Source organism: Mobula birostris, chromosome X, assembly GCF_030028105.1.
Source record: "Mobula birostris isolate sMobBir1 chromosome X, sMobBir1.hap1, whole genome shotgun sequence".
In the NCBI taxonomy this organism is placed as follows: Eukaryota; Metazoa; Chordata; class Chondrichthyes; order Myliobatiformes; family Myliobatidae; genus Mobula; species Mobula birostris.
In genome coordinates, this window is record NC_092402.1 from 27,537,176 (window position 1) to 27,658,401 (window position 121,226).

The 121,226-nt window shown below is 40.3% G+C and overlaps 1 protein-coding gene and 1 long non-coding RNA gene across 6 annotated transcripts; both read left to right on the forward strand.

The window, feature by feature from the left end:
* Nucleotides 1-23,225: 23,225 nt before the first annotated feature.
* LOC140191930 (uncharacterized) lies at nt 23,226-34,405 on the forward strand. Of its 2 annotated transcripts, XR_011883965.1 has the most exons (5): nt 23,226-23,395; nt 23,640-23,750; nt 25,874-26,057; nt 26,243-26,297; nt 33,953-34,405. It is a non-coding gene; the product is annotated as an uncharacterized lncRNA (long non-coding RNA). The 2 variants fall into 2 exon arrangements; XR_011883964.1 differs by lacking the exon at nt 23,640-23,750.
* A 2,529-nt stretch (nt 34,406-36,934) lies between these two features.
* LOC140191929 (anion exchange protein 2-like) lies at nt 36,935-117,296 on the forward strand. Of its 4 annotated transcripts, XM_072249811.1 has the most exons (23): nt 36,941-37,199; nt 44,931-45,027; nt 47,229-47,373; nt 49,042-49,121; nt 56,478-56,548; nt 57,122-57,147; nt 58,455-58,525; nt 62,114-62,291; nt 62,442-62,577; nt 69,809-69,875; nt 73,245-73,320; nt 75,394-75,578; nt 76,518-76,731; nt 79,251-79,457; nt 81,257-81,405; nt 83,203-83,397; nt 88,403-88,582; nt 89,530-89,619; nt 90,917-91,074; nt 96,299-96,552; nt 98,418-98,587; nt 112,103-112,276; nt 115,080-117,296. In XM_072249811.1, the coding sequence occupies exons 2-23, from the start codon at nt 44,995-44,997 to the stop codon at nt 115,158-115,160; spliced, it is 2,940 nt and encodes a 979-aa protein (XP_072105912.1). In that variant the 5' UTR covers nt 36,941-37,199; nt 44,931-44,994; the 3' UTR covers nt 115,161-117,296. The 4 variants fall into 4 exon arrangements, with proteins under 4 accessions (XP_072105915.1, XP_072105912.1, XP_072105913.1 ...); XM_072249814.1 differs by lacking the exons at nt 98,418-98,587; nt 115,080-117,296 and having other exon boundaries at nt 36,935-37,199; nt 112,103-112,270; XM_072249812.1 differs by lacking the exons at nt 47,229-47,373; nt 49,042-49,121 and having other exon boundaries at nt 36,947-37,199.
* Nucleotides 117,297-121,226: the final 3,930 nt, after the last annotated feature.

Consider the following 121,226-nt stretch of genomic DNA (forward strand, 5'->3'; position numbering starts at 1 on the left):
CTATCAGCATCCTCTACTGTAAAGATGAACCCATTCCCATTCTGATATGTCTATCCACGGCCTCCTCTACTGTAAAGATGAAGCCACACTCAGGTTGGAGGAACAACACCTTATATTCCGTCGGGGTAGCCTCCAACCTGATGGCATGAACATTGACTTCTCTAACTTCCGCTAATGTCCCACCTTCCCCTCGTACCCCATCCGTTACTTATTTATATACACACATTCTTTCTCTCTCTCCTTTTTCTCCCCCTGTCCCTCTGACTATACCCCTTGCCCATCCTCTGGGTTTCCCCCCTCCCCCTTTTCTTTCTCCCTGGGTCTCCTGTCCCATGATCCTCTCATATCCCTTTTGCCAATCACCTGTCCAGCTCTTGGCTCCATCCCTCCCCATCCTGTCTTCTTCTATCATTTTGGATCTCCCCCTCCCCCTCCAACTTTCAAATCTCTTACTAACTCTTCCTTCAGTTAGTCCTGACGAAGGGTCTCGGCCTGAAACGTCGACTGCACCTCTTCTTAGAGATGCTGCCTGGCCTGCTGCATTCACCAGCAACTCTGATGTGTGTTGCTTGAATTTCCAGCATCTGCAGAATTCCTGTTGTTTGCGTTTAAATCCTCTCCTATCAGATTCCTTCCCCTCCTGAACTTTATCTTTTCAACCCACCTGGCTTCACCTATCAGCCTCTCCACCACCGCCCCCCTCACCTTATTTCAGCATCTTTTCCTTCCTTCCCAGTCCTCTTGAAGGGTCTCGGCCCAAAACGGTGACTATTGATGCTGCCTGACCTGCTGAGTCCCTCCAGCATTTTCAAAGATTTATTTATTATCAAAGTATACAATTTTGTGCGTGGCCAAGTGGTTAAGGCGTTGGTCTAGTGATTTGAAGCTCGCTAGTTCGAGCCTTGGCTGAGGCAACATGTTGTGTCCTTGAACAAGGCACTTAACCACACATTGCTCTGCGATGACACTGGTGCCAAGCTGTATGGGTCCTAATGCCCTTCCCTTGGACAACATTGGTGTCATGGAGAGGGGAGATTTGCAGCATGGGTAACTGCTGGTCTTCCATACAACCTTGCCCAGGCTTATGGTCTCACAAGACTAACGGATGCCTATTATATTGTATACAACTTGAAATTCTTCTTCTCTGGGTAGCCATGAAACCAAGAAAGAAAAGAAAGGCAGCATGATTTTGTGTGTGTTGCTGTTGTAATTAGCCATGAGGTGCCTGCATTGCTTATCAGTTCAGTGGATTTGCATGTGTGTGATCCTTGGCTTTATAAACCAAAGCAAATGATGTGAAAATAAAGAAGTTATGCCAGTCATTTATATAACTGCATAGGCTGTGGTATAGTGTCTAAATCTGGCCACCATAGTTCAGGGCACACGTAACCACCATATAAAGCATGCAAGTGATTAACAAGAATGGCACAAAGGATAAAAGGTTTTGGATACATAGATAGACCAGAGTAACTGAAGTTAAAGCAGTGAAGGTAAATGAGAGTACAGCTCCAATGCCATATTTAAGTTTTCTGACAACACTAATGCTGTAGGTCAAATCAAAGGTGGTGACAAATCAACATGTAGGAGGGAGACTGAAAATCTGTCTGTGTGGTGCCACAACAACAACCTCTTACTCAATGTCAGCAAGACCAAAGGGCTGATTATTGACTTCAGAAGGAGGAAACTGGAGGTCGTTGACTCAATCTTCATCAGGGGATCAGAGGTGGAGAGAGTCAGCAAATTTAAATTCCTCAATGCTATCATTTCAGTGGATCTGTCCTGGGTCCAGCATGAAAGTGCCATTACAAAGAAGGCAGGGCAGCACCTCTACTTTCTTAGAAACTTGCGCAGATTTGGCATGTCATCCAAAACTCTGACAACCGCGATAGATGCCCAGTGGAGATCATTTGCCTTTAAATCAGGAGACAAGAGGGAATTGAAAAATGCAGAGGGAACTAAAGGAGAAGATCAAGGTGGCTAAAGGAGAGAGCTGGAGAACAAGCTTGGATAGAGTAGCACACGGGAGTTGTGCAGAGGCAAGAAGAACATCACTGGCTTCAATCAGCCTAGCTGAGCCTCGAAATGCAGCATGAATGGGTTAATGAGTTAAACCAATTCTTCAATAGGTTTGACAATTGCCCTCCTGTTCACACTCCACTCCCCCACCCAGCACACCAGTCCAGGTACCGAGGCACCCACCAGCACCAACACCCTCCCCCCTCCAGTTCAACATGTGGATGAATAACACAGGCTACCATTGTCTACATCCCTTCCTTGCCCTGCACCTACTATCCACAACTCCACGTATCAACTGTTATCATCCGGATCTTCACTTCCCCCAGCCCCCACCTTCCACCAACTCCCCAGTCATCATGGACTCACCTTCACGACTGAGCAAGTGAGGAGGGCTCTGGGGAAACTCAGACACGGCAAAGCCTGGAAAGGGTCCGACTGTGTAGAAAACGTCATGTGTGGTCCCAGGACCCAAGAAGGGCCAACCAAAAGTCTTGATTGACTACTGTCCAGTGGCCCTGACCTCATGCATCATGAAGACTCTAGAGAGGCTGGCCCTGGCTCACCTCTGTCCCCCGGTCAGATCAGTCCTCGATCCCCTGCCCACCCGGAGCACACAGAAGTCGATGATGCTGTTATCTACCTGCTGAACAGAGCCTACTCCCATCTGGATGAGCAGGGCAGCACTGCGAGTGTCATGTTTTTTGATTTCTCAAGTGCCTTCAATACCATACAGCCATCATTGCTGGGGGAAAAGCTCCGTTCAATGCAGGTTGGCACTGCCATGGTATCTTGGATAATGGACTACCTGACTGGCAGACCACAGTTTGTGTGGCTTCAAAGCTGTGTGTTATACATGGCTATAGGCAGCACTGGGGCCCCACAGGGGACTGTATTGGCTCCCTTCCTGTTTACCCTGTATGTACAGTATACCTCAAACTTTAGATACAACACTGAGTCATGTCATCTGCAAGAACTCACAGATGACTCAACAATAGTTGGATGCTTAGAGGGAGGACAGGAGGATGAATACAGGTCCCTAGTGGAAGACTTTATCAAATGATGCAAGCTGAATCATCTGCAGCTCGACATCAGTCAGACAGAGGAGATGGTGATGGACTTTAGGAAGACAACACCTGCACTGTTCCCTGTTGTTATTGATGGTGAGGATGTGGATATGGTGAGGACCTACAAATATCGGGGGGTGCACCTGACTTGAGCGGAGCACCAATAGAGAGGCTGTGTACAAGAAGGGCCAGAGCCGGCTCTACTTCCTGAGGAGACTGAGGTCCTTTGGAGTATGTAGGCCTCTCTCTCACATGTTCTACCAGTCTGTTGTTGCCAGTACAATCTTCTATGCAGTGGTGTGCTGGGGTAATGGCATCAACAAACTCAATAAAGTGATTAGAAAGGCTAGGTCTATTATAGGGGTCAAACCGGACACACTGGAGGCTGTGGTAGAACAAAGGACCCTACGGAAAAATCCTGTCAATTCTGGACAATGTTTCTCACCCTCTACATGCCACCTTGACTGAACAGAGGAGCACTTTTAGTAACAGACTAAGACAACTGTGCTGTTCCAAAGAACGCTATAAGAGGTCATTCTTACCCTCGGCCATTAGGCTCTATAATGAGTCAACCTATAGCCGGGGAAGTGATGATAAATCTGTGGAATTTGTTGCCACTAGCAGCTGTGGAGGCCAAGTCATTGGGTATATTTAAGGCAGAGTTAGATATGTTCTTGATTAGCCAGGGCATCAAGGGGTATGGGGTGAAAGCAGGGGAATGGAGATGAATGAAAGAATTGGATCAGCCCATGGCTGAATGGCGGAGCAGACTCGATGAGCCGAAAGGCCTACTTCTGCTCCTATATCTTATGGTCTTATAGATCCCCTCCTTTTAGACTGTTTGAAGTAACTTATTTTTTTATTCTTTTTTACTTCTCTTCTAATATTGTATATCTGTGACACTGGAATCAATAAAGTATCCATCTATCTATCCAGGTGAAGTCCTCCCCACTATTGAGCACATTTACAAGGAGCCCTGTGGCAGGAAAGCAGCATCCACTATCCAAGCTGCTATTTTTGTGTTTGCACAGTTTGTTGTCTTTTACACACTAGTTATTTGTCCATCTCCGTTGTGCGCGGGTTTACTTTGATTCTATTGTGTTTCTTTCTACTTACTATGAATGCCCATCAGAAAATGAATCTCATGGTGATATATATGCACTTTGATAATAAATTTACTTTGAACTTTAATTGTACCTGCCTCAACCTCTTTCAGGTACTCACTACTCTGTGTAAAGGAGCAAATTCCAGGTATTCACTACTCTGTGTAAAGGAGTTACCTCTCAGGTTTCTTTTAAATCTCTCCCCTCTCCACTCTATCCATGCCTTCTAAATTTGGACTCCCCAAATTGACTATGACTGTCCACCTTATCCATACCCCACATTTCTGTTGTCATTGCTTTTGCCCCAACCCGTAAGGTGAAGCCAGCAGAGACTTCTGGTCTGATGTTAAGAAAAGCTTTGTTCTCATCTCAGAGGGAAGCAAACTGATCCCAACACCAGAGTGGGAAAAAATACATGCCTTTGGAAAGTGTTCAAGGAAAGAGAGAAGTAGGGACAACTAATTTCAACAGGGTCTTTCTCCTAACAAAATGCTTGGAGCACAGGGTTTTCACAACTTACTTGTTCGGCCTAAGAGATCTCTTAGCAATACCTCCAGAACCAACTTGTACCTGTTATGTGATCCAGGCAAGTATGTGAACATCATATAACTGTTGGACTAATCACCACATACCTGGACTATTATCTCTATTAACCTTGTACCCAAATAATGACAGCAGAAAAAATAACCAATGGATGATCTTGGCAGTCAAAGGGCATCTGTAGAGGGAATTCCTCCTTATCTCCATTCTAAAAGGTTGCCCCTCAATTTTGAGGTTGTGCCCTCTAGTTCTGGATAGCCCCACTATAGGAAATATCCCCTTCACATCCATCCTATCTAGTCCTTCCTACAGTCGGTAGATTTCAATGAGATACCCCAGCATTCTTCTAAATTCCAGTGTGTACAGGCCCAAAGCTGCCAAATGCTTCTCATATGTTAACCTCTTCATTCCCAGAATCACTCTTATGAACCTCCTCTGGATTCTCTCCAGTGACAACACATCCTTTCTGAGATATAGGGCCCAGAACTGTTGACAATACTCCAAGTGCGGCCTGACTAGTGTCTTATAAAGCCTTGTTTTAATATTCTGTTCCCCTTAAGACGCCAACGTTACATTTATCTTCTTTACCACAGATTCAACCTGTAAATTAACCTTCTAGGAGTCTTGAACAAGGACTCCTAAGTCCCTCTGCACCTCTGATGTTTGAACCTTCTCTCCATTTAGATAATAGTCTGTACTATTGTTCCTTTTACCAAAATGTGTTATCATACATTTCCCAACACTGGATTCCATCTGCCACTTTTTTTCCCATTCTTCCTATTTGTCTATGTCCTGCTGCAATAACATTGCTTCCTCAGCACTACCTACCCCTCCAACTATCTTAGTATCAACTATAAACTTTGCCACAAAGCTATCAATTCCATTATCTAAATAATTGACAAACAATGTGAAAAGTAACAGTCCCAATACTGACCCCTGAGGAAAACCACTAGTCACTGGCCGCCAACCAGAAAAGGTCCCTTTACTCCCATTTACTGCCTCATGCCTGTCAGCCATTCCTCTATCCATGCCAGTGTGTTTCCTGTAATGCACGGGATTTTATCTTGTTCAGAAGCCTCATGTGTGGCACCTGATCAAATGCCTTCTGAAAATCCATGTAAGTGACATCCACTGCCTCTCCCTTGTCCACTCTGCTTGTTACTTCCTCGAAGAACTCCAACAGATTTGTCAGGCAAGATTTCCCTTGACAGAAACCATGCTGACTTTGACTTATTTTATCATTAGTCTTCATCTATCCTGAAACAGCATCCTTTATAATAGACTCCAACACTTCCCCAACCACTGAGGTTAGGTTAACTGGCCTATAATTTCCTTTCTTTTGCCTTCCTTCCTTTTGAAAGAATGGGATGATATTTGCAATCTTCCAGTCCTCCCAGACAATGCCAGAATCAAGTGATTCTTGAAAGAACATGACCAATGCATCCATTATCTCTTCTGCAACCTCTCTCAGGACTCTGGTATGTAGTCCATCTGGTCCAAGTGACTTATCCACCTTAAGACCTTAGAGTTTGGCTAGAAGTTTCTCTTTTGTAATAGCAATGGTACTCACTCCTGCTCCATGATGCTCATGGACCTCTGGCACACTGCTAGTGTTTTTCACAGTGAAGTCTGATGTAAAGTACCCATGAAGTTCATCTGCCATTTCTTTGTTCCCCATTACTACCTCAGCATCATTTTCCATTGGTTCAATATCAACTCTCACCTCCCTTTTACTCTTTATCTTTTAGTATTCTGCTTTATATAGTTGTCCTCATAGCTCACCTTTTCACTTTTTGTAAGTTGCCTTTTGTTTGATGTTAAAAGCTCCCCAATCATCCAACTTCCCACTCACTTCTGCTACCTTGTAGACCCCTTTTTTTGGCTTTTATGCAGTCAGCCACGGTTGCCTATCCCCGCCGTTTGAGAACAACTTCTTCTGTGGGACATATCTATCCTGCCTTGTGAACTATTCCCAGAAACTGCAGCCATCCCTGCCAGTATCCTCCTCCAATCCACCTGGACAAGCTCCTCTCTCATGCCCCTGTAATTCCCTTTATTCCATTTTGATACTAATACCTGTGACTTATGCTTCGCCCTCTAAAATTGCAATATGAATTCAATCACATTATGATCACCGCTCCGAAGGGTTCCTTTACATTAACTCCCTAATAAGATCTGGGTTATTACACAACACCCAAAATAAAATAGCCTTTCCCTGAGCAGGCTCAACCACAAGCTGCTCTAAGAAGCCATCTTGTAGGCATTCAACAAATTCCCTCTCTTGGGATCTGACACCAACTTGATTTTCCCAATCCCTTTGCATATTGAAGTCCCCCATTACAGTTGTGACATTACCCTTATTACATGCCTTTTCCAGCTCCCTTTGCAATTTCATCCCCACATCTTGGCTACTATTTGGAAGCCTATATATGATTCCCATAATGTTTGTTTTTATCCTTACAGTTTCTTAACTCCACCCACAAAGATTCAACATTCTCTGACTCTACATCACCTCTTTCTAAAGATGTAATTCCATCTCTTACCAACAGAACCACAGCACCACCTGTGCTCTCCTGCCTGTCCTTTCGATACAAAGTATATCCTTTGATGTTAAGCTCCTAACTATGGCCTTCTTTCAGCCACAACTCAGTGATGCCCACAACGTCATACCGACTAATCTCTAATTACACCACAAGTTTGTCCACCTCATTCTGAATGCTATACGAATTTAAATATAGCACCTTCAGTCCTGCATTCTTCGCCCTTTTGAACTTTGCCTCTGTGGTACAATTTAACTCTTTGTCTGCGTTTGTACCCAATCATTGGCTTGTCCTTCACTTACATTCATGGTACATCCATCATCTACTTGTAAACCTGCTGGCTCGTCCTCAGCTCTATCACACTGGTTCCCATCCCCCTGACATATTAGTTTAAACCACTCCCACCAGCTTCAGCAAATCTGCCCATAAGAATATTGGTCCCCCTTGGATTCAAGTGCAACCCGTCCCTTTTGTACAGGTCCCACCTATCCAGAAATCTGAATCCCTGCCTCTGCTCCAATTCTTCAGCCACACATTTATCTGCCACCTCATTCTATTCCTATCCTCTCTGTCACGTTGCACAGGCTGCAATCCCGAGATTACTACCCTGACTTGGTCCAACCAAGCAGAGTCCACTGCTAAGAAGGCCCACCAGCACCTTTACTTCCGAAGAAAGCTAAAGAAATTTGGCCTGTCCCCTAAAACCCTCACTAATTTTTATAGGTCTCGGAGGGTCTCGGCCTGAAACGTCGACTGTCCCTCTTCCTAGAGATGCCGCCTGGCCTGCTGCATTCACCAGCAACTTCGATGTGTGTTGCACTAATTTTTATAGATGCACCGTAGAAAGCATTCTTCTAGGGTGCATCACAACCTGGCATGGAAGTTGTCCTGTCCAAGACCAAAAGAAGCTGCAGAAGATCGTGAACACAGCACAGCACATCACACAAACCAATCTTCCATCCTTGGACTCACTTTACACCGCACGCTGTCGGAGCAGTGCTGCCAGGATAATCAAGGACACAACCCACCCAGCCAACACATTTCTTGTCCCTCTTCCCTCCGGGAGAAGGCTCAGGAGCTTGAAGACTCGTACAGCCAGATTTGGGAACAGTTTCTTTCCAACTGTGATAAGACTGCTGAATAGATCCTGATCTGGATCTGGGCCGTACCCTCCAACTATCCGGACCTGCCTCTCAGTTTTTTTGCACTACCTTACTTTCCCTTTTCTATTTTCTATTTATGATTTATAATTTAAATTTTTAATATTGATTTGTACTCCAGGGAGCACGAAGCACAGAATCAAATATTGCTGTGATGATTGTACGTTCTAGTATCAATTGTTTGGCAACAATAAAGTATAAAGTATAGAGGTCCTGCTTCTCAGCTTCCTTCCTAACTCTTCATATTCTGTTTTCAGGACATCCTCGCTTTCCCTACCTGTGTCGTTGGTACCAATATGTATCACGACTTCTGGCTGCTCACCCTCCCTTTTCAGGATATCGTGGATGCGTTCAGAAACATCATGGACCTTGGCACCTGCAGAAGCAAACTACCATCCGTGTTTCCTTTTAGTGTCCTCAGAATCGCCTGTCTGTCCCATAACTATAAGTCACTTATTACTGCGGTCATCCTCTTCAGTTCCCTACCCTCCTGAGCCACAGGACCAGACTTAGTGCCAGAGGCACGGCCATTGCCCAGGTAGGTCCCCCCGCCCAATAGCACTCAAAATGGAGTATTTATTGTTGAGGGGGATGGTCATTAGGGTGTTCTCCATTTTCTAACGTTCTCCCTTCCTGCTCCTGACAGTCATCCATTTATCTGTCTCCTGTCGCCTTGGGGTGACCACCTCCCTGTAACTGCTGCTTATCACCTCCTAGCTCTCCCTAACAAGCCGAAGGTCACTGAGCTGCAGTTCCAGTTCCCGAACATGGTCTCCAATGAGCTGCATCTCGATGCACCTGGTGCAGATATGACCATCGGGTAGGCTGGAAGTCACCTGGAAATCCCACATCTGATACCCAGTACAGAACACTGACCCTGTAATCTTGGCAATTAGGACAAGCTAATGTTTCAAGTCGACACCCTGCATTAAGACAGAGAATGGAGGGGAGAAGAGGAGAGGTGAGACAGGGTCTGGTTAGTGATAGGTGGAGTGTTGAGAAATGGTGGGAAGGTAGAGGGTGGAGATGTGAAGGTTGAAGATAAGCTGGAGGGTGATGAACAGGAGCACAAAGGCTACAAATGCTGGTTATCTGATAAGCAAGGAAAGTAATAATGGAGGTACATTTAAGTGAAAAATGGAAAGATGGAACCAGATGAGAAAGGAAGACCACTGGATGAAGTGAGTAGGTAACTGTGGGGAGGGGATGAAATGGGTGTTGGAGTTAGAGAGGAGTATGAGAAAGTGAACAAAAATAGGAGGGCTCAGGTGGATTGGAAGGAGAGAGGGGAACGCGGAGTGTGTGTTTCCTTAACGAAGTGTTGTTCCTCTAGTTTTCCTTTGATTGCCAAGATTGCAAGGTCAGTGTGGAATGGGCAATGGAGCTCAAGATGGCCACTCCACTGTGGGCAGTGCGCAGCAACTTGGCAAAGTGGTTGCCTTGTCTCACCATTGAAGAAAAGGCCACAGCAGCAGATGCTGCAGATGAGGTTGGTGGTGGGGCATGTGAATCTTTGCCTCACCTGGAAGGGTTGTTTGGGTTTCTGAATGGTGATGAGGGAAGAAGTATAGGAATAAATGTTGCACCTTCTACAGTTACAGGGGAAGGTGCCAGTGAGTGGGGAGGGATGAATTGAGGAAGTCATAAAGAGAGTGATCCCTATGAAAAGTGGAAAGGGATGGGGAAGGGAAGATGTGACAAGTGGTGGATCCCATTGCAGCTGATGAAAATGACAAAGGAATATGTGCTGAATAGAGAGGTTAGTAGGGTGATGACTAAGGAATCTCTTCGCTGAGGCTACATAATCTATTGGTCAGACCACATTTGGAGTATTATAAGCAGTTTTGGGCCCCAAATACAAGAAGGATGTTCTGGCATTAGAAAGGGTCCAGAGGTGGTTTACAAGAATTATCCCAAAAATGAAAGAGTTAACATTTGACGAGTGTTTGATGGCTCTGGGCCTGTACTCACCAGAATTTAGAAGAATGGGGGTGATCTCATTGAAACTTACAGAATATTGAAAGGCCTTGTTACATGCTCAAGGAGATCTGTTTTTTTTTGTGAGAATGATGTAATGGTCTTTTGGACGTCACCTGATGTGATTTTCCCGCCGATGTGAGGTCACATGATGACATGTGCCCCGTGACTATATAAGGGTCGACCCAGGTGACGCAGTAGGTTTTTGAGTTTGTAGATTTCCAGGTAGAACGCGTTGTGCCTCCGTTTCTGTTGCGTATATGTTTTTGTGACGCAGTTTCATTTTTAAAATGGAAGGTGCGTTCTCTTACAAGATACCATTATTATTGGATTGGAAATTTGTGGCTGGAAGTGCCAATTTGCTCAATTCTGACAGTTGAGGGGAGAGTGAAGAATTCATCGAAGGATCGAGAGAAGTTGGCATTGTTTGGCAGTTTAATAAAGAATCGACCTTATTGAGTCTTTGTTGGAGAGAACCTGCATCGAGATAACTCTTGCAAAAAGGCAATGAGTTCATGCAAAAAGGTGCTGTCTCTCTCTAAAGGAATTTAAAGTCAGTCGATTTAAACTGTTTATTTTCGGCATCAGGAATCCTGTGGACAGAACCTGCAGTAAAGGTGCGTCTGTGAAGAAATCCTTCTCCAGAGAAGTCTCTCCCAATTGAATGTGTAAAAATGTTGGACTTTCGAAGTTATCGCTTTAAGAACTATATCTGACTGTATCGCTTTAAGAACTGTTTTTGCATTTAACGCTTTAAGAACCAAAGCCGAGTGGCGAGTTGGTGAATGGCTGCGTACCTGTTAACCTCCGGTTAAAGTTTTCCTTTGTTTTTTTTTCCCTTATCGTTTATACGTGTTTAATAAATATTTGGTTGTTTTTATATAACCTGTCTCGATTGATATTCATTGTTGCCGGTTACGTAACAGCCTAGATAGAGTGGACATTGAGAGAATATTTCCTTCTTTTCAAATCTTTTTATTGTATATATAGGAAAAATAACATGAGTACACCGAAGTAACAACACTTACAATGCCTCAAAAAAAACATCATCTTAAACATTGAAAACAAAATTTTGTGATAACAAAAAAAACCTACTGAACAGAAAAGTGAGGAAAAAAAAGAGAACCCATTAGGTGTACAACCCCGGAGCCATGCGTCATACAAAAAGCTTCTGAAAATAAACATCAAACCGCCAGCAAGAAAAGAAAATATACTAAAAACATTTACAATTAGATCGTAGAAAAATTATATCAATTAACTCAAATGATAATAACAAGCAAATGAGCCCCATCTTTTCTCAAAATCAAATAAAGGTTCAAAGGTTCCACTTCTAATTTTCTCCAAATTAAGACATAGCATCACTTGAGAGAACCATTGTGACAAAGTGGGAGCTGATGTATCCTTCCACTTCAACAAAATGGCCTTCCTAACTATCAATGTAACAAATGCAATAACATGTTGGTCAGACACAGAAATACCATGAATATTTTGAGGAATTATTCCAAAAAGCACAGTTAATTTATTAGGTTGTAAATTAATTTTAAGTGCTTTAGAAATTGTTGAAAAAACCGACTTCCAGAACTGTTCCAATATACAACAAGACCAAAACATATGTGTCAGTGTAGCTTTCTCAGTTTTACATCTATCACAATGACTATCAACATTAGGAAAGATTTTAGAAAGTCTCTCCTTTGTCAAATGTTAACGATGTACAATTTAAAATTGAATCAATGAATGGCTAGCACAAATTGAAGAAGAGTTAGCCGACTTCAATATCCACATCCAATCCTCCATCATAAAAGTCAAATTAAGTTCCTTTTCCCAATCCTGTTTAATCTTAGATAAAGGACACTTATCCCATTGTAATAGTAAATTATAAATTCTTCCAATAGAACCCTTAATCAAAGGATTCATACTCATAATAGTATCTAACAAGTCAGACTCCAATACATAAGGGAAATTACTTAAATATTTTTGTAAAAAATATCTAACTTGAAGGTATTGCAGAAAGTGTGAATATGAAAGAGAATATTTATCAATTAATTGTTCAAAGGATATCAATCTATCTTCTTTAAATAAATCCAGAAAAGAATTAATACCTTTATTTTTCCAAAGTAAAAAATTGGATCACTCAAAGAAGGCTTAAAAAAGTAATTTCGGTAAATTAAACTACAAAGTTTAAATTTTTTAAGATTAAAAAAATTGCGGAACTGGAGCCAAATTTGTAAAGAATAATTAATCACAGGATATAGGTTTAAATTAACAACTTTACCTAATTGCATAGGTAAAGGAGCTCCCAATAACGAGGTTAAATAAAACTGTTTTTCAACTTTTAGCTCCAGGTCTACCCAAGTTGGCCGATCACTCTTATCAACCCAGTATAACCAAAAAGACATATATCGCAGATTAACAGCCCAATAATACATTCTAAAATTAGGTAAAACAAGACCTCCATCCTTTTTCAATTTTTGTAAATGACATTTACTAATTCTTGGTCTTTTATTATTCCAAATAAAAGATAAAATAATAGAATCAATCCGATCAAAAAACTTCCTAGTCAAAAAAACAGGAATATTCTGAAATAAATAAAAAATTTCGCTAGAATCATCATTTTAACTATATGAATACAACCAACAAGTGAAAATGTAAGTGGACTCCATCTAGTAAATAAATACTTCATAGAGTCTACTAAGGGAACAAAATTAGCTTTATAAAGATCCTTATATTTTTTAGTAATTATAATACCTAAATATCTAAAAGAGTCTGAAACTTTAAAAGGAGTATTATCATATATAGAGACAGAATCATTTCAAGGAAACAATTCACTTTCACTAAAATTTATTTTATATCCTGAAAAACCTCCGAATTCATTAAATAATTTTAGCAGGGCAGGAATGGATTGGCCAGGGTTAGATATATAAACCAATAAATTATCAGCAGAAAGAGAGACCTTATGCATGGTCTCATTCACAAATATCCCATGGATATTTTTAGCCTCACGAAGAGCAATAGCAAGGGGTTCTAATATTAAATTAAACAACAAAGGACTTTAATGGACAACCTTGCCTTGTCCCCGGTGAAAGCTGAAAAAAAGGAGACCTACGATTGTTAGTGACAACGGCAGCAATAGGGGCTTTATATAACATCTTAATCCAATTATTAAAATTAACACCAAAGTCAAATTTCTCTAAAACATTGAATAAATATTTCCATTCGACTTGGTCGAACACTTTTTCAGCATCCAAAGATACAACACATTGTGGAATTTTAGAAGAGGATGAATATATAATGTTAAATAGTCTCCGAACATTTGAAAAGGAATAATGACCCTTTATAAAGCCTGTTTGATCTTTACAAATAATTTTACCCAAAATATTCTCCAACCGATTGGCCATTATCTTTGACAAGATCTTAGCGTCGACATTCAGTAATGAAATAGGTCTATATGAAGCACAGTCAGTAGGATCTTTATCTTTTTTAAGAATTAAAGAAGTAGAGGCCTCATAAAAAGTAGAGGGTAAGTCACCTTTCACAAAAGAATCCTTAAACATTTCCAACATATACAGAGAGAGCAACTTTCCAAATTTTTTATAAAATTCTACGGGATACCCATCAAGTCCTGGGGACTTACCAGATTGCATTGAAAAAATAGCTTTATGAATTTCAGCTTCAGTAATTTGAACATCGAGAATCTTTTGATCCTCAGCCGAGATTTTAGGAAAAACAATCTTTCGTAAAAAAGTATTCATTTTAGAGGAATCTAACGGACATTGAGATTTATATAGCTCAGCATAAAAATCTTGAAAAATCTTATTAATTTCTTCATATTCCTGAGCTAAGGTACCAGCTTTCCTACAAATTTTCATGATTTGCCTTTTGGCTGCAGCCATTTTTAATTGAGATGCAAGCAGTTTATTATTTTTATCTCCAGACATATAAAATTGGCTCTTTAACTTAAGCAAATAACCTTCAATGGGATGAGTTAATAACAGGTTATATTGTGATTGAAGTTCCACCCTTTGTTTAAATAAATCAGTATTGGGGGAAATTGCATAAATATTATCTAAATCTTTAATTTGTTTTGAAATTCTATCTAATTCTGCTTTAGTTTGTTTTTTAAGTTTAGCTGAATAAGAAATAATCTGACCACGTAAAAATACTTTAAATGTATCCCATATAACTAATTTAGACATACCCCCTATATCATTAAAAAGAAAAAAATCTTTTATCTGGGTTTCAATGAAAGTGACAAAGTCAGAGTTTTGCAATAATGTCTGAGACATGCGCCAAGGTGGGCGGGCAAGAGTGACATCATCAAATTCAAAAGACAAACTCAGAGGCGCATGATCAGATATAGCAATAGCGTCATATTCGCAGGTTTTAACACTAGGCAAGAAGCGGGGATTGATTATAATATAATCGATCATCGAATATTTTTTATAAACGTGTGAGAAGAAAGAATATTCTCTATTATCGGGATAAAGATACCTCCACAAATCAATCAACCCAAAATCAGTCAAAAAGGAATTAATAAATGACGCGGATCGATTTGGAAGTTGCTGATTGGTTGAGCTCTTATCAATCATAGGATTTAAACAACAATTAAAATCTCCACCCATTATGAGCATATATTCATTTAAGTCAGGCAGTAAAGCAAATACCTTTTTAAAAAAAGAAGGATCATCTAAGTTAGGACCATACAAATTAACCAAAACAACTTTTCCGTTACAGATTGTTCCTTTAACAATTAAAAATCTACCATTAGAATCTGATTCAATATCCTCTTGAATAAATATATTAGGTTTAATGAAAATAGACACGCCTTTTGTTTTACTCTGAGAAGTAGAGTGGAGTTGCAAACCATTCCACCATCTAAAACATCTATTTCGATCTCCCGCCCTGATATGTGTCTCTTGAGCAAAAATTATATCAGGTTGGAATCGGTTAATAATTTTAAAAGTCTTCTTTCATTTAATAGGATGATTCCAACCACGTACATTCCAACTTATTATATTAATCTGTTTGAACAGCATACTATAATTTCATTCTACTTTATACATGCACAAAGCACAAACCACTGCAGGATGATCAAAGATGGCAGCGATGAAGAATACAACCAAATAAAAAACACGCATGCTCCGGAACCACCCAATGGGAAAAAACTAACTCTAAACCCACCCACCCACACCCGGAAACCCGAAAAAGGCAAGCGATCTACGATAGAATTCAAAGCTGCTGACTGTTCTCTCTGTGTTTTCTTTCCCTCCCCCCAGTTAGTAAAAAAGTAGAGTGACCTTGTGAGAAAGACAATAAAGGCTCAGCAAAAAAATGTATTTACATTCCATCGACTGATTAACAAGAAAGAACCAAAATAATGTTATCTCTTAGAGAGAAAAACCAGTGCCATGTTTAAGTTTAATATTAATTCCCTAAAAAAGCTTTAGATTCAGTTATAAAATGTTATAATAAAACAGAAAAAAATATATAAAAAGCCCTATTAGTAGGAAAAACTACCGAATAGCTACCAAGTATTAAATTAAAGGAACAAATCACCTTATCTTCTTCCCTCAGTCATAAAATGTCCAGAGATCATTTGAGCAGAGATACTTAAACCATAAAACTTTCCAAAGGAAAACCAATAATATGCAATAAAGAACAACTCTCCGTGTTCTTTAATTAGTCTCTCGATGAAATATACAAGTGACCTTCATAAATCTTCTTTCCAAAATGCGAATAATATAGAAATAGCCAAACAGCCTTTCAGATGGATCATTCAACAGCCGCGTCGGTGACAGCGGCAGGCAAAGCCTGAACAAAATCCAGTGCAGCTTTTGGATCAAAAATAGTACAAGGAGGAGAATTAGCAGGGAAAATTTTAATTCTTGTCAGATACCTCAAAGACGGGAAAAGATTCTTATCATATGCTTGTTTCATTACCAGGGCAAATTTTGATCTTTGTTCCATTATCCTTCTTCGATAATCTTCGTAGAAGTGGAGCTCAGATTCCATAAATCTGAAAACTCTCTGTTTTCTTGCCTGTCGCATTATTTGATCTTTAATTTTAAAGTGATGAAAGCAAACCAGGACAGATCTTGGTTTACTAGAGTCCTTCGATTTCGAGATAAACGTCCTGTGTGCCCTTTCTATAGCAGGCGGCTTTGATAGAATGGTAAGAAATAAAGTGTGGAAAAGCTACCAAAGTAAGTCGTTAGATCTCCATCTTCAGCTCCTTCCTGCAGCCCAACAATTCTTATATTCCTTCGTCGAGACCTAGTTTCCAGGTCTATAATCTTATTTTGATATCTTTCCAAACAAGTTGTAGATTCAGACAACTTTTGCTTAGTTATCTTCAATTCCTCTTCGTGTGAAATAACTTGAGTTTCCAGGTCTTTAAGTTTTCCCAGAAATGACTTCATTTCATTACTGTTCTTTTCCAGTTGGTCTTTAATTGATCCATTCTGATCCTTAATTGAATTCAGTGTCCGAACGATATCTTCAGCCCACGATGGCATTTCATCAGATCTTTCTTTTTGCACCTTTCCTTTCCCATTACCTTTATCACTAGGTTCAGGTAAATTCTTCCCACTTCTCATAGACATAGATATATTGATCGCCCTCAAGAATCAACAAGTAAAAATTTTAAATTCAAAGCTTAAACTAGGGGGAAAGAAAGAAAACTAAGAGCAGCAGAAAAATACTGCTACTCCATTGGCAGACAGGGGCGGTCCTCTCGAGAGAATATTTCAAATAGTGAGAGAGTCTAGGACCAGAGGGCACCAACTCAGAATAGAGGGACGTCCCTTCAGAATGAGGAGGAATTTCTTCAGCCAAAGGGTGGTGCATATGGAATTTATTACCACAAACAGCCGGAGGCCAAGTCATTTGGGTATATTTAAAGTGGAGGGTAATAGGTTTTTGATTAATAATTGACATTAGTAATTTGTATTGGCCTTGAATTTCCTAATAGTGAGTTGCCACTCACTATTAGACCTACATGATAAGTGTGAACTTACCATTTTCCTGCAAAAGCCAGTTTGTGTGTCAATGCAAGTCCCCGTGCAAAAGTGCAGTCTTACTTTGTAAATGCTGACACAGAGTGAGGTCAGAACAAAACAGTTGGCTAAACCATATTCCTATCTCAGTCAGCTATCTAAGTCATTGGATGACTGTGAATATTAGGGTAATATAGGTAACATTAAAAAAATGTTCAGAAATCAATAAAAATATTTTTAAAAGATGGTTAGAATGTAAAAAATAAACACTTATAATTTAGTAGTACACAAGGTTTTTTGCTAAGAAGATGTATGCAACTGCAGATTGAGAATTGAAAGTACTTCTTAGGGCAGTGACAGAAAGTATGTTTTTAAAATATAGATCACCAGATACTGATTTTTTGTTATACATGTACACAAAGGGTAGAGTTTGTTATCAGCCCAGCTACAGAATCCACTCTTGTCCCATGACAACTGTGCCAAATTGAATCAGATTCTTCATAGACTTAATTAACCCTAGGCTGAGGTTTGGACACTTCACAAGAAAGATTATCTATTTCCACTTGTGCTCCAAAGGAACAGGAGTGTGTAAACAGCCCATCAACCAATGCGCCTTTCATTCATATTATAATTCAACCCCATCTTTCTGCTTGTGTGTATATGGCTGAAATCTTCACCTTAACTTTGTCACCTTAGAATTAGCTCATTGCTGATGATTCATTCTTTAATTTCCATAACTGAATTTCTGAGTAACTCTGAAACAGCCCCAATTATAGCAAGAATGTTACGATGATGAACTGTAAACAAAAATACATCAATCATACAGGATTCCAGAATTATTATGAGTATTTCATGATCAAGTTTTTACATCTTGGACCTCTATCCATGAGACCAAAACATAAAATGCATGATTGCATGGCCAAAAATCCTAGTAGTTACATTGTCAAGTTCACCAATGACACGACAGTGGTGGGGCTCATCACCAACAAAGATGAGATGGCCTACAAAGTGGAGGTGGAAGAGCTTAAGTCCTGGTGGCAGGAAAATAACCTCTTCCTTAATGTCAACAAGACGAATGAGGTGGTTATTGACTTCAAGAGATCTCACACCACTCACACCCCACTTTACATCATCGACACAACAGTTTCAAACTCCTGGGAGCGCACATCTCACACAACCTGCACAATTACAAAAGATCACAAATGCCACTACTTTCTTAGGAGGCTGAAGTGAGCTGGACTATGCACATCTATACTCAGGTCATTCTAGAGATGCAGTAGAGAGTACCCTAACAAGCTATGTAGCTGATTGGTACAGAAGCTGCACAGTGTCAAGCAGGAAGGTTCTACAATGGGTAGTCAAAATTGCCCAACGCATCGCCAGCATTAGCCTACCCTCCATCAGGGACATATAGTATATACAGACAGGTGCTGGAAAAGGGCCAGAAATATCATTTGTGATCCCACCTACCCTGCTCATGAACTGTTTGCCCCACTCCCATCAGCGGGGAGGCTGCATAGCATCTATGCCAGGACCACCAGACTCAAAAACAGTTATTTTCTACAAGCAGTAAGGCCAATCAACACCTCAACCCACTAACCCACCCCTCCACCACTACAACTACTTTATCATTTCCTGTCAGTCACTTTATGTACAGACACTCCTTATGCCTAACATCACCTTATAGACATACAATCTATATACAGGATATAAGCTATCTTTTGTATTTATATTTATTGTTTTTATTATTATTATTATTATGTTCTTTATCTTTTAGGTGCATTGGATCCAGAGTATGAATTATTTTGTTTGCCTTTACACTTGTGTACAGGAAATATATATTTATGCACACTGCGGTGGGACATACACCTGAATTACAATAGTCTGAAATCCAAAAACATTTTTCTTGCATTAGTTAAATGGAACTTGTAGGTAGAATTTTGTGAAGAAGCCTTGGAACAAAACAATTACAGAGAGGCTGGGCAATAGTGCAGTGCATTATAGAACTTAGAAGTCGAGTGGTTTGGTAGCTCAGGTCATAGTTTAAATGCCAAAACTATAAATTGAGAAACATCATTCCACTTCAACGTAAAATCACAAGGTACTTTGTGTAAGTTCTGAGCGCTTCTGGGAAACAGCTTGGAAAATTTAAGTTTGCATACTGTTTAGTTCTTATGCTCCAGTTACGTTTGTATATGAACTTCTCATTCCAATTAAAATTAAACATTCAGGATACAAGATTACCTCAACAATCATTAAGACAGGAATGCTTACTATTGGAGAATGTTTCTTTCAAAGTGAAGACAGCAATCTTCATTTTAGACTTCACACAACTAATACATAGACTAATAGCCTTCCAAGACATTTTAGCAAGAAGACTTTTCAAATGTGTTGTCAACTTCAGCTGAGAGAAATATTATCAAAGGAGCAGGAATCTATTGTTGAAAACTGAATATGGATGAGTTTCCTAGCATTTCCTAGCATTATTGGTAAAAATAACGACTTTCTGCAATAAGCAATCCTGACCCGGATCTGGGCCGTACCCTCCAAATATCCAGACCTGCCTCCGTTTTTTTTTTGCACTACCTTACTTTCCCTTTTCTATTTTCTATTTATGATTTATAACTTAAATTTTTAATATTTACTATCGACTTGTAATCCAGGGAGCGGGAAGCACAGAATCAAATATCACTATGATGATTGTACGCTCTAGTATCAATTGTTTGGCGACAATAAAGTAAAACAAAGTAAGCTGCTTTGTAGAAAATCACATTGGAGTACAAATATGCCCATGAATAAGTCCTCCAGTAGAAAGCAACGGTACCCATGAATGCACACAAGAAAATTGTTGACAGGACACACACCTTTAAAATCTGGCAATGTATTTTTATTTAAACTCATTTCATTACCTACTCCCCCCCAAATACTCTCACTTTCTTGGAACAGACCAGAGGATGTGTTGTGTGGACTAGAGCCTGAACTCCTCAAGCAGCTAATACTTGTTGCAGATGTGGTCACCAGGAACCACAATGGGGCCCATCAGCTCCCACATCATGCAGACAGATCACATCACCTGATCCTGCATCCCTATTTCATTTAATCTGGTATCTTTTTAGTTATATAAAATTAATAGTATATAAGAATATCTTTACCTGTTCTTACCTACTACTTAGCTGTCCTCATTGCTGAAGTTTCTCAAGACAAATCCTTAGACTCTTAGGATCTTAGACTCCTCCACTGGCCCACTCACACTATGGCTGTTCTGACACTAGCCACTCAACTTAAAACTTGCTTCTTTTTACTTGCTCAAGTGAAACTCAGATGCAATGAGATTTGCTGTTTTTAATGATTCCCACTCTCTCACAGATCTTGCTCTCACTATTCCAAAGTATAACAAGACTTATGTGTCATATATGCCAATTTGCTGCTCGCCCTGCCATGCAGAAGTCAGGAAAAGCTGGTAAAATGAGGAATCTTCCATTTATGATAAATTCCACCTCATCTGAACTCATACATGAAAAGGGCTTTTGGCTGTCAAAGTGCTAGCATTCATAAGGGCACTCATATCCTTTCAGACATTTTCATTTAACCTGCTGACTTATAGAGGAAGCTGTCACCATCAGGCCTTGTCTCCAAAAGGCAGTGCAGGTTTTCTGTCATCCCTCCTCCTCACCCCCTCTGGCACTCTTCCTCCCATTATTGTATCATTCCTCAAGGGGAACAGCCACAGGCCCTTCAGCCTGACGAACCCCTCCTGATTATGGTGCCACCCAGTTAGTCCCAATGTCCTGTGCTTGGCCAGTCCCTCTAAGCCCCTCCCATTCCATATACCTATCAAAACGTTTCTTAATTGTACCTGTCTCAAGCACTTCTTCTGGCAGCTCATTCTATATACTCTACACTCTCTGTGTGAAATAGTTGACCTCCCTTTTAATTTTTTTGCCTCTCACCCTAAAACTAGTCTCCCTAGTTTTGGTCTCCCCTACCCTAGCAAAAAGACTTTTATAATTTACCTTATCTATGTCTCTCATTATTTTAAACATTTATATAACATTTATATGCCTCTCATTCTCCTGTGTGACAATGAATAGTGGCATAGCCTGATAGCCTGGTCATCATCTGCCTATAACTTGGGCCCTCTACATCTGGCAACACCTTCATAAATATTTTCTACACTCTTTCCAGTTTAACCATACCTTTCCTACAATAGAGCCTCAGCAATGACTTGTATAACTACAATAAAGTGTCCCAACTCTTGTACTCAGTGCCCCGAATGATGAGAGCCAGTGTGCTAAATGCTGTCCACCTGTGGCAATGCTTTCAACTAAATAGTACAGTTAGAATATTTTAGTGAAACAAAAATACAACTTCTAAATAACAAATTCACCCCTCATTTGCCTAAAGCTGCTAGAAACTGTATTACAATATAATGAACAAAACAAACTCCAAGCACCAGGAAAAGATGAGACAAATGAAGCAATGCTTGATGAATAAAGGATTTAGAGATTTTTTTTTTTAAACTTGCAATTTGCAGTGAGATATTTCCAGAGAGCAGAACCTATGGTGGACAAAACCACAGCTTTTGTTGAGGGTATGAATTACAAACGTTTGTAAGTAATGGAAAGGAGGTGGTTTTAGTTCAAGATTGAGGGTGGGGGATAATTGTAAAATTTTAAGACAAGAATGAACTACAGCAAAGAAACTTTTCTATTTTGAAGAAGTGTAAATATGCCTGTAAAAATTTATAATAAATTATTATATGAGTGATTGGGCAATGAATACTCATCTCCAGGTTGAATTGGTTTGTTTGTAAGGCGAGGATCACCAATAAAGACTTTGAGATCAGTCATGTTGCATGCTAGATCACACCCAATCGGATAATCACTATCTAACAGCCACAACTGACTCCTCCCTGAGGCACATAGTTCTTACGGTTGAAACTGACTCCTCCCTGGAGCAAGCAGCTCACACCGTAACCTGTCATTTACATCCAACTAACTCCATGCAGGCAGAATACTGCACCATCAATATGACAAATACCACTACATGTAGTCCACCTTAAGTGAAGGCTCTTTAATCCTCTCCTCTATGGCTCATTGCCCACATGGCCAATCCCCTGCTCAGGTGATCTGAGGCTGCAAGAAATATCGATGGCTAATAACTGTGTTCATACGGTCTCAGTTCACAGGCAGGGCCTTCCCACTTGCTCTCCTGCACTTGTACCTTTCTTATTTAAATCATACAGTACATAGGGAATATAATTGTGCACTTGTTTTGTTAGATAATTGAGCAGAATAAGCAATAATTTGGAAAGAAGCAGTAAAAAGTCTTAATGCCAGTTTACCAAAAGATATTTCATTTTCAATGATGCTACTTTATTTATCTTTTAGGAGGCAGCACTACAGCAATTACAGACTCAATCCCTTGAGGTAATTGGATAATTCATATTTGAAGCCTCCAATTATGAGCCTACAGTTTATCTCAGGATTCCTTATACAGTATTTTAAACTCAAACAATCATATAACAAAAATGTATTTCAGCTTTATTTGAATTTTAAATTTCTCTATAAATCTAGATTACAAAACTCCACTTTAATTGTTCCTAGCCTTCGAAGTCTGAATTTTCAGTCAGAGTGGTCATTGTGCTATGTTGTAATTCAAAGTGGGAAAGAGTAACTAAACAAAAATCTCTAGACATTTATTTGCACTTGCTCTCCTCTGAATACATTATAATAATTTAGGTTTTGCAGGCTTTGAAAAAAAACCTTCATGACACCTCTTGAAAAAGCATGATCTCTGTTGAATGTTATTTCAGTTTCCTGCTCTTGAGACCAGAGAGCAGTGAGAGAACAGTACAAGCGGCACAGGAGCATAGCAGCTAACGTAATGCTAATACAGCGCCAGCAATCACCACTGCCTGCAGGAGTTCGGTATGTTCTCCCCATAACTGCATGAGCTTCGTCCAGGTGCTCCAGTTTCCTCCCACACTCTAAAGATGGACAGGTTAGTAGACAGATTGGTTCCATGGGTGTAAATGGGCAGTACAAGGCCGTTGGGCTGAAAGGGCCTGTTACTGTACAGTATCTCGAAATCAATAAAATAATGGCTGGGTAGTCACACCACTGGGGTCACCTCATAATGTGTAGCCAAACAGAATACAATTTAAAATATGTATATATTTAAATCTTTATTTCTACTATACAGTTTTGATATTACAAGATTTTATTTATTATTTCCTTTGTTTTAGTGAGAAAAAAATTAAAACTTTAAACCTACGGCTAAGCTGTTCCTGTGAATTTGACTCATAAGTCAAATTCCCTCTGCCTGAAGGAGTTCGTACGTTATCCCCATGACTGAGGTGGGTTTCCACCCATGTTCCAAAGGTTAATAGGTTCATTGGTCACATGGGCGTAATTGGATGGTGCAGGTTCATTAGGCCGGAAGGGCCTGTTACCTTGATGTATCTGGAAATAAAAAGTTTAGGGACAATATTAGGACTCAGACCAGCATTTAATCTCCAGCATGTTTTGTATTTCTGGGTAAACAAGCTCAATGAAATCTCTGTGTAATATATGACTTGCGGCTGCATCTCGTCTTGGACTACACCCCAAGGTTTTGAAAGAGGTGGCTGAAGAGGTATTAGTAGTAATCATTCAAAAAGTACTAGATTCTGGAATGGTTCTGGAGGACTAAAAAATTCCAAATGTCACTCGATTCCTGAAGGAGAGCGGCAAAAGACAGCAAATTATAGGCCAGTTAGCCTGACTTCAGTGGTTGGCAAGATTTTAGTGTCGATTTTTAAAGATGTGGTTTAGGATATTTGGAGGCACATGATAAAACAAGCCAAAGTCAGCATAAATTCTTTAAGGGGAAATCTTGACTGACAAATCTGTTGGAAGCATTTGAGGAAATTACAGGCCGGATAGAAAAGGGAGAGTCAATGGATGTTGTTTACTTGGATCTTCAGGCAAGGTGCCGTACTTGAGGCTGCAAAACAAGATAAGAGCCCATGGTATTAGAGGAAATAAACTATCATGGACAGAAGATTTGCTGACTGGCTGGAAACAAAGAGAGGGAATAAAGGGGGTCTTTTCTGAATGTCTGCCGGTGAATAGCGGTGTTCCACAGGGGTTAGTGTTGGGACCACTTCTTTTTATGTTATACGTCAATGATTTGCATGACAGAATTGATGGCTTTGTTGCCAAGTTTGCAAATGATACATAGATAGGTGAAAGGGCAGGCAGTGTTAAGGAAGCAGAAGTCTGTAGAGGGTCTTGGACAGATTAGCAGAATAGGCAAAGAAGTGACAGATGGAATACAGCGTAGGGGAGTATCAGGCCATCCGTTTTGGTGACAAAATAAAAGCATAGACTATTTTCTAAATGGGGAGCAAATTCTGAAATGAGGGGTGCAAAGGGACATGGGAGTCCTAGTGCAGGATTCCTTTAAGGTTAACTTGCAGGTTGAGTTGGTAGTAAGGAAGGCAAATGCAATGTTAACTTGCACTTCAAGAGGACTAGAATATAAAAGCAAGGATGTAATGCTGAAGCTTCATAAGGCATTGGTCAGACCACGCTTGGAGTGTTGTGAACAGGTTTGGGTCCCTTATCGAGGAAAGGATGTGCTGGCACTGGAGAGAGTCCAGAGGAAGTTCATGAGAATTTTCTCCGGACTGAAAAGATTAACAAATGAGGAGAATATGATGGTTCTGTGCCTGTACTCATTGGAATTCAGAAGAGTGAAAGGAGCTCTCATTGAAACCTATTCGATATTGAAGGCCTAGATAGAGTAGATTTGGAGAGGATGTTTTCAATCGTGGGAGAGTCTAGGATCAGAGAGCACAATCTCAGAATAGAAGCATGTCCCTTTAGAGTAGAGATGAGGAGGAATTTCTTTAGAAAATTGGCTAACAGTGAACCACAGCCACATTCATTTGAAAGGCATCAATGGCCTGGTTAAAAGACTTTAGTAATGTAAGTTACTTGCTTAAATAATTTTATTTTAATATTTATAATAATTTGCCGCCATTTTATGAGGCATATAATTAAATGTTTCTTATATACTTTTTTTTTTACATAAGAGACGTTACACAACAATTCCAAATTTCAGTGAGGGCAGAAAGCTATCAAAGGCCTTTGGGATGTTTTGAGGTCAGGACCTTAAGATCTGATGCCTGTGGGCTGCTTGCAGTAAGAAGCCTGCCTTACTTCATATTACACCACTCAAAGACAAAACATTAGTGTAACCAGCCCTCTATACTAGAATACATCAGTACTGGCAGACAGGGGGTTTGGTTATTGAAATGGATTTAACATGACCCAAAATTTCCTCATGCAGCTTGGTGTCAAAATTCACTTGAATATACTCCCCAGAAAGCATCATGGGACACTAAAAGCATTATATAAATATGAGTTGCTATGATGCAATTAAGTGTTTATAGCAGAGAATAATAAGCTAAATCACCTCCCTTTCAATTTGTAGGCTGACAAAAACAGAATATTTGGAATTCACTATTCAAAAGCTAATGCACATTCAGATGTTATGGAAGTCAAGACAATATGAGGAATTGAACAATAATTTTGTTCGTTACTTTTGGTCATCTGCTCAAATGTTTTTGGTGTTTGATAATGAAACTCAGTAACGTGCTCTCTATACATGCCACTGGGTAAGTACTATACTTCACTGCTTGTTGTCATTGATGCCTTTTTCACAAATTGTTATTATATTTTTGGTTTGAAAATGTTTCAGAGATTTTATCTAGTTTGGTTTTTGTATTGTAGGTGAAGATCTGATTAAATGTTATCAGCCTGTACACATCCAACTATTGCCATATTATTGTTTGTCTTTCAGAAAGTATAAGAACTCATGGTGAAATCCCACCAAGCCACAAAAGACTCAGAATAAAGTGAGTTGTTAGCCTCGGTTCACCAGCCCGTACACCTCACATAGAATAACATATGGTTGAAATGAAAGAATATCCAACCTGTATTTAGAAACTGCATTTTGGTGTGAACAAGGACAGATACTGTACACTGGGGAAAAGGCAGAATTTTAACAATCCACCTTCTGGTACATACAGCAATGATTCCAGTGCATCAAGATTAATTGTAGATTTAAGGTCTGCCTTTATCAGCTCTAACACATAAATTAAATGTACTATCACAAATGCTATATGCTATAGAGACATTACAGTAAAATAACCCTTCGTGGCAAGTGATCATAATATAATTGAATTCACCCTGAAAATTGAGAAGGAGAAGCTAAAGTCAGAGTGTTACAGTGTTACAGTGGAGTAAAGAGAATTACAGAGACATGAGAGAGGAGTTGGCCAGAATTGATTGGAAAAGAACACTGGCAGGGATGACGGCAGAGCAGCAATGGCTGGAATTTCTGGAAGCAATTCGGAAGGCACAGGATATATACATCTCAAAGAGGAAGAAGTATTCTAAAGGAAAGATCACTCAACCATGGCTAACAAGAGATGTCAAAGCCAACATAAAAGCAAAAGAGAAGGCATATACTGTAATGGAGCAGAAACTGGTGGGAAGTTAGAGGATTGGGAAGGTTTTAAAAATCAAAAGAAGACAACTTAAAAAAGTCATAAAGAAGGTAAAGATGGAATACAAAATTAAGCTAGCCAATAATATTAAAGAGGATAGCAAAAGTTCGTTCAGATATATAAAGAGTAAAAGAGAGGTGAGAGTAGATATCGGACCACTGGAAAATTATGATGGAGAGGTAGTAATGGGGGACAAGGAAATGGCAGATGAACTGAATAAGTATTTTGCATCAACCTTTACTGTGGAAGACACTTGCAGTATGATGAAAGTTCCAGGTGTCGGGGGACATGAAGTGTGTGAAGTTACCATAACTCAAGAGAAGGTTCTTGAGAAACTGAAAGGCCTGAAGGTAGATAAGTCACCTAGAACAAATAGTGTACACCCCAGGGTTCTGAAAGAGGTGGCTGAAGAGATCATGGAGGCATTAGTAATGATCTTTCCAGAATCACTAGATCCTGGAATGGTTCCGAAGACTGGAAAATTGCAAATGTCACTCTGTTCTTCAAGAAGGGAAAGAGGCAGAAGAAACAACTCAGTGGTTGGGAAGATGTTGGAATCGATTATTAAGGATGATGTCTCAGGGAACAGGATATACTAAGGAGAATCAGTTGATGTTGTTTACTTGGATTTTCAGAAGACGTTCGACAAGGTGCCGCACACAAGGCTGCTTAACAAGCTATGAGCCCATGGTATGACAGGAAAGATTCTAGCATGGATAAAGCAGTGGCTGATTGGTAGGAGACAAAGACTGGGAATAAAGGCAGAATTTTCTAGTTGGCTGCCAGTGACTAGTGATGTTCCACAGGGGTCTGTGTTGGGACCGATCCTTTTTACGTTATTTGTCAGTGATTTGGATGATGGAATTGATGGCTTTGTTGCAAAGTTTGCAGACAATATGGAGATCAGTGGAGGGGCAGGTAGTTTTGAGGAAGGAGAGAGGATACAGAAGGAGTTAGGCAGATTAGGAGAATGGACAAAGAAGTGGCAGATGGAGTACAGTGTCAGGAAGTACATGGTCATGCAATTTGGTAGAAGAAATGAAAGGGTTGACTATTTTCTAAATGGAGAGAAAATACAAAAAACTGAGGCACTAGGAAACTTGGGAGCCCTTGTACAGAATTCCATAAATATTAATTTTCAGGTTGAGTCTGTGGTGAGGAAGGCAGACACAATGTGAGCATACATTTCAAGAGGACTAGAATATAAAAGCAAGGATGTAATGTTGAGATATTATAAGGTACTGGTGAGGCCTCACTTGGACTATTATGAGCAGTTTTGGGCCCCTTATCTGAAAAGGGATGCGCTGAAACTGGAGAGGGTTCAAAGGAGGTTCACAAAATTGATTCCAGGATTGAATGGCTTGAGATATGAAGAGTGTTTGATGGCTCTGGACCTGTATTCCCTAGAATTCAGAAGATTGAGGGGTGACCTCATTGAAACCTATCAGCTGGTGAAAGGCCTTGATAGAGTGGATATGGAGAGGATGTTTCCAATGGTGGGAGAGTCTAAGACCAGAGGACACAGCCTCAGAATAGAATGGAGATGAGGAGGAATTTGTTTAGCAGAGAGTAGTGAATCTATGGAATTCTTTGCCACATATATATATTTAAGGCAGAGGTGGATAGATTCTTGATTGGTCAGGTCACGAAGGGATACAGGGAGAAGGCTGGAGACTGGGGCTAAGAGGAAAATTGGATCAGCCATGATGAAATGGTGGAACAGACTAGATAGGCTAAATGGCCTAATTCTGCTCCTACATCTTATGTTCTTATAGTCTTATGGCAATGGGTAATCATTTAATAATTAGTGGTCATGCAAATGACAACAAAACACCTGAACTGTGCCTTCTACAAACACTGCATAACTTAATAAAATACAATTTCTTTTAATATAAAATTTTCAGTAAGTCCACTCTCCTTGACAATGTTGTTGTTGCGTAATATGTCTGTCTAGACTTGCTACATCCACATTTTGGAAAAGGAAACTTTACATTTCAGGTTTTTCATTTTTGTTTTTGAGACTCAAATACTTTCACCCATTCAGCTCATTGTTGCCAGAATTCCTTGTAATGAAACTTAGCAGCAGCAGAATATTGCTTGAATTTGTCATCAATGACTCTTAATATCTAATTGACCTATTTTGGTCCTTATTCAAACATAGATGGCCTTCTCAACCATGCCTTTCTCACTTTTGTTTTTGGCCAGTGAGCTAATTATTGGCTTCAGTTTCTCTCAATATTCTGTGCAATTGAGACACACAGACCTAACTGATATTTTTTTATATTATGAATATTTAACATAGAGTGAATGTTGTATGAATGATCTTTAAATTCTTGTGTGTATTTTTGAATTTGACATTGCTGAGTGAATGTGATGTGTCTATTTACATCTGAATCCAGTGAAGTGAACAAACTTTCAATAAATATTTCTCAAGCGTAATACAGAACACCAAATATCAATTGTCCAGTTAGTTTGCATTATTTTTAAACTGACACAAGCAAATTGTTTGAAGAACATTTGGAGAGAACGTAAGTGATCTGGTTGGCTAGATAAGGCTGCAGATGGGCTGAGAGCATTTTTTGATAAGGCACTTTGAAATGTAGTGTAAAGGAAATTATCCTTAATCTCACATTTGCAGCCCCTTATATGAGCACTCATTCTGCTGAAGTAGTGTATAATAAATGCAAAATATCTCTCTGAAATGAGTGACATTTCCTCTAGCAAATCAGCCAGGCTGCAGTTGGATGGAGGGTACTTAAATTTGTTAGTCTAAGCCATCAAATGATATGTTTGCACTCCAGTACAATCCTTGACTGTCTCACCTAGCAACACCACTATAATTCAAACAGAAACCATATTAAAGTTCAACAAACAAATACACATGAGGTTCCTTATACAACTTCTCAGCAAAATGTTTCTCCAGCAATGACCATAAACAAGTGAGCATGTTCAAATGTTTAAAAGCTGTTGTTTGTGATCTTTTTGTTAACTGTGCAAGTCAGTGGGAATCACAGCTATTTCACCTTCCTGCAACAGAATGATACAAATATGTCTTCATTCTCCAGATGCCTTGCCCAAAATGGTTACTCTCCTTATTAAGATGCTTTTAAGGTATAACCGAACATTGCTTCTTTGGCTGATAATACAAAGGCTATAATTTTAACTATGCTATTTTACCTCTTAATGCTAATTTTGCCAAATGAAGAATGAGGTATTTAGCATTTATTTCAAGAGGAATAGAATAGAAAAGCAAGGAGATAATGCTGAATCTTTATAAGACACTAGTCAGGCCACACTTGGAGTACAGTCAACAGTTTTGGGCCCCATATCTCAGAAAGGATGTGTTGTCATTGGAGAGAGTCCAGGGGAGGTTCACAAGGATGATTCCGGGAATGAAGGGGTTAACACAGGAGGAGTGTTTGGCAGCTTTGGGCCTGTACTCACTGGAACTTAGAAGAATGCATGGGTGGGGTGGAATCTTATGGAAACCCACTGAAAGTTGAAAGGACTAGATAAGGTGGATACAGAGAGGATGTTTTCTATGATGAGGGTATCTGGAACTAGAGGGCACAGCCTCAAAATTGAGGGGTGAACATTTAGAACAGAGGTAAGGGGGAATTTTTTTAGCCAGAGAATAGTGAATCTGTGGAATACTCTGCCACAGACTGCAGTGGAGGCCAAGTTCGCTGGTATATTTAAGGCAGAAGTTGATAGTTTTCTGATCAGTCAGGGCATCAAAGGATATGGCTAGAAGGCAGACGTATGGGGTTGAGTGGGATACAGGATAGGCCAGACTCGATGGGCTGAATGACAGAATTCTGTTCCTATGAATATGGTGTTATGGTATCATTTTCCCAGAAGTTAAAAACAGATAAATGGGAAGCTCTTTCCTTCATCCATTTCTAGATACAAAACTTCCTGCTTGATCTCAGCCTAAAATCCACACATTATCAGATTGATGTCTTCTTCTGATTGCTTGCTGCAGTTTCCAGACTAAGAGCTGAATCCTTAAATTTTATCAATGTATTTGAGCCAAGATGCCAAGACAAATGGAGTAATAAAAACAGAAAATGCTGGAGGTATGTGTGAGGTTAGGCAGCACCCAAAGAGAAAGAACCAGAGTTAACAGTTCAGAGCAAAGTTGCAGAGTTGGAGAACACCGGAGAGACATGAGGGGTGGGGGAGGGGGTGGAGAGGAAGACCAAGGTTCTTCAGCTGCCACTTTGCTTTTGGTCAACACACACAAAATACTGGAGGAACTCAGCAGCCAGGCAGGATCCATGGAAAAAAGTACAGTCAATGTTTCCGGCTGAAGCCCTTCAGCAGGACAGGAGAAAAAAAAAGTTGAGGGGTAGATTTAAGACGTGGGGGGAGGGGAGAGAGAAACACAGGGTAATAGGTGAAACCTGGAGGGGGAGGGATGAAGTAAAGAGCCTTTGCTTTTGGTGCTGTTTAAGCATCAGAGAAGAGTTAATTAATCATAACTGATTGTAGGTGAAGTTCACCATTTTCTGAAAACAATATTCCACAGTTGTCTTGTTTAACAGCACCTCACAACTCATGAATCAACCAGTTGTTAAGAGAACTTTTGGAATTACCATGAAGCCTGCAGAAGTATTCAGCACTGTGAGCTCAAAATATGTGAACTGGTGCAGATGTCCAGATAGTTTCTCTATAACAAGCTAAATATTAGACTTTAGTACACTGAGTGGCAAACAAACCTTTGTGGTGATGCATTATAATGTACTTTCCTTCACTAAAATTGACAGATGGTTTGAGGAAATGCTTCTGTTATGAACTTCTGCTGGAAGGCAAGCCCTTCTGAGGTTTCAACATGGTTCACTGCAACCAATAATTTATTCATCTAGTGCAAGCTTGCTAGACTGAGATGGTGGGTGAATTCCATTGAATGATTCATAAGCAGCAGATAATTTCACGATGTTTTTCAAGCAGTTATCACTAATTTATTTCACCGCAGATAATTGGAGATAAAAAAGTTCAGTTTTCAATATTCAAAGTAAATTTATTATCAAAGTATGTACCGTATATGTTAGCATATACCAAATTGAGATTCACTTTCGTCCAGGTGTTTATAGGAAATTTATGAAAACCTATACGTAAACAGAGAAATGTGCAAAAGAAGATGAACTGTACAAATAAAAAATAATACTGAGAACATGAGTTGTAAAGAGTCCTTGAAAGTGAGCCACTGAATCAATTTAGAGTTGTGGTAAATGAAGTTGTCCACACACGTTCAGAGCCTGATGGCTGTAGGGTAATAACTGTTCCTGAACTTGGTAGTGTGGGGCCCAAGGCTCTTGTACCTCCTGATCAGTGGTAGTAGTGAGAAGAACATAATGCAATACCTCTGCAGACATTTCCTGAAAACAATAAAAGGAAATAATGGAAGTTGTTATATTATTCTTAGCAATAGTTATATGTTCAGGAATTTTAAAAATTAAGTATGTATGGTTTGAATATTATATGAAGCAAAGGCTGCTCTTCAGCAGATCATGCACTTTGCAGAAGAAGACTGAGCGAGAGGAGCATGTCATGATCATTATTAATTCTTTATAATTATTTGATGTATATTCAATATTGGTTCTTATTTCTGAAATTCTTAGAGTAATGTCTTTTTGATCATAAGATTTTGACTTGTGGACAGCATGAAATAGTGACCTTCATTGCCAGTCGCTAATGATCTCAGAGGCACCTAAGGGCAACTGTATATTTCAGATGTGAGCTATTTATGGCAGAACCGGTAGGGGTTTTATGATTCCACATCCTTTGTGAAACAGTTTGGTTTATATACCATTTTTCTCTATTAATAACTCATTTATTATCAGATTTACATAATTTAGTTTCAATACCAGTACTGAAACTTTATTTGGTTGACAGATATAATGAATTTTGGACAAAACCCCATTTTTTTATCCAATATCTCTTTTGCATGGAATGTAACATTCCATATCACTAAGATTATCACCCATGGAGTCTGTTGCTACCATCAGCTTTTCAAACAGCGCTTTCTAGTTTACAAGGACTCATTGCGAACAACAGTCAGATTATGGAAAACTAGCTTGGATCTAATTCTGTTCTCAGAAAGTATATATCCACTTTGCAGCAAGATTGACTGGCAGTGAAGACCTGATGTTCATCTTCGTTAGCAAGGAGAATATCAGCCTAAATTGTTTCTGTCGACACCAGCCATGGTGAAGTTCACAGCCACATCTATGGATCAGTGCTGCAGAACTCCAGCTGATAACCATTCTGCTACTATAACCTCCCATATTTCTAATTGATCAGTTGCATTCCTTACTTTGGACTCCTTGCTATCTGGAAACTGATTCTAAGCTTCTGTACTCAATAAACAAATGTTTCTTGGGAATAGACTGAGAATCTTTATGCCAGAATATGTTTAATTGTGTGAAGCTCTGAATTCACAATATTTAATTTTAGACACACAAGGAATCTATGGCAAAAGATCCAAGCATTAGAAAGAGACTCAGTAGTCATGTTGTTTTTAGGTAATGCACTAAGCATGGAAGAAAGGGAGAAAATCATTTCTCAAAAGGTTGATAAGCAATGCCCAGCTTAGATGAGGGTTCAGTTATCAGGAAGTTGTTCATTAAAAGAGCAATGATTAAAGTAAGTATGGAATTGTTACAGCACAGAAGGAAGCCACTTGACCCATCAAAGCCCTGCCAGCATTTAGAACAACCCTATCATTCTTATTTGCCCACTTTTCCCCTGCAACCATGTAAATTATCCTCTTTCAGGTGCCTATCCAATTGTCTTTTGAAAGCATTGATTGATTTATTTTCTACAACTTCAACAGTCAGTGAATTCCAGATCGTAATTATTGTCGGTGCAAAAATAGTTTTTGTTAACACCCCCTTTGTTTTGTTTGTCCAATATTTAAAAAACTTTGACCCCTCTACCCATTTAACCCAGCTTCTCTCCATCTACTTTATCTAAACTACTCATCATTTTACACACAGGAGACACAGACTGCAGATACTGGAATCTGGAGCAAAAGACAATACTGGATGAATTCAGCAGGGTCAGGCAGCATCTCTGGAAGGAAATGGACAATCAGCATTTCAGGTCGAGACTTTATTGACACCCATCAAACCTCCTCCCAAACTTAATCATTATCAGGAGAACAACAACAACTTCTTCAGATTAACCTTAATGATTCTAGAAGATCTTCAGTGTGCTCTCTCCTTGAAGGAGGTTGTGGACAACAGATACCATGCAGGAAGTATAAAAGCAATTGCCAGGTATATATCTGAGATGAGGGAGAAGTAGGAAGCATATGCTATCTTTATCTGTAATCAATTACAGATCCTGGGGCATGCAAAATCCTCCGAAACCAATATAATGGCAAATGGCTTTTATCAGGCTTCCTGGATGCTCACGAAAGTTTAAGTGAAACTGGAATGTGTGCAGGGAAGATATAATTGGAAGCAGATTTGGCTTAAATATTGTACCTAATGACATACCTCATTAGACAGACTTACTTGCGCATGTTTAGGTTTTAAATTTATTTTGTTCACAGACTTGCCTCACTCTGGGCTGATATTGGTATTGGGTTATTATTGTCACATGTACTGAGATACAGTGAAAAACTTGACTTGTATACTGTTCATACAGATCAGATAATTGCATAGTGCATTGATCTAGAGTAAGGTAAAACAACAACAATGCGGAATAAAGTGTAAAAGATACAGTACCAAACGAGTGTAATGCAAGATCATAATAAGGTCCACTGTGAGGCCAAGAGTCCACCTTGTCATAGAAAAGGGTCTCGGCCTGAAACGTTGACTGTACCTCTTCCTAGAGAAGCTGCCTGGCCTGCTGCGTTCACCAGCAACTTTGATGTGTGTTCCCCATTTAAGAGTCTGATATCAGTAGTACGTTCGACTCTTGAATGGTCTTTGAGCCTAGTGGTACATGCTTTTAGAATATCATATCTTCTGCTCTTTGGAAGAAGGGAGAAGAGAGAATGTCCGAAGTGTATGGGGTCTTTGATTATACTGAGGCAACAGGAAGTATAGACAGAGTCCATGGATGGGAGGCTGATGTGTGATGTCCCATGATGTGTGGGCTGTGAGCTCTGCAGTTTCTTGTGCTCATGTGTGGAGCAATTGCCATTCTAAGCCATCATGCATCCAGACAGGATGCTTTCTATGGTGCACTGATAAAAGCCGGTAATAATCGATGGGAACATACCGAATCTCTTTAGCCTCCTGAGAAAGTAAAGGCATTGGTGAGCTTTCTTGACTGTGACATTAACATAATTGGACCATGGCAGACTATGGGTGATGTTCACACCTAGGAACTTGAAGCTCTCAACCTCAGCACTGTTGATGAAGACATGAGCATGTCCACTACCACACTTCTTGAAGTCAATAACCAGCTCTTTTATTTTGATGACGTTGAGAGAAAGGTTGTTGTCATGACACCATGTCACTAAGCTGTCTATCTCCTTCCTGTACTCCGACTGATTGCTAGCTGAGATGTGGCTCACTACAGTGGTATCATCTGCAAACTTGTAGATGGAGGTAGAACAGAATCTGACCACACAGTCCTGAGTGTCCAGGGGCTAGAGTAGGGGTCTGAGGATGCAATCTTGTGGAGCACTGGTGTTTAGAATGATCCTGGCGAGATGTTGCTTCCTAGCCTTACTGATTGTGGTCTGTTGGTCGGAAGGTCAAGGATCCAATTTCAGAGAGCGGTATTAACTGCAAGGGTCAAAGGTTTGGTGATGAGTTTGTTTGTAATTATAGTATTGAAGGCAAAGCTGTAGTCAACAATAGTCTGACATGGATGTCTTTACTGTCCAGGCGCTCCAGATGTTAGTGTAGGGGCAGGGAGATGCCATCCCCTATAGACCTTGATTGGGACCTCCTCCCATTGCTACTTTATCTCATTTCTGTTGAATCTTATAGGATATTGGTGTGGTTTTTTTTGGGAAGAGAATTCAGCAATAGTTCTTTAGGCTGTCAACTTTAATGTGGCAACTATTCTTCCCTTTAATTGCCTGAGTTTCACCAATAACTAGGTAGTACCTCACAAGGAACTTCCTTTTGTTATAGAATACACAGTACTCAAGGATTCAAAACTCTAAATCTGCTGCCTCAGAGTTCTATCAACCAGAGTTCTGTCCTGACATCCACTGCTGTGCACGTGGAGTTCACAGATTGTGCCTGTGATCACATGGGTTTCCTCCAGCTGTTCCAGCTTCCTCTAAACGTTTAGACAAAAGGGATTCATATAAAGGGATTACACTACCCTGAGATTCATTTCCTTGCAGGAATTCACAGGAAAATAGACAAATACTGTAGAATTTATGAAAAACTATAAATAACAAATAACTAATGTGCAAAAAGGAGACAAATCATTGTGCCATATCTCAGTCCTGATACCCTCTATGGGTTATTGGTACTCTGTGTGATATTCCTAATCCTTTCATAAGATACAATAGGGTCTTTTAAGAGACTCTTAGATAGGTACGTGGAGCTTAGAAAAATAGAGGGCTATGGCTAGGGAAATTCTAGGCAGTTTCTTGAGTAGGTCACATGGTCGGCACAACATTGTGGGCTGAAGGGCCTGTAATGTGCTGTAGATTTCTATGTTGTATGTTCTATGTTCTATAAGATAGTATATAAATGGTGCACTTGGGAATGTCGAAGAAAATCTATCTTGGACAATGCAGCCAGTAAGAGTTTGTGATTGGTATATTTATTCCAGGAGCATGGGGATTTTCTCTGCCACTATGAGTGGTAACTGCAAAGTTCTCTTTTTTTTTACTTGGCCACAGTTGAATCTGTTTACAAACTTGCATCATGCAATGACATTGCAGCCATTTGAGAGGAGAGCAGAGCAAGGGTGGGGCTCACTTACTGACGATGAAAAGGCCCATGGTCCTGAAATGTTTCACTCAGATAAAGTCACTGCTAGCTTACTGTAGAGGGCCAGGCTCTTAATCTTGCCTAGCCAGTATGCAGGGAGCATTTGGGGTACAATTGACAATTAGAGATTGTGAATATCGCCGTGACTCAGATATCTGGTGGCAAGCGGCTGTGTGGTGCGTCTCTGCTGCCTCAGGTTACTTGTGAAAAGGTGCCCGTGTTACCACACCAAAGGCTGCAGCTTCTATAGCCAACAGATCTCATTGCAACTGCACAGAAAACTTGGAAGCTAGAAGGTTGGATATCCAAAGGTGTGAATTCTTTCCAGAAGGTAAGCACGAGGTTGAGTAGGTCACACCATTCTGAAGGGCATAAAGGTGGAGGGCAACATTGAAATATCTCATGAATCTAAAAATGTTTCCTTCAAAAGGCAAACAAAATGGTCACCCCAGACTTTGCACTTTCCTTCCGATCTTGCAAAGCATCTTGGAACTCTTCTTAGTAGACATTAATCGACACAACCCTTTTACTGGAAACATTTTCCAAGTATCCTGTGTGGTAGTTGCTGGGGTGGGATGTGTGGGAGGTAAGACGGGAGTGGGGGCAATAAATCCTTGCTTGAGGCTCAATGACAGAGTCTTTTACCCTCTAGTGAGTCAACTTTTATTTCTCCATCTATACGTATAGGTCACATTCCTTTTTAATCTCATTCTCTTAATAGCAGTACATTAGGAATCTTACATTTAATGTTCTTATGTCTGGAGTTTACCTTCTAATATCATATTTACTATTCTTCCCTCAGCTTCTCCTTTTGAAACCATTACCTAAAAACTGATCACAACTACCCAAACATGATCCCATTGACAACAGGCAGCTCCCTGTAGTTGCTTGTGTTCCATCTCTGTATTCCTGTCTATTGCACTTACAGAGTACTAAGTATTGTGGATTATGTAACTAGTCTACAATGGGAAAGAAACAGAGTGATCTAATGAATAGACATCCACATAATGGCGGAAAGAATGGACAATTTACTGGAATTACTCAATCATTGTAACGTTACTGTTCTTACCAGTAAAAGTAGAATATGCTTACAAAGCATCTCATCTAAAATGTGCAGCTATAACTTTGTTGCACTGTACATTGAAAAAACAACTAGAACTATTTCAGCTCTTAGTTATTAAGAGAATTACAATATTTAATGTTATCTTTATAAAGAAATGATGATTGAAAGCATAATAAGACTATAAGACATAGTAGCAGAATTAGGCCACTCAGCCCATTGAGTCTGCTCTGCCATTACATCATGGCTGATTTATTTTCCCTCTCAACTTCATTCTCCTGCCTTCTCCCTGTAACCTTGATACTCTGAGTAATCAAGAACCTATCAATTTCCACTTTAAATATACTCAATGACGTGACCTCCACAACCATCTGTGGCAATGAATTCCACAGATTCACCACCCACTGGCTAAAGAAATTCCTCCTCATCTCTGTTCAAAATGGACATCCTTCTATTCTGAGGCTGTGCCCTTTGTTCCTAGACTCCCCCACTATTGGAAACATCCTCTCCACATCCACTCTATCTAGGTCTTTCAGTAATCAATAAGTTTCAATGTGATCTCCCCCCCGCCCCCCATTCTTCTAAACTCCAGAGAGTACAGGATCAGAACCATCATGTGCTCCTCATACATTAACCCTTTCATTCCTGGGATCACTCTCGTAAACCTCCTCCGGAACCTCTCCAATACCAGTACATCTTTTCTAAGGTAAGGGGCCCAAAACCGCTCACAATACTCCAAGAGCAGTCTGAACAATGTCTTATAAAGCCTTAGCATTACATCATTGCTTTAATATTCTGGTCCTCTCAAAATGAATGCTAACATTGCATTTGCCTTCCTCACCACAGACTCAAGCTGCAAGTTAACCTTTAGGGAATCCTGCAGAAGGACTCCCAATCCCTTTCACCTCTGATTTTGAATTTTCTCCCTGTTTGGAAAATAGTCTACACCTTTATTCCTTCTACGAAAGTGCATGACCATACACTTCCCGACACTATATTCCATCTGCCACTTAGCCCGTTCTCCCAACCTGTCTGCAGACGCCCTGCTTCCTCGACACTGCCTGCCCTCCACCTATCTTGGTATCATCCGCAAACTTGGTCACAAAGCCATCAATTCCATCATCCAAATCATCGACACATAACATGAAAAGAAGCGGTCCCAATACCGACCCCTGCGGAACACCACTAGTCACCGGCAACCAGGCAGAATAGTCACCCTTTATTCCCACTCTTTCCCTCCTGCCAATCAGCCAATCTTCTATCCATGCTCATGTCTTTCCTGTAATACCACGGACTCTTACCTTTTTAAGTAGCCTCATATGTGGCACCTTGTCAAGTGTCTTCTGAAAATCCGAGTACAATATCCACTGACTCTCCTTTGTCTACCCTGCCTGTAATTTTCTCAAAGGATTCCGGATTTGTTGGGTAACATTTCCCTTTAAGGAAACCATAAGCACAAGCCCCAAAGAAGGGTCTCAGCCCATAATGTTGACTGTTTATTCATTTCCATAGATGCTGCCTGACCTGTTGTTCCTCCAGCATTTTGTGTGTGTTTTAAGGAAACCATGCTGATTTTGGCCTATTTCAATATGCACCTCCAAGTACCTCGAAACCTCATCGTTAATAATAGACTCCAACACCTTCCCAAACTGGCCTAGAATTTCTTTTCTTCTGCTCCCCTCCCTTCTTAATCTGTGAAGTGACATTTACAATTTTCGGGTCTTCCAGACCATTCCTGAGAGTTAATGTATCTTCTTGGAAGTTTTACCTTTGTATTTTTTACCTCTCTGTGCAACTGTATAAATTTAGTACAGTGCACAAAGGTGGGAGTTGAAGTCTTGTCACTACTGGTCCAGATATGAACTTAGCACCTACAGATTTTGTAAACTACTGCAGCCACATATTTACATTAACAAGTTGATATGATGAATTGTGTTAAGGCTTATAGACAAAGGATCCTTATGAACTTTTAAAAAGAAATTCATTTAGCAAAGCAGTAGAGTGGGATTAATTGGATAATTTTACCAGAGCTTGCATAACAGCTGAATGGTCTTCAGTTTGCAATATGATTTTATAAACTTTAACTTAAAGTATCATCCTCTAAAAGCAGAGATTTTACTGGTGTCCTAAATGCACCATATGCTAAATGTCAATCTTCTGGAATTTATTTTATTATTTGTTAATTTATTTGTAGTAATATTACTTTATGTGTTTTGTGTGAGTTATAGGTACTTTGTTGTTCACCTTGGTCTGGACATACGTTGTTTAGTTTGGCGATATATACAGTTGAAATGATAATAAACTTGAACTTGAAAATTCAATGTGCAATTGCCAGTGCTAATTTCTGAACTTATCTAATGGGTATTAGAAGGGCCAGTGTCAATGAATCAGCAAATTCATTTGATCTCAATGTTCCAATGGTCTATGTACACTGACTCCTCCAACAGCACCTCCTTAACCGATAAGCTCAATTACCATGAACAAGTGAGTGTATGGCAACACTGCCACCTGCAGGTTCCTCTCCAGCACATATTGCCGTGACTTGGTCTCAATCCTGGAACTAACTCCTTTTTGAACAGCACTACAGGATTACCTTCACTAGACACAATGCTGCTGGTTCATGAATGCAGCTCACCACCTCTCTCTCAACGGCAATTAGTAATGAGCAATAAGTACTAAACATCTCAAAGATTTAAAAAAATGTTTCATCCTTTGAAGGTTTACTAGTTAGCCTTTTATTTGGTTGATATTTGTATTACTTTCGGCCCAATGTCCCAATTCCTAGTGCCACACTGCCATCTCGTGGCTACGATTTGCTGTAACCAGCACCCTATTCAGATTTGCACATTTAGTGGCAATTTGTTAATACTAGAGAAGTGTTAGGAGAGATCAACAAGATTGTCTTAAAACATACCCCAACTAAAATGCCTAGTTGTTAAAGAATTTGCACTGACTGTGCACTTCAAGGTCTTGTCAACGTTTGGTTGGGAGATACGTATAGTTTGTGAACTTCACAGGATTATTGCATTCTCTAATTTATAATTAGTTTAAAATCACTTGAAAAATCTGTGTTTATTGTTCAAAAAATCTCTTTCGAGATAGGCAACATTTTACTTCACTTTTTCTCCTCGTATTATTTAGGTAACAGCACAAATAAGCAAATGAATGGGGAGCAGAAGGGGGCCACTCAGACCTTCAAGCCTGTCCACTATTCATTGCAATCACAACTGATTCTACTTCCACTGTCCTGTTAGGAGAGAGTTCCAAAGACTCATACCCTTCTGAGAGAGAAAAAAAATCACCTCATCAACATCTTATATTGTCAACCCCATACTTTTAAACCTAAGTTCTAGGTTCTCCATGAGAGAAAGCATCTTCTCTACATTACCGTGTCATGTCTGCTTAGGACCCTATATGTTTTAATTAAGTCACCTCTCACTTTTCTAAACTCCAGTGGATACAAGCCTAGGTGTCTAACCGTCTCCCATATGATAAACCATTCATTCTAGATGCTAAGGTAGTAAACCTTCTCCAGCTGATTTCAATACATTAACTTCCTTTCTTAAAGAAGAAAACTACTACTGGCCATATTTTGTCAGATGTGGTCTTATCACTGCTTAATATAGTGGACTATAAACTCCCTAATTTTCCATTTCCCCTCTCACAATAAACAAAAAAATTCTGTTAAGTTTTCTCATTTCTTACTGAAACTACGCAATAGGCATTTGCAAATTATTAGGAACATAAATGCAATGTGTTTACATGCCTCGGCATATCAATTATCTGCAAACTCATATTATTTTCAAATAAATGAGTTACATTGACTATATTCCAAACTAATGGAGCCTTCCCTGAATTTGAGGAATCTTGGAAAACTAAAACCAATGTACCCACTGCCTTGGTAACAATTTCTTTCAAGACCCTAAGATGGATTTTACCAAGATTTAAAGACTTGTCAGCCAACAACTCTAACAATTTGTTTAGTACCACTTCCCTAGTGACTGCTACTCTCCTGGTTTATTTTCTCACTTCCAATTCTGTATTTACAGATAGTGTATTTCCATTAAGCTATTTACAAACCCTGTAGTGAAAGCTAATGCAATATGCCTGTTTAATTCACCAGCTATGTCCATTATTAATTCCCCAGACTCCCTTTCTGCAGGACCAATGCTCACATTGTAAATTGTTTTATTTTTTAAAATATCCAAAGAGATTCATACTACCTATTTTTACATTTTTATCTAGCTTTGGCTCATACTCTGATTTTTCCTTCCTTATTAATCTAAGGCAGGTCCACTTTATTTTAAACAACCCTGGAACTTATACAAGAGTGAGATTAGGTGATATGTGTTAGCAGTCTGATGTTGAATCATTCTAACCTGATCAGGGAGTATTTCAGGCTACATAAAAGTATGCATTTATCTATAAAATCATATTAAATAAAACTGAGTCTTCTACAACATGTAGAAACAAGTACTTACTCATTACAGTGCAGAAGGAAGCCATTTAGCTCAGCAGTTCTTACAAATAGTGTATGTGTCTTGCAACAAACAGACATTAAAAGCACATTTAACCCTTTAAGATTACTGATACTGTTCATTGCTGACTGAAATATTACAACCATAACATTTGAAATGCTAAACCTGATGAAATGGCTAAAACGCAGCCTTCAGGCAGAAAGCTTCTGGAAAAAGAACATACACTTACTTTTTCTTTCTGAATGTACAGAAATGAACCTTCTTTAATTAGTTTAAACCACTTCACCAATTTAGATGTTTAGTTTGAATTATGAAGATACTTAGTTACTGGACACATTCTTTCAGTGCAATCACCATCAAAGCATTCTGTATTGAAGCAAATCAGCTTGGGATGTTCTTAACTAAAACACTTGACGTAAGATGCACACTGGAGTGAGTCACTAGCTAGTACACTGTATCAGCAGGTTCTACATTGGATCCATTTGTTCATTAGGTTGTAACATTTTACATTGGAACTTAGAGAACATGCAATAGGTATTCCCATTGCAACTTCCAAAGCCAGTGCCTCAAGAAGGCAGCATCCATCATTGGGGACCCTCACCATCAGAGGCATGTCCTCTGCTCATTGCTACATCAGGGAGGATGTATTGAAGCCTGAAGACCTACAGTCAACATTTTAGGAACAGCTTCTTCCTCTCTGCCATCAGATTTCTGAAAGTCCATGAACTTATGAACACTACTTCGCCTGTCTCCTTAGCACTATTTAGTTACAAATGTTGTATTTATTGAAACTTAAAGTAATTTGTTGTGCTTTCACTGTACTGCTGCCACAAAATAACACACTTCATGATTCATCTCAGTGACAATAAATCGGATTTTTATTCTGATTCTGATTGGCACACTATGCACCTGAATAATATATCAGAGCATTCAGAGTGAAAGCATTATACAGAACCATATGTAAAGACACTCTACATAGGAGCAACAAGTGTCTAGACACTGGGTTATGGATAATATTCTATATAGTTACTTCCAGAAAGTCTAAAACACAGGACCTGATTATGGGTGCAAAGCTTCAGGCTACTTGTTACTAAGACATTGGCAGTCGGTCAGCAACAGACATTGTATCATTGCGTTCTAAAGTATGGCAATCTGAATCAAAACAATTGGTAAGGGACCCTTTGTTCTTTAGACATTCAGCATAAAAATGCTGCCTAAAGAAACAAATTATCTGCCATCTTCTTACAAAAGTTGAATGACATATTATTGGCATTAGTAGTGTTTCCCAAGGAGCATGGTATTTTGACTCTACATCATAAGACATTCCATGCCTCTTGGTTAAAAGCTGGGTGTGTGTAGCTGGAGTGATCCTCTTTTGATGACGTCTGGCTGAAATGGACTCTGGTTTAGGTGAAAAGATTTAGTAGACTTCGCAGATCTGATTTGTGCTGAGCAGGATGGCCACTAATGGGTTTACTCCAACTGAACCAAGCTAGTTGATCTGCTTGGAGATGAAGTGCTTCTAGTTAGGCATTGCAGTTGATCTTAAAGGCTCCTCTCACAGAATTTAAATGTGTATCACTAAAAATTAATTAACTGTACTTAAACTACTTTCTTAGCTGGAACTATCTTCTCCTTGCTAGGGAATGGTGTACCCTTTGCTCAAAGAGTGGGTATTGAAAGCTAAACTCATTGTGGAGGATAAACAGGGAAGTGAACTAGTCTTTGAAAAGTAGGTAGTTACAGCATAACTCCCCTTTAGTGACGGTACCCTTAGCTATCTATATCGGATAGTGCTTAAGATCTTTGAGTTTAGAATTTCACGCTCAGCGAACTCAACACCATCACAAATTCATGCACTATTCTGAACTTGGAACTTATCTCTGTTGCTTCATTCCCAATGAATCGAACTGCCAAAGCAGCACTGTGGGATATCCTTCAGCACTAGAACGACAGAGGCTCAAAGGAGTGGGTTGAACCACCTTCCAAATTGAAACGAAGTTGCACCCTTCAAGTGATTGTAATTCTGAGGGACATTGTTAGGGAAACATTCGCTGAGCTAGCTCTATAATGATCACCTCAAGTTTGGGAAAATGGGCAGAGTATGATGTGCTAATATCATTATCCTAGTCAGGTTATTGCAGTTTGCAGGCTTTTTAGTATATTTGGGTAACCTTAAGATCAAGGTTTTCTTTGAATAAAATTTTGATTTCTGTAGGCAATAAAGAAATCTCGATATTCTATATACTTAATTTTAATGTCAGTGGTTACTAAATTGGTCCGGTTTTGCTTTCTTATTCCGAGTTGGAAAATTACTTTTGGGGGTCTCTGCTCTGGTACAAATCTTTCTGATGTAGAGATTAAAATCTTTCCATCTTTCTCTGCAATTAAACCTGCATCAAGCTTACTGTGTAGTTTGGGTACAAAATTTTATTTGATGATATTCTTGGTTTATTATGTTCAAGGCATGATTATAAATGCAAAGTGTTTTTATAATCTAAGTATATTCACTCGTATATTTTAGGAATGTTGTCATCGAACTCTATATAAGAAGGAAGAAGAATAACTTTAAACAGAAAGTGAGCAACATGTCACACAAAGGATCCTATGAGCTCCAGAAGGTAAGTAAATGCAGGAGTCTTCAGTGTAATAAATACACATTCAAGATATTAACAAGACCAAAATTTGAAGTAAGCTTGAATAATCAGTTGTAGTGCCTGCTATTTGAGTTGAGCAATGAAATAGACATGTGTCTTTGAAGGAATATCTGAGAATTTCTTCTGCACTATTCACATCCTTCTGAGGAGCAATATCTGAGGTAATGTTTTGTACGTATCCCTGCCACATGTCAGACAAGCAGGAAGAGGGATGTGAGGAAAATGATCAGGCGTGACCATGTCTCCAACTTCTGTGGCTACAGCCCATCCAATGGCCATGAACTCAGCAAATAAATTTCAATAAGAGCTGGCATTGTCTTCTTCATGATAATCAAGGCAAACCATCATACCTGTCCACTTTTGGATAGCTCCTTTTGTCATATCCTGCACATCTAAGTGCAAAGGAGTCTATCAATAAGAGATGTAGAAGCTTTTGAACCATACAGTTGTCGTGTTTGAAAAGCTAGCAGTGTGCATAAGTGCACTGTGTGATGTGAGTGTAGTGCATGTATCCATGCGACAAGTTTGTGAGGGTGTGGTGAAGCCAATGAAGGTTAGGTAGGCTCCCTAATTGATGGACAGTGTCAGTGAATGAACAGTGGTGGTGTGGTAAATTGTGCTGTTCTGAGGTTAATGGTGCAAACAGAAGAATGCATTCACTGACCTTGACCGCGCTGGTAAGGTCATTAAACTTCTGGCATGCCACATATCCTTGATAGTTGATATGTAGCACTGATCTCACTGTCTGTTTATTCCCAGACCTTTCAGTTTTGCATCTGGAAGCCTCATTTCCCCCCCTGCAAATCCATTACACAAGTCCTTCTTTCTACATCTGTGATCCTGATCTCAACTGCATTATCCAAGAATCTTGGAATCTACTCTTTTCTATATTGTACTATGCTTCACTATTTCCCAGGTTACACTCACTCCATACAAGACTGGAGTCCCCTTCCTGCCTAACTTTAATTAGTATCAGTGGCTCATGATATTATCCCTCCGCTGATATGTCTAGTACATGCCGAGTTAGTGCGCTATTCCAGCATAATCAGTGAGTTAGTTGTGCATTGTGACACTCTCTCATAAGTGGATAATTAAACAACCACCAAATATTTTCCTCATAAAAATGGACTGTATGTTTCTGTTAGCACTTAGAAATGGCAGTATCAGCCGAAGTGTTAAATTTAACAAGTTACAGGCAGCAAAGATAACTGGCCCCAATATACATCAAACCAATGCAGGAGTGCAAGAAGAAAGATCAGAGTACTTGAGCATGGAAATATGGCCTTTGTCAGATCCATGGTGTACCCTGCTTTCAAAATGTGATTGTGATTATCACAGGCGACTAAGAACAGACATCCCCTTGTTGTCTCTTCAATGTTTCAAGCACTGAAATTTGGAGATTCCTATTGAGGCAAATATTTAATAATAGTTTCACTACTATGCTGATTACCTAATAATTATTGGGGAGAACTCAATCATTTATGAAATTACTACATGAAATTTTATTTTATTTTTATTTAGAGATACAGCACAGAACAGGCCCTTCCTGCCCAACAAGTCGCACCACCCCATAACCCACCTATTTAACCCTAGCCTAATCACAGGACAATTTACAATGACCAATCATCTACTAACCGATACATCTTTGGAATGGGGGAGGAAACCGGATCACCCAAAGGAAATCCACACATTCATGGGAGAATGTACAAACTCCTTACAGATGGTGTCGGAATTGAACGGCGAACACTGACACCATGAGCTGTAATATTATTGTGCTAGCCGTTACACTACCATGTCGCTTTGAAGATTAATACTGGCTTCACTTGTGGTATATTATCGCCACAGATGATCACAATGATCAAAGCACCAGATAATTTTCTGTAAAATCAAACCAAGCGAATCTCGATTTGATTTCTCAATCATCAAACTAAACCACTGATATTGGAATAATATGGCCCCATCTCTTGTGTTGCTCAGTAGCAGCCAAACGGAATTATCAAAATGTTTCATGGTGTACTTAGTTCAACAGAATAAACAATATTTTGGTGGGGGGAGGGGCTGTTGATGGACAGTCAATCCAATCCAATCTTCATTTCCTAATACCTCTCCACCTGTGCCACTCTGTAGAGTAAGAGTTGTTGATTGTTCCACTTAATGCCAAATAGGACCCTTCCTCACCCAGAGGCATTGAGGGTCACTTCAGTGATGAAGAGGAAGATGACTTGGACAGGACTCTGGAAGTGGCGAGTTATGAGGACGTAAACTTTGAAACCGAAGAGTCTAAATTGAATGATGATGATGATCTTAATTGTGAGTAGATATGAAATATACTGAATCATTTTCAAAGTTCAGCTAGTGAGCACATTGTAATTTGTTAACTCATAGTTAACACAAAAAGAGAATTTTTACCGTCAATGGAAATAGACAAGGGAAAGCTGTCAATAGTATTGAATTGAAAACTAAGCCAATGCTATGCATTCTGAAGCAAGCATGATGAAATTATCAAAGCTTTGTTATATCCTTTCTCCGATGTCAATAGATTAGTGAGGATACTGGGAAAACAATAATTTCTTTCAGCTGAAAGAATCCAGTATTCAGCTGAAAAAATACCAGATCTAGCATTTGCTGTCACTTACTGTAGACTGAGCCAGATAGAAAGTCAGACTCTACCCGTGAGAGTCACTGAGTTCAGATTCCAAAACTGAGAGTTCAGGGAGTACAGTTTCCAAGTTCAGATTCAAGGCATGATGTTCAATGATGTCAGGCTGCAGGAGAACAGGTCCAGTGAGTTTATTCTCCAGAATTGAGGGTCACTGAGTTTAGACTTCATGGGTGAGCATTCCATGAGTTCAGACTGCAGGCATGAGAGTTCAGTCAGTTCAGACACAGGCCGCGAGTCTGATTTCAGGTTCCAGGCATTAGTTTTCAATGAATTCAGACTCCACATTTGTGAAGTCAGTGACTTAGACTTCAGGAGTGAGGGTTCTATGAGTTCAGGCTTCAGAAATGAAGGTGAAGTTCAGAATCCAGCAGTGAGGGTCATCGAGGTTGAACTCCAAGAATAAGAGTCACTTAACTTTTCATATTAGCAGTAAAGATGAACTTTGATTCTAGAACTATTGTGACCTTGTTGGATTTTAGAGGGAGTTCTTGCTTCACTCATGAGGGGCTTTGGTTAGCCCACACCTGGAGTATAAATATACTTTGCTTTCTTTATATATATTATATATTTGTCTGTATAAGGGTTCTCCTGGACTAGTTCCAGACAAGAAGAAATTGCATAGGGTTGGCTTATGTATGGTGATGTTTAAAAGAATATTAGTTAATGTGAGAGTGCTTGATTCGTTGGTCACTGAGGGTTGTTTCCCTTGGTCGGAGATCTGAGAAACAGGTGTCGTAGTCTCTGTAGAAGGATTTGGTGTTTGTTAACAAAATTAAGATGTCTTCATTTTGTAGACTTTGTATCTTTGGGATCCTCTTCCCTCGAGGCTGTGAATATCCAAGCCTGAGATCTGTGGATTTTTGGATACTAATGGAATCAATTAATATAAGGCTTAAGCAAGAAAATGGAGTTGACAGATACAGCAGATTCAGGGAGTCACATAATCTAATTCTGGTCATCTCCCTTACCTTCTTAACTGAATTCAGATGCCAAGCTGAAGAATAGCAAATTTTGAGAAAGCATTGACAACAATAAAATCCAGGACAGAAGTGAGAATAATAAACCCGAAACTAGAGAAGCATTATACCGCAGAATCTGAAAGTTTGACCCGGAGGAATTGATAGCCAACTTTCTGACAACATTGTAACTAGCAATGTTTTCCCCTGTTTTCATTTGGCTAAGTTTATAAAATATTCTCAAAACAGTCAATTAAAGTGGGTTTCTCAGGATATACATTGAGGATGTAATTGAACAACACAATTTAATTTAGTTTTAATACATCCTTGTTAATATTCCTTTTAACAAATCTCTCATAGACCTTCGTGACCTAATTGCCTGCAGCCCCCAAGTACCTTCCACTGATAGTCAGGAAGAGAAGACAGAACCTGGGGACCAGGTAAAGAGCTCGATTGCTCTATATACCAGAGTGTGTTCCTGACTGGTGCATAACCTATCTACTGCTAGATTTCACTTGTCAGCGATATACCCTGGACACTATGTACTACACTTAAATGGAAGAAAGTATCATATTACACTTGGCACATGGAACAAAACAAATACATTGATTAGTCAATATCTGAAATGGGATTGTATTCAAGATTTAACAGAACTAAACCTCTGTTATGAACTGAAGTTAGCAATAACCAATTGGATCTACGGTATTTTGTACTGCAATTCAGAGACAAAAATGCACCTTTCCAACTATCACTCTGAGACCAGTATCAAGCAACTGATATGAACATTAGCTCCCAGGCTTTTTCCCCCTTTCCTTCGCAAACCATCATCATTATAAGGCCAAGTGTTTTCATTCTTAGAACAGTTTTTAAAATAACTGGCAAGAAACAAGGCTGAAATTTCTGGACAGTTGTTCCATCAGGTATAGTGTGGCATATTGAATAGCTGAAGGCAATAGAAATGGCGTTCTGAAGACTCGTAGAAAGGCAGATGGATTCGTTTTGAGTTTCACTTGATTAAACTTGGGCAGCATTTGCAGAATTTTATTGAATAGGTGAGAGAGAGTCCATAACATGACAGAGAGACCATATGTAACTGCAGAAGGAGTGGTCCAAACATTCAATGAACATGAAATATAAATGCAGATTGTGGAAATCCAAAATACAACTAGAAAATGCTGGAACTACACAGTAGGTCAGTTGGCATTAGTCCTACTGAGTTTTTCAACATTTTCTGGCTTTGGTTTAACTAGTTTTACATATTCTAATTTTTATATCCTTACTTCAAAATCCATAAAGCTGATCATTTTACATCACTTCACCTTAACCTGTTTTGTTTTCTTATACACCTGTATGTGTGCAACAACTCTCCTGAAATTCCTTTTTATGTCCTAAAATAAATATCAGTATTAAAACACATTTACAAAACTATTAATTTCTTTTAAAGTGAGATTGTAAATTTCTGAGGTTGCAAATCTGCCTTCTTACAGCAGGGAATAAAACTAGGAATGGTTACTCAGCAGTTGAATTACTACTATCAGTTGCATGTAATAGATCCTGAGCAGTTCTTTTTATAAAGGAAGATTGATGTGAGCCTGCTTCCAATACATCTGCATAACACGGTCTCCAAGCCTACCTTTCCATTCCCTGTCTTCTTGACATACTCAGCCAGCATCCTTCTGAAAACTCTTAAGCCATAACATTGTGGTAATTGGATCCAATTCTACAATTTTCTGAAGGCAAAATTTTCTTCTTACTTCCTTATGAGATTGATCCGTAAATATCTTGGATGTGAGAGTTGGTTTTAGGTTCTGCTGAAAGTGGAAAGACTGGAATAAGCTTTAAGGAGCAGATCTATGTGTATTTGGGTTGGAAGAGTTAAGATCTTTATACCATTCCTGCTCAACAACTTTGGCATTTCGCTGCACTGCTTTAGGCAGTGTGTGTATAACCCAAGATCTGGTTGATTGTCAGTTTTAAAACAATCAATTGTAGCGACAGTAACATGGTATTTGCACTTTAATTATGAGTTCATGTACTTCCGAAATATCCACAAACTCATAGCAAATCTATGCCAGCAGTTATTGTGGGGACTGAAGGTAAGACTGGGAGGTACACCAGTGAGTATGATGCCTTTCAGTTGCAAGTTTTCTATAAAATACACTTGCTGAGACTTGGATAATTTTTGTGATCATCTATATTATCTGCACTGATCTAATAGATTTGTGTATGTGTGTGTGTGATTATGTTCACTGTTGATGAGACCAAGGGACTAATACACATGGACAGGATCAGAGAATCATGAAAAGAAATTATATTTATGTGGCTAAAAAATATGAAGCAACCAAAATAGTAGTGTTGCACACCCTTGTTCTTACCATATAACTGCAAGCTCTTCCTCCTTCTGACATTCAACTTGAGTTAATCCCTACAGCTTCAGCAAGGAGGAGACAAGCCTTCAATCCCTACTTCAACTGCTGAGCTGCTCTTGGCCAATGCATTGTAGATTTTGAACTGCCAATCGCAGCTCAACTTATTCCCACACAGAATCAGGCTTGGCCATCAGGACCACAAGGATCTCACATGAACTGAGAAAGAGAAAAGACAACAGATGAGAAGAAAAAGAGGTTCTCTGGGCACTCACTTCCATTGCTCTTTCATACCTGTCCCTGTGAGGAACTGGCTGCACTTCCCTCCTTGCCAATGAATTGGAGAAAATTTTACTGCAAATCAGCATGGTTATGAAAAAATTAGCAGGGCTTGGACATCATCTATTCTTTTTAAGGTCACATAAGTAGTGTAAACGTTGTTGAAGGGCTGCACACAAGGTCTGATTGCCTTCAACCATGATGGAATGGCAAGCAGACTCGATGGGCTGAATGGCCTAATTCTGCTCCTATGTCTTATAATGATATTGTGACCCATGAATATTTCATGCCATAATGTGAGTGAGCTTTTGTTGTTTATGTTAGTGACTCTGTTACTGACCAGTATTCTTTCAGCAATGCTACCAGGACTGCTCCTAGCAAAGATGACAGTGATACCAGCTTTTCATTGTCTGACCTTCCCAAACCAAGACAAAGGCATTAAATGATTGAAGAACTGAAGGACATTTGTCACATCAACTGCACAAGAAAGCAGCTGGATCAAGGAGAATGAATGCAAATCGATAGAATGTCCTTCAAATAATCTTCTAGAAACACCTGAGTAACAATAACACACATTATCACTTAATGCATATGCCTTTTCTTCTCCCATTGGGCAATCTCTCAAGATCAAGAATGACTAATTTTTAATACTCTTTTGTGGGTTGTGAGGTGGCTAATGAGGGGAATATAAGAAACGCAAAGTCTTTCATAGGTTGGGCAGCTGGTTGATGAGACAGGTGGCTGGATAGTTTTGGAGGTAAACACTCTTTCTGCTACCAGCACAGTGGACCTCTGTGTGCTCCCAATGCAAGGACTCAATGTTCTCCCTACCACCTAAATGCTCCCTTTCCATTCTGAGTGGTCATGGGCTACAAGTTCACATAGTTGTTGCATGGGGGATGTTGTATTTCATCAAGGAGGATTTGAATACATCCTTGAACATTTTGTTTTGTCCACCTGAGAATGTCTTACTATGTTAAAGTGTCTATTTCAGGAGTCTGGTGTTGATCATGCAAATGGCATGACATAACTAACTAAGGACATCAGTACTGTGGATATTGACCTGAGAGAGATCAGTTGTTCTTCCACTGAATTTGGATGATTGTGCAGAGATAGATCTGGTGGTATTTTCCAGTGGCTCAAGCTGCCTGATATACGTAGCCCAAATTCAGGAGCATTTGGGCTCGCTCTTGCCCCATAGACCATGTGCTAAGTCTCAGTCCTTGGTCTTAAAATCTTCAAAGCTAATACATTGAAGGTGGTGGTGAATGTCCAATAGCATGATAAACACTGGTTACTGCTGCACTGACCACTACCTAATCCATTCGATTATCTCCATCAACTTGAGACCAAAGTTTTAACGTCAACAGAAGCACTGAATTTCAATATCAAGGTCCTCAGGAACCCCACAAAATTGGCCCATCTCAGGCTACGCCTCATAAATGGCCTCTCAACTCTTTGCTGCCCTGAAATCTGACAAAACTGGGTTCTGTAATCAAGATAGGAGTGAGAAACCAGGAGGGAAACAATGGGCAAAGCCGTCTCTGCATGAGCAATGCAGCTGAGTATCTGTGAATAAATCGCACACACTGGACAGCGCCTGCACATGTGTGAACTGTAATCCTCATGTCACAGAATCTTCCCTCCGGTTATCTTTGCCCAATTTACCAATGGATCTAGACCTCACTCAGTGAAAGTAATGTGCAAAGCTAGCATGCATTAAAAGAAAACATGCAAAGGTAACTTCTGTTGCACAATGTGATGGTCAGGACTGTCATGATCAATCTCAACAACGGCAGACTTGAACATTGCTCCATTTTGGAACTTGGGAATTTTGATCTTTTGACAACAATATTGGCACACTGAATGAGACACTATAGGAAGGAAATGACTAGTTTCAGGAACAATATGGTGGATCCAACAGAAGAGGAACATCATCTTCACATAGTGAGCTTTGCCATTGAGAATGAACTGGTGGTGTTTCTGCAATTAGTTGCCTTGCAACCCTTGGGCTCAGTCTAATATTGAACCAGCACACAACAGTGATCAGTGCGCACTCTCCAACTCTTGAAGCTTTGGATGAGGCCAGGCAGGAGTTCACTTCTGGTCTTGTAAAAAACTCTGGGTTGCATTCCAAAAGGAGACGAGCTGATCCTGCTGGTCACTTTCAATGGGAGTTTGGGAAACGACACAACTCTCTGTGAAGATGAGGTCAGCAATGAAGGAGCAGTGAAGGCCAAGTGTAACAGGATTCGTCTTTTAGTTCATGGTCTCATCATAGCAAACACTCTGGCTTGTAAGAGCAAAAACACAAAACACCATGGTATCACCTCTGGACCAAGCACTGGTTCCTGCTTGATTTTTTTTCTTATTCATCTCTCATTGCTTATGCAAAGGTGATAGTGAGCTGCCTTCTTGAACTGCTGCAGTCCCTGAGGTGTGGGCTGTGTACAACACTGTTAGGGAGGGAGTTGCAGCATTTTGACCAACTGACAGTGAAGCAATGGCAATATATTCCATTATATATGATATATATAAGTCAGGATGGTGTGAGGCTTGGAGATCAGCTTCCATGTAGTAGTGTTCTCTATTCTTTTGCTGCCCATGTCTTTCTCACTGGTAGAAGTCGTGAGTTTGGAAGATTCTGTCTAAGTTTCTTGGTGAGTTGTTCCAGTACACCCTGTAAATGGTACAAACTGCAGCTACTATGACTGAATTTTGGTGATTGGGGTGTCTATCAAGTGGGATGCATAGTGCCGAGCTTCTTGAACATTATTAGAGCTGCACTGATCCAGGCAAGTGGAGACTGATACTTCAAACTCCAAACTCGAGCCTTGTAGATGATGGACTGGCTTTGGGAAGTTAAGAGGGGAGTTACTCCCCTCAGGATTCCCAGCTTCTAACCTGCATGTGTAGCCATATTATGTATGTAGCTATTCTGGTTTAGTTTCTGGTCAATAGTTACCCCACAAGATGGGGCATTCAATGATTATTTAATCATCTGAATGAGAGGCAACAAAGTTATACCCATCATCATCACCATGCTGGGCACTAATAACTCTGGACCACCACATACCCTCTTAATTATCTCAAGAATATCAGGATCCACAGAAGAACTGCAGCTGTGAAGAGATTCTTGGCTTTTCTAGTAAGTAGAACCAGGACTGAGTTCATGAGAAAGTCCAGGAGATCAAGGGAACTAATTCACCACAGACATAAGGTGTTCTTGAATTGGGAGATCCAGCTTTCCTCAAGGGAAAAGAAAGAGGTCTACAGATACCTGAATGCAGGGGCAGAGGTCCAGAAATCTAGGACCTATGGAACAGATGGTGAATGGAGACAACACTGAAGGGTTGTTAATTTGCCAACATTTGTGAGTTCTTGTGAGTTCTTCAGTATTGTGTGTTTGTGAGTTCTTCAGCATTGTGTGTTTGTGAGTTCTTCAGCATTGTTAAAAGCTGCATCCGTCAGAGAGTCATGAATTGGGTGTGAACTTATCAGGGCAGAAATAATCAACACACAGTGGAAGGATAATCATTCAATATTAATAAAGTACTATATGTGGACACAGCTCCACACTGTTATAGAGAGCCATATTACAGACAACGAAACACAGAGGAAAGACCTATGTGCACATATTTTAATTTTTTGCCTGCAGCAACCCACAACTGCTTTTTTTCCATTGGAGAGCAAATAGAGCTGGACAATCATCACCAGTGATATTCACATCCCACAAATAGATAAAAAAAATGAAACATTGTCTCTTCCACCCTTTGTTAGCTCCAAATTAGAAAATAGGCTTTCATCTTTTCACAACTGCTTTCTGATCACTGTAGATAAGACTGTGAGAGATAAATTGTCAAAGACCTTTTAAAAATATGATAATTCAACAACCGATATAAAAAAAATGGCATCATATCAGATAAAACAGAAATAGAATACAAAACTTTGACAAGCCAGAGAGAAATCTAATCACCTGGCTGAACTCACATATTAAATAGTTCCTACGAAGCCATAGTAAGTGACAAATTATGAGTAATTTTTAGTTACTGCTTGATATATACTGATATTCTACTATGGGAGGATATAACATATATTGCTGTGATATAACATACAGGTATACATGTGTATTATTTTAATGGGATGCATAATAGTATGTCCTTTATGAGAAAAGGGTCACCAGAGTGGGGATGGTAATAGGATGAATATACCTTTTCTTGGTTGTCATTTAATCACAAGGTGTAAAACCATCAAAGTTCAAAGTAAATTTATTGTCACCATATACAACCTCAAGATTCATTTTCTTGCAGGCAATCCCAGTAAGTACAAGAAACACAACAGAATCAATAAAAAAACACACCCAACATGATGGCCAACAACCAATGTGCAAGAGGAAAACATTAAACTCTGCAAATACAAAAAGAAAGAGAGAAAAAGAATACATACGCAATAAATATTGAGAACATCAGATGAGAAGTCCTTGAAAGGGCCTAGTTTGAAATCCTGGTTGTGGGAACAGTCCAATGATGGGGCGAGTGAAGATGAGTGACATTATTCCTCTGGTTCAAGAGCTTGATGGTTGAGGGGTAATAACTATTCCTGAACCTGTTGGTGTGGGACCTGAAGCTCCTGTACCTACTTCCTGATGGCAACAGTGAGAAGAGAGCATGGCCTGGATGCTGGGAATCTTGATGATGGGTGCTGCCTTCATGTAACAGTGCCCCATGTAGAAGTGCTTAATGGTGGAGGGAGCTTCACACGTGATGGACTGGGACGTATTCACTGCTTTTTGTAGGCTTTTCTGTACAAGGACATTGGTGTTTCCATGTCAGGCTGTGATGTATCTAGTCAATATACTCTCCACTACACATCCATGGAAGTTTGTCAAAGTTTTAAATGACATGCCGAACCTTCACAAACTTCTAAGAAAGTAAAGGCACTGCCATGCTTTCATCATAATGGCACTTATGTGCTGGGCCAAGGATAAATCCTATGAAATGATTGTAAATGAAATATGGGAGTAAAAGTGTTCACATGGTCTTGATGCCTTCAGTTGTTGACCACTTCTTAATTGGATTTTGATGCTTGTAACTTGTAATTTTTTTATCAATTCTGTAACAATTAATAATTACTCATTTTTTCTCTATACAGCTATCCCCTGATGAGCCAAGTCCAAAGCCTCATCGGAAGTCCACTCCCAAGCAACGTACTGATGATTCTGGGTAAGTGAACACATCAAAGCTTCTTGATATGATTGTAATGGAAAGTTGTTGATAAATTGCCAATATGAAACCTTCTTATGCCTGCATTTTTTCCCTTATTGCCCAGAAATAAATAGTTGTTTTGTTTTATTGCCTCCCATGTATGAGGATATGAATTGTCTCCACCCCATGCAAGATTAATAAACTGGCTGGTCTTTTCCTGTCTTACAATTTTGTCTGTTCGTATTTGAATTGTATGATGTTTATAAAGAGAAATTACTTGAGTTTGATTGCGTCACCAAATAGGAAAGAGTATCTTCAGCACAATCACGTCTGGTTAATATAAATCTTGTACTTTTCCTTCTACTATTTCCTTGAGATATATATTAACAGCAGTTCAGGAAATCCAGTGTTTGAAAGGGGAAGTGACTCAAATAATATTGTTAAAAACTATTCAGTTGTTCATTAGTAATGAAAATGTCAAAGTTCTACATGGATGAAATTTCCACCTATTCACAACAATTATGGACTATATATAATTAGTGATATCCCTACAATTGGTTTCTAATTTTGTTATTGTTTCTGTTTTTGTAGCAAAGACAAAACACTTCTCCAAAAGGGTAAGTGGCATACTTCACTCTTTATACCTAATGTTTTCAACAAGTCGATCACTTTAAAATTTCTTGTTATTAAAACATCAAAATATAACTCTGCACAACTATGTCAAGGCATGCTGTACATTTTAAAAACAATGGTTAGCAATGTCATCTGCATAATTTTAAGGAAAAGTTAGTAACAGTTGATTTGGAATATAGTCTTCTTCATCTTCAACATATCCTCAGGATTGAAGGTGTGTTGACAGTGTTAGGCTTAAACATAATTTATAACTCAGCTTCCAAAATTACATAAGTCTTTAATAACATAATATGTTAGTAATTTATTGGAGATTTATAATAATACTATGTATCTGTAAAATACTGACACTTCAAAAGATTCCACAGAATGATTGCATGTGCAATTTATTATGATTTGGTATAACCACATAGGTGTATTAAGCAAATTTTGACTTGTGCCTGTGTCTGTATAAAGCTGGATCTAAATCTATTAAATAAACATTTAATGGTTATGTTGTACATAAAATTCTCACCTTTATGTGCAATCAAGAAAAGTCAGATAAAAGCCTCAAATGCCTGATCCAAGACTGACCTGGCTACAGTACCAGACACAACAGTGAACATTGCCAGGACTTGAAGAAAATAAATGATAAAATAATTCACATTTTTTGGTGAGTCTTTAAAAAGCCACCAATGTCTAATGTTGGATATGCAACTTTCACTCGATATAGTCGATAATCAAAACAAATGAAAAAAATGTGTGCTTAATGCAGTATTCTATTCTTACAGTCTAATTAATTGTATAAACTCCAACTCCAAATCTCATTAAATGACTTTTCATTTGACATTGCCATTTCTGGTCGTTTAATTTTATGTTGCACTGTGATCAGGATATCATCTGTCTCAATTCCTGGTCTCGTAGCTGTAAATAAATTACAGTGGAAAGACTGGGCTCCTCAGTTGGTGCTCACATTCCCAAAACTTACTTTGCATTCTCTTGGTGTTCTCTATCAAAATGGCACTTGCTATTCTGTAGTTGTATTCAATCCAGTTTTTCTAATCTAACTATTGGCTCTCAGTATCAAATGGTTAACATCTGAATCACACTGTGTGGAGTGTAGTATATTACGAAAGAGCTTATAGTCTGAGAGAAATCGATTTCTACAATGTGGTCATGTTAGGAAGAAGACAGTGTGGCTGGAGTACTGACTATCAAAATTGAAATAAATCATAAATTAAAAAGTATAAAGTTTTTTCAGTAACAATAAATGTTTTAAAATTACTGTTCCGATATTCATTCTGTTTGTAAACAGATCCCAAAGTGAGTCATCCTCCTCAGTCTGAGAAACATGCCAAAGAATTTGGAGAAGATGCCTTTAGCAAGGTACAGTTTAAGGAGATAAAGTCTTACTGTAACCGTTCAAACAAGAGATTAAACTATATTACGACAGGAAGGAAGAAGTGGGATTCTAACTATTAATTATTTGATCACATCTACTGGATTTCGCAATAACTTGTTGATTCTGAAAAATGTAGTAAGGGCTACGTGAAAGAGCTCCATTAACGTCTTTCTTCCTGAGATTGTCATCGGGCTTATCTTCACATGAGTGGAATGAAGTCTGATTTAAGTTGCGTTAAAACAATGCTGAGCAATTACACTCACACTTTTGGAAATCTATTCCTTTGTTTTATTTATTTTCCCATGAAAACTGTTCTGGCTTCTAGAGTTACAGTTCATTTTGTATGAGCATCACTTCCTACATGTAAGCTGCTTTTTATATTATTTCCTGGGCAGTTGTTATTCTATTTGAAGCACACGGTGGAAAGACATACATCTCCATTTACTCTTTATTTGCCCTTGAAATAGCAATATCTTTTTAAAGAAAAGAGATCGCATTAAAAACCAGGAGAAAGCTTCTGTCTCGGGTGATTTTTGAGAAGTTGTTAGTTCACTGCATAGCTAAGCAGTGAAGGCAGTAGAAAAACCAAGTCCCAATAGTGTTAAATGTAATTTATTTTTTATCTTACACCTAGGCCTTGTTGAGGTGGATCTAAACCTTCTGCTGTCCTTTATTATTCACTTGTCAGCTCCATATTTTTTATGATTACATTGTTTTAATATAGTATGTAGACTCTATTTTAAAACAGAGTCAGTAATATTGGAACAGTTTATTATTGTTATGTATATGGAGATACAGTGAAAAGCTTTTGTTTTGCATGCAATCCAGGCAGGTCATGCCGTACATTCATGGACAATAAGACAAAAAATGCAGGTATAAGAAAGTTTCATTTTGGCAATTTATCAACAACTTTCCGTTACAATCATATAAAGAAGCTTTGAGTTAGAAATAAGAAAACAGAATGCAGAATATACTTTATAATGTTGCAGCTTCAGAGAAAGTGCAATGCAGGTTGACAAATAAAGTTCAAGGGGCGCGGTTAGGTAGATTGGGAGATCGAGGCTTCATCCTTTAGTATATGAGAGTTCCATTCAAGAGACTGTTGAGAGTGGGATAGAAGCTGTCTTTGAATCTGACGGTTTATGTTGTCAGGCTTTTGTACCCTCTGCCCAATGAGAGAGGAGAGAAGAGAAGATGGCCAGGGTGGGAGAGATCCTTGATTTCGTTGGCTGTTTTTCCAAGGTGTAGACGGAGTCGATGGAGGGAAGGCTAGTTTGCATGATGGACTGGGCTGTTTTCAAAAATCTCTACAATTTCTTGTGGTCTTCAGCAGAGCAGTTGCCGTACCATACCACAGTCCCTTACCTTCTGACCTCATATCCCACCACCCACCAGCACCCACACTACATTTACTATTTCCTCCTCCCATTTCCCCCCCTGAGATCCCCACCTCCTGGTGATGCACATGTAATTCCTTTGTTCAAGAAAGGTAATAGAGATAACTGGGAATTACAGACCAGTGAATCTGATGTCAGTGGTGGGCAAACTATTGAAGAGGATTCTTAGAGACAGGATTTATGAGCATTTAGAGAGGCATAGGCTCATTGGGGACAGTCAAAATGGTTTTGTGAGGGGCAAGTCATGCCTCACAAGTCTGACTGGATTTTTTGAGCAAGTGACAAAACAAATTGATGAAGCTAGAGCAGTGGATCTGGTGGATATGGATTTTAGTAAGGAAGTTGACAAGAGGATTTGATCAGAGAGTCAGGAGGCTTGGGATCCAGCGAAACCAGGCTGTGTCAATTTTGAATTAGTTTGACCACAGAAGGCAGACAGTGGTAGTAGATGGAGCTTATTCTGCCTGGATATTGGTGACCAGTGATGTTCTGCAGGGATCTGTTCTGTGTTTGTGATTTTTTTATAAATGACTTAGATGAAGAAGTAGCAGAGTGGATTAGTAAGCCTGCAGATGACACAAAGGCTGCTGGTGTTGTGGATAGTGTAGAAGGTTGTTGTGGGTTACAAAGGGTGACAGGATGCCACAGTCTCCCAAATCTGCCACACTTCACCTCACTTACCTGGCACAACCTGCTTGTTATCACACATCCCTCCTCAGTCCACCAATCACCTCATAATCCTTTGTCATTACCCCCCTCTCTACATTGGCCACTTCACCTCTCCATTCTCAGTCCTGATGCAGGGTTTCAACCCAGAAAAATTGACCATTTCTTTGCTTCCTCTGATGCTGCTCGACCTGTTGAGTCCCACCAGCAGATTGTGAGATGCCACAGCAAGCTGTGTTGTCTCTGGATAGGATGCTTTCTATGGTGCATCACCAAAAGTTGGTATGAGTCAATATAATTATAATAAATGTAATGAGCTAAAGCAGGCTCATAAAGAGTCACCATGTTTCAGTGCCATCATGGATTGGGCACCATCTTGGAAAATTCTAGAAGGCAGTAAATTCTAATGTTAAATTCCAAGGCTTATTTTATTGTCCCACACTTTAACACATCCCTCTTAAGTAAGGGCATGCTTTTCCATATCAATGATTTGCAAGAATTATTCATATTATCTTAACTATCAAGTGAAATTATAATATTTGCTTTGTTAACTCAAAAAATTTCTAATCATACTGTGACCTTTAAAGGCAACAATCTCTCTCCCTTGTCATAGTGTTTCAGTACTTTTTTCCTATTGATAATTTTTCCTGTTTTTCCATACAAGGAATTCCATAATCACCTGCTTAGCAAAGTTCCACTGATGTTTAAATAATTGTTCCTCTGCTCACTAATATCAGAATTTGTTTATCTTTCACCATTGTGGTTCAGGATTCTTCCAGGTCATATTTGCATAATTAATTGAAGTGAAATTCCCTGCAGCATAATGATCATACTAACAAAGTCAAAGTGGAATTTTTGTCATATTTGCAGTATATGTACACACAGGTGCAACGAAAAACTTATTGCAGCAGCATCACAGGCACATAGTATCAGATACGAGCATCCGCAAGAAAACATAAATCAGACATAAGTCATCCACAATTTTTACAAGAAAGAACAAATAGAACAAAAAAGTCAATTTTAGTGCCAATAAATTTAGTGGTCATAATGTTGCGCAACTTTGGTGATTAGTGTTTTGCCATTTTGCTCGAGAACCGAATTGAAGTTGAAAGGAAGTATCTGTTCTTGAACCTCTGCATTTGTGAAGTGATCAGTGTGATTATTGTGTAACACATGGCCAATTAATAGTTAATCAAACTTCCTTATCTCCACCCGTGGAAGTTTTACATATTTTAGTTTCAGAATCAAATGTATTGTTATTTCTTTTGTATAATTAATTATCTAATATTGTAAATATAATGAGACCAAGATTGTCATTCCTGTAGCACAGAACAAAGTATCATTTAAATATTAAAACAAGCAGAAAATAGATTTAGGTTATGATTTAGCCCAATAGAAATGAGTTGTTGAACAAACACTAAGCTCATATTTATTCAATTGCTCAGAGAAAACCAATATGTTTTGTCATTGTACAGTCACTTCATCTCCTCCTTCTGGGTCTTACCTCAGGTATTTGTTGAAATGAATGAACTAATGAAGGATGGAGACCAATATTACTGGAAGGAAAGAGGGCGATGGATCAAGTATGAGGAGAATTTGGATCTGGACACAAACCGTTGGAGTCAACCACATGTCCCTTGTCTCAGCTTCAGGAGTCTCCTGGAAGTACAAATGGCGATCAAAAATGGTGTGTGCAATAACTCTGTTCCAATTATTCTAAAACTGTGCTGCAAATATTTTCTGTGAGACCAACCTTAATATGTAAAACTAATTTACTTGTGATGATGTTACCAATACTTCTTTTGCAAATTAGAACAGATTTCTTTTTCTCTATCAGGTGCTGTCTTACTGGGCCTGAATGAAATCACAATTCATGGGATTAGTCTTCAAATAATAGAAGAGATGCTAGCCAAAGATCAGATAAGGGCCAACATGAAAACGATTCTGTTGAATACCTTGCTCTTAAAACACAGGTAAAATGACCATCTTTTCAGATGCAAGTTAAAATTACTTCAAATATCCATATATTTTTTATTAAAAAGTTTTAAAAAGTGAGTGAGGCCTGTCAGGACTTGTCTGTGGAGTGGGAGATTGCTTAGGTTATTAGTAACTTAGCAAGGGTCAATAAAAAGAAGCGAGGTGCAAGTGGGTGGCTATTGTTGGAGAAGACCAAGGTGAGAGTGGAAGGCTTTGGCTCAACAGGCATTGGCAAGAACAGGCCAAAGCTTTAAGTAAGTAAGTACAGCGCTAGGTAAATTTCCAGTTAGTTTTTCTTTTTTCTCTTTCTTTGTCTATTAATACATAGCCAGTGCATTGAGAATGGATCCAAGGTTAATGGTATCTTCTATGTATCAGATGTGGGAACTCTGGGAGACCTCTGGCTGAATGTTAGGAGAGAGAGAAAAGGAATAGGCAGCCAGTGCAGAGTACCTCTGTAGCCATTCTCCTCAATAACAAGTATATTGCTTTGGATACTTTTGGGGGTGGAGGAAGCTGCAGCGACCTGGTCTCTGGCACAGAGTCTGGCTCTCAGGCTCAGAAGGGAGGGAAAGAGACACCCAGATGGTATGTTGTCTCCCAGGTACCAGGGTCAGGGGTGCCTCAGGTTGGGTCCACAGCATTCTAATTGGGGAGCGTGAACAGCCAGAAATCATGCAATATATTGGTAGCAATGACATAGGTAGGAAAAAGGAGGAGGTCCTAAAGAAAGAATATAGCGAGTTCGGTGGAAAGATGAAATGCAGGACCTCATGCATAGTAATCTATCTATTGCTGACTATGCCACACCTCAGTAAGGATAGGATGATTTGGCAGATCAATGCATAACTGAGGAAGTGATCTCTGGATCATTAGGACAGCTTCTGTGGAAGGTACGACCTGTACAAAAAGGGCAGGTTACACCTGAACCCAAGGGGCACCAATATTTTTGTGGGTAGTTTTGTTAGAGCTAATTTGGTAGGGGGATGGGAGCCAGAGTGATTGGGATGAGGATGGAGCAGTTGATACACAAATAGATGCATTGTATAGTGAGACTGTGAGGAAGGACAGGCAGATGATAAAACAAATTTGCAGTCAGTGGGATAAGTTGAAGTGTAACATGGAGACCAAATCAAACAGGGTGATGAAAACAGGACTGAAGGTGTTATATTCGAATGCACGCAGCATATAGAATAAGGTAGATGATCTTGTAGTGCAGTTAGAGATTGGTAGGTATGACATTGTGGGCATCACTGAGTTGTGGCTGATAGCAGATCATAGCTGAAAGCTGAATATCACAGGCGATTTCAATATGCAGGTAGATTGGGAAAATCAGGTTGGTGCTGGATCCCAAGAGAGGGAATTTGTAGATCATAATATGATATAATTCATCCTGCAACTTGAGAGAGAAAACATAAAGTCAGATGTATCAGTATTATAGTGGAGTGAAGGGAATTACAGAGGCTTGAGAGAGAAGCTGGTTTAAGTTAATTGGAAGGGACACAAAGAAGGATGACGGCAGAGCAGCAACGACTGGATTTTCTGCAGCAATTTGGAATGCGCAGGGAAGATACATCCCAAAAATGAAAAAATATTCTAAAGGGAGGATGAAACAAATGTAGCTGACAAAGGAAATCAAGGGCAGCATAAAAGCAAAAGAGAAGGCATATAATTGAGCAAAATTAGTAGGAAGTTGGAAGATTAGGATGCTTTCAAAAACCAACAGCAGGCAGAGCTTAGAAAAGTAGAGGGCTATGGGTATCCCTAGGTAATTTAAGTACATATTCAGCACAGCATTGTGGGCCGAAGGGCCTGTATTGTGCTGTAGGTTTTCTATGTTTCTATGTTTCTAACTTAAAAGGCCATGAAGAGAGAAAAGATTAAGTATAAAGGTAAGATAGCTAATAATATTAAATAATTTACAAAAAGATTTTTCAGATATATATAGAGTAAAAGAGAGGTCAGAGTGAATACTGGACCGTTGGAAAATGATGCTGGAAAGGTAGTAATGATGGACAAAGAAATGTCAGATGAACTTAATAAGTATATTGTGTCAGTCTTCACTGTGGAAGACACTAGGGTATGCCAGAAATTTGAGAGTGTCAGGGGGCAGAATTGAGTGTAGTTGCTATTACTAAGGAGAAGGTGCTTGGAAACTGAAAGGTCAGAAGGTAGATATGTCAACTGGACCAGATGAACAACACTGCAGGGTTCTGAAAGAGGTGGCTGAAGAGATTGTGGAGGCATTAGTAATGATCTTTCAAGAATCACTAGTTTCTGGAATGGTTCCAGAGGACTGGAAAATTGTTTATATCACTCCACTCTTTAAGAAGGGAGGGAGGCAGAAGGAAGGAACTTATTGGCCAGCTAGCCTGACTTCAGTGTTTGGGAAGATGTTGGAGTCCATTATGAAAGATAAGGTTTCAGGGTATTTGAAGACACATGATAAAATAGGTCAAATTCAGCATGGTTTCCTGAAGGGGAAATCTTGCCTGACAAATCTGTTGGAATTCTTTGAGGAAATTACAGGTAGGATAGACAAACAAGAATCAGTGGATGTTGTTTACCTGGATTTTCAGAAGGCCTTCGTCAAGGTGCTGTACATGAGGCATGATATGAGCCCATGGTATAATAGGAAAGATGCTAGCATGGATAGAAGACTGGCTGATTGGCAAAAGGGAAAGAATGGGAATAAAGGGAACCTTTTCTGACTGGCTGCTGGTAACTAGTGGTGTTCCGCAGGGGTCAATGTTCGCTTCTTTTCATGTTACATGTTTATGATTTGGATGACGAAATTGATGACTTTGTGGCCAAGTTTGCAGATGATATGAAGGTAGGTGGAGGGGCAGGCAGTGTTGTGGAAGCAGGGAGTCTGCAAAGGACTGAGACAGATCAGGCGAATGGGCAAAGCAGTGGCAGATGGAATACAGTGTCAGCAAGTGTATGGGCATGCACATTAGCAGAAGGAGTAAATGCATGGACTATTTTCTGAATGAGGAGAATATTAGAAAAACAGAGGTGCAAAGTCCTCGATCAGGCTTCTGTAAAGGTTACCTTGCAGAGTGAGTTGGTGGTAAGTAATATTAGCATTTACTTCAAGAGGACTAGAACACAAAAGCAAGGATGTAATGCTGAGACTCTTTAAGGAATTGGTCAGACCGCACTTGGAGTATTGTGAGTAGTTTTGGTCCCCTTATCTAAGCAATGATTTGTTGCCATTGAAGAGGTTTCAGAGGAGGTTCATGAGAATGATCCCAGGAATGAAATAGCCAATGTATGAGGAGTGTTTGATGGCTCTGTGCCTCTGCTCATTGGAGTTTAGAAGAATGAGGGGGGATCTCATTGAAACCTATCGAATATTGAAAGGCCAAGATAGAGTAAATGTGAATAGGATGTTTCCTATAGTCGAGGAGTCTAGGACCAAACAGCACAGCTTCAGAATAGAAGGACGTCCATTTAAAACAGAGATAGAGAGAAATTTCTTAGCCAGAAGGTGGTGAATCTGTGGAATTTGTTGCCACAGACAGCTGTGGAGGCCAAGTCATTGGGTATATTTAAAGCAGAGGTTGATAGGTTTTTGATTAGTCAGGGCTTCAGAGGTTATTGGGAGAAGACAAGAGAATAAGGTTGAGAGGGTTAATAAGTCAGCCATGATGGAATTGTGGAGCAGACTTGATGGGCCGAATGGCCTGATTTGCTCCTATGCCTTATTTTATTTATAATAGAGAATTGATGGCGAATCTATTTTTGTAAAGTTAGATAAAAAGCTTTCCTTTCCATTGGGTTAGGGTTAGCCAATAAACACTGTTAAGAGTATGGAAGTGTTTTTAGTGATATAGACTTCTTTATTACTTGATGACTACATCAGCATGCCTTATAAACCATCAGTTTTCTTGCTGAGGATATCTTACCTGCTTGTAAGGATTTTAAATTTACTCAAGGCAAGTTATGGATCCCTTGATGTTAATCAAACTACCAAGCAATTGAATGTCAAACTTTGATCTAAAAAGGTTAATGGTAGCTCCATGCAAATAATCCGTTGGCAATTTCTTCCTTAGAATCAGAATCAGATTTTATTATCACTGACATGAAAGTGTTTTTCTGTGCAGTGCAGGATATAAAAATTGCCATAAGTTCCAATAAATAAATAAATAGTGCAAAAGAGGAATAGCAAGGTCGTACTCATGAGTTCATGGGCCATTCAGAAATCTGATGGCAGAGGGAAAGAAGCTGTTCCTAAAATATCGGAGGTTACAGTGGGACATTGATAGGATGCAAAACTGGGCTGAGAAGTGGCAGATGGAGTTCAACCCAGATAAGTGTGAGGTGGTTCATTTTGATAAGTCAAATATGATGGCAGAATATAGTATTAATGGTAAGACTCTTGACAGTGTGGAGGATCAGAGGGATCTTAGGGTCTGAGTCCATAGGACACTCAAAGCAGCTGCGCAGGTTGACTCTGTGGTTAAGAAGGCATACAATGTATTGGCCTTCATCAATCATGGGATTGAGTTTAAGAGCCGAGAGGTAATGCTGCAGCTATGTAGGACACTGGTCAGACCCCACTTGGAGTACTGTGCTCAGTTCTGGTCGCCTCACTACAGGAAGGATGTGGAAACCATAGAAAGGGTGCAGAGGAGATTTACAAGGATGTTGCCTGGATTGGGGAGCATGCCTTATGAGAATAGGTTGAGGGAACTCGGCCTTTTCTCCTTGGAGCGACAGAGGATGAGAGGTGACCTGATAGAGGTGTACAAGATGATGAGAGGCATTGATTGTGTGAATAGTCAGAGACTTTTTCCCAGGGCTGGAGTGGCTGCCATAAGAGGGCACAGGTTTAAGGTTCTGGGGAGTAAGTACAGAGGAGATGTCAGGGGTATGTTTTTTATGCGGAGAGTGGTGAGTGCATGGAACGGGCTGCCAGCAACAGTGGTGGAGGCGGATACGATAGGGTCTTTTAAGAGACTTTTGGATAGGTACATAGAGCTTAGAAAAATAGAGGGCTATAGGTAACCCTAGTAATTTCTAAGGTAGGAACATGTTGGCACAACTTTGTGGGCCGAAGGGCCTGTTTTGTGCTGTAGATTTTCTATGTTTCTAATTCTTGTCCTAGATACTTATTCTAGAAATTTGGCGATTTGCCAAATCATCTCAACTCTCCTCCATGAGGCCATTTGAGATCCTTTCTGAAACAGGGTGTATAATTAAGCTTCCACACACTTGCTCACAGTAAATGCTCGTGGACATATGTATCTAAATAATCAATAAAATAGCTCTTTTTATTTCCAGGAAGACTTATTTTTCTGAGATTGAAATGTACTAATGGCATTTCCAGGTTAAAGAGTCATAGATTCACAGAGCAATACAGTGTGGATACAGGTCCTTCAGCCTAAGCAGTCCCTGCTGACCATGGTGCCCTGGCTTTTGGCCAATTTCCCTCTGAAGCCCCACGCTTCCATATACCTATCCAAGTGCTCCTTAAATAACATTGTTGTACCTGCCTCAGCCATTTCCTCTGGCAGCTCGTTCCATATACTCACCGCCCTCCATGTGAAAGAGTTGCCCTTCAGAACCCTTTTAAATCTTTCCTCTCTCCCCCTAAATCTCTATGCCCATTAGTTTTGATCTTCTCTACCCCAGGGAAAGTGCTCTTATCTACACCTTTCATAATGTTGAACATTATTATAAGGTCACCCTCATTCTCCTACACTCCAAGGAATAAAAACTTATCCTGGCCAACCTCTCCCTATAACTCAGGTTCTCTGGTCCTCTGGTCCCGGCAATATCCTGATACGTTTCTGCTCGTTTTCCAGTTCATCCACATCTTTCCTAACAGGATAACCAAAACTGTACACAGTACTCCAAATGCGGCCTCATCAATGACTTATACAACTGGAGCTCGTCCCATCTCCCATACTCATTGCCCTGACTGATGAAGCCATGCTAAGCTCCTTTTCCATCTCCCCATTGTCTGTGATGACGCTTAAAATGAACTATGCACTTGTACTCTTAGGTCCCTCTGTTCCTTTACAGTTCCTAGTGCCCTACCATTCATAGTATAAGTTCTAGGGTGTTTTGACTTTCCTGAATGCATCGCCTTACACTTATCTATACTGAAATCCTTTGCCACTCCTGGCCCACTTCCCTAACTGATCAAGATCCCTTTTTAATCTACTATAACCTTCTTCATCATCAACAACACCTCCTAATTTGGTCGGATCTGAAAACTTACTGATCAAGCCTTGTTCATTCCCATCCAAATCATTTATAGAAGTAACAAATAACAATGGTCATAACCTGAAGGGCTATGAACCAAGGACATGGAAGGAGGAGTCATCTATGTAAGCAATGGCTCAACTAACCTCCTTCTATCTTCTGTGTAGTTAAAAAATCTATGATTCTCTAACATATGGAAACATTTTTAACATGTTTGTTGCTCTGAAGTGAACTGCCTGAAAATGTACTGGAAGTAGTTTCAATAGTGACGGACAAAAGACAATCCACAGTCCAAAGGGGTTAATGGGAAAAGAGCAGGGAAAGCTGAAGTCAAGGGCTACCTTTGTGCTTGTTCCACCTGCCTGATCTCAACCTGTGCAAAGGACGCTGAGCAATCTGTTTCATACATTGATGGGAGACTGCTCTGGGAAACCGGCTGCAGTCAGCATTACCTGGCAATGAGATGTGTATTTTCTTTCTGTCACTCTGCCAGAAAATCTCCTCTGCTGCAATGTAGTGCAACATTTATGGTGACTAATGGTTACAATGCCCTTTTGGAAAATTTCTGCTTGATCCATAAGGCCAGAAGACATAGGAGCAGAATTAGGCCATTCAGCCCATCGAGTCTGCTCCGACATTCATCATGGCTGATTTATTATCCCTCTCAACTACATTCTCCGCCCTTCTCCCATAACCTTTGACAACTTTACCAAACAAGAACTCATCAAACACTGCTTTAAATATACCCAGTGACTTGGCCTCCACAGCCGTCGTCAGGACTGTCCTGATGGAGGGCCTGGGTCCAAAATAATGACTGTTTATTCATTTCCATAGATGCTGCCTGACCCATTGAGCTCCTCCAACATTTTGTGTGTTAATAGGTCAGCACTCCCGATCCCAATTAAAAATAAAAATACAATAACTTTACAACTACAACTTTGACAATCAGTATGTTCAATATGTATTGTGCACAAATATAAAGTAAACTATCTGTATGTTTCATCATCATAGGCACCAATATGATGAAGCCATTCAATACAAGCAGAGGACTCAAGACATTGAAACACAAGGCAAAGAGGCAAGTTAAAATTTTAGCAGTTGTATTGGAAATGTGTTACTACCTCCCCATGATTAGAAGTTTATAAACAAGATGAAAATTAAATGTTATTATACTAATTGTAATAGTAGGTTCATTATATCTCTGCAAAATACAAACTGAACAGCCCCAGTCTAGGTCAAAGTCATGTGGGGCTGGGACAGATGTAGGCTGTCTATGCACAGGAAGTAATCACTTCTTGACTTGCATTTATACCAAGCTGAAGGGGAACTAAATTTCAATTAATATTGAGTAATTGGATACCTGGAATTGAAAATAATTCGGGCCTCAGCACCTCTATCTTTATTTAACCAAAATTCACAAAATATGTGGAAAATTAAGTTTTAATCATTCAGTTTTCAATACATATAGAAAAGGTTTTAATTCAGATCTGGTTTTCTAATCAACACTGGTTTATCATCTGTATGCTCAAAAAGGTGACCCACTTTCCTTTGCATGGACACATTGCATTCACCTCAGTTCAGCAAGCCTACAATGAAAAAGTCAATACTTAGGGTTACACAATTGTGGTTTAATGAGAGTGGACTTGACAGATTTTAGTATAGAGCTTTGCCAACTCCCCTTTGGTTGTTCTTTAAAGCATTAGCTTTCTAGAATTGTGTAGAATGACTCTTAATATCATTGACTGAACTATTTTTGAATCCCATTAATGAACTAGCTTGATAAAATAACCAAATCCTTTCTTAGAGTAGTATGAAAATACACAGTTAATTTATTGGATAAACAAGTCTCCAACTGAAGAAGACTGGCTTAGTTCCAAGTTATTTTACCTCTGGCTATACTCAAATCAGTGTCTACATATTCTTTTTCCAAAATTCTCAGATTTAGGATTCAGAACTACTTCCATTTATCTATCTTACCTTACCTCAGACTTTCCTTCTATTCTTTCTTCCACTTGGCACCTTCCCTACCTCTGCATTTCATGAAACCCCATATCCTTATATATCCAGCTTTTCCTCAGTTCTGACTACAGTTCATCGGTGTGAAACATTAACTCCTGTTGCTTCTGCATAAATGCTGCCAATATTCTGCTGAATAGTTCCAAAATTTTCTACTTGACCTAGGATCTGTGGTATTTTGCACATGTGAAATCTATTTCAATAGGCAATGCACTCTATATAGTATTCTTGTTTCAATCCACTTCAGAGTACCTTTACCCAAATTGAAACTTTACAGTTTATTTTCAGTTATCTTTTCATGGTATAAACAAGCAGGTCGAGAATTTTCAACTTTATTTGCTTTCTCTTCTACTCACATCCTGAATCAAGAATAAAATTGTAAAATAATTGGATATTCTATTATTTGTGTTGGCCAGAAAGAACAAAAATCTGCAAATCAGTGAACAGGAATGAGGCAAGAGCAGTGGAAGCAGACAAAGCTAATGTTTCTGTTCTTGCCATGTGGTTGACGGTTATGGAGGCTGCCATTTTGTGAGACTGTTCTTGCAGCCACCATTTTATGAACCACTTTAGTGAACTGGTTCTTGCTCAGAGCAATTGAAAGTGAACACAATAAGTTTCCCTGATAATGATTTGCTAAACCTGAGACCATGTCCGGATAAGAAGCCATTTATTTAGTTATGTGAAAATGGAAGGCTTGTAGAAAGAAGCATCCGTTAGTCTTGCGAGACCATGGACCTGCGCCTGGAAAGTCTTCACTCTCCAGGGTGCAGGCCTGGGCAAGGTTGCATGGAAGACCAGCAGTTGCCCATGCTGCAAGTCTCCCCTCTCCACGACACCAATGTTGTCCAAGGGAAGGGCATTAGGACCCATACAGCTTGGCACCAGTGTCGTCGCAGAGCAATGTGTGATTAAGTGCCTTGCTCAAGGACACAACACGTTGCCTCGGCTGGGGCTCAAACTCACGACCTTCAGGTCACTAGTCCAATGCCTTAACCACTTGGCCACGTGCCCACACTGGAAGTGATAACCCATGTCAGAAATGTGGACATTACATCATGATCAAGAGAAACACCTAGGCAGCATAGAATCCTTTTCCTGGATATTACCTTTTCTATTCTTTGACTGTTCACAGAGGGTCATGAAACCTGATGGGTGTGCGCACAAGTACTTAGTTTTGTAAATTTACGCATTTGATAACTGAGCCAATAAAGGTATTTGTCAGTATATACAGATTCTCTCTGAGCCTAACTGATCATTCTGAGGGGTGATTGATAAGTTTGTGGCCTATGGTAGAAGGAGTCAATTTTAGAAAACCTAGCACATTTACTTTTCAACATAGTCCCCTCCTACATTTACACACTTAGTCCAGCGGTCGTGGAGCATACGGATCCCTTCTTTGTAGAAGTCGGCGTCTTGGCCCTTCAGAACATGGTCCATAGCAGGGGTGATTGATAAGTTTGTGGCCTAAGATAGAAGGAGATGAGTTACTAACTTCAAACTTTCTGCATTATCACTCAAAGAGTTGAACTGCACGTGCATGTAACGAGAGCTGTATAACTCATCTCCTTCTACCTTAGGCCACGAACCTATCAATCACCCCTGCTGTGGACCACTTTCTGGAGGTCCAAGACACCGACTTCTATAAATTCACATGCTCCACAAATGCTGGACTAAGTGTGTAAATGTAGGAGGGGACTATGTTGAAAAATAAATGTGCTAGGTTTTCTAAAATTGACTCCTTCTACCATAGGCCACAAACTTATCAATCACCCCTCGTAATTCATGGTTAATACCTGTAACATTTGTAAGCTTTTTTTTGCATCAATTCAGTGCTGTGTCTGAAAGATGTCTATGTCATCATAGTGTTGAAGCGCACTCTGTTATCCAAGGATTGCAGAATTAATGTACATCACTGAACTTGAGAACTATACAAAAGATACCTCTGTTATGGCAGGTCAGGTGATGGAAAATGATTGTTACAAAATTCACAAACCACACCTAAAAGATCTGAGTTGTCAATGAAACTTTACTCTTACAAAAGTTATGTGAAATAAATAAATAAATAAACAAACAACTTTTTTTTTGAACTCGTATTTCTTGATGCATCACAGATGATGTGGTTTTGCATTGCAGACAACTGCAATTTGAATTGTTTTCTAGTAATGCAACAACCCATCCTCCAGCTGTAACACAGGGGTCACCTGAATGACAACCATTAACAAACACCTGTATAAATTCAGTACAAATGTACATCTTTATGTAGGATCAAATGGTCAAAAGTTTTACATACACTGTATAATGTGGCATTCACATGGGTACGGTACACAAGAGTACATTTCAATAATTCATCCCAAGATGTTTTATGGAGGTTTCCAAGAAAGAGAGTTTGTATTAAAGTAAATTGTAATGTTTTGTTATTGTGGCAAAGGAACATCATAAGAGGCATCACTCGGAAATAATGGACAAAATTCCAGAAAACACAGAAGGAACCTTAGTTCTTGTTGGTAAGTATGGAACATCTTTGTTGTGCCTTGTAGTGATAATGAAAAAAAAAAGATGGTTTCAATAGAACATCCTTTTCTCCTTATAGGGGAAATTGTGGTGGTGGTGGAGGAGGGGGGAAGCGTGGCGGAATGGAGATAGGCCTTGGTTTGCAAATGAATGTGTTGTTAGTCACTTGTTACCTTGGATGACGGTTAAGCTGGTATCCTTCAAAGAAAAACACTGTGGCCTTGGCCAATACTCATCATTTTACCCAAACCCCCACAAAAATTGCTATCATTAACCTCATTGGTGGCTGGAGGGCACTGTTAATGTAGTTCGCCTTCTCAAGACAAGTCAAGTCAAGTTTATTATCATTAAATTATGTATGTAACATACAGAACAATATAATGTATATAGAAACAAGACAACATTCCTCCGAACCAGGGTGTAAAGCACAGTAGTACACATAACACACAATATCTTATGAAGGTAAGGATAAAATGTACAGATGAATCACACATAAATAACAAACTAAAGTGCATTAATATTAAATATTGTAAGGTACAGGTCAGATTAACCAGTGACACATTGAATATGTTTCTTCCTAATGGCTTGATGGAAGAAATTGTTTCTCATCGTGACTGTTCATATTTTTATGTATCGGAGTCTCTTGCCTGATGGTAGAAAGTCAAAGCGGATGCTGGACGGATGGGTGGGATCCTTGAGAATACTAAGGGCCCTGTGTACGCAGCGCTCCTGAGAAATGCCCCCGATGGATGGTAGGGAGACCCCGATGATCCTCTCGGCCGTTCTCACGGTCCTTTGTAGGGACTTCCAGTCTGAAGTCCCTACCATGCTCGGCTGCTCCCATCCCAGATGGAGATGCAACTTGTCAGGACGCTCTCACTGGTGCTCCTATAAAGTGCAGTTAAGATGGGGTAGAGGGAGCCTCTTTTGCCTCAATCTTCTTAGGAAGTAAAGGCGCTGCTGTGCTTTCTTGTTCAAGGAGGTGATATCAAGGGACCAGGTGATGTGAACTCCCAGGAACTTGGTGCACTGAACTCTCTGTGTATTCCAGAGGGGGATGGTTTGTCTGCAGCTTCCTGAAGTCCACAATGATTTCCTTTGTCTTCTCCACATTCAGGCATAGGTTGTTTTTCTCACACCAATCCAGTAGCCACTCCACTTCCTCTCCATACTCTGTCTCGTCATCGTTCTTGACAAGGCCAACCACTGACGTGTCACCCACAAACTTGGTGACACGGTTTGAGCTGGATCCTGTGACACAGTCATGCGTCAGCAGTGTGAGCAGCAGCGGGCTGAGTGTATAACCTAGGGGAGCGCCGGGGCTCAGTGTAATGGGACGAGAGACATTGCTGCCCACACGGACTGACAGTGGCCTTACTGTTAAGAAGTCCAGTATCCAATTGCAGAGGGAGGTGTTGAGACCCAGGGAGGACAGTTTCTAGGGTATGATGGTGTTAAATGCTGAACTTAAGTCTATAAACAGTTGTCTAGTGTATGAGACCCCATTTTCCAGGTGGGACAGAACAGGGGGTAGGGCAGAGGCTATTGCATCATCAGTGGATCGATTTGAGCAATAAGCAAACCGGAAATGGGTCTAATGTAGCCAGAATTAAGGTTTTAATGTGTGCCATGACCAGCCACTCAAAGCATTTCATGTTTGATAACATAAACACATGTTTATGCTCTGTGTTTCTGCAATGTTACTATGTTGCCTTTGATTTCAGCAACATACCTTTAATACCACTTCATTACAAAGAAGATCTTATCCTTCTTGTAAAACTTGAACTTCTTACACTCGTGTCTTTTATTTACTGTACCTTTAATTCTGAACACTGCTGTTTTCCTCCATCTTCCAATCACCAATACCTATTTAAGCACTTTTATTCTCCAAACTATTTGAAAGAGATTCCGATTTTATGTTCAAGTTATGTTGGCCTGTTAGTATAAATTAATGAAGTGAATAATTCTAAGGCTTTGTTCTCAAATTTATCCTTGCCTAGACAGTGAACTGAATTGGATGTGGATGATATATCAAAGATATTCACAGCCATCTCCCCCTTTGGCAGGTTGTTTGGAATCACTGACTTGCCCAGCAATAGCCTTTGTGCGTTTGGAGGAGGCCGTTTGTTTGGAGTCAGTCCTGGAGGTTTCCATCCCTACCCGATTCATCGTAGTATTCCTGGCACCCAAAACTTCCAACATGGACTATCGTGAAATTGGGCGGTCATTTTCAACTTTAATGTCAGACAAGGTATGGAAACTTCCTGCAACTTGGAAAACTTATCATATCTGTCATAAACTGCTGGAAATTGACAAAGTCTTTCCGATCCAGATCAATGCTTCATTACATAGAAGCACCATTATAACTATAATGGAGCTTCCATCTGATTCAAAATTTGAGAATTGCATTGAGAGTTGTGTACTCATAGGGTTCATAACAAGGGGAATACATGTTTAAGGTAATATTTCTTTTCCAAGGTTAGCTAGTGAAGCTCAAGGCAGAGTGTGAATACATTCAATGCACTAACTGTTTTAATTGTTTACAGAGTCAGGAATTGAAGTGTTTGGTATGACATATAGTAATTCAAATGCTGGACACTCTATTACTAATAATAAATGATAACCAAGTTAATGCAACTGCCAATCAATAGTGAGTGAAGTCAATGATGCATGCTTTAGCTGAATTACCTCAGTGGGGCTTTGTCTCATATTATGCTTAATTTTTAAAAGAATCATGTTTCTATTATCTGTTCTCATCCGATCAGAGGCCACTTTTACTCTTTATATATCTTAAAAAACTTTTGGTATCCTCCTTGATATTATTGGCTAATTTACCTTCATATTTCATCTTTTCCCTCCTTATGGCTTTTTAGTTGCCTTCTGTTGGTTTTGAAAAGCTTCCCAATCCTCGAACTTCCCACTAATTTTTGCTCTAATATATGCCATCTCCTTGGCTTTTATGGTGTTCTTGACTTTCCTTGTCAGCCACTGTTGCATCAACCTCCTTGAACAGAATTTTCTATTTAGTTTTCTAGATACTTAAAGTATACACAGTAGTAATATTTTAGAACTAAAGTGGGTCCACTGCTCCTGTGCCTACTGGTCTCCCTCAGCTGCTCAATGATGAAGGAGGAAGGTACTTTCTTAGTGGTGGAAAATTTAAATGAAGAGGCTCATTCTGTTTTCCCAGATTTTCCGCCAAGTTGCATACGAAGCAAAGAACCCTTGTGATCTGCTGAATGGTATCCGAGAGGTTCTGGACTACAGCATAGTCCTTTCACCAACAGAAATCCAGGATGCAGAACAACTAAAATATGTGATACCTTTCCAGCGGGAAATGCTTTTGAAGAGGAAGAAACTGAAGGATGACAAGTTGATGAAAACAGCTCAGCAATCACAGACAGGTAAAATGGGCTCACTTTACATTAGTCTATGTTTATGTTTGAATGCTCTTGACATCTTTGGTAATGCTGGTAATGAAGACATCTCTTAACTGAGGAGATGGTTAAGAATCAACCACACTGGTGGGTCTGAGTAACATATAGGCTAAACTAGGTAAGGATGACACAGTTCCTTCCCAGAAGCCATGAAACATATGAGCTTTTGTGATATATCTGTAGTTTTGTGGTTACTGTTACTAAGAACAATTTTTCATGTGATTTCTTACCTACGTACCAACAAAAATTTTAAATCCTTGGGTAATCGAGTAGGATTCAAGGTTATACATAATGGTCCGAACCCCTGGCTGCTGGAGACACAAGGGACTGTGAATGGTGAAACCCGGAGCAACAACCATTCTCCTAGAGGAACTCAGCTGGTTGAGCAGCATCTCTGAGAGGAAAGATATTGTCAGTGTTTCCACTGTCAGTTCTAATGCATCGTTTCAACCTGAGACATCAAGAGTATCTTTTCTCCTATAGATGCTGCTCAACCTTTTGAATTCCTCCGGCAGACTGCATGTTGCTTTGGCTGCAGCTCCTGCAATATAACCTCTATGAGACTGTTCTTGAACTTATGAATTTACATACCAAGCTAAAAAGATCAGGTTTTCACAAACCGCATTCCGTTTACTGCCAAAAAACACATTCTATACAAATCTAGAAGTCTACTGTAGGTTCAGCCAAATATCCCAGAAGAAACATACAAGCAATAAATCAAAGTAAGTCAAAGAGCCCCACTTCTGTGGATGGGCTCCATTGAGCCTAAGTGTCTGGAGCGGCTGTCTGAAGGAATGGTACAATGATTCTCCTGTTCAATCCCTGAACCCTGAATTCCCATTTGCAAGTTCCTCTTTAATCTGATCACACTACCTCTTCATTGGTATTTTCTAGATCATAGCATGTTAGTGAATGAAATAAAATCCTGTTTCTTCCTTGTTCTTTTCCTCAATTATCTCATTAGCAATTCTGCCAACATAAAATGTTTCTCCTTATTTGTCAAACCTATTCTGATTTTGAGCAGCGGTATTAAAATGTATCTCAACAATCAATACATTAAGAAGAATGGCCAATCTTTCCATAAATAAAAACGCCATCTCCAGCATTACCTGAAATGCCCAAAGCTCAGCCCATGCATCAAACACAAAGGAGTCAAATGTTCCTGCAATGTACCTTATGAAATTAACCCATTGAAACAAAAATATATATATATTTCTTCTTCATTCTATGGATTTTTCTTCAGTGAATACTTGGAACATCAACAAAAATCAGAAACACAAAAAGGTGGATAACAAAAATAAACTGCAGCTGGAGGCAAAGAAAAGTTTGATATTGTTTGCATTTTCTACAGTGACTCATGGGTAAACAGTTGAATAGATCAACAATGCATTGAGGTGAAGATTTTTGTCACTGGTATCTGATTTTGTTGTGATGGACAATCAAAGCACTAACGCTGGACAGGCTGAATGGACTGACCAGAGGAACATTTCTTCTTTTTTTCTTCTTGTTTCACACTGTACAGATCCACTCTGTCATAGAACAAATTTAAGTTTTAAGTTTGAATGAAATTGTGACCAATTTTCACTCAATTTTGAAAGCACTGCTTTGGCACCAACATCACCACACCAAATTTAGTAAAGTTTATGAAAGATGCATTGATTACTTTGACAGCACACTATATTATATATGCCAGACTTCTTTAGTAATGAAGATGGGAAATCACAACAGCTTTATGCATGAGAATTAAATTTCCACAGCACAGAATGTTCTTGAAACTGCCATAGGTGCTACCGGATCTACTGAGTTCCTCCAATACTTTGTGTGTGTTGATCCAAATTTCCAGCATCTGCAGTCTTCCTTGTGTCTAGAAGCTGCTTTAGCAACTGGAGGCAAAGCTATACTTTCATGCTTTTGTGTTGGGTAGGTAGAGATGAAAGATCATGGAAACTGGTATTGGCAGTGAAGGTAATATCAGGCACTTAATAACAACCAGCTTATATTATAAGTTATAGACAATGTAAGCAACAGTCATTGCAAACACAAAATAACATGAAAATCAGATGAAATGGATACAGAGTTCTGCAAACAGTGGGAAGTAAGTGGTGTTACAAATGTAGAAAAAGTAAGAAATTATAAAATTACTATTCACCTGAGATGGGCAAAAAGTTGTCAGTATTAGGTGTGAATAACAGAATGGTGATTCTTTACCTTGAATAATGAGATGATGGACAAGGCTATCAATATAACTGACTTGTGAATGAGACAGGTAACATGAGCTCTCATCAGGTATCTCAGAAGGAATTTTAAAAGCAACCCATTGACAGTGATAGATTAATTGGGAGACAGTGGGTTAGGATCAAATTCCCAGTAAATCTAAATCAGAACAAGAGTAGTTCCAAAAATAATTGCTGATCTAAGAGTTCCTAAGAGCTCAGGAGTAAGTCCATTTGGGTATCATGTCCAATTCAGAATTTCTATCATTCCAGTTCCTAGCAGACCAGCACCACCTGTTGATGATGATCCTCTCAAGAGAACCGGGAAGCCATTTGGAGGTTTGTTCCGAGATATCAAACGTCGCTATCCCAAATATCTGAGTGACATCAAGGATGCCCTGAATCCTCAATGTTTGGCTGCAATTATCTTCATTTATTTTGCTGCCTTGACTCCTGCCATCACCTTTGGAGGTCTCCTTGGTAAGAAGCTATTATGAGAATTACTTTTATTTTACTAAATTAATCGAAAAAAATACTAAATAATTCAAAATCATGAAAAACATTGCAGTTTGCTAAAGCATCTGTTGGTGACGGATTCAACTGATAACTCCCTTAATAAAAGTGGTTTGAATTATTACATTTAAGTACCATGTGAAGGTAGGGTATTGTCAAATTTAAAAGAGGAAAGAACTTCAAAAATATTAATATGCAAAAAAGTCCAGAATTCCCTAAAGCATAGATAGCTTACAATTGCAAATTCAAATGCAACTTGTTGTCACTGAAGATCTCAAAGTAGTAAAATGTGGCCAGTCTTGGTGCAGAGTAGTAGATTCGACCACAAAGCAGAATCTCAGATGGAACATCAACATCACTTGTTTGTTTTTTAATTGACTCTTTTCTTTTCCACTAAAGTTCAAGTGTATCAAAGACTTAAGCATCAATCTTGTGCCTAAGAGTATTCCTGGATGCAAAAAGATTTATAAATTTGGCTTTCTTTTCATTTATATTAAATATGTCTTCTTCTGCATTTGTTATAAACTTGCTATCACTTAATTACTCCTTTTCATTCTGCTTATATTCATTTTAAATTCCCTGTGATTATGACCCTAGAGCATGGTTTTTCAATTTAACACAGCAGCTCACCAGAGACTGCATTAGTACAGCACATAGACTAACAATATCCAATTATAGCTACACCGATATCTAGTCTTATAAAATAGTCTATACTCTTAAAGAGCTTGATATGCCTTATTTTGTTACATAAATGAGTCTTGTTGAAGTTCACTAATGATTTCGAGTCACTGAGGAATGGAGCAATACAGCACGGATAAGGTCTAACCAGTCCATGCTGACTACTGTACTCATCCAGCTAGTCCCAATGTCCTGCATTCAGCTCACATCTAAGCCCCATCCTTCCATGTACCTATCCAAGTGCCTCTCAAATGGCACTATTGTACCTGCTTCAACCACTTCTGGAAGCCCTTTCCATATAGTCACCACCCTTATGAATCTTTCCCTTCTCATCTTACATCTGTGCCCCCAGTTTTGGTCTCCCCTATTCTGGGGAAAAAACTTTTACCATCCACATTATCAACGCCTCCAGTTAACTGAAATAACAACATAAAACCACGAGAATGAAGCAGAAAAGGGCCATTGAGCTTCTCATTCTCTGCCATTTGATAAGAACAGGGTGATCTTTTACCTCAGTACAACTTTCTTGCATTTATCCCATATATTGATTTCCTTCAATATCTAAAAATACAACAATCTTTATCTTGAATACATTCAAAGCTTGGTTCTCCACAGTCCTCTTGCATGGACAATTCCAAAAAATCCAGACATCTCACCTCTGACCTGAATAGCCAGCCCCTTGCTTTGAGACTGTGGCTACTAGTCTTAGATACTCCAACCCAGGGAAACACTCTCCTTGTCAAGCCCTTTAGAATTTTGTATCTGCAACGAAATCACCTCTTGCTGTTCTGAATTCAATAGGTACAGTATAAGCCAAGTTTGTTAATCTTTTTTCATACAGCAATCCACAGCAATCAATATTAAAGTACGTTAAAATTAAACATTTAAACATGGAATAACTTCTAAATTTACTAACATTTTTTCCCAAACTGTATAAACTGAATGCTGAATGAGGGAATGGAACCATGCATGGCACATAAGGAAGGTTGATTTATCTGTGTCCTCCTTTTCAGATGTCAGATGATAAGACTGTGCTTTCCATGCCCTCGATATTCCTCATGCTTAACTGTTCTCAATCTTGTTTCTAGAGGAGAAGACGAAGGGTAACATGGGTGTTTCAGAGCTGATTGTTTCCACAGCAATTCAAGGAGTCATCTTCTCTCTAATGGGTGCTCAGCCCCTGCTTATTTTGGGTTTCTCTGGTCCACTTTTAGTGTTTGAGGAAGCCTATTTTACAGTAAGTCTAGTAACTTTTATTTCTGTGACATTCAAAGCCAGTTTTTTAAAAAAAGTTTGAGCATCACAACCATGTTAAGCCTTGTATATTGTGCATGGTCTGCCATCCAATGTTGCACATTTCATAGGACAATATTATTAACAGTTCATTTGTTTCCTAATATAAGATTCCTACCAACCATGTGATTGGGCCAATGATCCACGTAGTGCACGTTGGAGGCTCCAGCTCGCAAGGTTGAACTTTGAACTTCATCATGGCTCAGAGTGGATAATGAGCTCATCTGGAGCTCCTGATAGTTATCTCTGTGAAGTAATGCTGCTTTATTCTAGCACAAAAAATACTTCAATATCAAAATCTTTTAAGATCGTAAACCAGCGGGTTGTTGTTAAGTCTCCCGCTCGCTGTGAAAATGGGGGACATTTCCCTCTCCCTCGCCAGGGAGAGAGAGAACCTGTGGTTTGTCAAATTTTGGCTGAAATGCGAAGCTTTTGGGGTAACTCTCATCTGTGTCTTTGCTACTGCTTAGCACACGCTTGGGCTCGGTTATGGTACCGATGTGCGTTTATTTTTGCTGGTGGGGGAGGGGGGATTATTGCTCGCTGCCACCTACGCGTGGGAGGAGGGAGCTTTGGGGTTCTCACATTTAACTGTCGTTCATTCTTTGGGGCACTTCTCTGTTTTCATGGATGTTTGCGAAGCAAAAGCATTCCAGGATGTATATTGTATACATTTCTCCGATATTATATTTGACCTTTGAAACTTTGAAATTTTTGCCACATGAGCAGAATATGCACACATTTGCATTTACTATAAGCACTAAAGAAAAGTTTCTAACAAATTTGTTACTACATTTTTGACACCTCCCTCCCCTTTCTTGATCTCTCTGTCTCCATTTCTGGAGACTAACTGTCGACCGTTCTCTTTTATAAATGTACCAATTCCTATTCTTATCTTGACTATACCTCTTCCCACCCTGTTTCCCGTAAAACCTTTTTCAGTCCCTTTCGTTTCCATCACATCTGTTCTCAGGATGGGGCTTTCCTTTCCAGGACACCAGAGATGTCCTCCTTCTTCAAAGAACAAGGTTTCCCTTCCTCCACCATTGATGCTGCCCACAACCGCATTTTTTCCACGACACCTGCCCATTCACCTTCTGGTGAGACCAGTCTTTTTCTATTCCCCACTCTGTTTTCTTACCTCTTCTCACCTGCCTATCACTTCCCCCTTGGTTCCCTCCTCCTTCCCCTTCTCCTATGGTCTACTCCCCTCTCCTATCAGATGTGTTTACCTTGATTCCCCAACTGGCTTCACCTATCACCTTCTAACTATCCTTCTTCCCTTCTCCCAACTTTTTTTATTCTGGCATCTTCCCCCTTCCTTTCCAGTACTGAAGAAGGGTCTCGGTCTGAAATGTTAACTGTTTGTTGATCCATAGATGCTGCCTGACCTGCTGAGTTTCTCCAGCATTTTGTGTTTGTTGCTTTGTTACTACAGATGTGGGTTAAGTGAGAATGATACTTCATCACAGAGTCACTGAATTTCATACATGTTATGGTCAATATGTTACTCCGGGAACATTACGACATTAAAGCAGAATATTAGACACAACAGAACTTCAGAAATGTTAATGAGGGAAGCCATAGAACATAGTGACCTTGCATCCCAGATTTGAATGGAACATATAGTATCACCCAAGAGTTCAAAGTTGTAAAATATGGATGGTTCCTGTGCAGAATATAAGTGGCTACCGCTAAGAACATTTTCAAGTAAAACTTTAATGTTATCTTTCTTTTACAGTTCTGTGAAAATATTGGTGTCAATTACCTGGCCGGTCGTATTTGGGTTGGATTATGGATGATTATTATCGTCCTTCTTCTCGTTGCCTTTGAAGGCAGCTTCCTGGTTCGATTCATTTCTCGATTTACGCAGGAAATATTTTCCATCTTAATCTCCCTCATTTTCATCTACGAAACCTTTAACAAGCTATTTCAGGTGTGTATAAATGAACTTAATTGTGTGAGGCAACAGTGAGTGAGACAGTGAGAAAAAGAGGGACAGCAATAATGAGGGAGCCAAAGGAGGGGGGGGGGAATATCGGAGAATGGTCTCAGATAAACCATGTTAATACCATTAACATAGTGTGTGAGATAAACCATGTGAATACCATTAACAGAGGGTGTGATATAAACCATGTTAATACCATGAACAGAGGGTGTGATATAAACCATGTGAATACCATGAACAGAGTGTGTGATATAAACCATGTGAATACCATTAACAGAGTGTGTGATATAAACCATGTGAATACCATGACAGACTGTGTGAGATAAACCATGTGAATACCATTAACTGAGTGTGTGATATAAACCATGTGAATACCGTTAACAGAGTGTGTGATATAAACCATGTGAATACCATTAACAGAGTGTGTGATATAAACCATATGAATACCATTAACAGAGTGTGTGAGATAAACCATGTGAATACCATTAACAGAGTGTGTGATATAAACCATGTGAATACCATTAACAGAGTGTGTGATATAAACCATATGAATACCATGAAAGAGTGTGTGAGATAAACCATGTGAATACCATTAACAGTGTGTGTGATATAAACCGTGTGAATCCCGTTAACAGAGTGTGTGAGATAAACCATGTGAATACCATTAACAGTGTTTGAGATAAACCATGTGAATACCATTAACAGAGTGTGTGAAATAAACCATGTGAATATCGTTAACAGAGTGTGTGAAATGAACCATGTGAATACGATTAACAGAGTGTACGAGATAAACCATGTGAATACCATTAACAGAGTGTGTGATATCAACCATGTTAATACCATGAGCAGAGGGTGTGATATAAACCATGTGAATACCGTTAACAGAGTGTGTGAGATAAACCATGTGAATACCATTAACAGTGTTTGAGATAAACCATGTGAATACCATTAACAGAGTGTGTGAAATAAACCATGTGAATATCGTTAACAGAGTGTGTGAAATGAACCATGTGAATACGATTAAGAGTGTACGAGATAAACCATGCGAGTACCATTAACAGAGTGTGTGATATCAACCATGTTAATACCATGAACAGAGGGTGTGATATAAACCATGTGAATACCGTTAACAGAGGGTGTGATATAAACCATCTGAATACCGTTAACAGAGTGTGTGATATAAGCCATGTGAATACCATTAACAGTGTGTGAGTTAAGCCACATGAATACCATTACTTCGCGCAGTATGCGAGCTGTACAACCAGAGGGGAGAGGACTCTGGATTTGATGTATGCTAACGTTAAGGATGCAGACAGCTCCTCTCCCCTCCCCCCATTGGGAAGGTCAGATCACAACCTGGTGCATCTAAAACCCTGCTACGTGCCTCTGGTGAAGAGTAAACCTGCAACCTCGAGGACAGTGAGGAAATGGTCGGAGGAGGCTTATGAGGCACTCCAGGGTTGTTTTGAGGTGACAGACTGGCAGGCACTCTGTGAGCCACATATAGAGGATATTGATGGGCTCACAGAGCGCATCACTGATTACATTAACTTCTGTGTGGACTGCAATGTTCCGACAAGAACTGTTTTTTGTTATTCAAATAACAAACCATGGGTGACAAAGGACATTAAGGACATCTTGAACACTAAAAAGAGGGTGTTTAGAGATGGAAATAGGGAGGAGCTGAGGGCAGTACAGAGGGACCTGAAAGCCAGGATCAGGGAGGCTAAAGACAGGTACAGGAGGAAGCTTGAGTGGAAACTCCAGCAGAACAACATGAGAGAGGTCTGGAGGGGGATGAGGACCATCACTGGGTTCCGGCAAACTAGCAACTGTGGACAGGGCCAACGAAGTTAACCTGTTCTTTAACATATCTGACATTGTGACCCCTGCCCATCCCCCACATGAGCCATCTGTTGTTGGCCCCCAATCAACACATATTCCACTCTCCCCTCCTACCCCTCCTCACAGTCCCCCACCCTGCTCTCATGACTATACCCCTCCCCCACACGAAACCACCACGGTGGGCTTCACAGCTGAACAGGTGAGAAGACAGCTGAAACGTCTCAACCCAAGCAAGGCTGCAGGACCGGATGGTGTCAGTACCAGGGTGCTCAAAGCCTGTGCTCCTCAGCTATGTGGAGTACTTCGCCATGTATTCAACCTGAGCCTGAGGCTCCAGAGGGTTCCTGTACTGTGGAAGACGTCCTGCCTCATCCCTGTGCCAAAGACGCCGTGCCCCAGCGGCCTCAATGACTACAGACTGGTGGCATTGACCTCCCACATCATGGAGACCCTGGAGAGACTTGTTCTGAGGCTGCTCCGACCTATGGTCAGGCCACACTTAGATCCCCTCCAGTTCGCCTACCAGCCCCGACTAGGAGTTGACGGTGCCATCGTCTACTTGCTGAACCGTGTCTACGCCCACCTGGACAAGCCAGCTGAGGGTCATGTTTTTTGACTTCTCCAGTGCGTTCAACACCATCCGCCCTGCTCTGCTGGGGGAGAAGCTGACAGCGATGCTTCTTAATTACCTGACTGGCAGACCACAGTACATGTGCTTGCAACACTGTGTGTCCGACAGAGTGATCAGCAGCACTGGGGCTCCACAGGGGACTGTCTTGTCTCCCTTTCTCTTCACCATTTACACCTCGGACTTCAACTACTGCACAGAGCCTTGTCATCTTCAGAAGTTTTCTGATGACTCTGCCATAGTTGGATGCGTTAGCAAGGGAGATGAGGCTGAGTACAGGGCTACTGTAGGAAACTTTGTCACATGGTGTGAGCAGAATTATCTGCAGCTTAATGTGAAAAAGACCAAGGAGCTGGTGGTAGACCTGAGGAGAGCTAAGGTACTGGTGACCCCTGTTTCCATCCAGGGGGTCAGTGTGGTCATGATGGAGGATTACAAATACCTGGGGATACGAATTGATAATAAACTGGACTGGTCAAAGAACACTGAGGCTGTCTACAAGAAGGGTCAGAGCCGTCTCTACTTCCTGAGGAGACTGAGGTCCTTTAACATCTGCCGGACGATGCTGAGGATGTCCTACGAGTCTGTGGTGGCCAGTGCTATCATGTTTGCTGTTGTGTGCTGGGGCAGCAGGCTGAGGGTAGCAGACACCAACAGAATCAACAAACTTATTCGTAAGGCCAGTGATGTTGGGGGGATGGAACTGGACTCTCTGACGGTGGTGTCTGAAAAGAGGATGCTGTCTAAGTTGCATGCCATCTTGGTCAAGGTCTCCCATCCACTACATAATGTACTGGTTGGGCACAGGAGTGCATTCAGCCAGAGACTCATTCCTCCAAGATGCAACACAGAGCGTCATAGGAAGTCATTCCTGCCTGTGGCCATCAAACTTTACAACTCCTCGCTTGGAGGGTCAGACACCCTGAGCCAATAGGCTGGTCCTGGACTTATTTCATAATTTACTGGCATAATTTACATATTACTATTTAACTATTTATGGTTCTATTACTATTTATTATTTATGGTGCAACTGTAACGAAAACCAATTTCCCCCGGGATTAATAAAGTATGACTATGACTTAACAAAGTGTGTGAATTAAACCGTGTGAATACCGTTAACAGAGTGTGTGATATAAACCATGTGAATACCATTAACAGAGTGTGTGAGATAAACCATGTGAATACGGTTAACAGAGTGTGTGAGATAAACCATGTGAATACCATTAACAGAGTGTGTGATATAAACCATGTGAATACCGTTAACAGAGTGTGTGAAATAAACCATGTGAATACCATTAACAGAGTGTGTGATATAAACCATGTGAATACGGTTAACAGAGTGTGTGAGATAAACCATGTGAATACCGTTAACAGAGTGTGTGAGATTAACCATGTGAATACCATTAACAGAGTGTGTGATATAAACCATGTGAATACCGTTAACAGAGTGTGTGATATAAACCATATGAATACCGTTAACAGAGTGTGTGATATAAACCATGTGAATACCATTAACAGAGTGTGTGAGATAAACCATGTGAATACCGTTAACAGAGTGTGTGATATAAACCATGTGAATACCGTTAACAGAGTGTGTGAGATAAACGATGTGAATACCGTTAACAGAGTGTGTGATATAAACCATGTGAATACTGTTAAAAGGATTTGTGACATACAGCATGAGAAAATCTTGAATACAGTGTGTGAGATAAACCATGTGAATACCATTAACAGAATGTGTGATATAAACCATGTGAACACCGTTAACAGAGTGTGCGAGATAAACCATGTGAATACCATTAACAGAGTGTGTGAGAATAATAGTAATAGTGTTGTTAATTTACCTTTATTGTAATTTTTAATTGGTGATATAAAAAGGCAATTTTAACCATGCCCATCTAACAGAAATCAGATTTACTAACAGATAAGGAGTGAAAAGCTGGCCACGTTACCTCATCAGATGATGTCCCATTCGCTATGATTTTAGCATGCACTCCTGCACAGTCAGAAGGGCGTTCCCTTGAAATCTCTGTGGTCCTATTTTTCTATTTTTCATAAATCCTGGCATCATCAAAGCCCAGGTGTTTCGACCCCATGCACCCAAATCTTTGCAATCAGACCTACCAACATATTTCAAATAATTGACCAATCCTCAACACACACCTTCCATCTTTTAGAACAAATTGCTAATCAGAAATGTCATTGAAAAATATGATAATTCATCTCCTTGGTCTACCTTTTCTTCACAAACTGTAGAACAGGATATCACCGTAATGTTAAATGTGAGATGACTGTAATCTTTTATTTAAATTGTTTTAATTGAATAAGCATGGATGGACAGTTAAAAACATGATATGGTAAGTTTCAAGTGAAGGTTAGTTTCAGGAAGCATTGTACTTCTTGATTGAATTGTCCATCCTTTACTTATTGAATGAGTGACTTTTCATTCAGAAGATACTGTATGTAGGTAATAGAAGTAAGCTCTTTTTTACTCATTGCTGCTTGTTTTTCAAAAAACAGATTTTTAAAAGCCACCCTTTGATGGAGCATTACAACACAAGTGTGCCTGATGCAAATAACAAGTATGAAAAACATCCTCAACCTAATACAGCTCTTCTGTCCCTTGTGCTAATGTTTGGAACCTTCACTATTGCCATTTTTCTAAGACAGTTGAAAACCAGTCAATTTTTCCCAGGAGCTGTGAGTAATTCTGCTGTTGTAAATGTTAACCTGCCCCTTTTTGAACATGTTATAAATTTTCAAGGAAATGTTTGTGTTCATATGTGCAATGTTTGTTCAAATGGTCAGGAAAACTAGACAAATCATGTTTCATCAAATGAGATATGTTTGTTTCCTCAAACGAGATATGTTAACATGTTTATAAATTTCATACATATTAACTGCAAAATATTTTAGATTATGTAATTTCTTTGGTTCTTCATACACAATTATTCTATCTAGTCTTCCTAAACTAAGCCATCTCTCATGGGATTATATCCAACACAATTTAGACCTTAGACAGATAGAGTCTTAGAGTAATACAAACCAACCCCCTCCCTCCTCCCACTCCACTGGTTCCATCTACACTTGCTGCTGCCTTAAGAATGCAGCCAACCCCTCCTACCCTGGTCATTCTCCCTTCTCCCCTCTCCTGTCAGGCTGATGATACAAAAACTTAAGAGCATTTACCACCATGCTCGAAGACAGTTTCTATCCCACCATCATCAGATTCTTGAACCTCTCACACACAAAAGGATGAAATCTTGATCTTCCAGTTTATGTCAATATTGTCTTTGCAGTATATTTATCTACCTGCACTGCATCTTCTCTGTAACTCCTAATTCTACATTCTGATTTTCTTTTTACTATTTTGATATATTTATCTATGGCATGATCAGTCCGAATGGCATGAAAAATAAAGCTTTTCACTTTATCTCAGTACAGGTGCCAATAATAAAGCAATATCAAATAAGAGCCACCCTTCCCCCAAATTCCTTTACAGTTCATTGAGAAAAAGTTTACTAAGTAAATCCCACATCCACGCCTAAAGTACCCAGAACTCCACTTAGGTAACTGCATGCTCGTACTGGCATTTTATAATTGTTATAAACCTTAGCGTGAACAAAGCTCTTTTTTTCTTCTTTTAGATCCGACGTGTGATTGGTGATTTTGGAGTTCCCATTGCCATCCTTACCATGGTGCTACTAGATTTCTTCATTAAGGACACCTACACACAGGTTAATAGACTCTTTGATAATCTTCTGATTTAAAAAGATTCTCTCGCTTAAATGGGGTAGCGAGTTGTGGAGAGGTGATTGTTATGGAGAATATGGATAGGATATGCAAAATATTTCTAACATCAGGTCATCTCCCAAATGACACACCAGTCAGTCAGTGAACGAGACCTAGCTACATTCTATAGTAACTTCAGATAACCAGAACATTGAGAAACTCTAATATTGGTGATTGATCAGATATTGAGGACAATTGGTGACACCAGGAGGGTGCATCTGTGCAGATGACTGGTGTCTTCTCGACCACTTTACTAATACCTTCAAAACTAAATGGTATTAATATTAGAATTCTCCCAGCAGAATTAGCAGTTAAGTGCTTATCAGCACTTATTATCTTAGTGTCTCTTCCTCATTTCCTTTTACGTCCTTGGAAAAATCTACAGTCAACTCCATTTATGTATGTACGACTAAACTCTAATAATCCGCTATCTGAATATTCAGAAATTCTATTAGCTTAGCATCTGACACGCTAAGTAATGTCTGTTGCCCGCCCTTCAATCTCATCAGGGCCTTGGTTCCCAAACATCCTTTCACTCACTGGAGCCCCAGTTCCTGCAGTTACATCTGACTCAGTGAGAGCCAATTTCTCCCACTGCCAGGGCCCCAGTTCCCACACTTTCTTTCAACTGACCTGGATACAATGTTCTGCACTCCCTTTAATCTTACCCGGTCCACTGAGAAATTGATTGACATACTGTGCAGCATTCTATTGGAATATTAATCTAATAGACCAGAAAATTTATTAATCTGGTACTGCCAAAGTCCCAAATATGCCAGACTATTGAAGTTTTACTGCGTATGATTACAGCTAATCTGAATAGTCAGATAAATTAGACCATTTGTGTCTGCCAAAATGAAACAACTTGACATGCTGACAAAATTCATTATTTGTCCAGACAAACCATGAAGTATTTTAAATGTTATAACTTCCTCAATACCTCAGATACAAACTAATTTGTCCAAGCCACTTGATCTGGACCATCTTATCAGGCTCCTAAAATCTCTGATGCAGGAGAGTACGTTGAATCGCTATAGATGGACACCCTTACATCATATGAGACAAGGAAAATCTGTTCCAATGTGAATAGCTCACTAATTTGACATGGTCTCTTGAACGTGGTGTCAGATTTTTCCCCTGATTATTCACTTGACTAAACTTAAAATATAGTCAATAATGCTGGTTGGTATCTTTAGTTCACACAAAGCTATTTAAAATTCAATCTAATTCTTTTCATTATAGAAACTCAATGTTCCTGATGGTCTTCAGGTGACAAACTACAATAACAGAACTTGGTTTATCCACCCTCTAAATGGTATACCTTACTGGGTAATACCTGCCTCAGCTATTCCAGCCATGCTGATTTTTATTCTTATCTTCATGGAATCTCAGATCACAACGTAAGTCTTTTAACAAAAATATCTGTGGCCTAAGGTGCTGGAAAGTAATACTGAATCACAGCTTAAAACACTGGCCTTAAGTTCATTGAGGGATTTTCCCAGGCTGAAGGAAGTGTTATCAAGTTACTTTCAAATTTCAGTATATATTAAGGTTTGTTTTGTAAGAATTGTCCATCCACCTAATTTCCAATGGAAGTCAGAATTTCAAAGGGACTGTTTATTGGACAATATTGATTTTACTGATTGGTAATTGAGATTAAAGACTGTAACAAAGAAAATTAATGGCCTTCAGTAATCCAAGTTCTGTGTTGAAATTACTCCTTCAATTTCCTCTCACTATCCAAATCTAACAGAGAACTATCGCCCTGTTAGCCTAACATCAGTAGTGGGGAAGATGCTAGAGTCCATTATTAAAGATGAAATAGTGGCATATCTTGATAGCAGTGATAGGATTGGGCCGAGCCAGCATGGATTTACCAAGGGCAAATCATGCTTGACTAATCTATTGGAGTTTTTCGAGGATGTAACCAGGAAGATAGACGCGGGAGATCCAGTGGATATGGTGTACCTTGACTTTCAGAAGGCATTTGATAAGGTACCACATAGGAGATTGGTGGGTAAAATCAGAGCTCATGGCATTGGGGGGAGGATATTGACATGGATAGAAAACTGGTTGGCAGATAGAAAGCAAAGGGTAGCAGTGAATGGGTGTTTCTCGGAATGGCAGGTGGTGACTAGTGGGGTGCCACAGGGCGCGGTATTGGGACCACAGCTGTTTACGATTTACGTCAATGATTTAGAGGAAGGAATTGTGACTAACATCAGCAAGTTTGCTGATGATACTAAGCTGGGTGGCAGTGTGACATGTGATGAGGATGTTAGGAGAATTCAAGGTGACTTGGATAGGCTGGGTGAGTGGGCAGAAACTTAGCAGATGGCGTTTAATGTGAATAAGTGTGAGGTTATTCACTTTGGGAGCAAGAACAGGAAGGCAGATTATTATCTGAATGGTGTGGAGTTAGGTAAGGGAGAAATACAAAGAGATCTAGGAGTACTTGTTCATCAGTCTCTGAAGGTGAATGAGCAAGTGCAGCAGGCAGTGAAGAAGGCTAATGGAATATTGGCCTTTATTACAAAGGGAATTGAGTACAAGAGCAAGGAAATCCTTTTGCATTTGTACAGGGCCTTGGTGAGACCACACTTGGAGTACTGTGTGCAGTTTTGTTCTCCAGGTTTAAGGAAGGACATCCTGGCTGTGGAGGAGGTGCAGCGTAGGTTCACTAGGTTAATTCCTGGGATGTCCGGACTGTCTTACGCAGAGAGGTTAAAGAGACTGGGCTTGTACACGCTGGAATTAAGGAGATTGATGGGGGATCTGATTGAGACATATAAGATTATTAAGGGATTGGACAAGATAGAGGCAGGAAATATGTTCCAGATGCTGGGAGAGTCCAGTACCAGAGGGCATGGTTTAAGACTAAGGGGTAGGTCATTTAGGACAGAGTTGAGGAGGAACTTCTTCTCCCAGAGAGTTGTGGAGGTGTGGAATGCGCTGCCTCAGAAGGCAGTGGAGGCCAGTTCTCTGGATGATTTCAAGAAGGAGCTAGATAGGTATCTTATGGATAGGGGAATCAAGGGTTATGGGGACAAGGCAGGAACCGGGTACTGATAGTAGATGATCAGCCATGATCTCAGAATGGTGGTGCAGGCTCGAAGGGCCGAATGGTCTACTTCTGCTCCTATTGTCTAATGTCTATTGTCTATTGTCTAACTTCTTTGTAGAAACTTTTGAATATCTCTTAGGATCTATCTTTGGCCATCCTAAAGTGTCTGCTAAGAACCATAGAATTCAAAGGTTCAAAGGTTCAAAGGTTCAAAGGTCCAATTTTATGTCAGAGAAATGTATACAATATACATTCTGAAATGCTATTTCTTTGCAAATATCCACGAAAACAGAGACACACCCCAAAAAATGAACAACAGTTAAATGTTAGAACCACAAAATCCCCCCAGCTCCCCTCCCTCCCGTGCGTAAGTGGCAGCGAGCAACGATCCTGCCTCCCCCCAGCAGCAAAAAAAGCATCAGCACCACCACCGGGCACTCAAGCTTGATCAAAGCAACAGCAAAGACACAGACTTGCAGTTACCCCAAAGAGTTCACATTTCACCCAGTATTCGACATACCGCAGGTTCTCTCTCTCCCTAATAAGGGAGAAAGAGGTGTCTCCATTTTCATAGCGAGCGGGGGGACAAAACAAACAACTCACTGGTTTACCATGTTAGAAGTCCATTACGTCACTTTTTTCGAGCTCTGTGTCTGAAGATCTCAAAGATCCCGGGTCTTCGGACACACAGCAGTAGATTTTCCAGTTCCCCCGATGACATATAGATTGGGTGAACCAAATTGGTAAGGGTACTGAGGAAGAGGATTTCTTGGAATGTATGCTGGATGGTTTTTTGAACCAACATGTCGAGGAACCAACTAGAGAGCAGGCCATTCTAGACTGGGTTTTGAGCAATGAGGAAGGGTTAATTAGCAATCTTGTCGTGAGAGGCCCCTTGGGTAAGAGTGACCATAATATGGTGGAATTCTTCATTAAGATGGAGAGTGACATAGTTAATTCAGAAACAAAGGTTCTGAACTTAAAGAAGGGTAACTTTGAAGGTATGAGATGTGAATTAGCTAAGATAGACTGGCAAATGACACTTAAAGGATTGACGGTGGATATGCAATGGCAAGCATTTAAAGATTGCATGGATGAACTACAACAATTGTTCATCCTAGTTTGGCAAAAGAATAAATCAAGGAAGGTAGTGCACCCGTGGCTGACAAGAGAAATTAGGGATAGTATCAATTCCAAAGAAGAAGCATACAAATTGGCCAGAAAAAGTGGCTCACTTGAGGACTGGGAGAAATTCAGAGTTCAGCAGAGGAGGACAAAGGGCTTAATTAGGAAGGGGGAAAAAAGATTATGAGAGAAAACTGGCAGGGAACATAAAAACTGACTGTAAAAGCTTTTATAGATATGTAAAAAGGAAAAGACTGGTAAAGACAAATGTAGGTCCCCTACAGACAGAAACAGATGAATTGATTATGGGGAGCAAGGACATGGCAGACCAATTGAATAATTACTTTGGTTCTGTCTTCACTAAGGAGGACATAAATAATCTTCCAGAAATAGTAGGGGACAGAGGGTCCAGTGAGATGGAGGAACTGAGCGAAATACATGTTAGTAGGGAAGTGGTGTTAGGTAAATTGAAGGGATTAAAGGCAGATAAATGCCCAGGGCCAGATGGTCTGCATCCCAGAGTGCTTAAGGAAGTAGCCCAAGAAATAGTGGATGCATTAGTGATAATTTTTCAAAGCTCGTTAGATTCTGGACTAGTTCCTGAGGATTGGAGGGTGGCTAATGTAACCCCACTTTTTAAAAAAGGAGGGAGAGAGAAACCAGGGAATTATAGACCGGTTAGCCTAACGTTGGTGGTGGGGAAACTGCTGGAGTCAGTTATCAAAGATGTGATAACAGCACACTTGGAAAGCGGTGAAATCATCGGACAAAGTCAGCATGGATTTGTGAAAGGAAAATCATGTCTGACGAATCTCATAGAATTTTTTGTGGATATAACTAGTAGAGTGGATAGGGGAGAACCAGTGGATGTGGTATATTTGGATTTTCAAAAGGCTTTTGACAAGGTCCCACACAGGAGATTAGTGTGCAAACTTAAAGCACACGGTATTGGGGGTAAGGTATTGATGTGGATAGAGAATTGGTTAGCAGACAGGAAGCAAAGAGTGGGAATAAACGGGACCTTTTCAGAATGGCAGGCAGTGACTAGTGGGGTACCGCAAGGCTCAGTGCTGGGACCCCAGTTGTTTACAATATATATTAATGACTTGGATGAGGGAATTAAATGCAGCATCTCCAAGTTTGCGGATGACACGAAGCTGGGCGGCAGTGTTAGCTGTGAGGAGAATGCTAAGAGGATGCAGGGTGACTTGGATAGGTTGGGTGAGTGGGCAAATTCATGGCAGATGCAATTTAATGTAGATAAATGTGAAGTTATCCACTTTGGTGGCAAAAATAGGAAAACAGATTATTATCTGAATGGTGGCCGATTAGGAAAAGGGGAGGTGCAACGAGACCTGGGTGTCATTATACACCAGTCATTGAAAGTGGGCATGCAGGTACAGCAGGTGGTGAAAAAGGCGAATGGTATGCTGGCATCTATAGCAAGAGGATTCGAGTACAGGAGCAGGGAGGTACTACTGCAGTTGTACAAGGCCTTGGTGAGACCACACCTGGAGTATTGTGTGCAGTTTTGGTCCCCTAATCTGAGGAAAGACATCCTTGCCATAGAGGGAGTACAAAGAAGGTTCACCAGATTGATTCCTGGGATGGCAGGACTTTCATATGAAGAAAGACTGGATGAACTAGGATTGTACTCGTTGGAATTTAGAAGATTGAGGGGGGATCTGATTGAAACGTATAAAATCCTAAAGGGATTGGACAGGCTAGATGCAGGAAGATTGTTCCTGCTGTTGGGGAAGTCCAGAATGAGGGGTCACGATTTGAGGATAAAGGCGAAGCCTTTTAGGACTGAGATTAGGAAAAACTTCTTCACACAGAGAGTGGTGTATCTGTGGAATTCTCTGCCACAGGAAACAGTTGAGGCCAGTTCATTGGCTATATTTAAGAGGGAGTTAGATATGGCCCTTGTGGCTAGGGGGATCAGGGGGTATGGAGGGAAGGCTGGTACAGGGTTCTGAGTTGGATGATCAGCCATGATCATAATAAATGGCGGTGCAGGCTTGAAGGGCCAAATGGCCTACTCCTGCACCTATTTTCTGTGTTCTATGACACACGGGTCTCCTGCCATAACACCGACCCTTGATCCACCCATCTCCAGAGCCCTGAGATTTGGCTTCCAAATCCGAGCCAGACTTTCAGGCCAAACCCTGAAACCCCAAGAACGGGTTCCATTCCTGCAAAGAACCGAAGTCAGCGTGTAACTTCAGATCAGGGTATTCAAAAAATTAAGATATTAAGATAGAAATAGAGCTGTTTCCGAAGAAGTAAGCAAAGGAGCCACCGTTTAGCGACATCTTAACTTCACTCCGCCTCCCTTTTCTCGGTTGAAATTGCCAAATAAAGAAAACAATGGGGTGAATAGTGACTTCATGTTGACATTAATATTGGTCTCAACTCTTCTTTGTTTCTATTAGCCTCATTGTTAGTAAGCCAGATCGGAAAATGGTGAAAGGTTCTGGATTCCACTTGGACTTACTGCTGATTGTGCTAATGGGAGGGATCAGTTCCCTTTTTGGAGTGCCTTGGCTCAGTGCAACAACTGTGAGGACCGTCACTCACTGCAATGCCCTTACTGTGATGAGCAAATCTGTTCCACCAGGCCACAAGCCCCAGATTCAAAAAGTTAAGGAGCAGAGAATAACTGGATTTGCTGTTGCCATTCTAATCGGTGAGTAAGAATGAAAGGGGTTGGCAAATCACCTCTTGAACTGCTGCATCTCCTGCGGTGAAGGCATGACCACAATGCAATTGGATGGGGTGCTTTAGGATTATGATCCAACAACAACAACATTTTCAAGTCAAATGAAGGGAACATGCACTGGAAACCCTTGTTCTTCTTGATGGTAGAGGCTATGGATTTGGGGATTTCAGAGTAACCTTAGCTATACTTTTTTAGATACCATGCAGAGCTGCCACAGTACACCAATGATGGAAACCAGATGAGGAACATTTAAGCAGGATACTTAAGTTATCTAAATTGAACTCACCCAGTCAAGTTGAAAGTATCCCATCATGGTGCTGATTTGTGCTTTTGGAAAGGCTTTATGGTGTTAAGAGGAAAGTCCCTCCCTGCGTGATACCCACCTACCATGCTCTTGTAACCAAAGTACCCTGGCAGAGTTCCCATTGAAGTGAGTGGTTAGGGCCTGGAAGGCACAATTGAGATAGCAGTGGAAACAGATTCAATTGTATCCTTTCTAAAGGAGCTGGGAAAAGTATCTGAAAGGAAAGAATTTGCAGGTCTGAAGGAACCTTAACTACCTGAGAGTCCTCTGTCCATATTATAAACATTCTGTAATTATATAATATAGTGATTTACATAGTTAGTCCAGTTGAGCTTCCAGTTAATGGTGGCCCAATCCAGGATATTACTAGTAGGAGATTCTTGCCATTAAACATCAAGGGAATTTGGAACTGATACTTCTGCAGCACAATTGTTCCCTATCTCATCTCAGCCCAGCCTAGACGTTGTTGCATGCAGTCATGGAGAGTTTCATTTTCTGAAGAACACACACAACAGCAGAGAACACCCCCTCTTCTATTCCTATGATAAAATAAAAGTCATTGTTGAAACAGCTGGCGAGGATGGGCCCAGGAAACTGCCTTAAAGAACTGCTGCAGTGGCATTCTGGAGCTGGGATAATTAATTTCCAACTATCACAACTATTAATGTTTGTGTAAGGCAGAAACAGAAAATGCCGGAAACATTCAGCAGCTCAGGCAGGATTTGTGGAAAGAGAAACAGGGTTCATGTTTCAGTCATAGACTCTTTGGGAAAATCATGACTTCATTTAATTGAGCGCTTTTCCTTTGATGCCCATTGAATTCTGTCTCAACAATACTCCATTATGTCACACTTGGTCAGATGCTGCCTTGATATTATGGACAGAAACCCTGATCTCATCTCTGAAATCCAGTTCTTCGAATTGTTTTTAGATGAAGCCTGTGATGAGATCTGAAGCCCAGTGGGTTTAACAAAACCTAAACTTGCCATCCATTGGTTGTTTTTGCATATGTGCTGCTTTGCAGCATTGCCAGTGAATCCTTCTATTACTTTGCTGATGGCTGATCAGGCAATATTTCATTAGACTGGAATTGTTCTGCTCTTTGTTGGCAAACCATTAAGAATTAAACTACTAGATTGTTGTACAATCACATCTAGTTGACTACTATCTTTCATTAAAGGAAATCTGTTGTCTTTATCTGGTCTTACCAGTTGTAAGCTCAGACCCATCAATGTGGTTAACTCTTAGCTATCCTTTGAAATGGACCAATAAGCACCGTTTTTACTGGTCTTGTTGGTGACACAAATTCCATTTAGGAATTAAAAAATAAGAACACCACTGCAAAGGTTACTTCAGATAGCTGAGCTGTGAATCTATATTATATCTGCAGTAAGCTCCATCACCTGATGTTTCATTGGAAGCTGTAAAAACAATCTCAAATCTGAGATATCAGGGAAATAAGCATATGTCATGGCTATAGCATCTCAATATAAGGAATTTCAATATGACAAATGGATTAATTTTCCAGGCCTGTCTATTTTGATTGGAAATATTTTGCGGAATATCCCACTTGCTGCGCTATTTGGAATCTTTTTGTACATGGGAGTGACATCTTTAAGTGGAATCCAGTTGTTTGATCGTTTACTACTGCTGTTCATCCCACCTAAGTATCACCCAGACATTGCCTACACACGTAAAGTAAGTACTAGTATTAAGTTCATTCGTGACTGGTCACCATGGGCCAGAAGTTTCTCTCAAAGTAAGGCTGATACCTTCAATACTTATAGGCATTAAAGTGTACATTAGACAGCAACTGCAAATATGCAATTAAATGCAGAAATTAGAATGTTATAATCCAAGTTGTCATAGAGTCATAGAAAACTATAGGATAGAACCAGGCCCTTCTCCCAATCTAACCTGTGCCGAACCATTAATCTGCCAAGTCCCATTGACCTGCACTGGGACCATCACCTTCCATACCCTTCCCATCCATGTACCTATCCAAATTTCTCTTAAATGTTGAAATCAAATCTATATCCACCACTTGTGCTGGCAGCTCATTCCACACTCTCACCACTTTCTGAGTGAAGAAGTTCCCCCTCATGTTCCCCTTAAACAATTCACCTTTCACCCTTAACCCACGAACTTTAGTTGTACTCTCACCCAACCTGAGTGGAAAAAGCCTGCTGGCATTTACCCTATCTATACCCCCCATAATTCTGTATATCTCTATCAAATCTCCTTTCATTTTTTTACATTCTAGAGAACAAAGTCCAAACCTGTTCAACTTTTCCCTATTACTCATGTCCTTAAGTCCCAGCAATATCCTTGTAACTTTTCTCTGCACTCTTTCAGTCTTATTCATATTTTTCCTGTAGGTAAGTGACCAAAACTTCACACAAGACTCCAAATCAGGTCTGATACACCTTGAACATAACATCCCAATTCATGTACTCAATATTTTGATTTATGAAGGCCAATGTGACAAAAGCTTTCTTTACAAACCTATCTACCTGTGATACCACTTCCAATGAATTATGGATCTATATTCCCAGATTCCTCTGTTCTACCACACTACTCAGTACCCAATTTTTCACTGTGTAAAACCTACCCTGTTTGGTCCTCCCAAAGTGCAACACCTCACACTTGTCTACATTAAATTCCATCTGACATTTTTCAGCCTATTTTTCCAGCTGGTCCAGATCCCTCTGCAAGCTTTGATAGTCTTCCTCACTGTCCACTACACTCCCAATCTTGGTGTCATCTGCAAATTTGCTAATCCAGTTGACCACATTATCATCAGATCATTGATATAGATGACAAACAACAAAGGACCCAGCATCGATACCTGCGGCACACTACTAGTCACAGGCCTCCAGTCAGAGAGACAACCATCTACTACCGCTCTTTGGCTTCTCCCACGAAACCAATGTCTAATCCAATTTTCTACTTCATCTTGAATACCAAGCGACTGAACTTTCTTGATCAACCTTACATGAGGGACTTTGTCAAAAGCCTTGCTAAGGTTGCTAGTCAGTCTCCGTCTATTGAAATACTTATGTATCTGGTCTCTTAGAATACCTTCTAACAACTTTCCTACTACTGATATCAGGCTCAGTGACCTGTAATTTCCTGGCTTATTCTTAGAGCCTTGTTTAAACAATGGAACATTAGCTATCCTCCAATCCTCAGACACCTGTGCAATTTCTGTACTAGCCTTCCACAGGGTCTGAGGGAACACCTTGTCAGGCCCTAGGAAGTTATACACCTTAATTTGCTTCAAGACGGTAAACATCTCCTCCTCTGTAATTTGTATAGGGGCCATGAAGTTGAAGCTGCTTTGCCTCACTTCTATAGACTCTGTGTCCGTTTCCTGAGTAAATACAGATGCAAAAATTCCATTTAAGAGTGCCCCTATCTCTTTCGGTTCCATGCATAGGTGACCATTCTGACCTTCCAGAGGACCAATCTTTGCCCTTGGTCATGGTCCAGTCCGTGAAGTCCGCATTCCGGTTCACGGTCCGGTCCATCAACCCTTGCTCCAGGTTTTCCTGTCTACCCTGTCTCTGTTATTGTTGAGCACTAACTGAGGCAGCTGATTCTCATTGGGGCTGGCTGCATAAATACCTTCAGAGACCAGGGTGTGGCTGCTGGATTGTTCTTGTTCTTACTCCTTGTATCCCTTCCCTTCTGTTTCCTCACCAGGAGCCTAGCCTTGTCTTGCCAGTAACTCTTGCCTGGCCTGAAGTTCTTGTCTTGCCTTGCATTGCCAGAAGCCTTGCCTTGTCTTGCTGGTAACTCTCACCTTGTCTCGCCTGAAGTCTTCTCTTGGAGCCATCCTGTACCTAGCTCCCTTCCTGTCCCTTGCCTCTGCCAGATAATTCAGGCCATCTTGCCGTTACCCTGCGGTTGGTTGTGTCCCTTCCTGTCCCTTGCCTCTGCCGGGTAAGTCAGGCCGTCTTGCCATTACCTACAGTTGGTTCTGTCCCTTCCTGTCCCTGCCCAGGTGATCCGCGCCCTGCCCAGGAGGAGCTTCAAGACCCCAAGCCTCTGGTCTCAAGCCTCGCCCCAAGCCTCTGGTCTCAAGCCTCGTCCTGCCTGCCAGCCAAGTCACATCCTTGCCTGGTTCTGGGGTCCGAGGCAGAGGCAAGACCCAGGTTCTGGGTCCTTGTCCAGTCTCTGGCTCGGAGTCCAAGCCCAGGCTCCTAGCTCTCTTGTCCAGTCCTGTTCCAGCTTCCCAGTTTTCATGTCCATGTCCTAGTCCTCACCCTGTATCCTAGTCCTGTCCCTAGTACTTCAATGTCTGTGTCTTGCACTTGGGTCTGTTCCCAGCCACCACCCTATGACACCCTTGCTATCAGTTTGCTCCTAAAATCTGCAGAAGCCCTTGGAATTCTCCTTCACCTTGTCTACTAGAGCAATTTTGTGCTCTTTTAGCATTCCTGATTTCCTTAAGTGTTCTTTTGCATTTCTTGTACTTCTCAAGTACCACATTTGCTCTTTTCTGCCTATATCTGGTATGCACCTCCTCCTTTTTCTTAACCAGAGCCTTAATATCTCTCAAAAACCAAAGTTCCCTAAACCTGTTATTCTTGCCTTTTATTCTGACAACATACAAACTCTGTACTCTCAAAATTTCACTTTTGAAGACCTCCCACTTACCAAGTACACCTTTGCCAGAAAACAACCTAGCCCAATTCACATTTGCCAGATCATTTCTGATACCATTAAAATTGACCTTTCTTCAATTTAGAATCTCAACCCAACGACCAGACCTATCCTTTTCCATATTTACCTTGCAACTAATGGCATTATGATCACTAGATGCAAAGTGTTTCCCTACACAAATTTCTGTCACCTGCCCTGTTGCATTCCCTAATAGGAGACCTGTTATCGCGCTCTCTCTAGTTGGGACTTCTATGTACTGATTAAGGAATCTTTCCTGAGCACATTTGACAAACATTTTCCCATCCAGCCCTTTACACTATGGGAATCCCAGTCAATATGTGGAAGGTTAAAATCACCTACCAGCACACCCTCCTGTTTCTTGCAACCGTCTGCAATTTCTCCACAAGTTTGCTGCTCTAAATCGCATAGATTGTTGGGTAGTCTATAATATAATCCAATTAAGATGGTCATACCTTTCTTATTCCTCAGTGCCACCTATAAAGCCTCACTAGATGAGCTCTCCAGTCTCTCTTACCATGGCATTTTCCCTGACTAGTAATGCCACCCCTCCGTCTTTAGTCCCTCCCGCTCTGTCTCATATAAAACAACAGAACCCTGGAACATTATGCTGCCAGTCCTGCGTTTCCTGCAGCCAAGTCTCACAAATGACTACAGTGTCATAATTCCGAGTGCTGATCCATGCCCAACACTCATCCTCCTTTCCTACAATACTCCTTGCATCGAAATATACGCAGCTTCAACATCAGTCCCACCATATTGAACCTTTTGATTCTTGACTTTGTATGTAGACTCAACAACTTCTTTCTCCACAACCACTCCACTATCTGCTCTGTGCTCTGGTTCCCACCCCCCTGCAACTCTAATTTAAACCAGGGCTCAGCCCCCTTCCCATTCAGCAAAAGCAAACCTTCCCACTAGGATATTAGTCCCCCTCCAGTTCAGGTGCAAACCATCTCTTCAGTACAGGTCCCACCTTCCCTGGAAGACAGCCCAATAATCAAAAAATCTGAAGCTCTCCCTCCTGCACCAACTCCTTAGCCACATTTTAACCATGTAACCATATAAAAATTACAGCATGGAAACAGGCCATCTTGGCCCTTCTAGCCCATGCCGAACTCTTACTCTCACCTAGTCCCACCGGCCTGTGCTCAGCCCATAACCCTCTATTCCTTTCTTGTCCATATAGCTGTCCAATTTAACTTTAAACGACAACATTGAACCTGCCTCAACCACTTCTGCTGGAAGCTCGTTCCACACAGCTACCACCCTCTAAGTAAAGAAGTTCCCCCTCATGTTACCCCTAAACTTTTGCCCTTTAACTTTCAACTCATGTCCTCTTGTTTGAATCTCCCCCATTCTCAATGGCAAAAGCCTATCCACGTCAACTCTATCTATCCCCCTCATAATTTTAAACACCTCTATCAAGTCCCCCCTCAACCTTCTACGCTCCAAAGAATAAAGACCTAACTTGTTCAACCTTTCTCTGTAACTTAGGAGTTGAAACCCAGGCAACATTTTAGTAAATCTCCTCTGTAGTCTCTCAATTTTATTGACACCTTCCCTATAATTTGGTGACCAGAACTGTACACAATATTCCAAATTTGGCCTTACCAATACCTTGTACAATTTCAACATTACATCCCAATTTCTATACTCAATGCTCTGATTTATAAAGGCCAACATACCAAAAGCTTTCTTCACCACCCTATCCACATGAGATTCCACCTTCAGGGAACTATGCACCATTGTTCCTAGATCCCTCTGTTCTACTGCATTCTTCAATGCCCTACCATTTACCACGTATGTCCTATTTTGATTAGTCATACCAAAATGTAGCACCTCACATTTTTCAGCATTAAACTCCATCTGCCATCTTTCAGCCCACTCTTCTAACTGGCCTAAATCTCTCTGCAAGCTTTGAAAACCTACTTCATTATCCACAACGCCACCTATCTTAGTATCATCTGCATTCTTACTAATCCAATTTACTACCCCATCATCCAGATCATTAATGTATATGACAAATAACACTGGACCCAGTACAGATCCCTGAGGCACACCACTAGTCACTGGCCTCCAATCTGACAAACAGTTATCCACCAATACTCCCTGGCATCTCCCATCCAGCCACTGCTGAATCCATTTTACTATTTCAATATTAATACCTAACGATTGAACCTTCCTAACCAACCTTCCGTGTGGGACCTTGTCAAAGGCCTTACTGAAGTCCATATAAACAACATCCACCACTTTACCCTCGTCAACTTTCCTAGTAACCTCTTCAAAAAATTCAATAAGATTTGTCAAACATGACCTTCCACGCACAAATCCATGTTGACTGTTCCTAATCAGACCCTGTCTATGCAGATAATTATATATACCATCTCTAAGAATACTTTCCATCAATTTACCCACCACTGATGTTTAAGAATACTTTCCATCAATTTACCCAACACTTATGTTCAAGGTATTATGTCTGATACACCTTGAACATAACATCCCAATTCATGTACTCAATATTTTGATTTATGAAGGCCAATGTGACAAAAGCTTTCTTTACAAACCTATCTACCTGTGATACCACTTCCAATGAATTATGGATCTATATTCCCAGATTCCTCTGTTCTACCACACTACTCAGTACCCAATTTTTCACTGTGTAAAACCTACCCTGTTTGGTCCTCCCAAAGTGCAACACCTCACACTTGTCTACATTAAATTCCATCTGACATTTTTCAGCCTATTTTTCCAGCTGGTCCAGATCCCTCTGCAAGCTTTGATAGTCTTCCTCACTGTCCACTACACTCCCAATCTTGGTGTCATCTGCAAATTTGCTAATCCAGTTGACCACATTATCATCAGATCATTGATATAGATGACAAACAACAAAGGACCCAGCATCGATACCTGCGGCACACTACTAGTCACAGGCCTCCAGTCAGAGAGACAACCATCTACTACCGCTCTTTGGCTTCTCCCACGAAACCAATGTCTAATCCAATTTTCTACTTCATCTTGAATACCAAGCGACTGAACTTTCTTGATCAACCTTACATGAGGGACTTTGTCAAAAGCCTTGCTAAGGTTGCTAGTCAGTCTCCGTCTATTGAAATACTTATGTATCTGGTCTCTTAGAATACCTTCTAACAACTTTCCTACTACTGATATCAGGCTCAGTGACCTGTAATTTCCTGGCTTATTCTTAGAGCCTTGTTTAAACAATGGAACATTAGCTATCCTCCAATCCTCAGACACCTGTGCAATTTCTGTACTAGCCTTCCACAGGGTCTGAGGGAACACCTTGTCAGGCCCTAGGAAGTTATACACCTTAATTTGCTTCAAGACGGTAAACATCTCCTCCTCTGTAATTTGTATAGGGGCCATGAAGTTGAAGCTGCTTTGCCTCACTTCTATAGACTCTGTGTCCGTTTCCTGAGTAAATACGATGGATTACATCTTGGCCCTTCTAGCCCATGCCGAACTCTTACTCTCACCTAGTCCCACCGACCTGCACTCAGCCCATAACTCTCTATTCCTTTCTTGTCCATATAGCTGTCCAATTTAACTTTAAACGACAACATCGAATCTGTCTCAACCACTTCTGCTGGAAGCTCGTTCCACACAGCTACCACTCTCTGAGTAAAGAAGTTCCCCCTCATGTAACCCCTAAGCTTTTGCCTTTTAACTCTCAACTCGTGTCCTCTTGTTTGAATCTCCTCCACTCCCAATGGAAAAAGCCTATCCATGTCAACTCTATCTACCCCCCTCATAATTTTAAACACCTCTATCAAGTCCCCCCTCAACATTCTACGTTCCAAAGAATAAAGACCCAACTTGTTCATCCTTTCTCTGTAACTTAGATGATGAAACCCAGGTAACATTCTAGCAAATCTTCTCTGTACTCTCTCTATTTTGTCGACATCTTTCCTATAATTCGGTGACCAAAACTGTACACAATACTCCAAACTTGGCCTCACCAATGCCTTGTACAATTTCAACATTACATCCCAACTCCTATACTCATTGTTCTGATTTATAAAGGCCAGCATACCAAAAGCTTTCTTCACCACCCTATCCACATGAGATTCCACCTTCAGGGAACTATGCACCATTATTCCTAGGTCCCTCTGTTCTACTGCATTCTTCAATGCCCTACCATTTACCATGTATGTCCTATTTTGATTAGTCCTACCAAAATGTAGCACTTCACACTTATCAGCATTAAACTCCATCTGCTATCTTTCAGCCCACTCTTCTAACTGGCCTAGATCTCTCTGCAAGCTTTGAAAACCTACTTCATTATCTACAATGCCACCTATCTTAGTATCATCTGCATACTTACTCATCCAATTTACCACCCCGTCATCCTGATCATTAATGTATATGACAAGCAACATTGGACCCAGTACAGATCCCTGAGGCACAACACTAGTCACCGTCCTCCAACCTGACAAACAGTTATCCACCAATACTCTCTGGCATCTCCCATCCAGCCACTGTTGAATCCATTTTACTACTTCAATATTAATACCTAACGATTGAACCTTCCTAACTAACCTTCCATGTGGAACCTTGTCAAAGGCCTTACTGAAATCCATATAGACAACATCCACCGCTTTACCCTCGTCAACTTCCCTAGTAACCTCTTCAAAAAATTCAATAAGATTTGTCAAACATGACTTTCCATGCACAAATCCATGTTGACTGTTCCTAGTCAGACCCTGTCTATCCAGATAATAATATATACCATCTCTAAGAATACTTTCCATCAATTTACCCACCACTGATGTCAAATTCACAGGCCGATAATTGCTAGGTTTACTCTTAGAACCTTTTTAAACAATGGAACAACATGAGCAATACGCCAATCCTCCGGCACCATCCCCGTTTCTAATGACATTTGAAATATTTCTGTCAGAGCCCCTGCTATTTCCACACTAACTTCCCTCAAGGTCCTAGGGAACATCCTGTCAGGGCCCAGAGACTTACCCACTTTTATATTCCTTAAAAGCTCCAGTACTTCCGCTTCTTTAATCACCATAGTTTCCATAACTTCCCCACCTGTTTCCCTTACCTTACACAATTCAGTATCCTTCTCCGTAGTGAATACCAAAGAAAAGAAATTGTTCAGAATCTCCCCCATCTCCTTTGGTTCCACACATAGCTGTCCACTCTGATTCTCTAAGGGATCAATTTTATCCCTCACTATCCTTTTGCTATTAATATAACGGTAGAAACCCTTGGGATTTATTTTCACCTTACTTTCCAAAGCAACCTCATGTCTTCTTTTAGCTTTTCTAATTTCTTTCTTAAGATTCTTTTTACATTCTTTATATTCCTCGAGCACCTCATTTACTCCATGCTGCCTATATTTATTGTAGATATCTCTTTTTGGAAACCAAGTTTCCAATATTCCTTGAAAACCATGGCTCTCTCAAACTTTTAACTTTTCCTTTCAACCTAACAGGAACATAAAGATTCTGTACCCTCAGAATTTCACCTTTAAATGACCTCCATTTCTCTATTACATTCTTCCCATAAAACAAATTGTCCCAATCCACTCCTCATAAATCCTTTCACATCTCCTCAAAGTTAGCCTTTCTCCAATCAAAAATCTCAACCCTGGGTCCAGACCTATCCTTCTCCATAATTATATTGAAACTAATGGTATTGTGATCACTGGACCCGAAGTGCTCCCCAACACAAACCTCCGTCGCCTGGCCTATCTCATTCCCTAACAGGAGATCCAACACTGCCCCTTCTCTAGTTGGTATCTCTATGTATGCTGCAAAATACTATCCTGCACACATTTGACAAACTCCACACCATCCAGCCCTTTTACAGTATGGGCTTCCCAGTCTATGTGTGGAAAATTAAAATCTCCCACAATCACAACCTTGTGCTTACTACAAATATCTGCTATCTGCTTACAAATTTTCTCCTCCAATTCTCACTCCCCATTCGGTGGTCTATAATACACCCCCATAAGTGTTACTACACCTTTCCCATTCTTCAATTCCACCCAAATAGTCTCCCTAGACGAGCCCTCTAATCTATCCTGCCAGAGCACCGATGTAATATTTTCTCTGACAAGCAATGCAACACCTCCCCCTCTTGTCTCTCCGATTCTATCACACCTGAAGTAATTAAATCCAGGAATATTTAGTTGCCAATCACACCCCTCCTGTAACCAAGTTTCATGAATAGCTACTACATCATACTTCCAGGTATCAATCCATGCTTTAAGCTCATCCACCATTCTTATAATGCTCCTAGCATTAAAATAAATGCATTTAAGGAATTTTCCACCCCTTACTCTCTGTTCATCACTAACGGTGCAAACAGCTTTACTATTTTCTTTTTCTTCCTTCTTCCCTACATCTGTTCCTACACTCTGGTTCCCCTCCCCCCTTGTATCTAGTTTAAATCCACCAGAGCCTCTCTAGCAAACCTACCTGCAAGAATATTTGTCCCCCTCCAGTTCAGATGTAGACCGTCCCGCCAGAACAGGTCCCACATTCCCTGGAAAACTGCCCAATTATCTATAAATCTGAAGCCCTTCCTCCTGCACCATGTCTTCAGCCACGTGTTGATCTGCGCTATCTTACTATTTCTAAACCTGCCTGCATGTGGCACTGGTAGCAATCCTGAGATTTAAGCTATATGATCTTCCTATTTCTGGCCTCACTTGCATGTGTCATGGATAGAAATCCTGAGATGACAATCCTGGAGGTCCTGCCCTTTAACTTAAGACCTAACTCCCTGAACTCACTTTGCAGGACCTTGTCACTCTTCCTACCCATATCATTGGTGCCAGTGTGGACCACGACCTCTGGCTGCTCCCACTTCAGAATACTGTGCCCTTGATCCGAGATGTCCCTGATCCTGGCACCCAGGAGACATCATACCATCTGGGAATCTCATTCTTGTCTACAGAATCTCCTTTCTAGAAACATAGAAACATAGAAAACCTACAGCACCATACAGACCCTACGGCACACAAAGCTGTGCCAAACATGTCCTTACCTGAGAAATTACCTCGGGTTACCCATAGCCCTCTATTTTTCTGAGCTCGGGATACCCATCCAAGAGTCTCTTAAAAGACCCTATTGTATCTGTCTCCACCACCGTTGCTGGCAGCCCATTCCACGCACTCACCAATTTTGCGTAAAAAAACTTACCCCTGACATCTCTTCTGTACCTACTTCCAAGCACCTTAAAACTGTGCCGTCTTGTGCTAGCCACTTCAGCCGTGGGAAAAAGCCCCTAACTATCCACACGATCAATGCCCCTCATCATCTTGTACACCTCTATCAGGTCACCTCTCATCTTCTGTCACTCCAAGGAAAAAAGGCCGAGTTCACTCAACCTATTCTCATCAGGTATGCTCCCCAATCTAGGCAACATCCTTGTAAATCTCCTCTGCACCCTTTCTATGGTTTCCACATCCTTCCTGTAGTGAGGTAACCAGAACTGAGCACAGTACTCCAAGTGGGGTCTGACCAGGGTCCGATATTGCTGCAACATTACCTCTCAGCTCCTAAACTCAATCCCATGATTGATGAAGGCCAATACACCGTACGCCTTCTTAACCACAGAGTCAACCTGTGCAGCTGCTTTGAGTGTCCTATAGACTTGGACCCCAAGATCCCTCTGATCCTCCACACTCCAAGTGGCTTACCAATAATACCACATTTTGCCATCACATATGACCCACCAAAATGAACCACCTCACACTTATCTGGGTTGAACTCCATCTGCCTTGTCTCGGCCCAGTTTTGCATCCTTTCAATGTCCCACTGTAACCTCTGACAACCCTCCACGCTATCCACAACACACCCAACCTTTGTGTCATCAGCAAATTTAGTAACCCATCCCTTCACTTCCTTATCCCTCCTAGCCAATGAATCCCATATCACCATAGCTTGCCTCTTTTCCTCCCTTCCCTTCTGAGCCACATAGCCAGACTCAGTGCCAGAGAGCTGACTGCTGTGGCTTTCCTCTGCTAGGTCACCCCCCCCCCCCACCAAGAGTATCCAAAGTATACATGTTGTTGAGGGGAATGGCCACAGAGGTACTCTGCACTGGCTGCCTCTCCCCTTTCCCCCTCCTGATGGTCACCTGTGGCCAGCACCTTGGGTGTAACTACCTCCTTGTATGTCCTGCCAATCAACCTTTCAACCTCCTGCTTGATCCGGAGTTCATCCACTTCCAGCTGCAACTCCTGAACATGGTCGATTGGAAGATTCAGCTGGATGCGCTTCTTGCAGGTCTAGTTATCAGGATCACTGAATGTCTCCCTCCCTTCCAACATTCTGAAAGAGGAGCATTCTACTATCCTGTCTGGAAGTCCCACTGCTATAAATGTGAAATAAGAAAGAAAGAAAGAATAAATAATGGAGAAAAATCTACCTACTGCCCATGCCTCTCCTCGCCGAAGCCTCGATGAGCCAAAGCCTCAACTCACCACTCTAACACTGGTCCACTCACACAGTGGCTGCTCTGCTTAAATCTGATGTCTCCTTGGGAACTGTGGCATGCAAATTGTGCAGACTGCCCCACTCGTATCTTTTAAACTCACTCTCCCTCTACGCAATGCAATCTCCTTGGGAGCTGTGGTGCGCAAAAATGTGCTGACTACCTGTGCTCGCTTCTTTTAAACACATTCCCCCTCTACGCAATCCAATCTCTCCTCAGGAACTGTGGTGCGCAACAATGTGGACTGCCTCTGCTTGTTTCTTTTCAACTCACTCTCCCTCTAGACAATCCAACGTCTCCTCGGGAACTGTGGCGCGCAAAATGTACCAACTGCCCCCGCTCACTTCTTTTAAATTCTCTCTCTCCCTCTACACAATTCAATGTCTCCTTGAGAATTGTGGCGCGCAAACATGTGCTGAATGCCTCTGCTCACTTATTTTCAACTCACTCTCCCTCTACACAAACCAGTGTCTCCTCGGGAACTGTGGCATGTAAAATGTAGTGACTGACCCGCTCACTTCTTTTAAACTCGCACTCCTTCTACGCAAATCAATATCTCTTTGTGAACTGTGGTGCGCAAAAATGTGCTGAGTGCCTGTACTTGCTTCTTTTAAACACATACCCTCTCTACACAATCCATGTCTCCTCAGGAACTGTAGCGCGCAAAACGTCCTGACTACTTCAGCTCGCTTTTAAACTCTCACTCCCTCTACGCAATCCAATGTCTCCTCAGGAACTGTCACACGCAAAATGTGCCGAGCAACCCCGCTCACTTACTGTAAACTCGCTCTCCCTCTACGCAATTCAATGTCTCCTTGGGAGCTGTGGTGTGCAAAATGTGGTGACTGCTCCTACTCGCTTCTTTTATAGTTAATCTCCCTCTACGCAATCCAATATCCTCTCGGGAACTGTGGCGCTCAAAATGTCCTAAAATGTTGGGCTAATAGCGCAAAGAAATTTATTTTTGAAACACATAGGGAATGGCAATAAATTAGGTATGCGATAAATTTTAAATAATTGCATCCTGAAAAGAGAGGACTTATCCATTCTATTTTTAATGCTGTAATATTTCAATTATTTTAAATAAAACTCTTCAATACTGAAAATTAAGCTAAGTATGTTATGAATTTAATTTGCTCTGATTATAACGATTAATAGATTTTGAAAAAGTAACTAAATTTATTTTTGTTCCTTAGTTATTTCCATTTCTTTGATAAAATTAATTTTCTTTCTCTCTTTATTTCAAATCCTGTGCATGCTCTGGCTTGAATTACATATTAACCCAAATTTTGCTGTGACAGGTTTAATAGATGCTCACTGTCACCTTTTGCTGCCTCTATCAGATCTGAATGTGGAGGGCCTACCTTGCTGGCACAAAGTATCCAGCTCCATGGACAGGACCTGTCCCCAGAACTATCTTGAAAGCTTTAACTTCTGATTAAGCTCTCAGTTTTTATTTAGTTTTGGAGGTCTCTGAAAGAAACACTCAGAAATTCCCCGGCAATATTCAGCCTCTGGATTCTGCATGAAATAGCTGAGCAGGAGCTTATTGAAATTCCTTGACATTTACGCTGTTCCATAGATCTGTGAGCCCACATATTTGAATGAGTGTTGTATATCTGCAGGAAATACAGAACAAAGCAAGTTATAACTATTTAATTGTTTGTGCTTATTTTAATGTTTTAAATTATTTGGAAGTATTCAGCATTCCTATTAAGTGTTTTCAAAATTATTTCTAAAATTGATTTTTCAGATATTTTGCTGAATGTCAGGGCATCTCGGCAGCATTGAAAACCTTTCTTGGTCTTGACGGTTGAATTTTCAGTCCCACTCATATAAGGGCATTACATTGTAAATGACCTACCATTGTGCAGTGCCTATCCATAAAAATTGGGACTGCATTCACCTCCAAATTGACAGCACTAGATAAACAGAAAGAGAGTTTCTCCTACTAAGAGAACCAGCAGCAAGAGTTGGCAAAGTTGTTTGTGGGCATGAATGTTTGCATCATTCCAATTTAAATATTTCTGTGTTTTTTTCCCCTAGGTCCGTACCAGGCGTATGCACATCTTTACTTTGATTCAGTTAATCTGCATTGCTATTCTGTGGGCAATCAATAAATCCAGATTTTCATTGGCTTTCCCTTTCATTCTCATTCTTACCGTCCCCCTCAGAATGTTTGCGCTTACCAGGATCTTCTCAGCATTAGAGATGAAATGTGTAAGTATCCAAATGCTTAACTAAGAGAAATTCAGAAAATTTCTTGTAGATTTTAAATTGAATTTCACTCTGTCATGAAGATACTTTGGGATATGGGCATGCATTGTGTTCCCAACCGCCAATGCTTATTTGGAAGGATTGGAAGTCCAGGATTAAGGATTGGGGTCAAAGTCCTTAGCTCACTGAAAATGCCATATAAGTAGATAGGGTGGCAAAAAAGGCATATGGCATGCTTGCCTTCATTGGTTAGGGCATTGAGTGTGAATCAGAAGGTTATTTTGCAGCCATGGAGTATAAAACTTTAGTTAGGCTGCACTTAAAGTATGGTGTGCCATTCTGGGTGTCCCATTACAGGAAGGATGTGCAGGCTTTGGAAAGTGTAGAGAAGAGGCTTACCAGGATGCTGACTATATTAGAGGGTATGAGCTAACAAGAGAGGTAGAATAAACTTGGGTTGTTTTCTCTGGGATGGAGGATAAGGGAAAACCTGATAGAAGTTTGAAAGATTATGAGAGATACAGAGAGTGTAGACAGTTAGAATCTTTTCTCCAGGGTAAAAATATACTAGAGGATATGTAACACACATAAAAGTTGCTGGTGAACACAGCAGGCCAGGCAGCATTTCTAGGAAGAGGTACAGTCAACGTTTCGGGCCGAGACCCTTCGTCAGGACTAACTGAAAGAAGAGCTAGTAAGAGATTTGAAAGTGGGAGGGGGACGGGGAGATCTGAAATGATAGGAGAAGACAGGAGGGGGAGGGATGGAGCCAAGAGCTGGACAGTTGATCGGCAAAAGGGATATGAGAGGATCATGGGACGGGAGGCCCAGGGAGAAAGACAAGGGGGAGGGGGAACCCAGAGGATGGGCAAGGGGTATAGTCAGAGGGACAGAGGGAGAAAAAGGAGAGAGAGAAAAAGAATATATAAATATATATATATAATAAATAAATAATGGATGGGGTATGAGAGGGAGGTGGGGCATTAACGGAAGTTAGAGAAGTATATATATTTATACATATATTCTTTTTCTCTCTCTCCTTTTTCTCCCTCTGTCCCTCTGAATATACCCCTATACCTCTGGGTTCCTCCCCCCTTTTCTTTCTCCCTGGGCCTCCTGTCCCATGATCCTCTCATATCCCTTTTGCCAATCACCTGTCCAGCTCTTGGCTCCATCCCTCCCCATCCTGTCTTCTCCTATCATTTTGGATCTCCCCCTCCCCCTCCAACTTTCAAATCTTACTAACTCTTCCTTCAGTTAGTCCTGACGAAGGGTCTCAGTCTGAAACGTCGACTGTACCTCTTCCTAGAGATGTTGCCTGGCCTGTTGCGTTTACCAGCAACTTTGATGTGTGTTGCTTGAAATTCCAGTATCTGCAGATATCCTCATGTTTGCATTAGAGGATATGTATTTTAGTTTGGGAAGAAAAATTTAAAGAAGATGTGGGGGGCAAGTTTTTTTAAGAGGGGTAGTCCCCGGAACAGGCTGCCAGGGGTGATAGTAGAAATAGATAAGTAAAGGATTTTAAAAGGACATCAGATAGATACATGAATATTCAGGGGATGAAAGAATATGAATAATGTACAGGCAGAAGAGATTTAGTTTAATTTGTCTTCCACAGCCAGGATGGTTCTACTTCTTCCTGGCATCTTTCCTATATACAGTGCCTATAAAACATATTCATCCCCTTCGGAGGTTTTCATGTTTTATTGCTTTACAACATTGAATCACAGTGAAATCACCTTTTCGCGGAGTTGCTTGGAGTGTTCTTTTGTTCTCATGGTGTAGTTTTTGCCAGGATACTGACTCATCAGCAGTTGGACCTCCCAGATACAGGATTATTTTCACTACAATCAGTTGAAACACCTTGACTGCACATGGTAATCTCCATTTAACTAATTATATGACTTTGAAAACCAATTGGCTGCACCAGTGATGATTTGATGTGTCATATTAAAGGCTGATTTATACTTCTGCGTCAAATCGATGCCGTAGGTACGGCGTAGCCGCGAACCCTACGCAGAGCCTACGTGGACCCCTACGCCGTAGCCTGACGTGCACCTCTCCCAAAATGTAACTATGCATTGCGGCAACGCAGACCACAACAGCTGTGATTGGTCTGCTTGGTAGCATCGCATTTCCTCCTACGCTGCAGTAGCTTCCCATTGGCCGACTGAAGGGCAGGGAAGGAACTCTGGCTGCAATGCTTTCCATAAAGCTTTACAGACCTCCAAAATTATGGAGGACACATTTCGCTTTTACAAAAAAAGAAGCTCGCTTTAAACTTGTTTACCCCGAGAAAGACTACCATGACCATGAAGACTTGCATAGGCAGGTGTGTGTGCATGCGTGACGTGTGCAAATTGCAGAGCAACGCAGACACACCAACGCACAAGTATAAATGCTCGCAACGCACGTAGGCCACTTGCGTAGGTTACAGCGTCGATTTGACGCAGAAGTATAAATCAGCCTTAAAGGGGGTGAATACTTATGCAATCAATTATTTTGTGTTTTATATTTGTAATTAATTTAGATCACTTTGTAGAGATCTGTTTTCGCTGTGATACAAAAGAGTCTTTTTCTGTTGATCAGTGTCAAAAAAGGCAAATTTAATCCACTGTGATTCAATGTTGTAAAACAATAAAACATAAAAATTTCAGCGGGGAGTGCATACTTTTTATAGGCCATGTGGATTTCATCTTCTATCTCTAGTTTATCTGTCACCACAGTCCTCTCACTGAGCTGGTAGGATTTACATACGTTCAGAAATACAGTGAAATAACAATGTTTTTATGTTTTTATGAAGCTGGATGGAGATGAAGTGGAACCTACATTTGATGAGAAAACAGGCAAAGATGCTTACGATGAGATACCAATGCCATCTTAAAGGAATCCAGACTCATTGCGGACGTAACCGTTAGCAAAACGCAGTTTAAGAAACAACAGAAGCATTCAATGTTGTCTTACATATTTTTCCTTGTGAATTAATGAAAATCTGCACAATAGCCAAAAGGGGGAGTGAGTTTCAAAGTTGTACAGTTGTCAAAACACAATATTATCCCAGTCCTTGGGGCTAAATGAAGTCATACTGTTGTCATGGTAACTTGATATGAATGGACATCCTTACTTTTAAAACGAGAAACAGAATAGACTAGATGACAAAAGTACAACTTTTAGCCCTTTACCCAAAATTCCTGAAGTTTTACATGAATACCAGTGAAATATGAAACACATATTGCTTGTTTCATGTGTCACATGTGAAACGTTGTTCACTGTTCTGGTCCCAATTCTATAATAATATTACTGCAGCTTCAAATAACAATGCTAAATGCTTTTGCTGTTATACTTCTAAACCTTTTATCTCAAATTTATTAAATTACATTCCAACGCACAAATGTAATTCCTGAAAATTATAATTATTTTTTTAACTTGAGCTTATATGGGGTTTCCTAGGCCCCAATACTTGCAGGGAGGGATTTGATGGTGTGGTGTGTATTTCTGGTAGGGCAGGGTTGGAGGAGTAAGCTAGAAAGTCAGGAGATGGGGGTTCTGTTTAATTAAATAACAAGTTTTTAAAAAATATATTTTGCTATTTTTTACCTGTCAAACAGCCACATTGACAGCAGGAATGCTCTCTACAGAGGCCATAACAGGGGACTACATTCACTACGTTCAGCAAACAGAAAAACGTATTTTGGCTAGGTGTGCTGGGAGGATGGGGTTAGGGAGGGAATAAGTTAGTGTTGAGCTGCCCATTGTGAAGGAGTTTGGAAAAGGGGAGGTGTAGGGATCAGGAAATCTCAAAAGTTGGTGGTGGGGGGAGTCAGGGAGAACGCCAAACCAGGTATCAGCTGAGCGTAGGATAAACAAGAATTATTGTAGGTTGGTGTGTGGGGAAGAGGGTCAGTCAGAATTGGGTTAACAATTGGGAGAGAAAAGTAAACAGCAACTACCGAACATTGTTGGGGAGTTGTGAAGTCTGACTGTCAATATGGAGTAAGAACAGTAAACAATGCAAGTTTGGGTTATTAGGGTTGCGGGGGGTGATCATAACGGAAGATTGAAGGGAGGGAGGACAAAGTTCTCTTATACCTCGTGGTCAACAAATAGCTTATAAAGAGAACATAACAGTGGAATTATGCTCTATCCTTACAAACCTGGTTAAGGATTTGTCTCTTCAGAGTAGGTTTCTGGATGTTCCCAAATTTCCACTGAAATTGAACGAATATATTCTTGAAGTTGAGAAATTGGTTTCCAAGCTTAGCCAATCCTCCCCTGCCCATGAATGGAACAGATCAAAATCCACATCACCCTCACCCCAACTTCATCAATATGCATGATTCTGAGTGATTAGCAACAATTTAGTTACTGAAATTCTTTTGAGGAATCTATTCTTCAGGCTTCTTAAAATAAATATGCTGATCAATGATTTATATAAGTGGCTGAATTCAAAGGAATGTAGTTCCTGGTTCTTTCAAGTATTTTAACCTTGAAGTGCTATATTTTAGTAACAATAATTACTAGTTAAGGTGCCAGAATCCTTTGTGTGTGTTTTATTTTTGCAGTACTAACAGCGCTCAGTTTTGCCATCAGTTCCATTCATCTAAGTTGCTTTGATGATCCATCCCACATTTTAATTATCCATCCTTGATACATCAATATTTTGACTACTATCAAAATTTCTTCCATATTTTGGATTATAGATAAGACTGGAATGTTTCTATATTGAGATTTCAGTTTGGATTTGATACTTTTAGACTGCTCATATCAGTGAAAGAAAAATTATATGAAACAAAGTCAACCTACAAAGGTAGATTTTAAATTGTTCGATATTTAGACAACCTCTATTGAAATTGTACAGTTAATTAATTTTCCTTTCATATTTGAATATTATGAAACATGGGATGGAGATGAACACATTGACTTTGGTAATAAATGATGTCCTATATTTGCTTATTAGTGTGATTTTCAGACATTTTCAGTCTGTATTGTCCTTTCCTAAATAAAGATATGTTCAAATAACCTCAACTTTCCAGTTTTTCCATTTTTCCCAAGCTGAATGACTCCCACTAATTCAATATTTCTGAAACCATGCAAACACATGAATTAGCCTACTCTGTCATTTACTAGTATTCAAATCAAATCAACTATACATAGATACAGCGGACAAAACAGCGTTCCTCTGGGGCCAAGGTGCAAAATGTACAAAACAGTGAGTAATATGATTTAAAATTGCGAGCAAATTAAGTATATTTATGCAAAAAAAACATATATACAGTCCAAGACCCTGAGCGACATGTCCCGCAATTGATGGTACAGTCTCCCGGTAGTGCGCAGATGCACACAATCCAGCCTGTCGTTCCACCGCTCGAACACAGGAAGGCAGCACTGATGGGAGAGGCCAGCCCCAGCCGACCACAGACACCACGCTGTACTGCCTCCAGCTTCTCCTCACCTGGTCTGCAGCAGCAGGAGAGCCCGCGGCTTGAGCCCTAGTCCTCTCTACAACCGAGGCTACACAGCTTCCATGTCATTTGTTGCTCCACCAGACCGTAACACGTCTGTTGGAACTTATGTTATCACTGACCGACAGAGTCTTGCGATTGCAAGAGCAACATTTGAGACAATCTCTCACAGTTATACTGTATGCCACCTTCGTACACCAACTTCAATGCCTTCCGAGTAGCGGGCAGCAACACAGTCTGCACTTAGATCAGTTCCTCTGAACCCAAACCGGCTCTTCCAATATCCCAGCTGCCTCCTTCCCCGACATCCCAACCAGCTCTTTCAATACCTCAGTTGGCACCACCACTGACACCAGTCCAGCTAATCCGATCAACAAGCAGCTCACTGATGGAATAGCCCTGCAGTAGCCCAATGTCCTTGAAGTAGAATTGTCTTTGTATCGTAAAAAACACATTTAACCAAGAAAAATGCACGTTTGGTTGGCCCCCGAGTGGCCACTGCATCCAAAAGTGCCATCATCTTACCGGAACATATTACAACTGATCTGACTGTCACATCAAATCGACATTTCCATCTACCCACAGTATCCCTTCAGCCTCTTCCTTGTCAAACATTCCTCTGGTTCAAGACTTTCTTCAGTTTAAACTCCTTTTCAACCCATTTTTGCAGATATTAATGTTAAATTTATGGGCTTCCAACACAGAATCTAGCAGCAGATATACTGCTGGAGGAACTCAGTGGGTCGGGCAGCCTCTGTGGACAGAAGTGGACGGTTGACATTTCAAGTTGAGACCCTTCATCTGAACCTCTGACCCACTGAGATACCCCAGCAGTTCATTTTTCACTCCAGATTCCAACACCTGCAGCCTCTTGTTTCTCTAGCAAAATAGTTGTAGCTAGGGTCATCACATTACATGCCCAAAGCACCACATGAGGGTGCTGTTGATTTCGTCCTCATTCCATCTGGTCCTCTTTCTTCCTTTGATCCCCATATTTAAAGAATATTTACCTCCACCTCCCAGTTATATCAAGGGACATGGAGTTTTATTTTTACGTGATCCCTTGGCAAGAGGAGATTCTTTCTTAAGTTCCTTCTAATTTCCAGAATTGGAAATGTGTGTGTGTGATATGTGAACAACAATGCCCTTAGTCTGAATCTTTCCAAATCTTTTCAGCATAGAGATGACAGAAGGAAACCTAATGTGAATGTGTTTTGTTTAAACTCTGGTGTTATTTGAAGATGCAGAAAGGTGAGGAACCTCTTTCTTTAGGTTCTGAAATAGTCAGTTTCTTCCAATAATTGTACCTGCCTCAACCATTTCCTCTAGTAGCTCATTCCATATACTCAATCCTTTACCTATCACCCTAAATCTATGCCCTCTAATTTTGGCCTCCCCTACTCTGGAGAAAATACTGTTACCATCCACCTTATCTGTGCCTCTCATAATTTTAAACATTTTTATAAGGTTGCCCCTCATTCTCCTACATCCCAAGGAATAAAGGCATAGCCTGGTCAACTTCTCCCTATAACACAGGCCCTCTAGTCCTGGCAACATCTTCATAAAGTTTTTTCTGCACTGTTTCCATCGCAATTATATTTTTGCTCTAACAAAACTGTACCTAGTGTGGCCTCACCAACAACATATACAATTAGAACATCATGTCTCAATTCCTATACTCGATGTACTGACTGTTGAAGGCCAGCATGCTAAACACTATTTTTACCAACTTGTCTGCCTGTGACATAGGTTTCAATGAACTATAAACTTATATCCATAAGTCCCTATGTTCCATTACACTCACTAGTGCCCTAACATTCACAGTACAAGTTCTACACTGTCTTGACTTTCCAAAAGGCATCACCTCACACTTATCTGTGCTGAAATTATTGGTCCACTTCCCTAACTGATCAAGATCCCTTTTTAATCTACAATAACCTTCTTCACTATCAACAACACCTCCTAATTTTGTGTCATCCACAAACTTAGTGATGATGCCTTGTACATTTGCATCCATATGAATAATGAATAATAAACGTCCTAAACGCTGACCCCTGCAGCACATCACTAGTCATTGGTCCCCATTCCAAGAAACAACCTTCAACCACCATCCTGTGTTTCCTACCTTCAAGCCACTTGTGAATCCAGCTAACTAGCTTTCCCTGGATTCCATGGGACCTAACCTTCCTGACCAGTCTACCATGCAGGACGGTGTCAAAGCTGTTTCTAAGTTCAAATTGGCAACATCCATTGCCCTACCCTCATCTATCTTTTTGGTTACCTCTTCAAAAAAAGGTTCATCAAACATGACTTTCCACACACAAAGCCACGCTGACTCCTCCTAATCAGACTCTACCTATCCAAACGTTGGTAGATCCTGTCCCGCAGAATTCCCTCCAATAACTTCACTTCTGATATCAGGCTGACTGGCCTATACTTCCCTGACTTGCTATCCTTTTTTAATCAAAAGAACAACACCAGTCATCTTCCAGTCTTCAGGAATTTCACCAGTAGCTAATAATGAAACAAATATCTCCACAAGGGCCTCCATCGTTTCCCCTGTAGCCTCCCAAAAAGTCCAAAGGTGCACTCAGTCAGGCCCTGAGAATTTGTCCACCTTAATGCACTGTAAGGCTCCATTTCCTCCTCCCTGGTAATCTGAATGTCCTCCAAAATATCTCCACTTGTTTCCCTTATCTCTTGAACAACCATGATTTTCTTCTCAGTAAACACCAAAGAGAAATATTTGTTAAAAATTCCACCCATCTCCTGTGGCTCAAGACATAGCAGCCCATCTGTTCTCTAAGGGGACTTGCTCTCTCCCTAGCCACCCTTCTACTCTTAATGTAGCTATAGAACATTTTGGGATTAACCTTAACCTTACCTGACAGATTCATCATATATATACTCTTTCCCCTTCATTTTCATCTTAAGAGTATTCTCAATCTTTTATCGTCATCAAGGGACTCACCGAGTCCCAAACTCATGAACCCAAAGCATACTTTCTTCTTTTTCTTGGCCAAAGCCTCCATATCTCTCATCAGCCAAGGTCCCGAAACATGCTAGGTTTACTCTTCACCCAAGCAGGAACATGCAGCTCCTAGACACGTGCTGTCACACTCCTGAAAGCCTCTAAATTGTTATTTATTCCTTTCCTTTCAAACAGGCTCCCACAATCGACCTCTACTGGATCCTATCTAATTTCCCCAAAACTAGACCTGTTCTAGTTCAGGACCTGAACCTGCAGACCAGTCCTATCCTTTTCCATCACTATCTTAAAACTAATAGCATTATGGTCACTAGAGCCAAAGTTCTCCCTGACTTACTTACACTGCCTCTTTCCTCAAGAAGAGGTCCATATTACACCCTCCTGAGTTGGACCCTCTATATATTGACTCGGGACATATTTCAGAAATTCCACCCTTAACATTTTAGGTGGCCCAATCAATACCAAGGCAATTAAATCTCCCACTTATACAATCCTATGA

Coding starts and splice junctions, on each gene's coding strand:
- LOC140191929 (XM_072249811.1), top strand. CDS start 44,995: ATGTCACACAAAGGATCCTATGAGCTCCAGAAG. Junction 69,876..73,244: donor TTGAAACACAAGGCAAAGAG/GCAAGTTAAAAT, acceptor ATTGTGGCAAAG/GAACATCATAAGAGGCATCA. Junction 89,620..90,916: donor TTAAGGACACCTACACACAG/GTTAATAGACTC, acceptor TTTTCATTATAG/AAACTCAATGTTCCTGATGG.